The 117,840-nt window shown below is 37.8% G+C and overlaps 2 protein-coding genes and 20 gene segments (V, D, J or C); all 22 read right to left on the reverse strand.

Moving 5' to 3' along the window:
* Positions 1 to 3,403: 3,403 nt before the first annotated feature.
* LOC113646056 lies at positions 3,404 to 4,035 on the reverse strand. The segment is given in 2 exon segments: positions 3,404 to 3,795; positions 3,879 to 4,035. Coding segments are annotated over 2 exon segments (420 nt in total).
* Positions 4,036 to 5,663: 1,628 nt separating this feature from the next.
* Positions 5,664 to 6,100, reverse strand: LOC125138697 (the record flags this gene model as incomplete). The annotated part of the segment is given in 2 exon segments: positions 5,664 to 5,965; positions 6,055 to 6,100. Coding segments are annotated over 2 exon segments (348 nt in total), but the record flags the coding sequence as incomplete, so codon positions are not given.
* Positions 6,101 to 9,511: 3,411 nt separating this feature from the next.
* Positions 9,512 to 10,120, reverse strand: LOC125138673. The segment is given in 2 exon segments: positions 9,512 to 9,906; positions 9,990 to 10,120. Coding segments are annotated over 2 exon segments (423 nt in total).
* Positions 10,121 to 10,987: 867 nt separating this feature from the next.
* LOC125138666 lies at positions 10,988 to 63,185 on the reverse strand. The segment is given in 2 exon segments: positions 10,988 to 11,512; positions 63,118 to 63,185. Coding segments are annotated over 2 exon segments (465 nt in total).
* LOC125138692 lies at positions 16,974 to 53,966 on the reverse strand. The segment is given in 2 exon segments: positions 16,974 to 17,657; positions 53,830 to 53,966. Coding segments are annotated over 2 exon segments (351 nt in total).
* Positions 18,674 to 19,251, reverse strand: LOC125138675. The segment is given in 2 exon segments: positions 18,674 to 19,091; positions 19,198 to 19,251. Coding segments are annotated over 2 exon segments (420 nt in total).
* Positions 19,421 to 21,532, reverse strand: LOC125138669. The segment is given in 2 exon segments: positions 19,421 to 20,275; positions 20,360 to 21,532. Coding segments are annotated over 2 exon segments (429 nt in total).
* On the reverse strand, positions 22,756 to 23,302 carry LOC113648035. The segment is given in 2 exon segments: positions 22,756 to 23,167; positions 23,257 to 23,302. Coding segments are annotated over 2 exon segments (408 nt in total).
* Positions 24,363 to 25,715, reverse strand: LOC125138664. The segment is given in 2 exon segments: positions 24,363 to 25,252; positions 25,374 to 25,715. Coding segments are annotated over 2 exon segments (621 nt in total).
* LOC125138686 lies at positions 27,985 to 28,567 on the reverse strand. The segment is given in 2 exon segments: positions 27,985 to 28,312; positions 28,411 to 28,567. Coding segments are annotated over 2 exon segments (360 nt in total).
* On the reverse strand, positions 41,334 to 42,382 carry LOC113646020. The segment is given in 2 exon segments: positions 41,334 to 42,049; positions 42,156 to 42,382. Coding segments are annotated over 2 exon segments (414 nt in total).
* On the reverse strand, positions 54,460 to 55,471 carry LOC125138671. The segment is given in 2 exon segments: positions 54,460 to 55,190; positions 55,268 to 55,471. Coding segments are annotated over 2 exon segments (423 nt in total).
* A 2,304-nt stretch (positions 63,186 to 65,489) lies between the features above and the next one.
* LOC113637523 lies at positions 65,490 to 66,098 on the reverse strand. The segment is given in 2 exon segments: positions 65,490 to 65,954; positions 66,042 to 66,098. Coding segments are annotated over 2 exon segments (459 nt in total).
* A 345-nt stretch (positions 66,099 to 66,443) lies between these two features.
* LOC125138858 lies at positions 66,444 to 68,503 on the reverse strand. The segment is given in 3 exon segments: positions 66,444 to 66,481; positions 68,007 to 68,318; positions 68,425 to 68,503. Coding segments are annotated over 3 exon segments (390 nt in total).
* Positions 68,504 to 76,787: 8,284 nt separating this feature from the next.
* On the reverse strand, positions 76,788 to 77,406 carry LOC125138679. The segment is given in 2 exon segments: positions 76,788 to 77,231; positions 77,338 to 77,406. Coding segments are annotated over 2 exon segments (414 nt in total).
* Positions 77,407 to 82,723: 5,317 nt separating this feature from the next.
* On the reverse strand, positions 82,724 to 83,208 carry LOC113640842 (the record flags this gene model as incomplete). The annotated part of the segment is given in 2 exon segments: positions 82,724 to 83,040; positions 83,124 to 83,208. Coding segments are annotated over 2 exon segments (360 nt in total), but the record flags the coding sequence as incomplete, so codon positions are not given.
* Positions 83,209 to 89,928: 6,720 nt separating this feature from the next.
* LOC113640836 (immunoglobulin alpha-2 heavy chain-like) lies at positions 89,929 to 94,538 on the reverse strand (the record flags this gene model as incomplete). Its single annotated transcript, XM_047801131.1, has 4 exons — positions 94,460 to 94,538; positions 94,010 to 94,353; positions 90,315 to 90,357; positions 89,929 to 90,221 (listed from the first exon to the last, which is right to left on the reverse strand). Coding segments are annotated over exons 1-4 (720 nt in total), but the record flags the coding sequence as incomplete, so codon positions are not given.
* Positions 94,539 to 101,541: 7,003 nt separating this feature from the next.
* On the reverse strand, positions 101,542 to 102,150 carry LOC125138674. The segment is given in 2 exon segments: positions 101,542 to 101,936; positions 102,020 to 102,150. Coding segments are annotated over 2 exon segments (423 nt in total).
* Positions 102,151 to 106,766: 4,616 nt separating this feature from the next.
* Positions 106,767 to 109,213, reverse strand: LOC125138859 (putative GPI-anchored protein pfl2). The gene is made up of 3 exons (XM_047801132.1): positions 108,976 to 109,213; positions 107,574 to 108,229; positions 106,767 to 107,100 (listed from the first exon to the last, which is right to left on the reverse strand). The coding sequence occupies exons 1-3, from the start codon at positions 109,211 to 109,213 to the stop codon at positions 106,963 to 106,965; spliced, it is 1,032 nt and encodes a 343-aa protein (XP_047657088.1). The 3' UTR covers positions 106,767 to 106,962.
* Positions 109,214 to 109,861: 648 nt separating this feature from the next.
* On the reverse strand, positions 109,862 to 110,381 carry LOC125138685. The segment is given in 2 exon segments: positions 109,862 to 110,246; positions 110,336 to 110,381. Coding segments are annotated over 2 exon segments (363 nt in total).
* A 1,389-nt stretch (positions 110,382 to 111,770) lies between these two features.
* On the reverse strand, positions 111,771 to 112,429 carry LOC125138691. The segment is given in 2 exon segments: positions 111,771 to 112,210; positions 112,295 to 112,429. Coding segments are annotated over 2 exon segments (351 nt in total).
* A 426-nt stretch (positions 112,430 to 112,855) lies between these two features.
* LOC125138676 lies at positions 112,856 to 113,847 on the reverse strand. The segment is given in 2 exon segments: positions 112,856 to 113,613; positions 113,720 to 113,847. Coding segments are annotated over 2 exon segments (414 nt in total).
* Between the last annotated feature and the right edge of the window lie 3,993 nt (positions 113,848 to 117,840).

The raw sequence follows: 117,840 nt of genomic DNA on the forward strand, positions 1-117,840 counted from the left end.
GTAAAAATGGAAAATTACTTGCACTACTGTTCTGATGTTTAGAATTTTTCCATCCGTTTTTGTCTGTAATTATTTATTGTTTTATTTCAGAATATGTGAAATGTGACAGGAAAATAAAAATGGTTGTGTTGTGGTCTGGGAAATCTCATCAGGGGCAGGTGGAGGAGAATTTGGGGAAGAAAAAAACACCTCAGTGTTAAGAAACCATGCTTGGAAATGATTATATAATTTCTGTGTAATCTGGGTTAGGATACGTTCATGTAAAACTCTTGTGTAATGAGCGAGATCAACAGTCAGTCTGCCTGAAAATTTGTAAAGCCTTACTGTAGGTGTGATTTCCTCACAGAGTGAATGTCAGATATTGATAGCTGTGTATCAGAGTGAAATGTACATGAACCTAATCAATTCCCTTTGTAATCAGATATCGACTGTCAAATTGTCCATGATGCTCTGATGCTCCAGTCAGAATTGTTATCATTATTTATTTTTTATTTATTTTTTAATGAAGGAGGATGTTTGGAGCTAGCACGGTTTCACTGTACTTGGAGTTTTTGTACAGGGATGTTGTTTATTCCTCTCACTGTGTGGATCACGAGCGCAGTAATACACAGCTGTGTCTTCAGTCTGCATGTTCTGTCCTGTTAATGTCACTGTGCTGCTGGACGTGTCTCTGGAAACCTGAAACCGGCTTTTCAGTTTCTCACTGTAGTAAGTGTTACCATCACCACATATCTCTCCGATCCACTCCAGAGTTTTTCCTGCAGGTTGTCGTATCCAGTCTGTACAGTAGCTGCTATCAGTTAATGAATATCCAGACACTTTACAGGTCAGAGTCAGTGACTGACCAGGAGTTAATACTGTGGATCCGGTCTGGATCAGCTCAACACTGTGAACACCTGTTAAAGAAAAGTTACTTTAATGATGTAAAAGCAAAAAGCTTTAAGGAACCAAAACTGTATTACATGTCAAATGTAAAAACACTTACAGTGTACGGCTGCCAGCAGCAGCAGCAGTAGGGATGTAGAGATCATGGTGTGTGTTGGAGCAGAAGAAGTAAAAGCTCTTGGTCTTTGTTGCTTAAATCTATAACAGAGGAGGACATTTGCATAGAGACACTCCTTATCTTAGGGTCAACATGGGATGGATTCTTATATGTACATAAATACAGTCTGCTTACAGACTGGAGGTTGAGCGGCTGGCTGGCTGGTGCAGCCTTAACAACCTGGAGCTGAACATGCTCAAGACAATGGAGTTGATAGTGGACTTCAGGAGAAACCCCCCTGCTCTTCCCCCACTAACCATCATGGACAGCATTGTCACAGCAGTGGAGTCATTCAGATTCCTGGGAACCACAATCTCCCAGGACCTGAAGTGGGACATTCACATTGACTCCATTGTGAAAAAGGCTCAGCAGAGGTTGTACTTCCTTCGTCAGCTGAAGAAGTTTAACTTGCCACAGGATTTGCTGAAACAGTTTTACACTGCCATCATCGAATCCATCCTCTGCACCTCAGTAACTGTTTGGTTCAGCTCAGCCACCAAATTCGACCTAAGAAGACTACAGAGGATAGTCCGGACTGCTGAGCAAATCATTGGCACATCTCTCCCCACTCTTCAAGACCTGTACTCCTCCAGAGTGTGCAAAAGAGCAAAGAAAATCACCCTGGACCCCTCACATCCAGCACACTCCCTCTTTGAACTGTTGCCATCTGGTTGGCGCTACAGAGCCCTGAGCTCCAGAATGACCAGACATAGGAACAGTTTCTTCCCTCAAGAAATCCACCTGATGAACAATTAACACCATGGAACACACAACACATAATATTTGCACTATGTATACCTCAATTTGCACATTTCATACTTGCACTCTGTACATACATGCATACATATTGTCTGAATGTTTATGTTTACTTCAACTGCACATTTCACAATTGCACATGTGTACATACAAATTGTATATATTGTATAATATTTGCATATGTATATTTCATATGCTTATTTAAACTGCACATTTCACACCTGTAAATGTGTACATACAATCTCTTCTATACTGCATATGACATCCTGTTACACTGTGGAGATCATGTCACTAAAACAAATTCCTCACATGTGTAAACATGCCTGGCAATAAAGCTGATTCTGATTCTGAAAAACTGTCATTTTCCCAAACCAGAAATCTTAAAGTCTCAATTAAGTAAATAAGGAACACAAATTAATTTTAACATAATAATTATTACGTATGCTTGAAGATGCTTTTGAACATTGATACGTACAAGATCTAAATCAATCACATGTTTAATCAGGCTTTTGTTTGTATAAAATTACACAATCATTCGTTTCACTCGATCGACTCCAATTGAATTTTCCATGAAATCAGGTTTTCCATAATAAAGAGCCTTATTTACTGATCAACACTAAACAGGTCACCAGAGACATTTTATGTAACTGAGTTTAATCCGAGTGTCATGATGCTGGATGCAGTCAGAGCAGAATGTGAAAAGAGAGATTGTCTAAATGTGCAGGAAACAGATAGAGATGGAGGACTTTGTACAGACTGCCCTCTAGTGGCAAAAAGACCTGGTGTCAGATGATACAAACCTAAAATGAGAAAATGTTTCAAACGTCCTGGCTGTCAATTTAAAAAAAATTCACATGGACCAGCAATGAAAATAAAGTAAATAGGAATTCAGTAATGGATCATTTTTATCAGCAAGGTTTAAAAGAGAGAAAACACTCAGATACAATATCAGCAGTAACATAGTAAATCATTTGGTTTAACTAATCAGTTAATTGGGAAATCAATATTAGTCTCAATGATTATGGCACTGAGCTCTTTTCTACTTTTGTGAACATCTACTTCAATATTTCTCAATCTGTCAGTTCAACTCAATTTATTTCTGTAATGCATTTAACAATGGACTTTGTCTCAAAGCAGCTTTACACAAGTACAGAAACATAAAATAAAAATTTTAAAGTTTACATTTTAGCTAATTCTGGTTTTCCAATGATCAATTAATAAAACTCATTTGGTGAGATGATAAAAAACTTTTTGTGTTTGTTTTCTTCCTATTCATTGGTACATTACCAAAAAATACGTAATCAAATTATACAATGTTTACATTTCACATTTAATTGCATTGGATTCTTATTAATTATTAGATATAGATTCAGAAGTTTTTGGATGTTTTTTGTTCATTCAGGATGAAGAGTTAAAGCCTGAGTGCTGAGTGTGAATGGATGTTGTTCTTTATAATACATGTCTTTTGCAGACACATTTCATTTCATCTGGTTAAAAAAGAGACTATTATTCCTAAGTAAACTTTTATTTCATTACTTTATTAATGCCAGTGTTGGTGTCTATGCTGAAATATTTGTAATATGGGGATTAGTTACTCAGTAAAATGTAGTTGTTATTTAATTAAAGAAGTGAATTGTGATGAGGTTTTTGTGCAGCACTGCAGCTTGTTGTGTCACTGTGTGGATCACGAGCGCAGTAATACACAGCTGTGTCTTCAGTCTGCATGTTCTGTCCCCGTAAGGTCACAGAGTTACTGGAAGTGTCTCGAGAGACCACAAACTTGTCTTTAAGTGAATCTTTCTCATAAATATCTCCATCGTATTCAATTAAATTGATCCATTCTAAAGATTTTCCTGCAGGTTGCCGAATCCAAGCTGTTCCATAGTGGCTGCTATCAGTGATAGAAGCTCCAGACACTTTACAGGTGATGGTTAAAGTCTCTCCTGGCTTTATAAGCAGTGAGTCTGGCTGGATGAGCTCAGTAGCACAGAACACATCTGTAAAAAGAGAAAAAGAAAAGGTGGACATGTCGAACTGAAAGGATCAGATGAAATAATAAAGCTTCAATGCAAACACTCACAGGGGGCGAGAGCCAGCAGCAGCAGTGGAGCTGAAGCAAACATGTTTGTGTTGAAGGAAGACTAATGAGAAGTGTTTCCTCTCTAGATCAGAACGCTGCTAATATTACAAGAGGAGATGCAGATTTGCATAAACATTACAGAGAGGCTGTGTTGAGTGTCAATGAGTGAAAATGATAATTAGATAAACGATCCTTTGTCGTTATCAGTCATGTGTAGGCTGCACTCTAGAGAATTACATTAACACAGAAATTATTCTCATGTCTGGAAATTTCCTGCTTTCTGTTATGAGAAGGTGAATATGAACATGGCTGAAGCTGTTAAAGCCAAACTTACAGTACAGAGGTACAGTTAGACTACGGAGTTCACATATCCAACCCATTCCAGAGCTTTCCCTGGTTTCTGTCTGATCCAGTGCATGTTGTACTCAGTCATAACAAAGCCGTGTATCTTACAGGAGATCTTCACAGTTAAAGTTGAGATATTTAATGCATGAAGTTACTGCTACAAACCTGAAGATACTTATTTTCTAATAATCAATGGCACTGATTACTGTGATCACTTTTCCTCTTATACAGCAGCAGTCTGTGAACGGTGACAATTTATTTATTAATTAAAGAAGAATATGGTGAACTCTATTTACGTTTAATGTTACAGTTAATGTTATGGAACTTTTGTGAAATGTATGTATTCAATAATCACTAATTAAAGTCAGACATTTTTCTGTAAATGTTATTTATTTCCCTTTTGGTTCCTCTGTAAGAATATGACTATAAGAGACAGTCTCAGTGTTCATTGTGTCACAGAATTACATAGAAATTGTGGAGTATCTAGATCTGACTGAGGATATGAGAATATGTTGTACTTTAATGAAACCTACAATGTTACAGTATATTTGTTAAGCTGTAGCGCCACCTGCAGATCTTGTGAAAATGTGCTGTATATTGAATATCCTTTTCTCTTTGACCACATCTGGGATTTTGGACAATTGATTAACATGTTTGTACCACTGAGGTTTCTAGCACAGTAATAAACAGCAGAATCCTGGACACTCAAACCAGTCAGCTGCAGATACACCATGGTTTTAGGAGTTGTGTCTGGTTATTTCCAAATGTCCCTCAATGTGTTTGTGTATATTGTTTTACTGGCATCATACCAGATAACCCCAATCCATTCTAGAGCTTTTCAGGCTTCTTGTGTCTGATCCACAATTTCTCACATGTTTACACAAATTCAAATTTGTTGATGTGATTATTATTAGACACAGACTCTACAGTATATAAAGTTCAGGTAAGTGATCTGATCATAATAGTCTTTAGAGATATAATAATCGTCAAGTCAAGTAATATGGATTTAAATCAACAATATTAACATAAACAAATAACTAGCTTGAAATGTTTTGGGATAATTTGTGGGATATATATATTTTTGTTACACTCACACTAAAATACATCTTTCACACTTTCTCACATATGTTCAAACAAATTCTCATTTGTGTTGTGATTTTTATTAGTCAAAGCCACAAAGGTCTATAAAGTTAAGGATAGTGATATGATTATAATTGTCTTTATGAGGTGCAGCAATGTTAGAGATAATATTATGGGTTTAAGTAAACACTAATAATTTAATCAAATAACTAGCTTGAAACTTTTTGTGATCATTTGTTGGATTATTGTTTTTTATTTAGACTCGGATAGTGTGTTGTGTCTTGTGTCCTGTTATTGTGTCACATTGAATGAGGAGTTTTTGTACAGGGATGTTGTTTATTCGTCTCACTGTGGTTCACGAGCGCAGTAATACACAGCTGTGTCTTCAGTCTGCATGTTCTGTCCTGTTAATGTCACTGTGCTGCTGGACGTGTCTCTGGATACCTGAAACCTGCTTTTCAGTTTCGCACTGTAGTAAGTGTTACCATCACCACATATACATCCGATCCATTCCAGAGTTTTTCCTGCAGGTTGTCGTATCCAGTGTGTACAGTAGCTGTTATCAGTTAATGAATATCCAGACACTTTACAGGTCAGAGTCAGTGACTGACCAGGAGTTAATACTGTGGATCCGGTCTGGATCAGCTCAACACTGTGAACACCTGTTAAAGAAAAGTTATTTTAATGATGTAAAAGCAAAAAGTTTTAAGGAACCAAAACTGTATTACATGTCAAATGTAAAAACACTTACAGTGTACTGCTGCCAGCAGCAGCAGCAGTAGGGATGTAGAGATCATGGTGTGTGTTGGAGCAGAAGAAGTAAAAGCTCTTGGTCTTTGTTGCTTAAATATATAACAGAGAAGGACATTTGCATAGAGACACTCCTTATCTTAGGGTCAAAATGGGATGGATTCTTATATACATAAATATAAATGAGAAAACTTCCTCATCTTTTAAACATGTCTGTATTTTTTAGAGATATCTATCACTGCAGCTTGAGTTCATGTTTGAACCAATAAGAAGCTTAAGGCAGGTGTTATTGAGTAAATTTATACACTTTCAGGTGTTTTCAGGTGAATTTATAATAAGAAAACACAGCAAACTTTATTTCTATTCATTTATCATTCTGTTTAATTTAGAACCTTACATTATAACAGCATTATAAAATACATCGTGTCATGTTACTGAGAAACCTCACAACCACAGGAGGATGTAGTTACATAAATTATAGTGTTTTTATTTGTCCAACCTGTGTTTAACAACCCAAATAACTAATCACACATTATGGAAAGAGTGAAAAAGAAGAGAAAATGTAGATATTTGTCTGATAATGACTGATACTGAATGAGTCTCATACAGAATGCAGTTTGTGGATTCACTTTTTTTCACTTTATTTGTTGAGCTCTGCTGCCTCCTTCAGTTGTTTCAGTTATTGAAACTCAGACTATGAGAACAGACTGTGTGTTAAACACAACACACTGCTGGAAACATGCTGTATTATTCCTGAATCCACTCATTAAACACTGATTCCAACTGCTGGTTAAAATCCTGTAAAAATGAAGGGATTAATAATGGTTCAGAATGAAGACTCTTTCAATAATGTTATAATAATTCTTTTTTATTTAAAAATGACTTTGTGTGACTGTATTTTAAAATGCTGCAAACGATTCTGACTTCATTCCAGTGGAAGAAAGTGAAAGTGTTACTGAGATGATTTATTAGTTACACTGAGAGGATGTCTGTAACATGTCTCATAAGGTTTTTGTAAGAGGAATCCACTATTCTGTCTCACTGTGTGTAACGAGCGCAGTAATACACAGCTGTGTCTTCAGTCTGCATGTTCTGTCCTCCAATTGTTATTGTGTTAGTAGAAGTGTCTCTGGAGATGCTGAACTTATTTTTCAGTTTCTCACTGTAAGCTGTACTCCCACCAGTATAGATGTATCCAATCCACTCCAGAGCTTTTCCTGCAGGTTGTCGAATCCAAGCTGTACCATAGCCCGTAACTGAATATGAAACCTTGCACTGGATGGAGAGACTCTGGCCTGGCTGGACTGTCATGGAAGCAGGCTGAGTCAGTTCCTCACCATGCACATCTGTGGAGGAAAACACATGGTGATATCTCACACAATATATGCTGCACCTTTATTCTTCATCTAGTAAATGAATGAATTTGATAAAGCACTCACAAGAAGCAGCTGCCAGCAGGAGCAGTAGAGATGTAGAGAACATGGTGTGTGTTGTTTGGACTGGAGTCTTCTCTGTTCTCCAAAGTTTAACAGACACCATCACATCATATAAATAGAGTGAGATCCAGCTCTGACACTTGGATTTGTTTATCTGCTGATGATGGGAGGAGAATGTATCTGAAATGTATTTAAAGGAGGATGTGTGGGTTTATGAACTCAACTTGTTCCCTTTGGAGTTGTGAACATGTTTTCTCACAATATTCATGCTATATTTGATCTAATATTGTGATTTACAGCATTTACTGCCACCATGAACATAAAGAATGACTGGAGTTTTTCTTACAAATGATAAGTACTGTAGTTCCTGCTAATAAGCGTGTTATACAAGAATCTTTATTCTTGTGGAAGCAGTGAGGGTTTACTTATTTTTTCACACATGGCTCCATATTAGTTTCATTTATGTTAAATAAATAAGGACATGATGTTATATATCATGTGTTCTTGTTCATCTGAGGTTTTATTACCTCATTTGTAGACCTGCTGAAGACCTGTTAATTTTTATTATGTCTTGATAGTTAAACCCAAAATTCAAGAGGGTGCACTTTTGTATTCACATGACTGCAAATATGTTGAGAAGTGAATTAATAATCTTTCAACAGTGTAAATGTCCAGACAATGTTCAGAAAAGTCCAATAAACGTTATCAAGTGGTAACATGTAAGTCAAAGACACTGTAAACATTTTATTTCTTTCACCTCAATGAATCTGTAAATGTGGGGTTTGTCATGTGTCTATAGTAAGTCTGTGTTTATGTACTGATGTCTAAGGGGAAGTATCACTGTGTGTCACGGGCGCAGTAATAAACTGCAGTGTCTTCTGTCCTCATGCTGTTCATCGATGGTGAAGCGGCCCTGAACAGTACTGGAGTAATATATGTTACTACTGTAGATGCTTGCAACAAATTCCAGTCCTTTCCCAGGTGCCTGTCTATTCCAAGCCATCCGGTAGCTACTAATGTCTAATCCAGAGGCTGTGCAGGTCAGTTTATGAGACTGATCAGGTTTGATGGTCACTGGATCAGACTCGATCAGTGTCTGACTGCAGGAATCTGAAATCGAAGAATAGTCAAAGGTAGGAATTAACATTAAAAATGAATGAATGAAAAAATATTTTAATTATGTAATAAATAATACTAACATTGAATGAAGATTGCTAGAGTAAAGTAACACAAAACTCTGCCTAGTCCCATCTCAAAGAATTAAAATGATTCCTGCTGCTGTAAATGAACACAAACTGCTGCTATGTTGTTGGGCTGAATGTTTCAGCATAAATGGTTCAAACACAGGATTTGGTTTGCATGACACACCCACTAGAGATATAAAAAACATCCACAGAGGAACAGACGAGAGGAGAAAAAGCTTCCTGTAAAACTCCGGGTGTGTTTCATGCTGTCAGCTTCATCACTGCTCTTTACTCATTAGATCTCATGTCTTTTTAGTCCATCACTGTGGATCACTGGAACATCCAGAAGAACATAAAGTTTTCTGATCACTGATTATCACTGAACAACACAAACGTGTCCAGTCTTTCATGAGGTTGTCATTTTTTAGCTAATCCTGGTTTTCTGATGATCCATTAATAAAAATCATTTGATGAGATGATAAAACACTTTGTGTTTCTTTTTCATTTAATATGTACATTACCAGAAATTCATGATCAAATTATACACTGTTCATATTTCACATTTAATTGCATGGGATTCTTATTAATTATCAGATATAGATTGAGGAGTTTTTGGATGGTTTTTGTTCATTCGGGATGAAGAGTTAAAGCCTGAGTGCTGAGTGTGAATGGATGTTGTTCTTTATAATAAATGTCTTTTGCAGACACATTTCATTTCAACTGGTTAAAAAAGAGACTATTATTCCTAAGTAAATTTTTATTTATTTATTTTATTAATGCCAGTGTTGGTGTCTATGCTGAAATATTTGTAATATGGGGATTAGTTACTCAGTAAAATGTAGTTGTTATTTAATTAAAGAAGTGAATTGTGATGAGGTTTTTGTGCAGCACTGCAGCTTGTCGTGTCACTGTGTGGATGACGAGCGCAGTAATACACAGCTGTGTCTTCAGTCTGCATGTTCTGTCCCCGTAAGGTCACAGAGTTACTGGAAGTGTCTCGAGAGACCACAAACTTGTCTTTAAGTGAATCTTTCTTATAAATATCTCCATCATAAAAAATGGTGTTGATCCATTCTAAAGCTTTTCCTGCAGGTTGTCGAATCCAAGCTGTTCCATAGTGGCTGCTCCTATCAGTGATAGAAGCTCCAGACACTTTACAGGTGATGGTTAAAGTCTCTCCTGGCTTTATAAGCAGTGAGTCTGGCTGGATGAGCTCAGTAGCACAGAACACATCTGTAAAAAGAGAAAAAGAAAAGGTGGACATGTCGAACTGAAAGGATCAGATGAAATAATAAAGCTTCAATCGAAACACTCACAGGGGGCGAGAGCCAGCAGCAGCAGTGGAGCTGAAGCAAACATGTTTGTGTTGAAGGAAGACTAATGAGAAGTGTTTCCTCTCTAGATCAGAACGCTGCTATTATTACAAGAGGAGATGCAGATTTGCATAAACATTACAGAGAGGCTGTGTTGAGTGCAGCTCTGCAGCTGTTAATCACACTCACACCCCGTTTCATCTCCATATCAATTTAATGTGGAAAATAATTCAGCTGTTTGTTATTATTAATAATGATATGAACGTGTTGTGATGTAATTAACGCTTCCTGTGATGGTCAGATTTAAAACTGATCTATTTCCAGTTCCCTCAAATTAATCTGTATCTCTACCATAATCCATGAAAATGATAATAATTAGATAAACGATCCTTTATGTTGTTATCAGTCATGTGTAGGCTGCACTCTAGAGAATTACATTAACACAGAAATGATTCTCATGTCTGCAAATTTCCTGCTTTCTGTTATGAGAAGGTGAATATGAACATGGCTGAAGCTGTTAAAGCCAAACTTACAGTACAGAGGTACAGTTAGACTACGGAGTTCACATATCCAACCCATTCCAGAGCTTTCCCTGGTTTCTGTCTGATCCAGTGCATGTTGTACTCAGTCATATCAGAGCCGTGTATCTTACAGGAGATCTTCACAGTTAAAGTTGAGATATTTAATTCATAAAGTTACTGCTACAAACCTGAAGATAATTATTTTCTAATAATCAATGGCACTGATTACTGTGATAACTTTTCCTCTTATACAGCAGCAGTCTGTGAACGGTGACAATTTATTTATTAATTAAAGAAGAATATGGTGAACTTGTTTTATGTTTATAGTTACAGTTAATTTTATGGAACTTTTGTGAAATGTATGTATTCAATAATCACTAATTAAAGTCAGACATTTTCTGTAAATGTTATTTATTTCCTTTTTGGTTCCTCTGTAAATATATGACTATAAGAGACAGTCTCAGTGTTCATTGTGTCACAGAAATACAAAGAAATTGTGGAGTGTCTAGACCTGACTGAGGATATGACAATATGTTGTACTTTAAAGAAACCTACAATGTTACAGTATATTTGTTGAACTGTAGCGTCACCTGCAGATCTTGTGAAAGTGCCCTTTATATTGAAAGCACTTTTCTCTTTGTCCACATCTGGAGGAGGATTTTGTACAGCTGATTAACATGTTTGTACCACTGTGGTTTCTAGCACAGTAATAAACAGCAGAATCCTGGGCACTCAAACCAGTCAGCTGCAGATACACCATGTTTTTGGAGTTGTCTCTGGTAATTTCCAAACGTCCCTCAATGTCTTTGGCGTATATTGTTTTACTGGCATCGTACCAGATAACCCCAATCCATTCTAGAGCTTTTCCAGCTTTTTGTCTGATCCAGTGCATGCCATAGCCACCAAAGTTAAACCCAGATCCTTTACAGGAAAGACTCAGAGTTTCTCCAGGTTTTTTCACCACTGAACCAGTGGGAATAGACTCAAGACTCTGACACTGAATACCTGATACAGAAAAAAGAAAACATTAAAGTAAGTAAAATAAAAAAAAATAATGTCTAATATATTTGGGATTCTGCATGAGAACTCACCTATGAAGCTGATTACAAGCAGGAATAAGGAGAGTGGGATCTTCATGGTGAGTGTTGATGAGACTCGATCTCTCCACTCAGCTCAGCTGCACATAAATACTGCATGGACACACAGCAGTCTGGATTTGCATCATGACGTCATGATAGAAAACATGTGGGGGTTATGATGATGTAACAGAGAGGAATAGCGACTAATCCTTCAACCTACATTATCATAAGTTCGTGTTAGTGATATGATTATTACAGTGTTTATCATGTGCAGTAACATTAATAATTTTGTATTATGGTTTAAAGTCTATATTACAATTATTTTAAAAAAATAACTAACTTTAATCTCTTTGTTCTCATTTGTGGATTATTCATTTATTAGTTTACTTATTTATTTTGCATTTTATAAGATTTGAATAGATCAGTGTTGTGTCTTGTGTCCTGTTATTGTGAACTCTGTCACATTTGCTAGTGATCAATCAATCACTTGCATTACATTAGCAACACCTGGGTGCTACTTACCCTCTTAATTCCTGTGGAAGCAGTGAGGGTGTACTTAGTTTTTCACATGTTTTACACATACTTCTTCATATTAGATGCATTTATGTTAAATAAATAATGACATGTTTTTATACTGTATGTCATGTGTTCTTGTTCATCTGAGGTTTTATTAACTAATTTGAAGACCTGCTAAAGACTGGTTGAATAACAGCGCTGGAGTAATATATGGTACTACTGTAGATGCTTGCAACAAATTCCAGTCCTTTTCCAGGTGCCTGTCGAAAGGTAAATCCAGATGCTGTGCAGGTCAGTTTATGAGACTGATCAGGTTTGATGGTCACTGCATCAGACTCGATCAGTGTCTGACTGCAGGAATCTGAAATAGAATATTCAAAGGTAGAAATTAACATTAAAAATAGAACAAAACTAAATATTTTTAAATGATGTAATAAATCATACTAACATTGAATGTAGATTGTTAGAGTAAAGTAACACAAAACTCTGCCTAGTCCCATCTCAAAGAATTAAAATGATTCCTGCTGCTGTAAATGAACACAAACTGCTGCTATGTTGTTGGGCTGAATGTTTCAGCATAAATGGTTCAAACACAGGATTTGGTTTGCATGACACACCCACTAGAGATATAAAAACATCCACAGAGGAACAGATGAGAAATCTATTTCTGTAAGTGTCACATTGTCAGGTCACTAACTGTTCTGTTTGTAGTATAAGTTAACGCTCCCTAACACTACTGCTTGGGTTTGAATTAGAATTTTTCTTGCACTGAGATTTACATAAATACATGAACTTTTCTGATCAGCATTTGTATTTAAATCAAATATAAAACCACAAAAAGTGAGTATAACTTTAGAATTTCTAAAATACACAGAATATTGTAGTTAAATATGAATCACTTTTACAGAATCCCAAAAATCATTAATCTGTCCGGTGAGTTAAATGAAGCTGGAGAACGATTAGTGTTTAAAAAAGAGACGCTGAATGTGTTCAAATAGACTGAGAAGATTTTCTTTACAAAGACAGAATTCTAATTATATTAATTGCTTAAATTCTATGTTGGAATAAAGGTTTTGTTCAAAAAAGATAAAATCTGACTTTATGCGGACATTATGTCATTTTAACAAAAAAAAAAAAACAATAGACTTAGCTAACACTAAATATAAAACCTCTATGGAATGAATTAATAACTAGTTATAACATTTAACAGTAAACTATGATATACAATAATCAGTGGCATTTGGACCCCTTAATGAACGCAAAGAAAAAACTCTCAGGAATTGAAATGTTATATTTTATTGTTATCTCAGATTTCCAATGACTTCCAGTCCCAACAAACTCCTGATTCTAATACCTATAATTTAGACATGATGTACACTAAAATGTTTAAGGTAAAAAAAGTAGTCTATCTGTTACAGTAACTACTTTAGGACATGTCAGTAGCTGTATCCTGCAGCCCCTTCACCATTACACCAAATGAGGAATAGTACTATTTTGCATGAGGTTAAATTATGTAAACTCTGTCCCTGACTATACATCAATAAAGCTGGGTGACTAGAGAGCAGCTCCCACCAGTACAGCCTCAACTGTAACCATGCTGCTTGTATATCTCCTGGTGTTGGACATATCTACGTCCTGTAAGTTTGTTTAACTTGAAGGGCTCCAGTACTCAGTTTGGTGGTCCTGGAGATGCTGCTCCCGATCCCTACTGACTGAGTTCTCCCAGTCAGAAAGTTCAGGATCCAGTTGCAGAAAGAGGTGTTCAGTTCCAGCAGGCTCAGCTTCTCGGCTATGAGACTCAGCTTGCCGTTATGTTGTTTTGCACCTCAAATGGAGCAAAAAAGTCAATCAGCGCATCTGGTAGGGAGGCATCACTATCACAGGCAGGTGAAACTGTCTTGTAGTTCGTGATTGCCTGTATGCCCTGCCACATGCGCCGGGTGTCTCCGCTGTCCTGGAAGTGGCTGTGGATTGTCTGGGCATGTGCATGCTTTGCTTCCCTGATAGCTCAGGACAGTTTGGCCCAAAGAACAGTAATTGCCCCTGTTCTGAAAGATAGGTCTCTAGTCTTCAGCAGCGAACATACTTTAGCAGTCATCCACGGCTTCTGTTTTAAGCGTGTGGTGATGCTCTCGGAGACAGTCACGTCATCAATACACTTGCCGATGTAGCTGGTCACTGATGCCGTGTACTCCTTCAAGTTGATGGAGTCACCGTTGGTTGCAGCCTCCCTGAAGATGTTCCAGTCAGTGCACTCAAAGCAGTCCTGAAGAGCAGAGGTGGCTCCTGCTGGCCAGGTTTTCACCTGCTTTAGAGCAGATTGCTAACAGCCCCATAGCGTTTACATAGTGCCTCTTTAAGATTAGCACTGGGGGGAATGTACACTCTGACAACAAAAACCGCTGTGAAGTCCCGTGGTAAATAAAATGGCCTGCATCTAACAGTCACAAACTCCACTAGCGATGAGCAGTAACTAGAATCTAACACATACTTCTTGCACCATTCCATCTTGATGTAAACATACACACCTCCACTGCGAGACTTATCGTAAAGAGCTGCATTTCTGTCAGCTCGAAATGAGGTGAGCCCGTCTAGCTGAATGGCAGTGTCCATGACTCTGTCGCTGAGCTACGTCTCTGTGAAAACAAAGACACAGCAGTTTCTAAACACTTGCTGTGTAGTGCGTTCGAGTCAGATGTAGTCTAGTTTATTGTCCAGGGAGCAAACATTGGAAAATAGAATGGACGGGAAAGACGGCCGGCTGAGGTTTGTTTTTAGCCTAGCACCGACACCCGCTCACTTACCATGCTTCCGCTTCCTCGAGCACCACTTTAGCTTTCCCCTCACCTGATCTCCAAAATCAGGTGACGCCGAGGACCGGAGGCCTGGTCTCCGCAGCAAGCCGAGGTCGCAAAGCCTATCCAGCACATCAGTGTGCAGGTTAGTTATTGCATGATTTCTGTATTTTATTCACTTCTGGCAGTTGTATACAAGAACACCGCTGTCTCTGATGTCCATGTACTAGTAATAGTCGGGCTTAAAAGACGTAAATAAAAACCTAAAAAACAGCATGAAAGGAAAACTTTTATACTGAGTGGAGCTTATTTCAAAGACAAGGAATACTTGCATTTATTCAGAAATGAATTCAACATCAGTGACAATGTCCAGAACAGTCCAGTAAAAGTGAGCAAGTGGTAACATGTAAAAGTCACTGTAAAATTTCTAGTCCTTTCACCTCCATAAATCTGAAAATGTGTGTTTGTCATGTGACTGCAGTAAGTTTCAGTGTTTTTGTACTGATGTCTAAGAGGAAGTATCACTGCGTGACGGGCGCAATAATAAACTGCAGTGTCTTCTGTCCTCATGCTGTTCATCTGCAGATACACCTGCTTCTTATGGTTGTCTCTGGAGATTGTGAAGCGGCCCTTAACAGTGCTGGAGTAATATATCTCATTACTTTCCCAGGAGATATATGCAACCCATTCCAGTCCTTTTCCAGGCGCCTGTCTGATCCAAACCATACCATAGTAAAGAATGTCTAATCCAGACGATGTGCAGGTCAGTTTATGAGACTGATCAGGTTTGATGATCACTGATTCAGACTCGATCAGTGTCTGACTGCAGGAATCTGAAATAGAGGAATATTTAAAGGTAGGAATTAACATTAAAAATTACTTTAAAATATTTTTTAAATTATGTAATAAATAATACTAACATTGAATGAAGATTGCTAGAGTAAAGTAACACAAAACTCTGCCTTGTCCCATCTCAAAGAATTAAAATGGTTCCTGCTGCTGTAAATGAACACAAACTGCTGCTATGTTGTTGGGCTGAATGTTTCAGCATAAATGGTTCAAACACAGGATTTGGTTTGCATGACACACCCACTAGAGATATAAAAACATCATGTGTTTCAGACAAAACATTGCTGTGTTGAGTGCAGCTCTGCAGCTGTTAATCACACTCACACCCCGTTTCATCTCCATATCAATTTAATGTGGAAAATAATTCAGCTGTTTGTTATTATTAATAATGATATGAATGTGTTGTGATGTAATTAATGCTTTCCTGAACTACATTCTGGTATAGGCTGAAACCCTCTAGAGGCTTTATCTGACGAATCCAGAGAGAAAGAGCTGAGAAGATTCTAGATCAGGTGTTTTTAAATCCTAAAGAAGATTTATGATCTCTAGTGAGCAGAAGCTTTTTTAATCAAAAGTCTAAAATAATCTGCTTCAAGAAATGGAATCAGGAGTGAAGCAGGTGACTCGTCTTCTCTAAATTGCCCCTCGGTGTGAATGAGTGTGTGAACGTGTAACATGACCAGAATGTACGCTCAGTGTTCCTGGGATGGACTCTGGAGCCTGCACTCTGACCCAATAAAACACTTCCTAATGATGACCAAGTGACTGAATACATTACCCTGATTATTGTCTCGTGATACTGAATGATTATATGATTAGTTACAGTATATATATCCTTACACCTCTAATTCCAGTAGTTTTGTTCTCTATTAATAAGAGCACAGACATGTGTTCTCTTCTGGACTCCTGAACACATAAAACCTGCAGACGCAGACGGGGAAAATTAGCTGCAGTTTATTTACAGAGTCATTTAAAGAACCGGAATATGAACATGTCTGAATCTGAACTTCGGGTGAGCAAGAGGATGTTTTTGTATTATAACAGGGTGAATTTGCATAAACACACTTCAGCTGTTAGATTTCATAGTTTCATGAATCCTTCTTGAAAACAAGCAGCTGCTGCCCCCTACAGGTGATTTTTAATTCCAGGAGTTTGTAGTAGTGATGCTGCAGTAAACATCTACATTTCAGTTTGATCTCTCGTCAGATTCTGTGCTGCTGAACAGACTCTGTGTTTCTAAATTCAGGAAATGAACCATCGACCTGTAGTGTTCCTGCAGCTGGCATCACAATCAGGAGGAATAAAAGCATGAATAGTACAGTATATAGTCCCAACTAGTCATCACAATCATTGATTTACCTCCATTCAAATACAGAAATACACCATAATGTACATGTGATGCATAATGTGGATTATTATTATAAATATTAACAACTGCTAGAAGAGATTGTTATAAAGAGGAAGACCTGAGTGCTGAGTGTGAATAGATGATGTTGTTTATAATAAAGGTCTCTGGGGTGCAGCTTCCTGCTGAGGGAATATTTACAGCTCATGAGGACGTGCTTGTGTAAGTTTTTGTACAGCTCTGGAGCCTGTTGTGTCAGTGTGACTCTCGTGCACAGTAATAAACTGCCGTGTCTTCAGCTTTCAGACTCTTCACTTCTAGGTACAGCAAGTTTTTATTGGTGTCTTTACTGATGGAGAACTGGCCCTGTAGAGACTGAGCGAATGCAGTGCCAGTGCCACCATCAATGCGCCCGATCCACTCCAGTCCTTGTCCTGGTTTCTGACGGATCCAGTGCATCCAGTAGCTGCCCATTGAGAATCCGGAGACAGTACAGGACAGAGTGACCGACTCTCCAGGTCTCTTCACCACAGAATCAGAGGAGGTCAGGGACTGTCCATAAGAATCTGGAAGAGAAGAATAGAACTCAGTAATGTTCTCTTATACTGATTATACTGCTAATAATCTTCACATAAAAAACATAAACTTACATGAAATGAGTAGCAATAAAATACACTGTCCTAAAATAATCCTTCTCTGATTTTTGCTTCACCCAGGTTTAAAGTGTATGGGAGTGTTATCTCTCACAGAGCTCACTGGAAACTAGAGCAGCCAAGAACATGCTGTTTATACACCACTCTATTTGAATAGGGAGCGTCCATGACCACTATGGAGGTGTTCAACCCACAACCACACGCTGCTCACTGGATAGATGAGTGGATGATAAGGTACTATGTAAATCTCTACAACAGAATGTTTCTCTATCAGAAAGGGAACCAAATGGAATCATTTTTAGAAGACACCTCACTCATCTAAGGAACACATTAGGAAACCTAAATGTAGGAATGGTTACGTGGTGATGGTTTATTTCACACAGACGGCTTTCTCCTGCTCCTGTATTGAGAAGGAGTAAAGCTCAGTGACAGAAAGTAAGGAATAAAACACTTGGGGAGGTTTTGTTACAGAAAAATAATCAACAATGAATCAAAGCAGAGTTTCTGTTATCATCACAACATGAAGTCTTTTATTCATCACCAATTACAATTTTTCCATTAATTTATTATTTATTTATTAATCTTGTGTTAGGGCCAGAAAAACATGTTATTTCCTGTTATCTTGTTCATTATTACAGCTAGAAACAGTCCTTCCCTCAACACGTCCTGAAACTGCATAAAAAGTACAAACTTTTCTGTCCTGAAGACTTTCTCGTGCTGTAAATAAAGTCACAGCTTTAACCCTGATCTCGCTCTGACACTGGAGACTCCTTCCAACAACACAAAATAAACATTCTCTTTACAGAAATCTTCATCATATCAAACACTGCAGATAGTTTATCTTCTAATTAAATGTTCTCAAATAATTTATAATTCAACATTTTCCTAAATGTTTGAGAAGTTTTTAAATGATGTATAAAGTGTTTGGAATGTAGGGATTAGTAACTCAGTAAAATTTAGTTATTATTTAATTAAAGAAGTGAATTGTGATGCAGTGTTTTTGTGCAGCACTGCAGCTTGTTGTGTCACTGTGTGTTATACGAGCGCAGTAATACACAGCTGTGTCTTCAGTCTGCATGTTCTGTCCTCTCAGTGTCACCGTGCTGCTGGAGGCATCTTTAGAAATACTGAACTTGCTTTTTAGAGACTCTTTATTATCTATAACTCCACCCCCCCAAATGTGGTTTATCCATTCCAGAGTTTTCCCTGCAGGTTGTCGAATCCAAGCTGTGCCGTAGCTGTTATCAGTAACTGAGTAACCGGATACTTTACAGCTGAGGATTAAAGAATCTCCAGGCTTTAACATCACTGAGGTGTCCTGAGTGAGCTCTACTGCACATTCCACATCTGAAAAAAAGACATGTCACAATTCCAGTCAAAAATCTATGTACAGTAGGTTATAACTGCAGGAATTTACTAGCAGCTCTGAGATCATTAGTGAAGTGAAACTCACAGGATGAAGCTGCCAGCAGCAGCAGAACTGGAAGGAACATCGTATAACTAAAAGCAGTGCTAAACTCTCCAGAGCCCACAGTGACCGTGGCTGATATTTCTCTATATGTAGCTGTAAGGGGAACATTTTACATATTCATTTGCATATTGTTATGCTGATCTTCTACAGGTGTCAATAATCACAGTGAAAAATGTTTCCTGGTGTTTAAATTAGTTTGTATTTATTTTACACTGAATCTGTAAGTTACATTTAGTATGTAAATGACTTTCATCCTCTGATTTTAAACTGTTTCCATAGTTCTCACTCTGTCTCTGTTTGTAGTATTTGTTAACGCTCCCTACCACTTCTGCTGCTTTGGCTTGATTTTTTCTTACACTGTGATACACATAAAAGCATAAATATAAAAGTGAGTCAAACTATTACAGTGTGTATTGGGACTGTGATGTCTACTAGTTTATTGGTTTGAGGAACAGTCAGAACCACATTCACACAGCATGCTGACAGAGCTGTTATTTCTACCTGTAGCTTTTTCAAGTGTTTCCAGGATCATAGAAACAGGGTTTATGTATATTTTCATTCCTGATAATTAGTTTAGGCCACATCTACTTTAGGGTTATCCAGGTACATTTATAGATAATTGGAGCAGTAAATAGATATAAACTGTGTTCAACTGTGTTACAATTATAAGTTAAGCAACTTCAGTTAGTTCAGTTACAATGTGTGTCTGGTTTTAGTACAGCTGCTTCCTCAGCTTCAGTCACTGTGGCTTGTCGGGTGCAGTAATAAACCGCAGTGTCCTCTGTCCTCATACTCTTGGCCTCTAAGTACTGTGTGCTTGCTGAGACGTCTTCTGTAAAGGTGAGCTGGTTCTTCACAGACTCTGCATATGTTGCATCATTATTGCCTGTATACATCCAGCCAAGCCATTCCAGAGCTTTCCCTGGTTTCTGTCTGATCCAGTGTATGCTGTAGCTTGTCATTGAATATCCATGTATCTTACAGGAGATCTTCACAGTTTCTCCAGGTCTCTTTACCACAGCAGGAGACTGGTCCAGTCTGATCTCATCACTGCTGACACCTAGCAGATAAAACATAACAAAGATCATCAACACAGTCAAGATATTCTGAGGGAAGAAATAAACAGTACAGAAGTCTCAGGTACCTTTGGTTAACATCATAACAAAGATGTAGTACTGAGTGACCTTCAGCCCCATCATCATGCTCTTTGATTCAGTCGTATGACACAAACTTCAAACTGCAAGAGGCTGTTTTTAATAACAGGGTGAATTTGCATAAACCCACTTCAGCTGTTAGGTTTCATCGTTTCATGAATCCTTCTCAAAAACAAGCAGCTGCTGCCCCCTACAGGTGCATATGCAAAATATAATGTTCTTGCTGAAAAAAAAAAAAGTTGGTAGGAATTCCTAAACTGAACATTTTTATCAGAAAGGTTTAAAAGAGAGAAAACACTCAGATACAGTATCAGCAGTAACATAGTAAATCATTTAAATTTGGATTTCTAATCAGTTAATTAGGAAATCAATATTAGTCTCAATGATTATGGCACTGAGCTCTTTTTCTGGCTTTGTTTATCTACTTCCATACTGTAGTTCTCAATCTGTCAATTCAATTTAATTCATTTGTATAACACATTTAACAATAGATCTTGTCTCAATGCAGCTTTTATAGAAAAATAAAATAGTTTAAAATTGAGATTACTATTTATCTCTAATGTTTATCCTTAATGAGCAAGTCTGAGGCAACAAGTCAAGAACATTTTTTAAGGTGATATGAGGAAAGAAACCTTGAGTCAGGAAACAAGGGTGTCTTCAAGGATAAAAAGACCCATATGCAGGGATAACATTAAGGGGTTTATTAAGGGAAAAAATGGCAAAGGGCTAGAAACACTAGGGACAGATACAGATTCCTGCTGCTGTAAATGAACACAAACTGCTGCTATGTTGTTGGGCTGAATGTTTCAGCATAAATGGTTCAAACACAGGATTTGGTTTGCATGACACACCCACTAGAGATATAAAAACATCCACAAAGGAACAGACGAGAGGAGAAAAAGCTTCCTGTAAAACTCCGGGTGTGAACATTCTCCTCTACTTATTGCAGACAAATATATTTTTGACACTACCAACTGCTTAAGGTGAACACTTTCTAAAAAACACACTTACGAATTTGCAGTCTGTGAATATTATACTTCATAAATAATAAGTACATCACTTTCCGGTGTACATCAGATCAGCTCTCACATAGCAGCCCTTTTCTTATGCTTGTAAAGTAATAGTGATGATACTGAGAGCTTACACATTACAGAGGACACACAAAGAATTCAACATTATGAATTCCAGTAAAAAGAGTGAAATGGTGAAAGGAATCACTATATACAGATTTATCATTTCCTACAATTATGTAAAAATCAATCCCACTGGACAAGGAACAATGATTCACTGGACTGCAGGAAAGTAATCTGGTCATTATCAATATAAATCATAATTCATTTATAATGTGATGTAGAGACGACATGGTTTATTAAGTAGATTTGAAAAGTACACATTTAACATGTAATTGTAGTTTAAAATTCATCACTACAGTCTCATCTAATCAACTGACAGACTGCTAGCTGGTGTTGTCGTCTCTCTTTTCTGAGAAACTTAGAAGGTGAAACATTGAAGAAAGTCACTGTTTCTGTCTCTAACTGTTTCTGTCTCTAACAGTCTTCTATACTGAATGTTTTTGTACAGCGTCTTCATTGATCTGTCTCACTGTGATTTAAGAGCACAGTGATAGACAGCTGTATCTTCTGTCTGAAAGTTTTGCCCATGTAAAATCACAGTGTTGCTGGATGTGTCTGGGGACGGATCTCTTTCTTTAGTAAATCGTTGCTGCCAGTATCACTGGAGCTACAGTACCAGCTGATCCATTTCAGCTCATGTCCTTTTTGTCATATCCAGTTAGTACTGTCTAGTGGGTGAGTTTCCAATAATCTTACAGGGGACTGAAAATTGTTCTCCAGACTTAACCAGCATGACTTCAGGGTGAACCAGTTCAACAACAATCAAGCCATTATTCAGGTGCATTCTATCAACAGCAAAACATTAGTTACCATTTACTTACTATGTGGTTGATCAAATGGTGTGGATTATTCAGTCTGGCTTTTTAAGAATGGTGTCATTAGTGTTTATGACTTTATGAAAATCCCAGGAGAACATGTTCTTATATTTATGACACTGTCAGTCATTAAATTTTCAACTTGTTGTTTAGATCTTGTGAATAAAGAAAGAGCGACCATCACAGGCCTTAAAGCTTAAAGAAAAACATAATGTGCAATCATTTCAAATGTGTTTGAAGTTTAAATATACAGGATACAGATAAGGACCAAAGGTCGAGTAAACCTTCACTGTTGGTCTGTTAGTAAAATTGTAAAATTATATGTATTACAAATACAAAAAAGATGTAAAAACATTTCTCCATCTGTCTTTGTCTGTAATCGTATATTATTTCCTTTCATGAATATATGAAGCGTGATGAAAAATAAAAATGGATCTGTGTAGTGGTTGGGGAAATCTCATCAGACGCAGGTGGAGGAGAATTTTATTTCAGTGTACTTGGAGTTTTTGTACAGGGATGTTGTTTATTTGTCTCACTGTGGGGTAACGAGCGCAGTAATACACAGCTGTGTCTTCAGTCTGCATGTTCTGTCCTGTTAATGTCACTGTGCTGCTGGACGTGTCTCTGGAAACCTGAAAGCTGCTTTTCAGTTTCTCACTGTAGGCAGTGCCCCCACTACAACATATCCTTCCGATCCATTCCAGAGTTTTTCCTGCAGGTTGTCGTATCCAGTTTGTACAGTAGCTGCAATCAGTTACTGAATATCCAGACACTTTACAGGTCAGAGTCAGTGACTGACCAGGAGTTAATACTGTGGATCCGGTCTGGATCAGCTCAACACTGTGAACACCTGTTAAAGAAAAGTTATTTTAATGATGTAAAAGCAAAAAGCTTTAAGGAACCAAAACTGTATTACATGTCAAATGTAAAAACACTTACAGTGTACGGCTGCCAGCAGCAGCAGCAGTAGGGATGTAGAGATCATGGTGTGTGTTGGAGCAGAAGAAGTAAAAGCTCTTGGTCTTTGTTGCTTAAATCTATAACAGAGAAGGACATTTGCATAGAGACACTCCTTATCTTAGGGTCAAAATGGGATGGATTCTTATATAAATATAAATGAGAGAACTTCCTCATTTTTTTTAAACATGTCTGTATTTTTTAGAGATATCTATCACTGTATCTTGAGTTTATGTTTGAACCAATAAGAAGCTTAAGGAAGGTGTCAATGAGTAAGTTTATTCACTATCAGGTATTTTCAGGTGAATTTATAATAAGAAAACTTACAGATTTTTTTTATTTATCTACAAAAGGAAACTTTTTTTTCTATTAATTTATAATTTAATTTAATGTAGAACCTTACATTATAACAGCATTATAAAATATATCTTGTCATGTTACTGAGAAACCTCACAACCACAGGAGGATGTAGTTACATAAATTATAGTGTTTTTATTTGTCCAACCTGTGTTTAACAACCCAAATAACTAATCACACATTATGGAAAGAGTGAAAAAGAAGAGAAAAGTAGATATTTGTCTGATAATGACTGATACTGAATGAGTCTCATACAGAATGCAGTTTGTGGATTCACTTTTTTTCACTTTATTTGTTGAGCTCTGCTGCCTCCTTCAGTTGTTTCAGTTATTGAACCTCAGACTATGAGAACAGACTGTGTGTTAAACACAACACACTGCTGGAAACATGCTGTATTATTCCTGAATCCACTCATTAAACACTGATTCCAACTGCTGGTTAAAAATCCTGTAAAATGAAGGGATTAATAATGGTTCAGAATGAAGACTCTTTCAATAATGTTTTCTTTTTTATTTAAAAATGACTTTGTGTGACTGTGTTTTAAAATGCTGCAAACGATTCTGACTTCATTCCAGTGGAAGTAAGTGAAAGTGTGACTGAGATGATTTATTAGTTACACTGAGAGGATGTCTGTAACATGTCTCATAAGGTTTTTGTAAGAGGAATCCACTATTCTGTCTCACTGTGTGTAACGAGCGCAGTAATACACAGCTGTGTCTTCAGTCTGCATGTTCTGTCCTCCAATTGTTATTGTGTTAGTAGAAGTGTCTCTGGAGATGCTGAACTTATTTTTCAGTTTCTCACTGTAAGCTGTACCCCCACCAAATTCAGGAAGTGAACCATCGACCTGTAGAGTTCCTGCAGCTGCCATCACTAATCAAAAATGACTTTGTGTGACTATGTTTTAAAATGCTTTATCTTTTAAAGTGTGACTGAGATGATTTACTAGTTACACTGAGAGGATGTCTGTAACATGTCTCATAAGGTTTTTGTAAGAGAAATCCACTATCCAAGTCTGTAGTTTTCAGATTTATTCATACTAGACAATTAGCGTTAGTATTAAGTTGCATGTTATGTATCACTTCATCATGACTGCTACTGCATGTGCTTGAATATACAGAATTTTCAAGATTTTATTTAATTTATTTTTTCTTGTTGAAATTAGCAACCACAAATGTCTGCAATACAATGTTCACTCTTCAGTCAGGTCTTTGTCAAATGTTCATCATTGACATGACCAAATGCAGACTACTGTAAATGGTGCTCATCACAGCGTGACCTTGGTTTTTGTACAGCTGTATATGTAATCTGAATGACTGTGGCCCTCGGGCACAGTAATACACAGCTGTGTCCTCAGTCTGAAAGTTTTGCCCCTTTAAAAACACTGTGCTGCTGGAAACGTCTGCAGAGAAACTGATTTTGCTCTTGAGTGAGTCCTTTACAGAAGAGCTGCTGCCACACACATATCCGATATTTTCCAAAGTCTTGGATGGCGTTTGTCGAATCCAGTGTGGACAGTTGCTGGATATTGAGAACCCAGAGAATTTACAGGAGATGGTAAACACCTCTCCAGGTCGCACCACTATATTATCTGACTGAGTAAATTCAACCGAATCCACACCTGTAAAGAGCAACACAGAATCAAATGCTTTGTTTTACGATACAGTCAATTCTCTTTCATATCCATAAGAGATGCACAATGAAATAAAAAAGTTATTTTAGCGAGTGAAAACTGTACTTACATGACACAGCTGTCAGAAACAGCAGGAGACAGATGGAGCTCATGGTGATTTGATTAGCACCAGGTACGGCTACTGATCCAGAATCTCCACAGTTCAGAGAGCTTTTTATTACGTCTCTGTTCCTGACTTGATGAGAAAAAGAGAGAGGAGGGAGGAGACACAGACTTACTGTACATGCAAATTTCTCATATTGTGTTGTAATTGCAAGCACCATCCTCTTTCATTCACATTCACAGAAGAGGACTTGCAGTCTCTGCTCACTTTATTCAACAATTTGAAATTTTGCCTACTCCATACACACCTAACTGAAATGATATAGTATAAATTTATACAGTCTCCAACTTCTTACTATCAATTGGTATGATTTTCTCCTTATCTCTATAATATTTATAATTTCCTACAATTATGTAGAAGTCAATCCCACTGGACAAGGAACAATTACTCAGTGGACTGCAGGACAGTAATCTGGTCATGAACAATCTTAATCATAACTTAAGTATAATGTGATGTAGAGATGTCAGTGTATATTTTCTTGGTTTAAAAAGTATACATTTAAAAAATCTAATTGTAGTTTAAAATTTAGCACTACAATCTCATCAAACCAACTGACAGAAAGCTAGCTGATGTCATCTTCTTACACTTCTGAGAAACTTAGCAGGTGCTAATAATTTATTGTGTAAAGTAAAAACAAAACACATGAAATTGTGTAATTCTGCATCCTTTGGTTCTACTGTGACATGAAGTTACTGCTACAAAACTGAAGATAATTATTTTCCAATAATCAGTGGCACTGATTACTATGATCACTTTTCCTTTTATACAGCAGAAATCTGTGAACGGTGACAATTTATTTCTTAATTAAAGAAGAATATGGTGGATTTGTTTATAATTACAGTTCTTGTTGTGATAATTTTGTAAAATGCATCCTTTCAATTCACGTAGGCGATAAATTTTAGTGAATATTCAGTAAATGTTATTTATTTTCCTTGTTGTTTCTTTCAGGAAATTATGACAACTGTATAAGAGACAGTTCCAGTGTTCAATGTCTCACAGAAATACATAGAAATTGTGGAGTATCTAGATGTGACTGAGGATATGAGAACATGTTGTACTTTAATGAAACCTGCAATGTTACAGTATACAGTATTTGTTAAGCTGTAGCGCCACCTGCAGTTCTTGTGAAAATAACCTCTATATTGAATAAGCTTTTCTCTTTGACCACATCTGAGATTTTGGATGATTGATTAATGTTTGTACCACTGTGGTTTCTAGCACAGTAATAAACAGCTGAATCCTGGGCACTCAAACCGTCCAGCTGCAGATACACCATGTTTTTGGAGTTGTCACTGGTAATTTCCAAACGTCCCTCAATGTCTTTGGCGTATATTGTTTTACTGGCATTAGTCCAGATAGCCCCAATCCATTCTAGAGCTTTTTCAGCTTGTTGTCTGATCCAGTTGTCTGATCCACACTTGCTCAGACATTTTTACACAAATTCTAATTTGTTCGTGTGATTATTATTAGACAAAGACACTACAGTTGTGATTATAATAGTCTCGATTCAGATTTTTGCCTATCCTCTGATACTAGTGTTTTTGCCTATCCTGATCTCTGCCCGTCTGTGTTTGCTCAATAAAATCGCTGCAAATGGATCCCCAGCCGTATGCCTCCTCATTACACTTACATTATAACAGCATTATAAAATACATCTAGTCATGTCACGAAAACCTCATGTCATGAGAAACCTCTTAACCACAGGAGGATGTAGTTACATAAATTATAGTGTTTTTATTTGTCCAACCTGTGTTTAACAACCCAAATAACTAATCACACATTATGGAAAGAGTGAAAAAGAAGAGAAAATGTAGATATTTGTCTGCTAATGACTGATACTGAATGAGTCTCATACAGAATGCAGTTTGTGGATTCACTTTTTTTCACTTTATTTGTTGAGCTCTGCTGCCTCCTTCAGTTGTTTCAGTTATTGAAGCTCAGACTATGAGAACAGACTGTGTGTTAAACACAACACACTGCTGGAAACATGCTGTATTATTCCTGAATCCACTCACTAATGCACTCACAAGAAGCAGCTGCCAGCAGGAGCAGTAGAGATGTAGAGAACATGGTGTGTGCTGTTTGGACTGGAGTCTTCTCTGTTCTCCAAAGTTTAACAGACACCATCACATCATATATATAGAGTGAGATCCAGAATTTTTGCAGAATCCCAATAATCAAATGTCTGTCCGGTGAGTTAAATGAAGCTGGAGGACGATTAGAATGTTTAAAGTGATAGTTTCTTCACAAATACTGACATCTAGAGGCACATAAAGAATTATAATTATAATAATAGCTTAAATTGTGTGTTACACCGACATCCACTTCAGCAAGCTGCACAAACACTTTGGAATAGATTGGTGTTGTATTAATGATGGCTTAACTGTGTATTCACTTGTGTTCGGGACAAGAATTTATTTTAATATTGAGACAAAGATGAAACCATATGTAGATATCTTTGAACTACAGAAGTGTCTTAGCTCTGCTAGCTCATATATACCAGACCCCTCTGGGAACATGTGTACTGCAGGGAGAGGAAGATGACAAGGGATGTTTTTGTACAGGGCTTCAGTGAGTTTGTAGTGTTGTGTCTCTGGCACAGTAATACACAGCCGTGTCCTCGACCTGAAAGTTTTGTCCTCTTAAATAAACTGTGCTGATGGATTTGTCCTGGCTGAGACTGATCTTGCTCTTCATCGTGTCTTTGAGATTAGTGCTACCACCATCACACAGATATCCGAGCCATTCCAGTGCTTTTCCAGCAGGTTGCCGTATCCAGTTAATACAATAACTCGACACTGAGATCTTACAAGAGATGGAGAACGACTCTCCAGGCTTCACCAGCACAGAGTCTGTCTGAGTGAGCTCCACACCTCCAACACCACCTGTGAATAAGAGCGACAGAACATCATCAACAGTCATCAAGTCATTTTCACGAAACGGGAATTAAATCTAAATTCATTCAGCCGACACGGAGACGTACAGAATGCAGCTGAAAGCAGCAGCAACACTGATAATGACAGCATTGTTGTTGATATAAAAGTGAAGTAAAGTAAAATGCTCAGCTGTTGTCCTCCTCCTCGCTACACACACACTCACACACACACACACACTCACACAGACCTCCTTAATGTAAGAGACACAAGTGGAGGATTTGCATGAAAAACATCATCATGATCTTGAAGTCTCAGGTTTACTCATTTATACATTAACGTTCTTCCTCTTAGAAGAATTGGTCTTAGAGTGAAATGAACAAAACACTAACATTAACTGAACTAAACATGTTCGATCAACAAGCATCTAAAATGAGCCTTACACGATACATTTCTAGAATATAGGCTGTGTATTTTGAGACCTGGATGTGTGTATTTCGATGTGTATTTGTATGTGTGTATTACAGTATGTATTGAGACAGGGATGTGTGTATTACAGTGTGTTTTGGGATTGTAGTGTGTTTATTACAGTGTGTATTTGTCAGGGACACGGTGTTAAAAACAGACCCAAATGCAGGATAGCTAAAATAAAAGGGTTTATTATCTAAAAAACACAAAACAGGGACAAGGACAAAGACGATATCAGACATGACACGACTAGACACGGGATGACAGATGACAGCAAGGATTCCGCACTGCCATAAGCAACACGGCACAGATAAATAGACATGATGAGAATTAAACCATGAGGAACAGGTGTGCAGAGACAGGGAGGAAGAGACAAGGGCGGGCAGACACGTGAACATAGAACATAAACAGTCTGGATGGATCCTGACAGTATTAGCACTGGGGTGTTTGTATGAAAGTGTGTATTGGGACTGTGGTGTGTGTATTAGACTGTGCATTGGGACTGGGATGTGTGTGTTACAGTGTGTATTAGGACAGTGTGTTTTATACTGTGGTGTGTGTGTTACAGTGTGAACTGGGATGGGGGGGTGTGTTATTGTGTGTATTGCTAGAATGATGTGTGTATTATAGTGTTTATTGGGATTCTGGTGTCTTTATTACAGTGTGAATCGGGATGTGTGTATTGCAGTGTGTATTGGGACTGGGATGTGTGTATTACAGTGTGTATTGGGACTGGGATGTGTGTATTACAGTGTGTATTGGGACTGGGATGTGTGTATTACAGTGTGTATTGGGACTGGGATGTGTGTATTACAGTGTGTATTGGGACTGGGATGTGTGTATTACAGTGTGTATTGGGACTGGGATGTGTGTATTACAGTGTGTATTGGGACTGGGATGTGTGTATTACAGTGTGTATTAGGACTGGAATGTGTGTATTACAGTGTGTATTGGGACTGGGATGTGTGTATTACAGTGTGTATTAGGACTGGAATGTGTGTATTACAGTGTGTATTGAGACTGGGATGTGTGTATTACAGTGTGTATTAGGACTGGGATGTGTGTATTACAGTGTGTATTGGGACTGGGATGTGTGTATTACAGTGTGTATTGGGACTGGGATGTGTGTATTACAGTGTGTATTGGGACTGGGATGTGTGTATTACAGTGTGTATTGGGACTGGGATGTCTATTACTTTTTTTGGTTTGAGGAACAGTCAGATCCACATTCACACATAATGCTGACAGAGCTGTTATTTCTACCTGGGAATTTTTCCAGTGTTTCCAGGAGCATATAATAGTTTATGTATATTTTAATTCCTCATAATTACTTTAGGCCACGCCCACTTCAAGGTTATTTCCAGGTATCTCCAGGTATATCCAGGAATCCTTCACAAGAACAAGCACAATTTAACAATGGATATTTTCTCAAAGCAGCTTTTAAAAAAGAAAAGAAATATACAATGAAATTTTTTAAATTAAAGTTTAAATTTTGTAACTTTTTTTTGTAACAGACTGTGAGCTTTTCATGTGTCTATAGTAAGTGTGTTTTTGTACTGATGTCTAAGGGGAAGTATCACTGTGGTTCACGGGCGCAGTAATAAACTGCAGTGTCTTCTGTCCTCATGCTGTTCATCTGCAGATACACCTGCATCTTACTGTTGTCTCTGGAGATGGTGAAGCGGCCCTTAACAGTGCTGGAGTAATATATGTAACTACTGCTATATGAGATAGTTGCAACCCATTCCAGCACTTTTCCAGGCGCCTGTCTTATCCAAGCCATCCAGTAGTCACCAAAGTTAAATCCAGATGCCGTGCAGATCAGTTTATGAGACTGATCAGGTTTGATTATTACTGGATCAGACTCGATCAGTGTCTGACTGCATGAATCTGAAATAGAAGAATATTCAAAGGTAGAAATTAATGTTAAAAAAAAGAATAAAAATATATGTATATATTTTAATCATTTAATAAATAATACTAACATTGAATGAAGATTGCTAGAGTAAAGTAACACAAAAATCTGTCTTGTCCCATCTCAAAGAATTAAAATGATTCCTGCTGCTGTAAATGAACACAAACTGCTGCTATGTTGTTGGGCTGAATGTTTCAGCATAAATGGTTCAAACACAGGATTTGGTTTGCATGACACACCCACTAGAGATATAAAAACATCATGTGTTTCAGACAAAACATTGCTGTGTTGAGTGCAGCTCTGCAGCTGTTAATCACACTCACACCCCGTTTCATCTCCATATCAATTTAATGTGGAAAATAATTCAGCTGTTTATTATTATTAATAATGATATGAATGTGTTGTGATGTAATTAACACTTTCCTGAACTACACTGAACATTATAAACAAACCGTGTAACCGAACATGACGTTCATTCTGGTATAGGCTGAAACCCTCTAGAGGCTTTATCTGACGAATCCAGAGAGAAAGAGGTGAGAAGATTCTAGATCAGGTGTTTTTAAATCCTAAAGAAGATTTGTAATCTCTAGTGAGCAGAAGAGAAAGCTGAAACCTAATATCACAACAGCTAGATGTTTAAACTATTCTTTATTCTTCTTCTTCTTTCTTAATCAAAAGTCTAAAATAATCTGCTTCAAGAAATGGAATCAGGAGTGAAGCAGGTGACTCGTCTTCTCTAAATTGCCCCTCGGTGTGAATGAGTGTGTGAATGTGTAACATGACCAGAATGTACGCTCAGTGTTCCTGGGATGGACTCTGGAGCCTGCACTCTGACCCAATAAAACACTTCCTAATGATGACCGAGTGACTGAATACATTACCCTGATTATTGTCTCGTGACACTGAATGATTATATGATTAGTTACAGTATATATATCCTTACACCTCTAATTCCAGTAGTTTTGTTCTCTATTAATAAGAGCACAGACATTTGTTCTCTTCTGGACTCCTGAACACATAAAACCTGCAGACGCAGACGGGGAAAATGAGCTGCAGTTTATTTCAGAGTCATTTAAAGAACCGGAATATGAACATGTCTGAATCTGAACTTTGGGTGAGCAAGAGGATGTTTTTGTATTATAACAAGGTGAATTTGCATAAACACACTTCAGCTGTTAGATTTCATAGTTTCATGAATCCTTCTTAAAAACAAGCAGCTGCTGCCCCCTACAGGTGATTTTTAATTCCAGGAGTTTGTAGTAGTGATGCTGCAGTAAACATCTACATTTCAGTTTGATCTCTCATCAGATTCTGTGCTGCTGAACAGACTCTGTGTTTCTAAATTCAGGAAATGAACCATCGACCTGTAGTGTTCCTGCAGCTGGCATCACAGGAGGAATAAAAGCATGAATAGTACAGTATATAGTCCCAACTAGTCATCATAATCATTGTCCTAGAGCTGATTTACCTCCAGTCAAATACGTGAAGACATCATAATGTAACTGTGATACTTAAGTTGGGGAATATTATAAATATCAATAACTGCTAGAAGAGATTGAAATAAAGAGGATCTGAGTGCTGAGTGTGAATGGATGATGATGTTTCTAATAAACGTCTCTTTCTAATAAAAGGTTCCTGCTGAGGGAGTATTTATAGATCATGAGGACATGCTTGTTGAAGTAATTTAGTGACACGTTTTTTTTGCATAGGAAACCCTTCCACAATCCCACTAAGGAATGTGTCCTAGTTTGCACGGGTTAGTGTTGAAAACACAAGATCAACTATCAGAGTTGGTCTTACCATGAATGCAGGTGTCCTTCGAAGTCCACTCGGTCTACTAACAAAGGATTCTCTTAAAGTTCTTCTACCTAATCTATTGTGTGAATGTTTAAATGAAGGAGTCAGACTTTGTCTTTTCAGGGTCCTCACAATGGGAGACCTTGTTTTTTATTAAAAGTAGTGTAATAAAGATAAATGTGTGTGATATATGCAAAGTAAAATAAAAGAAAATTACAAATAAAATCTCATTCAAATAATCAAACAGTATTAAAATAAGTAAAAGTAATTAAAATGCAAAGATTATACCAAACAAAGAAACACTCTCCAAGTGTAAGCTTGCATTCGTTCTATGATGCACACAGAGTATAACATGCACTGAGCCTGTCTACAATAGAATGCACACACAATGTAATTCAAAACAAACTTTTATACGTTTCCAAGCCTTTCACCAAAATTCATTAATTCAATATCAATTGGATTTGTTTATCTGCTGATGATGGGAGGAGAATGTATCTGAAATGTATTTAAATCATGAGGAGGAGATTCATCTGATGGAGGATGTGTGGGTTTATAAACTCAACTTTCAACAAGATTTTTTTTATTTGGAACGCTGTCTTTGAAGTTGTAAACATCTTACAATATTAATATTCTCACAATGTTAATGCTATAATTGATCTAAACGATAACTTCTAAGATTTCTAAAATACACAGATTATTGTAGTTAAATCTGAAGCAGTTTTGCAGAATCACAATAATCAAATATCTGTCTGGTGAGTTAAATGAAGCTGGAGAACGATTAGAATGTTTAAAGTGAGAGAGTTTCTTTACAAAGACTGACATCTAGAGGCACATAAACACACAGACAATTATAATTATAATGTAAACTTAAATTGTGAGTTACACCGACATCCACTTCAGCAAGCTGCACAAACACTTTGGAATAGATTGGTGTTGTATTAAAGAACCTGAATATGAACATGTCTGAATCTGAAACTTGGGTGATGAAGAGAATGTATTTCTATTATAACAAGGTGAATTTGCATAAACCAGCGCTGCCAACTTTTGAGTTCAGTTTAGAGTGAGATTCTGGGGGCGGGGCTTTGGCTATGGGCGAGGGGCTTATGGAGGGGCTTGGTTTGGTGTGGAAAAAAATACAAACACAAAATCCTTGCATTAGCAGAAGTGTATTACGGGTCGCTGTGCCGTGCACGGGAGTAGAAGTGACCACTAGGGGATGACCCAGAAACAAGCTTCAATTCAACTTTAAAGCATCAAATCCTCCAAAAACACGAAAAAACCTATTTACCTAGTAAAGTTTATACTCTCAATAATTTTTTAAGCCCACACACAAAGCACAATATGATTCACAGCCTTCATACAATTAGAAAAAATTTTTGGACAAAACTGACCTAGGTGGCGCTATACCGGTTTTTCCCTTACCTTTAGACGCGTCTCTTTCTTCACTGGGGTAATATATTCCAACACAAATAATCCACAAAAATCCACACAGGTCCAAGGAATTGAAATCTGTAAGCCTTTTAATCCAAAACGCTCTGGTCGCGTCGCAAATATTCCGTTAGTGTTCTGAAAACTGGAAACAGAAGTGCGCCATCATCTCGTTTTGCCGCTCTAACTCCTAATTGGGATATTCAAAAATTCAAAGTCTACGTCATATTTATAGCCCAGGTCCTAACGAATCAAATAAGCCCTCATTTGAGCCAATCGGTGCTTGTATGGCAGAGATAGACGGCTGAGAAGCCAATGGTGGCATGACCTCATTTTTGGGAACCCACCTTTGACTGACAATTACTCCTTCCAATAGCAATGAAATGGGCTGGACCTATACAGCTGTTTAGCCAATAAGCAGACGATTCCAACGGTATGCGACATGCCTTATGTTCTTTGACTGTGTCTGCGTGAACTGGATGCGCAGAAGAATTCTTGCGTAATCCCTGACCTTTTGTCCCTCTCACAGCTCAGGGTGTCAAGTTACAGGCCTGCTTTCACACCAGAGTGATAGAGAGAGAGTCTAGGCTTGTTTATGGCCTTTCAGACTGAGCCTGCAGTCTTTTATTTCAAAGTTATATAGTAAACAAGTACACAAAAACGCTGCACCAGACGACCAGGGCTGTAGAAAAATATTCATATAAAATCCATTTTTGGGTCTTTTGACTTGAATTTTTTTGGTGAAAGCCAAGACATGTGGCTCTGACTCTCAGTTGTTATTTGGTCCCTAACATGTTCCAGAAAAATAAGATTAATCAGTTTATCAGAAACACAACCCAGGCGGAAATGAAAACCTGCATTCAAACCCCTGTAACTTTGTGCCAGTAAGGCCTAGAATCAATCTCTTCTTTCCAATGAGACCAGGCTCACCCCTGTGTGTCAAAGTATGTGGGAGCTGTACCACTTTTTGTTGGGTAGGTCATGTAGGCGAAAAAGCTGCAAAAGGGGGGCAATGCTTAAAGGGGTTTTAAAGAAAGAGACAATTATTTCATGCACTTTATTGATCATTCTGACACAGAAACCTTGATTTAGGTCATTTTAAAGTTTGTAATTTAAAGATATAACTGTGCATGACAACCACACTGACACAACAGACTTTAGAAACGTATACCAGCACATCCTCCTGAGCTGTAAATATTCCCTCAGCAGGGACCTGCACCCCAGTGCCATTTATTAGAAATTATAGTTCTCAGTTTTACTTCTCCTTTTCTCAAACTGTGTCAAAGTATGTGGGAGCTGTACCACTTTTTGTTGGACAATGGATATAGGCGGAGGTCCATAAGAGGTATTTTCTCAAAGCAGCTCTAAAAGAAAGAAACATACAATAAAAATTTTAAATTAAAGTTTAAATTTTGTAACATTTTGTGACTTCTAGATGCGTAAAAACACACAGACAATTATAATTATAATAATAGCTTAAATTTTGTGTTACACCATCATCCACTTCAGCAATCTGCATAAAAGCTTTGGAATAGATTGGTGTCATATTAGTGATGGATTAACTGTGTATACACTTGTGTTCAGGAAAACAATTTAATTTAATGTTGAGACAAAGATGAAACTTTATGTAGATATCTTTGAACTACAGAAGTGTCTTAGCTCTGCTAGCTCATATATACCAGACCCCTCTGGGGACATGTGCACTGCAGAGAGAGGAAAATAACCAGGGATGTTTTTGTACAGGGCTTCAGTGAGTTTGTAGTGTTGTGTGTCTGGCACAGTAATACACAGCCGTGTCCTCGACCTGAAAGTTTTGTCCTCTTAAGTAAACTGTGCTGATGGATTTGTCCTGGCTGAGACTAATCTTGCTCTTCATCGTGTCTTTGAGATTAGTGCTATCACTGCTACACAGATATCCGAGCCATTCCAGTGCTTTTCCAGCAGGTTGCCGTATCCAGTGTATACAATAACTCGACACTGAGATCTTACAAGAGATGGAGAACGACTCTCCAGGCTTCACAAGCACAGAGTCTGTCTGAGTGAGCTCCACACCTCCAACACCACCTGTGAATAAGAGCGACAGAACATTATCAACAGTCATCAAGTCATTTTCACGAAACAGGAATTAAATCTAAAGCCGACACGAAGACGTACAGAATGCAGCTGAAAGCAGCAGCAACACTGATAATGACAGCATTGTTGTTGATATAAAAGTGAAGTGAAGTAAAATGCTCAGCTGCTCTCTTCCTCCTCACTACACACACACACACACACACTCACACAGACCTCCTTAATGTAAGAGACACAAGTGGAGGATTTGCATGAAATGCATCATCATGATCTTGAAGTCTCAGGTTTACTCATTTATACATTAACTTTCTTCATCTTAGAAGAATTGGGCTTAGAGTGAAATGAACAAAACACTAACGTGTCTCTGTGATTAACTGAACTGAACATGTTCAATCAACAATCATCTAAAATGAGCCTCACACGATAAAGTCACAGTTTCTGTGTTCAGATGGTGTTAGTTACATTTCTAGAACAGAGGCTGTGTATTTTGAGATTGGGATGTGTGTATTTCGGTGTGTATTGGGATTGTAGTGTGTTTATTACAGTGTGTATTAAGCACTGGGGTGTTTGTATGAAAGTGTGTATTGGGACTGTGATGAGTGTATTACAGTGTTTATTGGACTATGATGAGTGTATTACAGTGTGTATTGGGACTATGCTGTGTATATTACAGTGTGTATTGGGACTGTGCTGTGTGTATTACAGTATGTATTGGGACTGTGCTGTGTGTATTACAGTGTGTATTGGGACTGGGATGTGTGTATTTGGACTGGGATGTGTGTATTATAGTGTGTATTGGGACTGCGATGTCTACTAGTTTGTTGGTTTGAGGAACGGTCAGATCCACATTCACACATAATGCTGACAAAGCTGTCATTTCTACCTGTGGCTTTTTCCGGTGTTTCCAGGAGCATAGAATAGTTTATATATATTTTCATTCCTGATAATTACTTTAGGCCACACCCACTTCAAGGTTATTTCCAGGTATCTCCAGGCAAATCCAGGAATCCTTCACAAAAACAAGCAGCTGCTGCCCCCTACAGATGCAAACACAAAATATTATAATGTTCTGCCTGCCAAAACTTTCACATGGACCAACAGTGAAAATGAAGAAAGTAGGAATTCAGACTTGGAGCATTTTAATCAGAAAGGTTTAAAAGAGAGAACACATTCAGATAACATAGTAAATCATTTGGTTTAACCAAATCCATTAATAGGGAAATGAATATTATTTTTTTCTTAGATTTGTGAACATCTACTTCCATAGATCTTCATCTGTCAGTTCAATTCACTTTATTTATATAATACATTTAACAATAGATATTTTCTCAAAGCAGCTTTAAAAAAGAAAAGAAAAATTTTAAAATGTAAGTTTAAATTTTGTAACTTTTTTTTAACAGACTGTGAGCTTTTCATGTGTCTATAGTAAGTCTGTGTTTTTGTACTGATGTCTAAGGGGAAGTATCACTGTGTGTCACGGGCGCAGTAATAAACTGCAGTGTCTTCTGTCCTCATGTTGTTCATCTGCAGATACACCTGCATCTTACTGTTGTCTCTGGAGATGGTGAAGCGGCCCTTAACCGCGCTGGAGTAATATATGCTACCACTGCTATCTGAAATAGTTGCAACCCATTCCAGCCCTTTTCCAGGTGCCTGTCTTATCCAAGCCATCCAAGAGCCACCAAAGTTAAATCCAGAGGCTGTGCAGGTCAGTTTATGAGACTGATCAGGTTTGATGGTCACTGGATCAGACTCGATCAGTGTCTGACTGCAGGAATCTGAAATAGAGGAATATTCAAAGGTAGGAATTAACATTAAAAAAATTTAAAGAAAAAAAAATAATATTTATATATATATATATATATATATATATATATATATATATATATATATATATATTTGTATTATATATATAATGTAATAAATAATACTAACATTGAATGAAGATTGCTAGAGTAAAGTAACACAAAACTCTGCCTAGTCCCATCTCAAAGAATTAAAATGGTTCCTGCTGCTGTAAATGAACACAAACTGCTGCTATGTTGTTGGGCTGAATGTTTCAGCATAAATGGTTCAAACACAGGATTTGGTTTGCATGACACACCCACTAGAGATATAAAAACATCATGTGTTTCAGACAAAACATTGCTGTGTTGAGTGCAGCTCTGCAGCTGTTAATCACACTCACACCCCGTTTCATCTCCATATCAATTTAATGTGGAAAATAATTCAGCTGTTTGTTATTATTAATAATGATATGAAAGTGTTGTGATGTAATTAACACTTTCCTGAACTACACTGAACATTATAATCAAACCGTGTAACCGAACATGACGTTCATTCTGGTATAGGCTGAAACCCTCTAGAGGCTTTATCTGACGAATCCAGAGAGAAAGAGCTGAGAAGATTCTAGATCAGGTGTTTTTAAATCCTAAAGAAGATTTGTAATCTCTAGTGAGCAGAAGCTTTTATAATCAAAAGTCTAATATAATCTGCTTCAAGAAATTGAATCAGGAGTGAAGCAGTTGACTTGTCTTCTCTAAATTGCCCCTCGGTGTGAATGAGTGTGTGAATGTGTAACATGACCAGAATGTACGCTCAGTGTTCCTGGGATGGACTCTGGAGCCTGCACTCTGACCCAATAAAACACTTCCTAATGATGACCGAGTGACTGAATACATTACCCTGATTATTGTCTCGTGATACTGAATGATTATATGATTAGTTACAGTATATATATCCTTACACCTCTAATTCCAGTAGTTTTGTTCTCTATTAATAAGAGCACAGACATTTGTTCTCTTCTGGACTCCTGAACACATAAAACCTGCAGACGCAGACGGGGAAAATGAGCTGCAGTTTATTTACAGAATCATTTAAAGAACCGGAATATGAACATGTCTGAATCTGAACTTTGGGTGAGCAAGAGGATGTTTTTGTATTATAACAGGGTGAATTTGCATAAACACACTTCAGCTGTTAGATTTCATAGTTTCGTGAATGAATCCTTCTTGAAAACAAGCAGCTGCTGCCCCCTAAAGGGCATTTTTAATTCCAGGAGTTTGTAGTAGTGATGCTGCAGTAAACATCTACATTTCAGTTTGATCTCTCATCAGATTCTGTGCTGCTGAACAGACTCTGTGTTTCTAAATTCAGGAAAAGAACCATTGACCTGTAGTGTTCCTGCAGCTGGCATCACAATCAGGAGGAATAAAAGCATGAATAGTACAGTATATAGTCCCAACTAGTCATCACAATCATTGTCCTAGAGCTTATTTACCTCCAGTCAAATACAAAAAGATGTAATGTAATGTAAATGTAATACATAAGTTGGGGAAAATTATATACTATTATATAATATATTAGTAATAAATATTAATAACTGCTAGAAGAGATTGGAATAAAGAGGAAGGTCTTAGTGCTGAGTGTGAATGGATGATGTTGTTTATAAGAAAGGTCTCTCTGGTGCAGATTCCTGCTGAGGGAATATTTACAGCTCACGAGGACATGCTTGTTGAAGAAATTTACTGACACATGTTTTCAGATTGCGTAGGAAACCCTTCCACAATCCCACTAAGGAATGTGTCCTAGTTTGCACGGGTTAGTGTTGAAAACACAAGATCAACTATCAGAGTTGTTCTTACCATGAACGCAGGTGTCCTTCGAAGTCCACTCGGCCTTCTAACAAAGGATTCTCTTCAAGTTCTTCTACCTAATCTATTGTTTGAATCTTTAAAGGAAGGAGTCAGACTTTTCTTTTCAGGGTCCTCACAATGGGAGACCTTGTTTTTTATTAAAAGTAGTGTAATAAAGATAAATGTGTGTAATATATGCAAAGTAAAATAAAAGAAAATGACAAATAAAATCTCCTTCAAATAATCAAACAGTATTAGAATAAGTAAAAGTAATTAAAATGCAAAGATTATACCAAACAAAGAAACACTCTCCAAGTGTAAGCTTGCATTTGTTCTATAATACACACAGAGTATAACATGCACTGAGCCTGTCTACAATAGAATGCACACACAATGTAATTCAAGACAAGCTTTTATACGTTTTCAAGCCTTTCACCAATATTCAATATTTCAATATCAATTCTTATTGACTTTAAAACCAACATTCCTTCCCATTCCTCTTTCCCCAAACCGGTAACTCTGTGGTCAGTGACCAGGTGTATTGTTTAAGGTATACATTCCTTTCAAACAGCACAAGCTTGCAATATCATCTTACTATCTAAGTCCCTCCCTCACGAGTGTTAGGGTTTCCCTTTACAGATTACTGTCAGCGGTCTCCTTCTGAGCACTGAGGGTTGAGGTTTTTTTTTCCAAGAGAGCCTCCATATAACATACTCAGCACATCGTATCTTTTAACACACAAGCAATATTATTGCATACATATTTTGAAAGCAAAGAAATAAAAAAATATATAAAGAAATAAAGAAAACTTAATCACTGTAATATTCTTGATATTGATCCATTCTTCATTTCTGTCTTGGTACAGAGTCTGATCCTTTTTCATCCATTGATTTCTTCATTCCTCAAGCTTCATATTCTTTATGTTATTTCTTCTGCTGCTTTTTCTATTCTCTTCTTTTTTCTTCCTTTTGTCTTTGTCTCTTAGCGCTACACTTTCTGGTATTTGTAGCCTTAATCTCACTTTTGTTTTGTATGGGAATATGAGAGCAGGTTTGTGAAGTTGGATAGCATTGATAAGGTTCATCTTATGAGCATGAAGTTAAACATTCTTTTCCTTCATAATCCATTCTGCCTACCATTCTCACAACATTGTGTAAGTTTTTGTACAGCTGTGTTATCTATCACAGAGCTCACTGGAAACTAGAGCAGCCAAAAACATGCTGTTTATAAACCACTCTATTTGAATATGGAGCGTCCATGACCACTATGGAGGTGTTCAACCCACAACCACACGCTGCTCACTGGATAGATGAGTGGATGATAAGGTACTATGTAAATCTCTACAACAGAATGTTTCTCTATCAGAAAGCGAACCAAACCGAATCATTTTTAGAAGACACCTCACTCATCTAAGGAACACATTAGGAAACCTAAATGTAGAAATGTTTACGTGGTGATGGTTTATTTCACACAGACGGCTTTCTCCTGCTCCTGTATTGAGAAACAGTAAAGCTCAGTGACAGAAAGTAAGGAATAAAACACTTGGGAAGGTTTTGTTACAGAAAAATAATAAAAAAATGAATCAAAGCAGAATTTCTGTTATCATCACAACATGAAGTCATTTATTCAGCACCATTTACAAATCTTTTCTTTTTTTATTTATTCATTGTTATGTTTAATCTTGTATTAGGGCCAGAAAAACAAGTTATTTCCTGTTATCATGTTCATTATTACAGCTAGAAACAGTCCTTCCCTCAACATTTGTCCTGATACTGAGGAAAAAGTACAAACTTTTCTGTCCTGAAGACTTTCTCATGCTGTAAATAAAGTCACAGCTTTAACCCTGATCTCGCTCTGACACTGGAGACTCCTTCCAACAACACAAAATAAACATTCTCTTTACAGAAATCTTCATCATATCAAACACTCCAGATAGTTTATCTTCTAATTAAATGTTCACATTCAATTTGTAATTCATTATATTCCAAAATGTTTGAGAGCCTTTTTAATTGATGTAGGAAGTGTTTGGAATGTGACTCAGTAAAATGTAGTTATTATTTAATTAAAGAAGTGAATTGTGATGAGGTTTTTGTGCAGCACTGCAGCTTGTTGTGTCACTGTGTGGATAACGAGCGCAGTAATACACAGCTGTGTCTTCAGTCTGCATGTTCTGTCCTCTCAGTGTCACCGTGCTGCTGGAGGCATCTTTAGAAATACTGAACTTGCTTTTTAGAGACTCTTTTTTACCTATACTTCCATCCCCCCAAATGTGGTTTATCCATTCCAGAGTTTTCCCTGCAGGATGTCGAATCCAAGCTGTGGCGTAGCTGCCATCAGTAACCGAGTAACCGGATACTTTACAGCTGAGGATTAAAGAATCTCCAGGCTTTAACATCACTGAGGTGTCCTGAGTGAGCTCTACTGCACATTCCACATCTGAAAAAAAGACATGTCACAATTCCAGTCAAAAATCTATGTACAGTAGGTTATAACTGCAGGAATTTACTAGCAGCTCTGAGATCATTAGTGAAGTGAAACTCACAGGATGAAGCTGCCAGCAGCAGCAGAACTGGAAGGAACATCGTATAACTAAAAGCAGTGCTAAACTCTCCAGAGCCCACAGTGACCGTGGCTGATATTTCTCTATATGTAGCTGTAAGGGGAACATTTTACATATTCATTTGCATATTGTTATGCTGGTCTTCTTTTTAGTCCATCACTGTGGATCAACTGTAACATCCAGAACAACATTCTGTTTTTTTCTTTTTTTTAGAAACTAATTTTTCATGTGAAACATGGATTTCTCTAGATGTAAAAACCTCCTCATCTCAGAAACATCTCTAATCTATATTTGAACAATAAGAGATATTCTCAAGTAAATGTATGTGAAGTGAACATAGTCTTTATATCAGCATATTCAGTAAGGAGTAAAACACATGTGTGTTGTTATAGGACAATAATAAAGGACGAGGTGGTGTGATGTCAGGAACTGTAGAGGTGGTGGATAAAGGTGCTGATAATTTATTGTATAAAGTAAAAACAAAACCCATGAAATTGTGTAATTCTGCATCATTTGGTTCTACTGTGACATGACGTTACTGCTACAAAACTGAAGATACAGATGAAACCAGATATTTACATACACTTCAGAAAAAAACACAAACTTTTATTTTTTTTACTGTCATACATTAAATCAGAGTAAACTTTTCATGTTTTAAATAAAAAACATAAACATACTTTTTGCATTTGTTAAATGTCAGAATCGAGCGAGGGAGAATTTTTATGTATTTTTATTATCACTTTCATCAAAGTCAGAAGTATACATACACTTCCTTAGTGTTTGGTAGAATTGCCTGAAACTGTTTCACTTGGGCCAAAAGTTTTGGGTTTCCTTCCACAAGCTTTCTACAATAGTTTGCTGGAATTTTGGCCCACTCTTCTTGACAGAACTGGTGTAACCTGATCAGGTTTGTAGGCCTTCTTGCTCGCTCTCGGCTTTTCAGTGCCGCCCACAACTTTTCTATGGGATTGAGATCAGGGCTTTGTGATGAACACTCCAATACCTTGACTTTGTTGTCCTTAAGCCACTTTGTAACTAATTTGGAAGTATGCTTGGGGTCATTGTCCACTTTTTCTAAGACGCATTTGCGCCCAAGCTTTAACTTCCTGGCTGATTTCTTCAGATGTTTCTTTAATATATCCACATAATTTTCTTTTCTCATGATGCCATCTATTTTGTAAAGTGCACCAGTCCCTTATGCAGCAAAGCAGCCCCACAACATTATACTACCACCCGCATACTTCACAGTTGGGATGGTGTTCTGAGGCTTCAAAACTTCGCCCTTTTCCCTCCAAATATACCGTTTATCATTATGGCCGAACAGTTACATTTTTGTTTCATCAGAACACAGGGCATGTCTCCAGAAATTAAGATTTTTTTCCCCCATGTGCAGCTGCGAACTGTGGTCTGGCTTTTTTATGGTGGTTTTGAAGTAATGGCTTTCTCCTCCCAGAGTAACCTTTCAGCTCATGGCGATACAGTATTTGTTTTACTGTGGATAATGACACGGTCTTACCAGTTTCAGCCAGCAGCTTCACAAGATCTTTTGCTGTTGTCCTGGGGTTGATTCGCACATTTTGCACCAAAAAACGTCCTTCTCTGGGACTCAGAATCTCTCTCCTTCCTGAGCTGTATGATAGTTGTACATTCCCATGTTCCCGTGTATTATTGTCTGAACGGATGAACGTGGGACCTTCAGGCATCTGGAAATTGCACCTAAGGATGAGCCACACTTTTGGAGGGCAAGAATACTTTTTCTGATGTCTTGGTGGATTTCTCTTGATTTTCCCATGATGTCAAAGAAAGAGGCTCTGTGTTTGAGGTGTGCCTTTATATGCATCCACAGGTGTGCCACCAATTAACTCAAATGGAATCAATTTACCTATCAGAAGCTTCTTAAGCTCAGCATGGAATCATCTGGATTTTTTTTCTTTTTTGTTTAAAGGCATGATAAACTTAGTGTATGTATACTTCTGACTTTGATGAAAGTGATAAAAATACATGAAAATTCTCCCTCGCTCGATTCTGACATTTAAAAAATGCAAAAAATATGTTAATGTTTATTGATTTAAAACGGAAAAAGTTTACTCTGATTTAATGTATGACAGTAAAGAAATAAATGTTTTTTGTGTGTTTTTTCTGAAGTGTACAGTATGTAAATATCTGGTTTCATTTTCCAATAATCAGTGGCACTGATTATTCTGATCACTTTTCTTTTCATACAGCAGAAATCTGTGAACAGTGACAATGTGTTTCTTAAATAAAGAAAAATATGGTGAATTTGTTTAGTTACAGTTGTTGTTGTGATAATTTTGTAAAATGGATGCTTTCAATACACGTTGGTCACATTAGTAATATTAGTGAATATTCAGTTAATGTTATTTATTTCCCTTGTTGTTTCTTTCAGGAAATTATGACTAAGAGACAGTCTCAGTGTTCAATGTCTCACAGAAAGACTTAGAAATTGTGGAGTGTCTAGTTGTGACTGAGGATATGAGAATATGTTGTACTTTAATGAAACCTACAATGTTACAGGATATTTGTAAAGCTGTAGCGCCACCTGCAGATCTTGTGAAAATGACTTGACAATAAATGAAAAAGAGGTTGTCGAATCCAAGCTGTTGCTCGGTGGCTGCTGCTATCAGTGATAGAAGCTCCAGACACTTTACAGGTGATGGTTAAAGTCTCTCCTGGCTTTATAAGCAGTGAGTCTGGCTGGATGAGCTCAGTAGCACAGAACACATCTGTAAAAAGAGAAAAAGAAAAGGTGGACATGTCGAACTGAAAGGATCAGATGAAATAATAAAGCTTCAATCCAAACACTCACAGGGGGCGAGAGCCAGCAGCAGCAGTGGAGCTGAAGCAAACATGTTTGTGTTGAAGGAAGACTAATGAGAAGTGTTTCCTCTCTAGATCAGAACGCTGCTAATATTACAAGAGGAGATGCAGATTTGCATAAACATTACAGAGAGGCTGTGTTGAGTGCAGCTCTGCAGCTGTTAATCACACTCACACCCCGTTTCATCTCCATATCAATTTAATGTGGAAAATAATTCAGCTGTTTGTTATTATTAATAATGATATGAACGTGTTGTGATGTAATTAACGCTTCCTGTAACGGTCAAACTGATCTATTTCCAGATTCCCTCAAATTAATCTGAATCTCCACCATAATCCATGAATCCAGGATCTTCATGGTGAGTGTTGATGAGACTCGATCTCTCCACTCAGCTCAGCTGCACATAAATACTGCATGGACACACAGCAGTCTGGATTTGCATCATGACGTCATAACAGAAAACATGTGGGAGTCATGATGATGTAACAGAGAGGAACTGCAACTAATCCTTCAACCTACATTATCATAAGGTCTTGTTAGTGATATTATTATTACAGTTTTTAATCATGTGCATTAACATTAATAATTTTGTATTATGGTTTAAAATTACAATGAAAAAATGAACTAACTATAATCTCTTTGTTCTCATTTGTGGATTATTTATTTATTTATTTATTTAACACTTTCTGAGATTTGGACAGATCAGTGTTGTGTCTTGTGTCTTGTTACTGTGAACACTGAATGAGGAGTTTTTGTACAGGGATGTTGTTTATTCCTCTCACTGTGGTCGCCGAGCGCAGTAATACACAGCTGTGTCTTCAGTCTGCATGTTCTGTCCTGTTAATGTCACTGTGCTGCTGGACGTGTCTCTGGAAGCCTGAAACCTGCTTTTCAGTTTCTCACTGTAGTAAGTGTTACCATCCCCACATATACCTCCGATCCATTCCAGAGTTTTTCCTGCAGGTTGTCGTATCCAGTCTGTACAATAGCTGCCATCAGTTAATGAATATCCAGACACTTTACAGGTCAGAGTCAGTGACTGACCAGGAGTTAATACTGTGGATCCGGTCTGGATCAGCTCAACACTGTGAACACCTGTTAAAGAAAAGTTATTTTAATGATGTAAAAGCAAAAAGCTTTAAGGAACCAAAACTGTATTACATGTCAAATGTAAAAACCCTTACAGTGTACGGCTGCCAGCAGCAGCAGCAGTAGGGATGTAGAGATCATGGTGTGTGTTGGAGCAGAAGAAGTAAAAGCTCTTGGTCTTTGTTGCTTAAATCTATAACAGAGGAGGACATTTGCATAGAGACACTCCTTATCTTAGGGTCAAAATGGGATGGATTCTTATATACATAAATATAAATGAGAAAACTTCCTCATCTTTTAAACATGTCTGTATTTTTAGAGATATCTATCACTGCAGCTTGTTTGAACCAATAAGAAGCTTAAGGCAGGTGTTATTGAGTAAATTTATACACTTTCAGGTGTTTTCAGGTGAATTTATAATAAGAAAACACAGCAAACTTTATTTCTATTCATTTATCATTCTGTTTAATTTAGAACCTTACATTATAACAGCATTATAAAATACATCTTGTCATGTTACTGAGAAACCTCACAACCACAGGAGGATGTAGTTACATAAATTATAGTGTTTTTATTTGTCCAACCTGTGTTTAACAACCCAAATAACTAATCACACAATATGGAAAGAGTGAAAAAGAAGAGAAAATGTAGATATTTGTCTGATAATGACTGATACTGAATGAGTCTCATACAGAATACAGTTTGTGGATTCACTTTTTTTCACTTTATTTGTTGAGCTCTGCTGCCTCCTTCAGTTGTTTCAGTTATTGAAGCTCAGACTATGAGAACAGACTGTGTGTTAAACACAACACACTGCTGGAAACATGCTGTATTATTCCTGAATCCACTCATTAAACACTGATTCCAACTGCTGGTTAAAATCCTGTAAAATGAAGGGATTAATAATGGTTCAGAATGAAGACTCTTTCAATAATGTTATAATAATTCTTTTTTATTTAAAAATGACTTTGTGTGACTGTATTTTAAAATGCTGCAAACGATTCTGACTTCATTCCAGTGGAAGAAAGTGAAAGTGTGACTGAGATGATTTATTAGTTACACTGAGAGGATGTCTGTAACATGTCTCATAAGGTTTTTGTAAGAGGAATCCACTATTCTGTCTCACTGTGTGAGACGAGCGCAGTAATACACAGCTGTGTCTTCAGTCTGCATGTTCTGTCCTCCAATTGTTATTGTGTTAGTAGAAGTGTCTCTGGAGATGCTGAACTTATTTTTCAGTTTCTCACTGTAGTCTGTGCTCCCACCAGTGTTGATGTGTCCAATGTACTCCAGAGTTTTTCCTGCAGGTTGTCGAATCCAATGTGTTTCATAGCTCGTAACTGAATATGAAACCTTGCACTGGATGGAGAGACTCTGGCCTGGCTGGACTGTCATGGAAGCAGGCTGAGTCAGTTCCTCACCATGCACATCTGTGGAGGAAAACACATGGTGATATCTCACACAATATATGCTGCACCTTTATTCTTCATCTAGTAAATGAATGAATTTGATAAAGCACTCACAAGAAGCAGCTGCCAGCAGGAGCAGTAGAGATGTAGAGAACATGGTGTGTGTTGTTTGGACTGGAGTCTTCTCTGTTCTCCAAAGTTTAACAGACACCATCACATCATATAAATAGAGTGAGATCCAGCTCTGACACTTGGATTTGTTTATCTGCTGATGATGGGAGGAGAATGTATCTGAAACGTATTTAAATCATGAGCAGGAGATTCATCTGATGGAGTATCTGTTGGTTTATAAAGTCAACTATTTTATAAACATCTTGAACATAAGGAATGATTGGAGTTTTTCTTTTTGAATTGTTTGTATTTACGAATGATAAGTAGTTCATGCTAATAAGCATATTACACAAGACATAAAACACTTGTTTGTGTGATGTAATGTTCATGTTAAATAGAAAGTACACAGTATTGAATTCTATAGTAATTCAAATTCTTTAAAAATGACCTTATAACACTTTCCAGATTGATGGACAGATTCTCTAAGATAACTGCTGACGTCCTTCATTCTTGCTGTTATTTTAACACACACCTGAATGCTCCAGAAAAGGAAACTGACAAAACTTCAGTTTTTACAGTATAGAGATATTATAAGTCACATTTGCTAGTGATCAATTATTCAATGGCATTTTATTAGCAACACCTGGCTTCTCCATATTAGCTTCATTTTTGTTAAATAAATAATGAAATGGTGTAAAATGCCATGTGTTCTTGTTCATCTGAGATTTTATTATCTAATTTGAAGACCTGCTAAAGACTAGTTTTATTATTTTATACTACTTTTTATTATATCTTAAATATATATGTGTGTAGTGTCTGGTACCGGTCATTTTAGATTTCATGTCCCAGGCACCCTAAATTTCAACATCTACTCCTCAATTAACCGATGACCACTCAGTTTTACGATTTTATTGAGGGCTATACCCTCAGGAAATTAAGGAGCAAATAATTTTGAGTCAGGCAAGCCTTCCTTAAAAGAAGACACATTACAAAAAGGGTTATAAGAATGAGAACCTTAGAGTACCTTATCTTCAGGTTTTATTAGTAAAAGGAATGTCTCATTGTGTTTTGTGTGTGTGTGTGTGTGTGTGTGTGTGTGTGTGTGTGTGTGTGTGTGTGTGTGTGTGTGTGTGTGAGTTCAATCGGGGAAGCTGCATGGGGTTATCTGGTCTTTGTGTAGGCTCCAGACACTCTGACATTCATTGCAAGTAACCGTTTCCTCTACCAATCAATTTAGATGTGTAATTTTAAGTAGGAATCTTTCATTGAATCTTAAGGTGAATTTAAGTTTCTGTGACGATTTCCCAGTTAGGGTGTGATTAATTTTGAAGTTTAGGCTTGCCATTCCTTTCCTTCCTTTCTCTAATTTCTTCTTTCCAGTCTCTTCCTCCCTTTCCCCAATTTTAATTTCTTTTGTTTTATTTTATTTTAATCTTCGTTTTCCCTATTTCTTTTGTTTGTTTGTGTAGTTTATGTTGTGTTTGTCTCATTCATTAAATGGCATATTTTTGTGCCAAATAAGTGATTGTCTCTGAGTATCGCTCACAAATTAAGGTACCTGCAATATCTGGTCTGAACTACATGCTCTATTGAGTTAATTTAATTTAAATTACGGTATACATTAAAAGGAAAGCGAATCTTTCTTGGCTGGGAAGATACCGCCTTCATAGAATTAATAAAGGTACGCGGCCTGTTCGCCGGACGAACAGACCAAATAAGCGTAACCTTAATTCCAGTACCGTTAATTTCAACTTAGGTTAAAATATTTAGAAGTCACTATAACACGTTTTAGTTGCTTATAAATATTTACCTTGCTTCATATGAGTTAAACCCAAAATTCAAGAGGGTGCACTTTCTTTTTCACATGACTGCAAATATGTTGAGAAGTAAATTAATAATCTTTTATCAGTATAAATGTCCAGACAATGTTCACAACAGTCCAGTAAAAATTTATTTCACCTCCAAGAATCTGGAAATGTGGGTTTGTGATGTGACTGTAGTAAGTCTGTGTTTTTGTACTGATGTCTAAGGGGAAGTATCACTGTGTGCTACGGGCGCAGTAATAAACTGCAGTGTCTTCTGTCCTCATGCTGTTCATCTGCAGATACACCTGCTTCTTACTGTCGTCTCTGGAGATGGTGAAGCGGCCCTTAACAGCACTGGAGTAATATATGTAACTACTGCCACTGTAGATGCTTGCAAGCCATTCCAGCCCTTTTCCAGGCGCCTGTCTGATCCAAGCCAAGTAATGGCTACTAATGTCTAATCCAGAGGCTGTGCAGGTCAGTTTATGAGACTGATCAGGTTTGATGATCACTGGATCAGACTCGATCAGTGTCTGACTGCAGGAATCTGCAAGAACACACAAAGATAGCTGTTAAAGTAAAAAAAGAAGAAAAATAGAAAAATGTTAAATCGTGTCTCTATATGAAATAAATAATAATACTAACATTGAATGAAGATTGCTAGAGTAAAGTAACACAAAACTCTGCCTAGTCCCATCTCAAAGAATTAAAATGATTCCTGCTGCTGTAAATGAACACAAACTGCTGCTATGTTGTTGGGCTGAATGTTTCAGCATAAATGGTTCAAACACAGGATTTGGTTTGCATGACACACCCACTAGAGATATAAAAACATCCACAGAGGAACAGATAAGAAATCTATTTCTGTAAGTGTCACATTGTCAGGTCACTAACTGTTCTGTTTGTAGTATTAGTTAACGCTCCCTAACACTCCTGCTGCTTGGGTTTGAATTAGAATTTTTCTTGCACTGAGATTTACATAAATACATGAACTTTTCTGATCAGCATTTGTATTTAAATCAAATATAAAACCACAAAAAGTGAGTATAACTTTAGAATTTCTAAAATACACAGAATATTGTAGTTAAATATGTACACTCCGACAACAAAAACCGCTGTGAAGTCCCGTGGTAAATAAAATGGCCTGCATCTAACAGTCACAAACTCCACTAGCGATGAGCAGTAACTAGAATCTAACACGTACTTTTTGCCCCATTCCATCTTGATGTAAACACACACACCTCCACTGCGAGACTTATCGTACAGAGCTGCATTTCTGTCAGCTCGAAATGAGGTGAGCCCGTCTAGCTGAATGGCAGTGTCCATGACTCTGTCGCTGAGCTACGTCTCTGTGAAAACAAAGACACAGCAGTTTCTAAACATTTGCTGTGTAGTGCGTTCGAGTCAGATGTAGTCCAGTTTATTGTCCAGGGAGCAAACATTGGAAAATAGAATGGACGGGAAAGACGGCCGGCTGAGGTCTCCAAAATCAGGTGACGCCGAGGACCGGAGGCCTGGTCTCCGCAGCAAGCCGAGGTCGCAAAGCTTATCCAGCACATCAGTGTGCAGGTTAATTATTGCATGATTTCTGTATTTTATTCACTTCTGGCAGTTGTATACATGAACACCGCTGTCTCTGATGTCCATGTACTAGTAATAGTCGGGCTTAAAAGACGTAAATAAAAACCTAAAAAACAGCATGAAAGGAAAACTTTTATACTGAGTGGAGCTTATTTCAAAGTCAAGGAATACTTGCATTTATTCAGAAATGAATTCAACATCAGTGACAATGTCCAGAACAGTCCAGTAAAAGTGAGCAAGTGGGAACATGTAAAAGTCACTGTAAAATTTCTAGTCCTTTCACCTCCATAAATCTGAAAATGTGTGTTTGTCATGTGACTGCAGTAAGTTTCAGTGTTTTTGTACTGATGTCTAAGAGGAAGTATCACTGTGCGTGACGGGCGCAATAATAAACTGCAGTGTCTTCTGTCCTCATGCTGTTCATCTGCAGATACACCTGCTTCTTATGGTTGTCTCTGGAGATTGTGAAGTGGCCCTTAACAGTGCTGGAGTAATATATATCATTACTTTCCCAGGAGATATATGCAACCCATTCCAGTCCTTTTCCAGGTGCCTGTCTGATCCAAACCATACCATAGTAAAGAATGTCTAATCCAGACGATGTGCAGGTCAGTTTATGAGACTGATCAGGTTTGATGATCACTGATTCAGACTCGATCAGTGTCTGACTGCAGGAATCTGAAATAGAGGAATATTTAAAGGTAGGAATTAACATTAAAAATTACTTTAAAATATTTTTTAAATTATGTAATAAATAATACTAACATTGAATGAAGATTGCTAGAGTAAAGTAACACAAAACTCTGCCTAGTCCCATCTCAAAGAATTAAAATGATTCCTGCTGCTGTAAATGAACACAAACTGCTGCTATGTTGTTGGGCTGAATGTTTCAGCATAAATGGTTCAAACACAGGATTTGGTTTGCATGACACACCCACTAGAGATATAAAAACATCATGTGTTTCAGACAAAACATTGCTGTGTTAATTTTGTAGCATTGCTTAATCACACTCACACCCCATTTCATCTCCATATCAATTTAATGTGGAAAATAATTCAGCTGTTTGTTGTTATTATTAATAATGATATGAATGTGTTGTGAAGTAATTAACGCTTTCCTGAACTACACTGAACATTGTAAACAAACAGTGTAACCGAACATGACGTTCATTCTGGTATAGGCTGAAACCCTCTAGAGGCTTTATCTGACGAATCCAGAGAGAAAGAGCTGAGAAGATTCTAGATCAGGTGTTTTTAAATCCTAAAGAAGATTTGTAATCTCTAGTGAGCAGAAGAGAAAGCTGAAATCTAATATCACAACAGCTAGATGCTGAAACTATTCTTTATTCTTCTTCTTCTTTCTTAATCAAAAGTATAAAATAATCTGCTTCAAGAAATCGAATCAGAGTGAAGCAGGTGACTCGTCTTCTCTAAATTGCCCCTCGGTGTGAATGAGTGTGTGAATGTGTAACATGACCAGAATGTACGCTCAGTGTTCCTGGGATGGACTCTGGAGCCTGCACTCTGACCCAATAAAACACTTCCTAATGATGACCGAGTGACTGAATACATTACCCTGATTATTGTCTCGTGATACTGAATGATTATATGATTAGTTACAGTATATATGTCCTTACACCTCTAATTCCAGTAGTTTTGTTCTCTATTAATAAGAGCATAGACATTTGTTCTCTTCTGGACTCCTGAACACATAAAACCTGCAGACGCAGACGGGGAAAATGAGCTGCAGTTTATTTACAGAGTCATTTAAAGAACCGGAATATGAACATGTCTGATTCTGAACTTTGGGTGAGCAAGAGGATGTATTTGTATTATAACAGGGTGAATTTGCATAAACACACTTCAGCTGTTAGATTTCACAGTTTTATGAATCCTTCATGATAACAAGCAGCTGCTGCCCCCTACAGGTGATTTTTAATTCCAGGAGTTTGTAGTAGTGATGCTGCAGTAAACATCTACATTTCAGTTTGATCTCTCATCAGATTCTGTGCTGCTGAACAAACTCTGTGTTTCTAAATTCAGGAAATGAACCATCGACCTGTAGTGTTCCTGCAGCTGGCATCACAATCAGGAGGAATAAAAGCATGAATAGTACAGTATATAGTCCCAACTAGTCATCACAATCATTGATTTACCTCCATTCAAATACAGAAATACACCATAATGTACATGTGATACATAATGCGGATTATTATTATAAATATTAACTGCTAGAAGTGATTGTTATAAAGAGGAAGATCTGAGTGATGAGTGTGAATAGATGATGTTGTTTATAATAAAGGTCTCTGGGGTGCAGCTTCCTGCTGAGGGAATATTTACAGCTCACTAGGACGTGCTTGTGTAAGTTTTTGTACAGCTCTGGGACGTGCTTGTGTAAGTTTTTGTACAGCTCTGGAGTCTGTTGTGTCAGTGTGACTCTCGTGCACAGTAATAAACTGCCGTGTCTTCAGCTTTCAGACTCTTCACTTGTAGATACAGCAAGTTTTTATTGGTGTCTTTATTGATGGAGAACTGGCCCTGTAGAGACTGAGCGAATATTGTGCCAGTGCCAGTGTCAATGCGCCCGATCCACTCCAGTCCTTGTCCCGGTTTCTGACGGATCCAGTGCATATAGTAGCTGCCCATTGAGAATCCATAGACAGTACAGGACAGAGTGACCGAATCTCCAGGTCTCTTCACCACAGAATCAGAGGAAGTCAGGGACTGTCCATAAAAATCTGGAAGAGAAGAATAGAACTCAGTAATGTTATCTTATACTGATTATAATGCTTATAATCTTCACATAAGAAACATAAACATACATGAAATGAGTAGCAATAAAATACACTGTCCTAAAATCATCCTTCTCTGAGTTCTGCTTCACCCAGATTTAAAGTGTATGGGAGTGTTATCTCTCACAGAGCTCACTGGAAACTAGAGCAGCCAAGAACATGCTGTTTATACACCACTCTATTTGAATAGGAAGCGTCCATGACCACTATGGAGATGTTCAACCCACAACCACACGCTGCTCACTGGATAGATGAGTGGATGATAAGGTACTATGTAAATCTCTACAACAGAATGTTTCTCTATCAGAAAGGGAACCAAATCGAATCATTTTTAGAAGACACCTCACTCATCTAAGGAACACATTAGGAAACCTAAATGTAGGAATGGTTAAGTGGTGATGGTTTATTTCACACAGACGGCTTTCTCCTGCTCCTGTATTGAGAAGGAGTAAAGCTCAGTGACAGAAAGTAAGGAATAAAACACTTGGGGAGGTTTTGTTACAGAAAAATAATCAACAATGAATCAAAGCAGAGTTTCTGTTATCATCACAACATGAAGTCTTTTATTCATCACCATTCACAATTTTTCTTTTCTTTTATTATTTATTCATATGTTTAATCTTGTGTTAGGGCCAGAAAAACATGTTATTTCCTGTTATCATGTTCATTATTACAGCTAGAAACAGTCCTTCCCTCAACACTTGTCCTGATACTGAGGAAAAAGTACAAACTTTTCTGTCCTGAAGACTTTATCATGCTGTAAATAAAGTCACAGCTTTAACCCTGATCTCGCTCTGACACTGGAGACTCCTTCCAACAACACAAAATAAACATTCTGTTAACAGAAATCTTCATCATATCAAACACTGCAGATATTTTATCTTTTAATTAAATTTTCACAAACAATTTTTAATTCATTGTATTCCTAATTGTTTGAGAAGTTTTTAAATAACGTCTGAAGTGTTTGGAATGTAGGGATTAGTTACTCAATAAAATGTAGTTATTATTTCCTTAAAGAAGTGAATTGTGATGAGGTTGTTGTGCAGCACTGCAGCTTGTTGTGTCACTGTGTGGATCACGAGCGCAGTAATACACAGCTGTGTCTTCAGTCTGCATGTTCTGTCCCCGTAAGGTCACAGAGTTACTGGAAGTGTCTTGAGAGACCACAAACTTGTCTTTAAGTGAATCTTTTTGACGAATATCTCCATCATAATAAATTAAATTGATCCATTCTAAAGCTTTTCCTGCAGGTTGTCGAATCCAAGCTGTTGCTCGGTGGCTGCTGCTATCAGTGATAGAAGCTCCAGACACTTTACAGGTGATGGTTAAAGTCTCTCCTGGCTTTATAAGCAGTGAGTCTGGCTGGATGAGCTCAGTAGCACAGAACACATCTGTAAAAAGAGAAAAAGAAAAGGTGGACATGTTGAACTGAAAGATGAAATAATAAAGCTTCAATCCAAACACTCACAGGGGGCGAGAGCCAGCAGCAGCAGTGGAGCTGAAGCAAACATGTTTGTGTTGAAGGAAGACTAATGAGAAGTGTTTCCTCTCTAGATCAGAACGCTGCTAATATTACAAGAGGAGATGCAGATTTGCATAAACATTACAGAGAGGCTGTGTTGAGTGCAGCTCTGCAGCTGTTAATCACACTCACACCCCGTTTCATCTCCATATCAATTTAATGTGGGAAATAATTCATCTGGTTGTTATTATTAATAATGATATGAACGTGTTGTGATGTAATTAACGCTTCCTGTGAAGGTCAGATTGAAAAGTGATCTATTTCCAGTTCCCTCAAATTAATCTGAATCTCCACCATAATCCATGAAAATGATAATAATTAGATAAACGATCCTTTATGTCGTTATCAGTCATGTGTAGGCTGCACTCTAGAGAATTACATTAACAGATGATTCTCATGTCTGCAAATTTCCTGCTTTCTGTTATGAGAAGGTGAATATGAACATGGCTGAAGCTGTTAAAGCCAAACTTACAGTACAGAGGTACAGTTAGACTACGGAGTTCACATATCCAACCCATTCCAGAGCTTTCCCTGGTTTCTGTCTGATCCAGTGCATGTTGTACTCAGTCATATCAGAGCCGTGTATCTTACAGGAGATCTTCACAGTTAAAGTTGAGATATTTAATTCATGAAGTTACTGCTACAAACCTGAAGATAATTATTTTCTAATAATTAATGGCACTGATTACTATGATCACGTTTCCTCTTATACAGTAGCAGTCTGTGAACGGTGATAATTTATTTATTAATTAAAGAAGAATATGGTGAACTCTATTTACGTTTAATGTTACAGTTAATGTTGTTGGAGTTGTCTCTGGTTATTTCCAAACATCCCTCAATGTCTTTGGCGTATATTGTTTTACTGGAATCAGGCCAGATGACCCCAATCCATTCTAGAGCTTTTCCAGCTTGTTGTCTGATCCACAATTTCTCACACATTTACACAAATTCTAATTTGTTGATGTGATTATTATTAGACAAAGACACTACAGTATATAAAGTTCAGGTAAGTGATGTGATCATAATGGTCTTTAGAGATATAATATGGATTTAAATCAACAATATTAACATAAACAAATAACTAGCTTGAAATGTTTTGTGATCATTTCTGGGATATATATATATTTTTTATTTTTTATTTATTTATTTTTTTGTTAGACTCAGATAGATCAGTGTTGTGTCTTGTGAACATTGAAACACGTCTCACTGTAGTTCAAGAGCGCAGTAATACTCAGCTGTGTCTTCAGTCTGCATGTTCTGTCCTGTTAATGTCACTGTGCTGCTGGACGTGTCTCTGGAAATCTGAAACCTGCTTTTCAGTTTCTCACTGTAGTAAGTGTTACCATCACCACATATCTCTCCGATCCATTGCAGAGTTTTTCCTGCAGGTTGTCGTATCCAGTGTGTACAGTAGCTGTTATCAGTTAATGAATATCCAGACACTTTACAGGTCAGAGTCAGTGACTGACCAATAGTTAATACTGTGGATCCGGTCTGGATCAGCTCAACACTGTGAACACCTGTTAAAGAAAAGTTATTTTAATGATGTAAAAGCAAAAAGCTTTAAGGAACCAAAACTGTATTACATGTCAAATGTAAAAACACTTACAGTGTACGGCTGCCAGCAGCAGCAGCAGTAGGGATGTAGAGATCATGGTGTGTGTTGGAGCAGAAGCTAAAGCTCTTGGTCTTTGTTGCTTAAATCTGGCACTAAAACAAATTCCTCACATGTGAAAACATGCCTGGCAATAAAGCTGATTCTGATTCTGATTCTGATTCTGATAAATGAGAAAACTTCCTCATCTTTTAAACATGTCTGTATTTTTTAGAGATATCTATCACTGCAGATTGAGTTTATGTTTGAACCAATAAGAAGCTTAAGGCAGGTGTTAATGAGTAAGTTTATACACTATCAGGTGTTTTCAGGTGAATTTATAATAAGAAAACTTACAGAAATTATTGGTTATTTAGAACAGGAAACTTTATTTACATACATTTATTGCTATATGTAATTTGGAACCTTATTTTATAACAGCATTATTTAGTTTGTTATTATTAATAATGATATGAACGTATCGTGATGTAATTAACGCTTCCTGTGAAGGTTGCAAATCTGATCTATTTCCAGTTCCCTCAGATTAATCTGAATCTTTCTCTGGTTTCTGTTGGATCCAGTGCATGAGGTTCATGGAGAAGTACAGTAGGAGACAGAGACATACATGCAAATTTCTCATATTATATTTTAATCTTGAGCACCATCCTCTTTCATTCACATTCACAGAAGAGGACTTGCAGTCTCTGCTCACTTTATTCAACAATTTGGAATTTTCCCTACTCCATACACACCTGATTGAACTGTTATTGTATACATTTATATAGTCTCCAGCTTCTTACTGTCAATCAGTATGATTTTCTCCTTCTATCTATAATATTTAGAAAGCAGCACATCCTATTATTGTCATATATTGTACATATATTGTACTTATTACACTTATTACAGACCTATATATGAAATGACCACAACTGCATGATTCAAAGACTATTTATAAAATATGTAGAATTTTGCAGTCTGGTTAACTGCGTAACAAATATTACAAAACTGATACACCATGAATAGTAAGTACATCACTTTCCTGTGTTCATCACATCACATGTTAGATAGCAGCACTTTTCTTGTGCATGTAAAGTAATAGTGAACATAAGCATTGCCCCCCTTTTGCAGCTTTTTCGCCTACATGACCTACCCAACAAAAAGTGGTACAGCTCCCACATACTTTGACACACAGAGGATTTCTCATTTGAAAGAAGAGATTCTCTAGTTTCAGAGTAGTTGCAGTAACTAGTTGCAGATTGATTCTAGGCCTTACAGGTACAAAGTTACAGGGGTTTGAATGCAGGTTTTCATTTCCGCCTGGGTTGTTTACCTGATAAACTGATTAATCTTATTTTTCTGGAACATGTTAGGGACCAAATAACAGCTCATAGAGTCATTTTCACCAAAAAAAATTCAAGTCAAAAGACCCAAAAATGGATTTTATATGAATATTTTTCTACAGACATGGTCGTCTGGTGCAGTGTTTTTGTGTACTTGTTTACTATATAACTTTGAAATAAAAGGCTGCAGGCTCAGTCTGAAAGGCCATAAACAAGCCTAGACTCTCTCTCTATCACTCTGGTGTGAAAACAGGCCTGTAACTTGACACCCTGAGCTGTGAGAGGGACAAAAGGTCAGGGATTACGCAAGAATTCTTCTGCGCATCCAGTTCACGCAGACACAGTCAAAGAATGTAAGGCATGCCGCATACCGTTGGAATCGTCTGCTTATTGGCTAAACGGCTGTATAGGTCCCAGCCCATTTCATTGCTATTGGAAGGAGTAATTGTCAGTCAAAGGCGGGTTCCCAAAAATGATGTCATGCCACCATTGGCTTCTCAGCCGTCTATCTCTGCCATACAAGCACCGATTGGCTCAAATGAGGGCTTATTTGATTCGTTAGGACCTGGGCTATAAATATGACGTAGACTTTGAATTTTTGAATATCCCAATTAGGAGTTAGAGCGGCAAAACGAGATGATGGCGCACTTCTGTTTCCAGTTTTCAGAACACTAACGGAATATTTGCGGCGCGACCAGAGCGTTTTGGATTAAAAGGCTTACAGATTTCAATTCCTTGGACCTGTGTGGATTTTTGTGGATTATTTGTGTTGGAATATATTACCCCAGTGAAGAAAGAGACGCGTCTAAAGGTAAGGGAAAAACCGGTCTAGCGCCACCTAGGTCAGTTTTGTCCAAATTTTTTTTCTAATTGTATGAAGGCTGTGAATCATATTGTGCTTTGTGTGTGGGCTTAAAAAATTATTGAGAGTATAAACTTTACTAGGTAAATAGGTTTTTTCGTGTTTTTGGAGGATTTGATGCTTTAAAGTTGAATTGAAGCTTGTTTCTTGGTCATCCCCTAGTGGTCACTTTGACTTTCCTTCTCTTTTTTTTCATTTGAGAAGAAACTGCCCGGTTGTGTGGAATCGGAGACAGTAATTCATTTTGTTATAAAACCTATTGACTACTGTTATTCATATCTATATATTCTTATACATATTTAAATTTACTTACTTAAATATATAAGTATATACATTCTATATTATTATTATTATTATTATTATTATTATTATTATTAATAATGATATGAACGTGTTGTTACTGTATGTAATTAATGCTTCCTGTGATGGTCAGATTGAAATCAGATGTATTTACAGTTCTCTCAGATTAATCTAAATCTGTTCCTAGTTTCTGTTGGATCCAGTGCATGAGGTACATGGAGAAGTACAGTAGGAGACAGAGACTTACAGACATGTACATCACTTTCCTGTGTTCATCACATCACATGTTAGATAGCAGCACTTTTCTTGTGCATGTAAAGTAATAGTGAACATAGTGAGAGCTTAAACATTCAAAGCCAGAAAAAAGACATTCAGAAAACCTCAGGTTTCAAAGAAATCAATGAAAATATCTAAATAATATCAATGTTATTAGTTTTCTTTGTACAACATATTTAAGAATAAATCCTGTATTGCAATTTCAATATAAATCGAAACAAAAAACTAATTTTACTATATATCAATTTATCATTTCCTACAATTATGTACAAGTCAATCCCACTAGGACAAGGAACAATAACTTGAGTGAGCAGGACTGTAAATTTGGTCATTATCAATCTAAATCATAACTCAATTATAATATGATGTATAGATGTCAGTATTAATTTACATGATTTAAAAAGTATACATTTAAAATATAATTATAGTTTAAAATTTAGCACTACAATCTCATTAAATCAACTGACAAAGCTGGCTGATGTCTTCATGGATTCCTCTAGATGTAAAAACCTCCTCATCGCATAAACTTCTCAAATCTGTGATTTTAAATCTATAAAAGTTGGAACATTTAAAAGATATTCTCAGGTAAGTGAACACACTCTTCATATTGGCAAATTCAGTAAGGAGTAAAGCACAAGGGGTGTGTTGTTATAGGACAATAATCAAGGACCAGGTATATCACAAGGACCAGGTTACATCACAGTCAGGAATTGTAGAGGTGGTGGACGAAGGTGCCGATAATCTTTGTGTAAAATACAAACAAAACCAATGAAATTGTGAATTTCTGCACCCTTTGGTTTTACTGTGACACAAAGTTACTGCTACAAATGTGTAGATAATAAATTTCTAATAATCAATGCCACTTTCAATAATTATGCCACTTAATCAAAGTTACAATTTATTTATTAATTAAAGAAGAATATGGTGAACTATTTTTACGTTTATAATTACAATTATTGTTGTGAATTTTTTGTGAAATGTATGTATTCAATAATCACTGATTGAAGTCGGACATTTTTCCTCTTTGTTCCTTTGTGGGAATTTTACAATAAGAGACAGTCTCACAGAAATACATAGAAATTGTGGAGTATCTAGATGTGACTGAGGATATGAGAATATGTTGTACTTTATGTTGTGCCAAAAGACACTTACAATGTTACAGTATATTTGTTGAGCTCATAAGGTCTTGTTAGTGATATGATTATTACAGTGTTTATTATGTGCAGTAACATTAAAGATTTTGTATTATGGTTTAAAATCTATATTACAATCATTTAAACAAATAACTATTTTTTATCTCTTTATTCTCATTTGTGGATTATTTATTTGCTTGTTTTACATTTTGTTAGACTCCTATAGATCAGTGTTGTGTCTAGTGTTATTGTGGACACTGAATGAGGAGTTTTTGTACAGGGATGTTGTTTATTCATCTCACTGTGGGGTAACGAGCGCAGTAATACACAGCTGTGTCTTCAGTCTGCATGTTCCAACCACAGGAGGATGTAGTTACATAAATTAGTGTTTTTATTTGTCCAACCTGTGTTTAACAACCCAAATAACTAATCACACAATATGGAAAGAGTGAAAAAGAAGAGAAAATGTAGATATTTGTCTGATAATGACGGATACTGAATGAGTCTCATACAGAATGCAGTTTGTGGATTCACTTTTTTTCACTTTATTTGTTGAGCTCTGCTGCCTCCTTCAGTTGTTTCAGTTATTGAAGCTCAGACTATGAGAACAGACTGTGTGTTAAACACAACACACTGCTGGAAACATGCTGTATTATTCCTGAATCCACTCATTAAACACTGATTCCAACTGCTGGTTAAAAATCCTGTAAAATGAAGGGATTAATAATGGTTAAGAATGAAGACTCTTTTAATAATGTTTTTTTTTTTTATTTAAAAATGACTTTGTGTGACTGTATTTTAAAATGCTGCAAACGATTCTGACTTCATTCCAATGGAAGAAAGTGAAAGTGTGACTGAGATGATTTATTAGTTACACTGAGAGGATGTCTGTAACATGTCTCATAAGGTTTTTGTAAGAGGAATCCACTATTCTGTCTCACTGTGTGTAACGAGCGCAAGGAAAGAGTGACAAAAAATGCAAAAACAAGTGAAGAGAAAAGCGATGAAAATTAAGCAAAATTAATGTAAAGAAAACTGAAATTGTAGCAGTTCAGTTAAGAGAATTTCAGTTAAGTTCGTTAATTTTGGTGAAGTTTAGTTAAGTTCCATTTAAGTGTAAAGTAGCATTAAGAGTGTACAGTAGCGAGTAAGTGAACGAAAGTGAAACGTACGAGACAAAATTCCTCCTAACTCCTCCACCTGTTTACTCCTCCCTCAACCTCCGTGCACATCTTCCGTTAGCTCAAGTCGTCTGATCTCCAAGGTAAATAATCCACTTTATAGTAAAACCAGTTTTTTTTTTTTTTTTTTTTAACATTCTCTTTTATTACTCTGTTTTATACAATATTTGTCATTTATAAATACAGGTACTGTACATTTTTCATATGCAAAACACAAAGAAAACAACTAGAGTGAAATTTTGCGAGCTGGAACGGATTAATGGGATTTCAATTAATTTAAATGGGGAAAATTGTTTTGAGATACGAGCAAATTGAGATATGAGCAAGCTCACAGAACAAATTAAACTCTTATCTTGAGGTATTACTGTATATTGAACTCTTTATGTTAATTTTATGGAACTTTTGTGAGATAATCACTAATTAAAGTCAGACATTTTTCTGTAAATGTTATTTATTTCCCTTTTGGTTCCTCTGTAAGAATATGACTATAAGAGACAGTCTCAGTGTTCATTGTGTCACAGAAATACATAGAAATTGTGGAGTATCTAGATCTGACTGGGGATATGAGAACATGTCGTACTTTAATGAAACCTACAATGTTACGGTATTTGTTAAGCTGTAGCGCCACCTGCAGATCTTGTGAAAATGGACTCTACATTGAATATCCTTTTCTCTTTGACCATATCTGGATTTTAGATGATTGATTTAACATGTTTGTACCACTGTGGTTTATAGCACAGTAATAAACAGCAGAATCCTGGGCACTCAAACCGGACAGCTGCAGATACACCATGGAGTTGTCTCTGGTTATTTCCAAACGTCCCTCAATGTCTTTGGTGTACACTGTTTTACTGGCATCGTACCAGATAGCCCCAATCCATTCTAGAGCTTTTCCCGCTTGTTGTCTGATCCAGTTCATGCCATAGTCACCAAAGTTAAACCCAGATCCTTTACAGGAAAGACTCAGAGTTTCTCCAGTTTTTTCACCACTGAAACAGTGGGAATAGACTCAAGACTCTGACACTGAATACCTGATTCAGAAAAAATAAAACATTAGTGTATTTTAAAATAAACAATAAAATATATTTGGGATTCAGCATGAGAACTCACCTATGAGGCTGATTAGTAGCAGGAATAAGGAGAGTGGGATCTTCATGGTGAGTGTTGATGAGACTCGATCGCTCTACTTAACTCAGCTGCACATAAATACTGCATGGACACACAGCAGTCTGGATTTGTGTTAAATCTACATTGAAACTATTTAAAAAAAATGAACTAACTTTAATCTCTGTTTGTTTATTTATTTATTCATTTATTTATTTTACAATTTAAAAAATTTGGATAGATCATTGTTGTGTTGTCTTGTTATTGTGAACACTGAAAGAGGAGTTTTTGTACAGTGATGTTGTTTATTCCTCTCACTGTGGTCTTCGAGCACAGTAATACACAGCTGTGTCTTCAGTCTGCATGTTCTGTCCTCCAATTGTTATTGTGTTAGTAGAAGTGTCTCTGGAGATGCTGAACTTATTTTTCAGTTTCTCACTGTAACCTGTACTCCCACCACTGCCGATGTATCCAATCCACTCCAGAGCTTTTCCTGCAGGTTGTCGAATCCAATGTGTTTCATAGCTCGAAACTGAATATGAAACCTTGCACTGGATGGAGAGACTCTGGCCTGGCTGGACTGTCATGGAAGCAGGCTGAGTCAGTTCCTCACCATGCACATCTGTGGAGGAAAACACATGGTGATATCTCACACAATATATGCTGCACCTTTATTCTTCATCTAGTAAATGAATGAATTTGATAAAGCACTCACAAGAAGCAGCTGCCAGCAGGAGCAGTAGAGATGTAGAGAACATGGTGTGTGTTGTTTGGACTGGAGTCTTCTCTGTTCTCCAAAGTTTAACAGACACCATCACATCATATAAATAGAGTGAGATCCAGCTCTGACACTTGGATTTGTTTATCTGCTGATGATGGGAGGAGAATGTATCTGAAGTGTATTTAAATCATGAGGAGGAGATTCATTTGATGGAGGATGTGTGGGTTTGTAAAGTCAACGCTTTCTCTTTGGAGTTGTAAACATGTTTTCTTACAGTGTTCATGCTATAATTGATTGATAATTGATTTTCATCATTCAACTGCCAGCATGAACATAAAGAATGACTGGAGTTTTTCTTTCTTAACTGTGTGTATTTACAAATGATAAGTAGTTCATGCTAAAAAGCATGTTATACAAGATATAAAACACTTGTGGGTGTGATGTAATACTGTCATGTTAAATAGAAAGTACACACAACTGAACTCTACGGTAATTCAAATTATTTAAAAATTACCTTATGACACTTTCCAGATTGATGGACAGATTCTCTAAGTGTAATAAGTCTGTCCGTGTTTTTGCCCTGTTTCTGTCTGCTGTCTTGTCCCTCTGTTAATTGTTGGCCCCGCCCACCTATTTGTTACCATGGACACTACTTGCACTCTTGCAATCTCTTCCCCATTTGTTTTGTCTTTGTCTCTGATTGTCTCTGCTTTTTGAACCGACCGGGTCGACGGAACCGATCGGGTCGACTAAACCGGCTGAACCGACCTGGCTCTTCCACAACACAAACTCGACCCGCCCTCCCACCCTTGTTGCGCCTTCGGGACTGGTTTCTGCGGCCTTGGGAGCGTCTGGAAGCCGCTCTGGGAAGGGGGGGGGGGGGGTGTCTGTAATAAGTCTGTCTGTGTTTTTGCCCTGTTTCTGTCTGCTGTCCTGTCCTGCTGTTAATTGTTGGCCCTGCCCACTTATTTGTTACCATGGACACTACTTGCACTCAATCTTTTCCCCAGGTGTTTTGTCTTTGTCTCTGATTGTCTCTGCTTTGTGATTGGTCCCTGTTTACTACATTTACTCTGTTTGTTCACTTCCCTGGTGTTGGTCGTTGTTGGTATGTGGTGTGTTCCTGTCCATGTTCTTGTTTCCTGTTTTGTTCTGTGTTCTGCCTTGTATTGCCTGCCTGTTCATTTGTGTTTTGGATTAAAACTTGAAACTGCATTTGGATCCACACTCACCTTTGTCTCACCACGTCTCATCGTGAAACTAAGATAAATGCTGATGTCTTTTATACTTGCTGTTATTTAAACACACAACGAAAGGCTCCAGAAATGCAAACTGGCAAAACTTCTGTTTTTATAGCGATATTATAAATCACATTTGCTAGTGATCAATTATTCAATGGCATTGTAGTGGCAACACCTGGCTGCTACTTACCCTCTTAATTCCTGTGGAAGTGAGGGTGTACTTATTTTTTCACACCTGGCTTCTCCATATTAGCTTCATTTTTGTTAAATATATATAACGAAATGGTATAAAATGTTGTGTTCTTGTTCATCTGAGGTTTTATTATCTAATTTCAAGACCTGCTAAAGTCCAGATAAATTTTTATTATGTCTTAATAGTAAACCCAGAATTCAAGAGGGTGCACTTTGAGGGTACCACTCTGACTTACAAGTGGTAACATGTAAGTCAGAGACACTGTAAACATTTTGTTTCTTTCACCTCCAAGAATCTGAAAATGTGGGTTTGTCATATGTCTGTAGTAAGTCAAAAAAAAAGTGTTTTTGTACTGATGTGTAAGGGGAAGTATCACTGTGTGGTTCACGGGCGCAGTAATAAACTGCAGTGTCTTCTGTCCTCATGTTGTTCATCTGCAGATACACCTGCATCTTACTGTTGTCTCTGGAGATGGTGAAGCGGCCCTTAACAGTGCTGGAGTAACGTATGTCACTACTGCCACTTGAGATCCATGCAATCCATTCCAGTCCTTTTCCAGGCGCCTGTCTGATCCAACCCATATGTGAGCCACCAAAGTTAAATCCAGATGCTGTGCAGATCAGTTTATGAGACTGATCAGGTTTGATGGTCACTGGATCAGACTCGATCAGTGTCTGACTGCAGGAATCTGAAATAGAAGAATATGCAAAAGTAGAAATTAACATTAAAAATTAATTAAAATGTTTTTTTAAATGATGTAATAAATAATACTAACATTGAATGAAGATTACTAGAGTAAAGTAACACAAAACTCTGCCTAGTCCCATCTCAAAGAATTAAAATGATTCCTGCTGCTGTAAATGAACACAAACTGCTGCTATGTTGTTGGGCTGAATGTTTCAGCATAAATGGTTCAAACACAGGATTTGGTTTGCATGACACACCCACTAGAGATATAAAAACATCATGTGTTTCAGACAAAACATTGCTGTGTTGAGTGCAGCTCTGCAGCTGTTAATCACACTCACACCCCGTTTCATCTCCATATCAATTTAATGTGGAAAATAATTCAGCTGTTTGTTATTATTAATAATGATATGAAGGTGTTGTGATGTAATTAACACTTTCCTGAACTACACTGAACATTATAATCAAACCGTGTAGCCGAACATTACGTTCATTCTGGTATAGGCTGAAACCCTCTAGAGGCTTTATCTGATGAATCCAGAGAGAAAGAGCTGAGAAGATTCTAGATCAGGTGTTTTTAAATCCTACAGAAGATTTGTAATCTCTAGTGAGCAGAAGAGAAAGCTGAAATCTAATATCACAACAGCTAGATGTTGAAACTATTCTTTATTCTTCTTCTTCTTTCTTAATCAAAAGTTTAAAATAATCTGCTTCACGAAATGGAATCAGGAGTGAAGCAGGTGACTCGTCTTCTCTAAATTGCCCCTCAGTGTGAATGAGTGTGTGAATGTGTAACATGACCAGAATGTACGCTCAGTGTTCCTGGGATGGACTCTGGAGCCTGCACTCTGACCCAATAAAACACTTCCTAATGATGACCGAGTGACTGAATACATTACCCTGATTATTGTCTCGTGATACTGAATGATTATATGATTAGTTACAGTATATATATCCTTACACCTCTAATTCCAGTAGTTTTGTTCTCTATTAATAAGAGCACAGACATTTGTTCTCTTCTGGACTCCTGAACACATAAAACCTGCAGACGCAGACGGGGAAAATGAGCTGCAGTTTATTTACAGAGTCATTTAAAGAACCGGAATATGAACATGTCTGAATCTGAACTTCGGGTGAGCAAGAGGATGTTTTTGTATTATAACAAGGTGAATTTGCATAAACACACTTCAGCTGTTAGATTTCATAGTTTCATGAATCCTTCTAGAAAACAAGCAGCTGCTGCCCCCTACAGGTGATGTTTAATTCCAGGAGTTTGTAGTAGTGATGCATTAAACATCTACATTTCAGTTTGATCTCGCGTCAGATTTTGTGCTGCTGAACAGACTCTGTGTTTCTAAATTCAGGAAATGAACCATCGACCTGTAGTGTTCCTGCAGCTGGCATCACAATCAGGAGGAATAAATGCATAAATAGAGCTGATTTACCTCCAGTCAAATACGTAAATATTCCATGACCACTATGGAGGTGTTCAACCCACAACCACATGCTGCTTACTGGATAGATGAGTGGATGATAAGGTACTATGTAAATCTCTACAACAGAATGTTTCTCTATCAGAAAAGGAACCAAATCAAATCATTTTAAGAAGACACCTCACTACAAAGTTATTTCCTGTTATCATGTTCATTATTACAGCTAGAAACAGTCCTTCCCTCAACATTTGTCCTTAAACTGTGGAAAATGTAGAAACTTTTCTGTACTGAAGACTTTCTCATGCTGAAAATAAAGTCACAGCTTTAACCCTGATCTCGCTCTGACACTGGAGACTCATTCCAACAACACAAAATAAACATTCTCTTTACAGAAATCTTCATCATATCAAACACTGCAGATAGTTTATCTTCTAATTAAATGTTCACAAACAATTTGTAATTCAATATCTTCCTAATTGTTTGAGAAGCTTTTAAATGATGTATGAGGTGTTTGGAATGTAGGGATTAGTTACTCAGTAAAATGTAGTTATTATTTAATTAAAGAAGTGAATTGTGATGAGGTTTTTGTGCAGCACTGCAGCTTATTGTGTCACTGTGTGTTACACGAGCGCAGTAATACACAGCTGTGTCTTCAGTCTGCATGTTCTGTCCTCTCAGTGTCACCGTGCTGCTGGAGGCATCTTTAGAAATACTGATCTTGCTTTTTAGAGACTCTTTATAACCTATACTTCCACCCCCCCAAATGTTGTTTATCCATTCCAGAGTTTTCCCTGCAGGATGTCGAATCCAAGCTGTGGCGTAGCTGTTATCAGTAAGTGAGTAACCGGATACTTTACAGCTGAGGATTAAAGAATCTCCAGGCTTTAACATCACTGAGGTGTCCTGAGTGAGCTCTACTGCACATTCCACATCTGAAAAAAAGACATGTCACAATTCCAGTCAAAAATCTATGTACAGTAGGTTATAACTGCAGGAATTTACTAGCAGCTCTGAGATCATTAGTGAAGTGAAACTCACAGGATGAAGCTGCCAGCAGCAGCAGAACTGGAAGGAACATCGTATAACTAAAAGCAGTGCTAAACTCTCCAGAGCCCACAGTGACCGTGGCTGATATTTCTCTATATGTAGCTGTAAGGGGAACATTTTACATATTCATTTACATATTGTTATGCTGGTCTTCTACAGGTGTCAATAATCACAGTGAAAAATGTTCCTTGGTGGCTTTCACGCCCTATTGCAGGTTTTTCGCCTACATGACCTACCCAACAAAAAGTGGTACAGCTCCCACATACTTTAACACACAGGAGTGAGCCTGGTCTCATTGGAAAGATTCTCTAGTTTCAGATACAAGTGTCAGATTGATTCTAGGCCTTACTGCCACAAAGGTACAGAGGCTAGAATGGAAGGTTTTCATTTCTGCCTGAGTTGTTTACCTGATAAACTGATTAATCTTATTTCTCTGGAACATGTTAGGGACCAAATAACAACTGAGGGTCAGAGCCACATGTCTTGGCTTTCACCAAAAAAAAGTCAAAAGACTCAAAAATGGCTTCAATAAAAATATTTTTCTACGGACATGTCCGTCCGGTCATGTGTTCTTGTTTACTTGTTTACTGTATAACTTTGAATTAAAAGACTGCATGCTCAGTTTAAAAGGCCTAAAACAAACAGAGACTCTCTGTCTAGAAGTCTGCTGTGAAAAAAGGCCTGTAATCTGACACCCTGAGCTGTGAGAGCGTGAAAAAGTCGAGAATTGCGCAATAAATCCAGTGCGCATCCATTTCTGCGCAGCTGAGGCCTCGGAGACGTGGCATGTTGCATGCCGTTGGAATCGTCTCCTTATTGGCTAAAGAGCTGTAAAGGTCCCGGCCCATTTCATTGCTATTGGAAGGAGCAATTGTCAGTCAAAGGGAGGGTTCCCACATAGGATGGAGAGATATCATTGGCTTCTCAGCCGTCCATCTCTGCAATACAAGCGCCGATTGGCTGAAGTGAGGGCTTGTTTGATTCGTTAGGCCCTGGACTACAAATCTGACGCAACAGTGTAATTTTTGAAACCTCCAATGAGAAGTTAGAGCCGAAACAACGGATGGCGGCGCACTTCTGTTTCCAGTTTTCGGTCACAAACGGAATATTTGCGAGGCGACCAAAGCGTTTTGGATTAAAAGGCTTACAGATTCCAGTTCCTTGGACCTTTGGGGATTTTTGTGAACCATTTGTTTTGGAAAATATTACCCCAGTGAAGAAAGGGAAGCGTCTAAAGGTAAGGGAACAACTGGTCTAGCGCCGCCTAGTTCAGTTCACCACCAATTTTGTTTCAAATAGTATGACGGCTATAAATCATATTATGCTTTGTGTGTGGGCTTAAAAAATCTTGAGAGTCTAAGCTTTACTAGAAAAATAAGTTTAACCGTGTATTTAGAAGATTTAATGCTTAAACGCTACAACGAAGCTGGCTACAACGAACTGTTTCTGGCTCAGCCCCTAGTGGTCATTTTGTCTTCCGTGCTGTGGACGGCACGGCGACCCGAAACAGGCTTAACCAGTATGACTGCAGGCTGAACCAGTTCAATACATTTAATACATGTGAACAACAATCATGCCATTATTCAGGTGCATTCTATCAAACAGGAAAATGTACACAATGATCTGCATCTTTCCAAAATTCTCCACACACTTACCAGATGTAGCTGTTAACAGCAAGAGTAGAAGTGTAGAGAACATGGTTTGATCTGAACCTGAACCCAGATCCTCACTTCTCCTCCTTGTAGTTAGACTACGGAGTTCACATATCCAACCCATTCCAGAGCTTTCCCTGGTTTCTGTCTGATCCAGTGCATGTTGTACTCAGTCATAACAAAGCCGTGTATCTTACAGGAGATCTTCACAGTTAAAGTTGAGATATTTAATTCATGAAGTTACTGCTACAAACCTGAAGATAATTATTTTCTAATAATCAATGGCACTGATTACTGTGATCACTTTTCCCCTTATACAGCAGCAGTCTGTGAACGGTGACTATTTATTTATTTATTAAAGAAGAATATGGTGAACTCTATTTACGTTTAATGTTACAGTTAATGTTATGGAACTTTTTTGAAATGTATGTGTTCAATAATCACTAATTAAAGTCAGACATTTTTCTGTAAATGTTATTTATTTCCTTTTGGTTCCTCTGTAAGAATATGACTATAAGAGACAGTCTCAGTGTTCATTGTGTCACAGAAATACATAGAAATTGTGGAGTATCTAGATCTGACTGAGGATATGAGAATATGTTGTACTTTAATGAAACCTACAATGTTACAGTATATTTGTTAAGCTGTAGCGCCACCTGCAGATCTTGTGAAAATGGACTCTACATTGAATATCCTTTTCTCTTTGACCACATCTGGGATTTTGGACAATTGATTAACATGTTTGTACCACTATGGTTTCTAGCACAGTAATAAACAGCAGAATCCTGGACACTAAAACCAGTCAGCTGCAGATACACCATGGTTTTAGGAGTTGTGTCTGGTTATTTCCAAATGTCCCTTAATGTGTTTGTGTATATTGTTTTACTGGCATCATACCAGATAACCCCAATCCATTCTAGAGCTTTTCAGGCTTCTTGTCTGGTACACAATTTCTCACACGTTTACACAAATTCAAATTTGTTGATGTGATTATTATTAGACAAAGACACTACAGTATATAAAGTTCAGGTAGGTGATGTGATCATAATAGTCTTTAGAGATATAATAATCGTCAGGTCAAGTCAAGTAATATGGATTTAAATCAACAATATTAACATAAACAAATAACTAGCTTGAAATGTTTTGGGATAATTTGTGGGATATATATATTTTTGTTACACTCACACTAAAATACATCTTTCACACTTTCTCATATATGTTCAAACAAATTCTCATTTGTGTTGTGATTTTTATTAGTCAAAGCCACAAAGGTCTATAAAGTTAAGGATAGTGATATGATTATAATTGTCTTTATGATCACAAAAAGTTTCAAGCTAGTTATTTGATTAAATTATTAGTGTTTACTTAAACCCATAATAAGACATAAAGTGAATATTCATAATATTCATTTATCATTCTGTTTAATTTATAACCTTACATTATAACAGCATTATAAAATACATCTTGTCATGTTACTGAGAAACCTCACAACCACAGGAGGATGTAGTTATATAAATTATATATTTGTCCACCCTGTGTTTAACAACCCAAATAACTAATCACACATTATGGAAAGAGTGAAAAAGAAGAGAAAATGCAAATATTTGTCTGATAATGACTGATACTGAATGAGTCTCATACAGAATGCAGTTTGTGGATTCACTTTTTTTCACTTTATTTGTTGAGCTCTGCTGCCTCCTTCAGTTGTTTCAGTTATTGAACCTCAGACTATGAGAACAGACTGTGTGTTAAACACAACACACTGCTGGAAACATGCTGTATTATTCCTGAATCCACTCATTAAACACTGATTCCAACTGCTGGTTAAAAATCCTGTAAAATGAAGGGATTAATAATGGTTCAGGATGAAGACTCTTTCACTAATGTTTTCTTTTTTATTTAAAAATGACTTTGTGTGACTGTGTTTTAAAATGCTGCAAACGATTCTGACTTCATTCCAGTGGAAGAAAGTGAAAGTGTGACTGAGATGATTTATTAGTTCCACTGAGAGGATGTCTGTAACATGTCTCATAAGGTTTTTGTAAGAGGAATCCACTATTCTGTCTCACTGTGTGTAACGAGCGCAGTAATACACAGCTGTGTCTTCAGTCTGCATGTTCTGTCCTCCAATTGTTATTGTGTTAGTAGAAGTGTCTCTGGAGATGCTGAATTTATTTTTCAGTTTCTCACTGTAAGCTGTACTCCCATCACTGCTGATGCGTCCAATCCACTCCAGAGCTTTTCCTGCAGGTTGTCGAATCCAAGCTGTATAATAGCTCGTAACTGAATATGAAACCTTGCACTGGATGGAGAGACTCTGGCCTGGCTGGACTGTCATGGAAGCAGGCTGAGTCAGTTCCTCACCATGCACATCTGTGGAGGAAAACACATGGTGATATCTCACACAATATATGCTGCACCTTTATTCTTCATCTAGTAAATGAATGAATTTGATAAAGCACTCACAAGAAGCAGCTGCCAGCAGGAGCAGTAGAGATGTAGAGAACATGGTGTGTGTTGTTTGGACTGGAGTCTTCTCTGTTCTCCAAAGTTTAACAGACACCATCACATCATATAAATAGAGTGAGATCCAGCTCTGACACTTGGATTTGTTTATCTGCTGATGATGGGAGGAGAATGTATCTGAAATGTATTTAAATCATGAGGAGGAGATTCATCTGATGGAGAATGTGTGGGTTTATAAAGTCAACTTTCAACAAGATTTTTTTATTTGGAACGTTGTCTTTGAAGTTGTAAACATCTTACAATATTAATATTCTCACAATGTTAATGCTATAATTGATCTAAACGATAACTTCTAAGATTTCTAAAATACACAGATTATTGTAGTTAAATCTGAATCAGTTTCGCAGAATCACAATAATCAAATATCTGTCTGGTGAGTTAAATGAAGCTGGAGAACGATTAGAATGTTTAAATTGAGAGTTTCTTTACAAAGACTTACATCTAGAGGCACATAAAAACACAGACAATTATAATTATAATTAAACTTAAATTGTGTGTTACACCGACATCCACTTCAGCAAGCTGCACAAACACTTTGGAATAGATTGGTGTTGTATTAAAGAACCTGAATATGAACATGTCTGAATATGAAACTTGGGTGATGAAGAGAATGTTTTTCTATTATAACAAGGTGAATTTGCATAAACCAGCGCTGCACACTTTTGAGTTCAGCTTAGAGTGAGATTCTGGGGGCGGAGCTTTGGCTATGGGCGAGGGGCTTATGGAGGGGCTTGGTTTGGTGTGGAAAAAAATACAAACACAAAATCCTTGCATTAACAAGTGTATTAAGTATATACTGATTGTCAAAGTATTTGGTATCTGTACAGAATTCCTTGGGAGATTTACATTACATTTACATTTCACACGATCACACGATTTTTTCACAAACATTTTACAGAAATAGGATTAACATGTGATTGACATGTTCACAGATTAACGTGCTCTATTGTAAGTGCTGGTGGCTGATTTTGCAGCCTTAATCATTGATTTGGATGTCATTGACTTGACATTCTGTTCTTAGAAAACAATATTTAACATTAACTACTAGGCAGGTCCAGATATTTGTCATCTGGAAATGCTTTTGTACTGTTTTTAATAATAAATTTCTGTAAAATAACTGCTCAGTGATGCAAAACTAACAACTCTGCTAATGCTAACTTAATTCTATATAAACTATATAATAGCATTGGCCTATTAGTTACTAGCCTAAACTGGACTTAAGTTGGCCGCATATTCACAGATTGGAGATTCCCGAGTCAATAACTCCTGAGCTAAAAGCTCTTTTTACACAAATACCTCTTTTCTATCGTAGTAATGTAGAGAGGCAGCTACAACCCAATTTTCCTCAAAATCAGCTTTCCTCTTTGGTGGACAAAATACATAAGTCTCTATGTGCAGATGACTGAAAGACAGATTCCAAGGGACAATCTGCAAAGTTCAAAACCCGATAAGCTAATACTAAAAAACAGTCACTAACTTCACTGTAATACACTGTAATGTCACCAAACTCCGATCACACATCACTGATGTCCTGATAGTTATACTACAACACTTACATGGGGGAAATGACTTTATATACTATTTACTATTTAAATATTTTTTTATGATTTTTCATTAAAAGAAATTAATAGCACTGTAATACACTGTAACTATCAGGACATCAGTGATGTGTGAGCTGAATTTGGTGACAGTACAGTGTATTACAGTGAAGTTATTTTTTTCATTATGAAAAATCATAAAAATTAAACAAAAAGACTTTTCCCTCAAGTAAGTGTTATAGTATAGTTATCAGGACATCAGTGATGTGTGAGCTGGTGACTACAGTGTATTACAGTGAAGTTATTGATTTTTTTTGTATTCACTTTTCGGGTTTTGCACTTTGCTGACGGTCCCTTGAAATCTGTCTCTTAGGTGTTCACACATAGAGATTTATGTATTTTGTCCAACATGTAGAAAGGAAAATTGGGTTGTAGCTGCCTCTGTACATTACTATGGTGAAAAAGAGGTGTAATTTGTGTAATAAAAGCGTTTAGCTCAGGAGTTATTGACTCGGGAAACTCCAATCTATGAATATGCGGCCAACTTTAGTCTAAACTGGACGGAGACACGGAGCACCCTGTAACTCACTGACCTGCCTGCGTTCACAATAAACACGGTGCAGATGGCAGGGAGAACGGCTGACTGCACAGTTTATGGGAATAAATTGTGTATTTCCCTCACAATTGTAACAAAAAAATCACTACACTGTCTGTCTGGTCTCTCTGCGCGTTGCTTTGCGAGATTATGCGCTGCGATTTTTTTTCCTTACTACTGCTGGGGTGTGGCGTGAGTGCGTGAGATTTGGGTCAATTGCGTGATTCTCATGCTGAATGCGTGAGAGTTGGCAGCCCTGTATAAACACACTTCAGCTGTTAGATTTCATAGTTTCATGAATCCTTCTTGAAAACAAGCAGCTGCTGCCCCCTACAGGTGATTTTTAATTCCAGGAGTTTGTAGTAGTGATGCTGCAGTAAACATCTACATTTCAGTTTGATCTCTCGTCAGATTCTGTGCTGCTGAACAGACTCTGTGTTTCTAAATTCAGGAAATGAACCATCGACCTGTAGTGTTCCTGCAGCTGGCATCACCAATCAAAAATGCCTTTGTGTGACTGTGTTTTAAAATGCTTTATGTTCTAAAGTGTGACTGAGAAGATTTACTAGTTACACTGAGAGGATGTCTGTAACGTGTCTCATAAGGTTTTGTAAGAGAAATCCACTATTCTGTGGACTAAATCCACAGACTCTGTCTTTCTAAATTCAGGAAATGAACCATCGACCTGTAGTGTTCCTGCAGCTGGCATCACAATCAGGAGGAATAAAAGCATGAATAGTACAGTATATACTCCCAACTAGTCATGACAATCATTGTCCTAGAGCTGATTTACCTCCAGTCAAATACGTAAAGACGTCATAATGTTAATGTGATACATAACATGTGGATTATTATTATAAATATTACTAAATGCTAGAAAAGATTGGAATAAAGAGGAAGATCTGAGTGCTGGATGTGAATAGATGATGTTGTTTATAATAAAGGTCTCTGGGGTGCAGCTTCCTGCTGAGGGAATATTTACAGCTCACAAGGAAGTGCTTGAGTACGTTTTTGTACAGCTCTGGAGTCTGTTGTGTCAGTGTGACTTTCTTGCACAGTAATAAACTGCCGTGTCTTCAGCTTTCAGACTCTTCACTTTTAGGTACAGCAAGTTTTTATTGGTGTCTTTATTGATGGAGAACTGGCCCTGTAGAGACTGAGCGAATGCAGTGCCAGTGCCAATGCTCAATGCTCAACGTCAATGCTCCCGAACCACTCAAGTCCTTGTCCTGGTTTCTGACGGATTCAATGCATGTAGTAGCTGCCCATTGAGAATCCGGAGACAGTACAGGACAGAGTGACCGACTCTCCAGGTCTCTTCACCACAGAATCAGAGGAGGTCAGGGACTGTCCATAAGAATCTGGAAGAGAAGAATAGAACTCAGTAATGTTATCTTATACTAATTATTATGCTAATAATCTTCACATGAAAACATAAACATACATGAAATGAGTAGCAATAAAATACACTGTCCTAAAATAATCCTTCCCTGAGTTCTGCTTCACCCAGGTTTAAAGTGTATGGGAGTGTTATCTCTCACAGAGCTCACTGGAAACTAGAGCAGACAAGAACATGCTGTTTATACACCACTCTATTTGAATAGGGAGCGTCCATGACCACTATGGAGGTGTTCAACCCACAACCACACGCTGCTCACTGGATAGATGAGTGGATGATAAGGTACTATGTAAATCTCTACAACAGAATGTTTCTCTATCAGAAAGGGAACCAAACCGAATCATTTTTAGAAGACACCTCACTCATCTAAGGAACACATTAGGAAACCTAAATGTAGGAATGGTTACGTGGTGATGGTTTATTTCACACAGACGGCTTTCTCCTGCTCCTGTATTGAGAAGGAGTAAAGCTCAGTGACAGAAAGTAAGGAATAAAACACTTGGGGAGGTTTTGTTACAGAAAAATAATCTTAATCTTAAACCTAATCTTAACAGAAATCTTCATCATATCAACCACTGCAGATTGTTTATCTTCTAATTAAATGTTCACATATTCCTTCAACATATTCCTAATTGTTTGAGAAGTTTATAAGTGATGTAGGAAGTGTTTGGAATGTAGGGATTAGTAACTCAGTAAAATGTAGTTATTATTTAATTAAAGAAGTGAATTGTGATGAGGTTTTTGTGCAGCACTGCAGCTTGTTGTGTCACTGTGTGTTACACGAGCGCAGTAATACACAGCTGTGTCTTCAGTCTGCATGTTCTGTCCTCTCAGTGTCACCGTGCTGCTGGAGGCATCTTTAGAAATATTGAACTTGCTTTTTAGAGACTCTTTATGATAAATGTCTCCACCTCCCCAAATGCGGTTTATTGATTCCAGAGTTTTCCCTGCAGGTTGTCGAATCCAAGCTGTGCCATAGCTGTTATCAGTAAGTGAGTAACCGGATACTTTACAGCTGAGGATTAAAGAATCTCCAGGCTTTAACATCACTGAGGTGTCCTGAGTGAGCTCTACTGCACATTCCACATCTGAAAAAAAGACATGTCACAATTCCAGTCAAAAATCTATGTACAGTAGGTTATAACTGCAGGAATTTACTAGCAGCTCTGAGATCATTAGTGAAGTGAAACTCACAGGATGAAGCTGCCAGCAGCAGCAGAACTGGAAGGAACATCGTATAACTAAAAGCAGTGCTAAACTCTCCAAAGCCCACTGTGACCGTGGCTGATATTTCTCTATATGTAGCTGTAAGGGGAACATTTTACATATTCATTTACATATTGTTATGCTGGTCTTCTACAGGTGTCAATAATCACAGTGAAAAATGTTTCCTGGTGTTTAAATTAGTTTGTATTTATTTAACACTGAATCTGTAAGTTACATTTAGTATGTAAATGACTTTCATCCTCTGATTTTAAACTGTTTCCATAGTTCTCACTCTGTCACACTGTGAAAATGTGGGTTTGTCATGTGACTGTAGTAAGTCTGTGTTTTTGTACTGATGTCTAGCTTCCTGTGAGACTAAATGTGTGTTTAATGCTGTCAGCTTCATCACTGCTCTTTACTCATTACATCTGGTGTTTTTTAGTCCATCACTGTGGATCACTGTAACATCCAGAAGAACATTCTGCTCTACTTATTGCAGACAAATATATTTTTGACACTACCAACTGCTTAAGGTGAACACTTTCTAAAAAACACACTTACAAATTTGCAGTCTGTGAATATTACTCTCTCTCACTCATTTTCTACCGCTTATCCGAACTTCTCGTGTCACGGAGAGCCTGTGCCTATCTCAGGCGTCATCGTGCATCAAGGCAGGATACACCCTGGACGGAGTGCCAACCCATCACAGGGCACACACACACTCTCATTCACTCACACACTCACACACTACGGACAATTTCCCAGAGATGCCTACCATGCATGTCTTTGGACAGGGGAGGAAACCGGAGTACCCGGAGGAAACCCCCGAGGCACGGGGAGAACATGCAAACTCCACACACACAAGGCAGAGGCCGGAATCAAACCGACCCTGGAGGTGTGAGGAGAACGTGCTACCCACTAAGCCACCATGCCCCCCTGTGAATATTATACTTCATAAATAATAAGTACATCACTTTCAATTGTACATCAGATCAGCTCTCAGATAGCAGCCCTTTTCTTATGCCTGTAAAGTAATAGTGATGATACTGAGAGCTTACACATTACAGAGGACACACAAAGAATTTAACATTATGAAGTCCAGTAAAAAGAGTGAAATGGTGAAAGGAATCACTATATACAGATTTATCATTTCCTACAATTATGTATAAGTCAATCCCACTGGACAAGGAACAATGATTCACCGGACTGCAGGACAGTAATCTGGTCATTATCAATATAAATCATAATTCAATTATAATGTGATGTAGAGATGACAGGGTTTATTAAGTAGATTTGAAAAGTACACATTTAACATGTAATTGTAGTTTAAAATTTATCACTACAATCTCATTTAATCAACTGACAGACTGCTAACTGGTGTTGTCGTCTCTCTTTTCTGAGAAACTAAGAAGGTGAAACATTGAAGAAAGTCACTGTTTCTGTCTCTAACTGTTTCTGTTTCTAACTGTCTTCTATACTGAATGTTTTTGTACAGTGTCTTCATTGATCTGTCTCACTGTGATTTAAGAGCACAGTAAAACACAGCTGTATCTTCTGTCTGAAAGTTTTGCCCATATAAAATCACAGTGTTGCTGGATGTGTCTTGGGACGGATCTCTTTCTTTAGTGAATCGTTGCTGCCAGTATCACTGGAGCTACAGTACCAGCTGATCCATTTCAGCTCACGTCCTTTTTGTCATATCCAGTTAGTACTGTCTAGTGGGTGAGTTTCCAATAATCTTACAGGGGACTGAAAATTGTTCTCCAGACTTAACCAGCATGACTTCAGGGTGAACCAGTTCAACAACAATCAAGCCATTATTCAGGTGCATTCTATCAACAGCAAAACATTAGTTACCATTTACTTACTATGTGGTTGATCAAATGGTGTGGATTATTCAGTCTGGAGCTGTAATGTCTTGGCTTTTTAAGAATGGTGTCGTTAGTGTTTATGACTTTAATGAAAATCCCAGGAGAACATGTTCTTATATTTATGACACTGTCAGTCATTAGATTTTCAACTTGTTGTTTAGATCTTGTGAATAAAGAAAGAGCGACCATCACAGGCCTTAAAGCTTAAAGAAAAACATAATGTGCAATCATTTCTAATGTGTTTGCAGTTTAAATATACAGGATACAGATAAGGACCAAAGGTCGAGTAAACCTTTACTGTTGGTCTGTTAGTAAAATTGTAAAATGATATGTATTACAAATACAAAAAAGATGTAAAAACATTTCTCCATCTGTCTTTGTCTGTAATCATTTATTATTTCCTTTCAGAATATATGTCTCACTGTGGTTCATGAGTGCTGTAATACACAGCTGTGTCTTCAGTCTGCATGTTCTGTAATGTTAATGTCACTGTGCTGCTGGACGTGTCTCTGGAAGCCTGAAACCTGCTTTTCAGTTTCTCACTGTAGTAAGTGCTCCCACTACCACATATCCTTCCGATCCATTCCAGAGTTTTTCCTGCAGGTTGTCGTATCCAGTCTGTACAGTAGCTTCAATCAGTTAATGAATATCCAGACACTTTACAGGTCAGAGTCAGTGACTGTCCAGGAGTTAATACTGTGGATCCGGTCTGGATCAGCTCAACACTGTGAACACCTGTTAAAGAAAAGTTATTTTAATGATGTAAAAGCAAAAATCTTTAAGGAACCAAAACTGTATTACATGTCAAATGTAAAAACACTTACAGTGTACGGCTGCCAGCAGCAGCAGCAGTAGGGATGTAGAGATCATGATGTGTGTTGGAGCAGAAGAAGTAAAAGCTCTTGGTCTTTGTTGCTTAAATCTATAACAGAGAAGGACATTTGCATAGAGACACTCCTTATCTTAGGGTCAAAATGGGATGGATTCTTATATGAGAAAACCTTCTCATCTTTTAAACATGTCTGTATTTTTTAGAGATATCTATCACTGCAGCTTGAGTTTATGTTTGAACCAATAAGAAGCTTAAGGCAGGTGTTATTGAGTAGATTTATACACCAGGGGTCAGCAACCTGCGGCTCTGGAACCACAAGTGGCTCTTTCATCCCTCTGCTGCGGCTCCCTGTAGATTTGGAAAATAAATATTTAATTTAAATTAATTTTATTTTAGTTAGTTAGTTTTTTTTTAAATGTCATTCTAAATTCTAAGATTATGATGCTCTGTAACATTAAAATAAACCGTGTTTAATTTGTTTGTCTCTCAAAATATGCGTCATAACTGCCGACTTGCTACAGCACTGTAAATCCGACACACAGAAGCAGACGCATTTTTGGTTTGCTGCAGCTGGCAAGTAAAATTTTGATGTCATGAATATGAAGAGGACTCAGTTAGACATTGAAAGTTACCTTCAACCCAGCGTCATTTTTGTTAAGGTTAGTTCAAGCTGTTCCAAATATTTTTGTTTGCTTGCAGAAATAAAATTTCGTTTACTCGGTAGCAGTTCATTGATTTCATAAATGCAACACACTACAGTTTTTTCTATACTTTCCATAAAGGTAAAAAATGATACATGCAGTGTTCTCTTCATTTTAGATGTCAAAAGGGTTTTGTGGCTCCCTGTGTTTTTTTTCTGTGGGAAACGGGTCCAAATGGCTCTTTGAGTGTTTAAGGTTGCCGACCCCTGTTATACACTATCAGGTGTTTTCAGGTGAATCTATAATAAGAAAACTTACAGAAATTTTTATTCATCTAGAACAGGACCCTTTATTTCTATTCATTTATAATTCTGTTTAATTTAGAACCTTACATTATAACAGCATTATAAAATACATCTTGTCATGTTACTGAGAAACCTCACAACCACAGGAGGATGTAGTTACATAAATTATAGTGTTTTTATTTGTCCAACCTGTGTTTAACAACCCAAATAACTAATCACACATTATGGAAAGAGTGAAAAAGAAGAGAAAATGTAGATATTTGTCTGATAATGACTGATACTGAATGAGTCTCATACAGAATGCAGTTTGTGGATTCACTTTTTTCACTTTATTTGTTGAGCTCTGCTGCCTCCTTCAGTTGTTTCAGTAATGTAAGCTCAGACTATAAGTCTGTGTTTTTGTACTGATGTCTAAGGGGAAGTATCACTGTGTGTCACGGGCGCAGTAATAAACTGCAGTGTCTTCTGTCCTCATGTTGTTCATCTGCAGATACACCTGCTTCTTACTGTCGTCTCTGGAGATGGTGAAGCGGCCCTTAACAGCACTGGAGTAATATATGTTACTACTGTAGATGCTTGCAACAAATTCCAGTCCTTTTCCAGGTGCCTGTCTATTCCAAGCCATCCGGTAGCTACCAAATTCAAATCCAGAGGCTGTGCAGGTCAGTTTATGAGACTGATCAGGTTTGATGATCACTGGATCAGACTCGATCAGTGTCTGACTGCAGGAATCTGAAATCGAAGAATATTCAATGGTAGGAATTAACATTAAAAAAAATTAATGAATGAAAAATATTTTAATAATGTAATAAAGAATACTAACATTGAATGAAGATTGTTAGAGTAAAGTAACACAAAACTCTGCCTAGTCCCATCTCAAAGAATTAAAATGATTCCTGCTGCTGTAAATGAACACAAACTGCTGCTATGTTGTTGGGCTGAATGTTTCAGCATAAATGGTTCAAACACAGGATTTGGTTTGCATGACACACCCACTAGAGATATAAAAACATCCACAGAGGAACAGACGAGGAGAAAAAGCTTCCTGTAAAACTCCGGGTGTGTTTCATGCTGTCAGCTTCATCACTGCTCTTTACTCATTAGATTTCATGTCTTTTTAGTCCATCACTGTGGATCACTGGAACATCCTGAAGAACGTAAAGCTTTCTGATCACTGATTATCACTGAACAACACAAACGTGTCCAGTCCTTCATGATGTTGTCATTTTTTAGCTAATCCTGTTTTTCTGATGATCCATTAATAAAAATCATTTGGTGAGATGATAAAACACTTTGTGTTTCTTTTTTCATTTTTATTTGTACATTACCAAAAAATACGCAATCAAATTATACAATGTTCATATTTCACATTTAATTACATTGGATTCTCATTAATTATTAGATATAGTTTGAGGAGATTTTGGATGGTTTTTGTTCATTCAGGATGAAGAGTTAAAGCCTGAGTGCTGAGTGTGAATGGATGTTGTTCTTTATAATAAATGTCTTTTGCAGACACATTTCATTTCATCTAGTTATAAAAAGAGACTATTATTACTAAGTAAACTTTTATTTATTTATTTTATTAATGCCAGTGTTGGTGTCTATGCTGAAATATTTGTAATATGGGGATTAGTTACTCAGTAAAATGTAGTTGTTATTTAATTAAAGAAGTGAATTGTGATGAGGTTTTTGTGCAGCACTGCAGTTTGTTGTGTCACTGTGTGTTACACGAGCACAGTAATACACAGCTGTGTCTTCAGTCTGCATGTTCTGTCCCCGTAAGGTCACAGAGTTACTGGAAGTGTCTTGAGAGACCACAAACTTTTCTTTAAGTGAATCTTTCTTATTAATACCCCCAGTATAATAAATGGTGTTGATCCATTCTAAAGCTTTTCCTGCAGGTTGTCGAATCCAAGCTGTTGCATAGTGGCTGCTGCCATCAGTGATAGAAGCTCCAGACACTTTACAGGTGATGGTTAAAGTCTCTCCTGGCTTTATAAGCAGTGAGTCTGGCTGGATGAGCTCAGTAGCACAGAACACATCTGTAAAAAGAGAAAAAGAAAAGGTGGACATGTCGAACTGAAAGGATCAGATGAAATAATAAAGCTTCAATCCAAACACTCACAGGGGGCGAGAGCCAGCAGCAGCAGTGGAGCTGAAGCAAACATGTTTGTGTTGAAGGAAGACTAATGAGAAGTGTTTCCTGTCTAGATCAGAACGCTGCTAATATTACAAGAGGAGATGCAGATTTGCATAAACATTACAGAGAGGCTGTGTTGAGTGCAGCTCTGCAGCTGTTAATCACACTCACACCCCGTTTCATCTTCATATCAATTTAATGTGCAAAATAATTCAGCTGTTTGTTATTATTAATAATGATATGAACGTGTTGTGATGTAATTAACGCTTCCTGTGAAGGTCAGATTGAAAACTGATCTATTTCCAGTTCCCTCAAATTAATCTGAATCTCCACCATAATCCATGAAAATGATAATAATTAGATAAACGATCCTTTATTTCATGTAATAGAAAAATGTTGTGAATTACAAAAATGAACATTGAACATTCTTTACCAATACACACACACACACCTGAAATTAGGAACAGCAAAGATAACAAAGGGTGACTGAACTGTTTTCCAAACTGCACACTAAGCTTAAAAGATAAGAACTTTTCAGATGTATGGGAAATGACAGCATTACCGTTGCCCTGAGCTAAGACAAGATTAGAGATTGACCAGTAGAAGATGCAACACAGACACAGACTTCAGGAATCTGAAATAGGAAAAATATTCAAAGGTATGATTTAATGTTTAAAAAAAAAAGGAATAAATTATGTAATAAATAATACTAACATTGAATGAAGATTACTAGAGTAAAGTAACACAAAACTCTGCCTAGTCCCATCTCAAAGAACTAAAATGATTCCTGCTGCTGTAAATGAACACAAACTGCTGCTATGTTGTTGGGCTGAATGTTTCAGCATAAATGGTTCAAACACAGGATTTGGTTTGCATGACACACCCACTAGAGATATAAAAACATCATGTGTTTATATATATATATATAAAAACACTATTCTTAACCCCTTTAAGCATTGCCCGCCTTTTGCAGCTTTTTCGCCTACATGACCTACCCAACATAAAGTGGTACAGCTCCCACATACTTTGACACACAGGAGTGAGCCTGGTCCCAGTTTCAGAAACTAGTTGCAGTTTGATTCTAGGCCTTACTGGCACAAAGTTACAGGGGTTTGAATGCAGGTTTTCATTTACCTGATAAACTGATTAATCTTATTTTTCTGGAACATGTTAGGGACCAAATAACAACTGAGGGTCAGAGCCACATGTCTTGGCTTTCACCAAAAAAAATTTCAAGTCAAAAGACCCAAAAATGGCTTCAATATGAATATTTTTCTACAGCCCTGGTCGTCTGGTGCAGTGTTTTTGTGTACTTGTTTACTATATAACTTTGAAATAAAAGGCTGCAGGCTCAGTCTGAAAGGCCATAAACAAGCCTAGACTCTCTCTCTATCACTCTGGTGTGAAAACAGGCCTGTAACTTGACACCCTGAGCTGTGAGAGGGACAAAAGGTCAGGGATTACGCAAGAATTCTTCTGCGCATCCAGTTCACGCAGACACAGTCAAAGAACATAAGGCATGTCGCATACCGTTGGAATCGTCTGCTTATTGGCTAAACGGCTGTATAGGTCCAGCCCATTTCATTGCTATTGGAAGGAGTAATTGTCAGTCAAAGGCGGGTTCCCAAAAATGAGGTCATGCCACCATTGGCTTCTCAGCCGTCTATCTCTGCCATACAAGCGCCGATTGGCTCAAATGAGGGCTTATTTGATTCGTTAGGACCTGGGCTATAAATATGACGTAGGCTTTGAATTTTTGAATATCCCAATTAGGAGTTAGAGCGGCAAAACGAGATGATGGCGCACTTCTGTTTCCAGTTTTCAGAACACTAACGGAATATTTGCGGCGCGACCAAAGCGTTTTGGATTAAAAGGCTTACAGATTTCAATTCCTTGGACCTGTGTGGATTTTTGTGGATTATTTGTGTTGGAATATATTACCCCAGTGAAGAAAGAGATGCGTCTAAAGGTAAGGGAAAAACCGGTCTAGCGCCACCTAGGTCAGTTTTGTCCGAAATTTTTTCTAATTGTATGAAGGCTGTGAATCATATTGTGCTTTGTGTGTGGGCTTAAAAAATTATTGAGAGTATAAACTTTACTAGGTAAATAGGTTTTTTCGTGTTTTTGGAGGATTTGATGCTTTAAAGTTGAATTGAAGCTTGTTTCTGGGTCATCCCCTAGTGGTCACTTTGACTTCCGTGCCGTGCACAGCACAGCGACCCGTGAGAATAACATACTATTTTTTAATAATTTTGCATTAGTACATAGCCATTTTCACATGTCCATGTTGACCAACATGACATTTGCATCTAAAATATCACCAAATAAATTATCTATTTTTGTATTTTTGAGAAAAGATATTATTTTCAGAATTATATTTGTGTCCCTTTTCACATAAGATATTTTTTATTCAAAATAAACCTTATTTTTTTGTAAATATTTTAGGATTTGTGTGTCCTTCAATTTGATTTACCACCCTGTCACACTGACATGTTTTATCAATAAATAAACATCTACAACTGTTAAGTTGTTTTATGTATCATCTGAAGCTGTTGAGCAGGCAATGAAAATATGCCAGGCAAGATTCCACCAGTGCCATCCATAATGAAAACCTACCAAGTAGTCACATCCACTCCAGGAGAAATCCTTTATTGGGAAATAAGTTGCATGTGCTCCATGCAAAAGCAGCTGAGATGTCAATGCTTCACAACACATCATTTTACTTTTAACATGACAGACCAAAAGGTGCCAACAGAAGCAATTTCTTGGGAAAGTGGAGATCTCATTGGGAAGTGGTGCATGCTTAAATATGACAATGACCTTTATCCTGGGATCATCATGGAGACAGATGAAACGCATGCCCTGGTAAAGTGTATGCACCACAGCCTTTGACATCCTGCCACATGGAAATCCAAAATCGATGTGTGGATGCGACTCTCCCAGTCACTGTAATGATGATCTTTTTTTTTAGTTTTTCAGAGCATGACCAAAGTTTTCTATTAAATTTCCAATGTTAATGTTTCCCCTCCCCAGTTTTATAAAGTTTAAAATAAGCATACCATAGAGATACACACTTTGTCCATACCACCCGCTCACAGTGAACCACTCCGTGACATCAGTTACCACCCCGTCACAGGGTCATTTTGTTAAAAATGTATGTAAAAGAATATAAATTTTACATAAATTAATGTTGAATGATGTTCTTATTGTGTGGACTAATCAAATAAATGGAAATTTATTGTTTTTTTTTAAGTGTATTTGTTTTTTAAGTAAAAACAATGAGGCCATTGAAATGTCAAATTCATATTTCAAGATTAAAAAAACTAAGAATAATTATTTAAATTAAAATTACAGACTTTCTATTGATGGGTTCCAAAAAAGGGACATTTTACTATTAGGAAAACATTAGATTTTTAAAATATATTTCTTGTTTTACTACTCTTATGGCATACATATTGTCCGTGACGGGGTGGTAAAAAAAAGACTCCCTTGCCAGAATAAAATTGATAATATTATTAAGAATTTTGTGCCTGAGGTGGGAAAATGTTTTTTTTTTTTGGAGGAATATTAAATAATATTTAAAGTTGTAAGTAAAAAAAAAAGTTTGTTCTTAATGAAAATGTGGACAATTGCAAAGTGGAAATGGCACCCGTTTCGTAGAATGACTCAGTCAGTGTTTATGACTTTATTGTAAATCCCAGGAGAACATGATCTTGTATTTAGGACACACTGACAGTCATTAGATCTTCACCTTGTTGGCTAGATGGTGTGAATAAAGAAAAAGTGAACATTACAGGCCTTAAAGCTTGTGTTTGCAGTTTAAATATACAGGATACAGATAAGGACCAAAGGTTGAGTAAACTTTTACTGATGCAGGTGGAGAAGAATTTTATTTCAGTGTACAGGGTACAGAGTTTTTGTACAGGGATGTTGTTTATTCGTCTCACTGTGGTTCACGAGCAGAAGAAGTAAAAGCTCTTGGTCTTTGTTGCTTAAATCTATAACAGATGAGGACATTTGCATAGAGACACTCCTTATCTTACAGTAGGGTCAAAAAGGGGTGGATTCTTATATATACAGTACATTTTAATAAAAATGAGAAAACCTCATCTTTTAAACATGTCTGTATTTTTTAGAGATATCTATCACTGCAGCTTGAGTTGATGTTTGAACCAATAAGAAGCTTGTGGCAGGTATTAATGAGTAAGTTTATACATTATCAGGTGTTTTCAGGGGAATTTATAAGAAAACTCACAGAAATCATTATTCATTTAGAACAGGAAACTTTATTTCTATTGATAATTAATCAATTATGTTAAATTTAGAACCTTACATTATAACAGCATTATAAAATACATCTTGTCATGTTACTGAGAAACCTCACAACCACAGGAGGATGTAGTTACATAAATTATTTCATTTGTCCAACCTGTGTTTAACAACCCAAATAACTAATCACACATTATGGAAAGAGTGAAAAAGAAGAGAAAATGTAGATATTTGTCTGATAATGACTGATACTGAATGAGTCTCATACAGAATGCAGTTTGTGGATTCACTTTTTTTTCCACTTTATTTGTTGAGCTCTGCTGCCTCCTTCAGTTGTTTCAGTTATTAAAGCTCAGACTATGAGAACAGACTGTGTGTTAAACACAACACACTGCTGGAAACATGCTGTATTATTCCTTCTTTCCTATTATAACTTCGGGTGAACAAGAGGATGTTTTTGTATTATAACAGGGTAAATTTGCATAACCACACTTCAGCTGTTAGATATCATGAATGAATCCTTCTTGAAAACAAGCAGCTGCTGCCCCCTACAGGTGATTTTTTAATTCCAGGAGTTTGTAGTAGTGATGCTGCAGTAAACATCTACATTTCAGTTTGATCTCTCATCAGATTCTGTGCTGCTGAACAGACTCTGTTTTTCTAACTTCAGGAAATGAACCATCGACCTGTAGTGTTCCTGCGGCTGGCATCACAATCAGGAGGAATAAAAGCATGAATAGTACAGTATATAGTCCCAACTAGTCATCACAATCATTGTCCTAGAGCTGATTTACCTCCAGTCAAATACATAAAGACATCATAATGTAAATGTGATACATAAGATTGGGAATATTATAAATATTAATAACTGCTAGATGAGATTGGAATAAAGAGGAAGATCTGAGTGCTGAGTGTGAATGGATGATGATGTTTATAATAAATTTCTCTGGGGTGCAGGTTCCTGCTGAGGGAATATTTACAGCTCACAAGGAAATGCTTGTTGAAGTAATTTAGTGACACATGTTTTCGGATTGTGTAGAAAACCCTTCCATAATCCCACTAAGGAATGTGTCGTAGTTTGCACGGGTTAGTGTGGAAAACACAAGATCACTATCAGTGTTGGTCTTACCATGAACACAGGTGTCCTTCAAAGTCACCTCGTTCTTCTAACAAAGGATCCTCTTCAAGTTCTTCTACCTAATCTATTGTGTAAATGTTTAAATCTAAATCTAAAATGAAGGAGTCAGACTTTGTCTTTTCAGGGTCCTCACAATGGGAGGCCTTGTTTTTTATTAAAAGTAGTATAATACAGATAAATGTGTGTAATATATGCAAAGTAAAATAAAAGAAAATTACAAATAAAATCTCCTTCAAATAATCAAACAGTATTAGAATAAATAAAAGTCATTAAAATGCAAAGATTATAACAAACAAAGAGACACTCTGCAAGTGTAAGCTTGCATTTATTCAATGATGCACACAGAGTATAACATGCACTGAGCCTGTCTACAATAGAATGCACACACAATGTAATTCAAGACAAGCTTTTATACGTTTCCAATCCTTTCGCCAATATTCAATATTTCAATATCAATTCTTATTGACTTTAAAACCAACATTCCTTCCCATTCCTATTCCCCAAACCGGTAACTCTGTGGTCAGTGACCAGTTGTATACTTTAAGGTATACATTCCTTTCAAACAGCACAAGCTTGCAATATCATCTTACTATCTAAGTCCCTCCCTCACGAGTGTTAGGGTTTCCCTTTACAGATTACTGTCAGCGGTATCCTTCTGAGCACTGAGGGTTGACTTTTTTTTTTCAAGAAAGCCTCCATATAAACATACTCAGCACATTGTATCTTTTAACACACAAGCAATATTATTGCATACATATTTTTAAAGCAAAGAAAATGTTCAACCCACAACCACACGCTGCTCACTGGATAGATGAGTGGATGATAAGGTACTATGTAAATCTTTACAACAGAATGTTTCTCTATCAGAAAGGGAACCAAATCGAATCATTTTTAGAAGACACCTCACTCATCTAAGGAACACATTAGGAAACCTAAATGTAGGAATGGTTACGTGGTGATGGTTTATTTCACACAGACGGCTTTCTCCTGCTCCTGTATTGAGAAGGAGTAAAGCTCAGTGACAGAAAGTAAGGAATAAAACACTTGGGGAGGTTTTGTTACAGAAAAATAATCAACAATGAATCAATGTGTGTTTTATTCATCACCATTTACAATTTTTCTTCTTAGTGATGTAATTATTACAGTGTTTATCATGTGCAGTAATCTTACATTTTTTTTCATTACGGTTTAAAATCTATTACAATTATTACAATTACAATTACATTATTTAAAATATGAACTGACTTCAATCTATTTATTTATTATTATTTATTTTACATTTTTTGAGACTCGTATAGATCAGTGCTGTGTCCTGTTATTGTGAACACTGAATGAGGAGTTTTTGTACAGTGATGTTGTTTATTCGTCTCACTGTGGTTCACGAGCGCAGTAATACACAGCTGTGTCTTCGGTCTGCATGTTCTGTCCTGTTAATGTCACTGTGCTGCTGGACGTGTCTCTGGTAACCTGAAACCTGCTTTTCAGTTTCTCACTGTAGTACGTTTTACCATCATAACCCATAAGTGTGACCCACTCCAGAGCTTTTCCTGCAGGTTGTCTAATGAAAGCTGTACCATAGCTCGTAAGTGAATATGAAACCTTGCACTGGATGGAGAGACTCTGGCCTGGCTGGACTGTCATGGAAGCAGGCTGAGTCAGTTCCTCACCATGCACATCTGTGGAGGAAAACACATGGTGATATCTCACACAATATATGCTGCACCTTTATTCTTCATCTAGTAAATGAATAAATTTGATAAAGCACTCACAAGAAGCAGCTGCCAGCAGGAGCAGTAGAGATGTAGAGAACATGGTGTGTGTTGTTTGGACTGGAGTCTTCTCTGTTCTCCAAAGTTTAACAGACACCATCACATCATATAAATAGAGTGAGATCCAGCTCTGACACTTGGATTTGTTTATCTGCTGATGATGGGAGGAGAATGTATCTGAAACGTATTTAAATCATGAGCAGGAGATTCATCTGATGGAGGATCTGTTGGTTTATAAAGTCAACTATTTTATAAACATCGTGAACATAAGGAATGATTGGAGTTTTTCTTTTTGAACTGTTTGTATTTACGAATGATAAGTAGTTCATGCTAATAAGCATATTACACAAGACATAAAACACTTGTTTGTGTGATGTAATGATGTCATGTTAAATAGAAAGTACACAGTATTGAATTCTATAGTAATTCAAATTCTTTAAAAATGACCGTATAACACTTTCCAGATTGATGGACAGATTCTCTAAGATAACTGGTGACGTCCTTCATTCTTGCTGTTATTTTAACACACACCTGAATGCTCCAGAAAAGGAAACTGACAAAACTTCAGTTTTTACAGTATTGAGATATTATAAGTCACATTTGCTAATGATCAATTATTCAATGGCATTTTATTAGCAGCACCTGGCTTCTCCATATTAGCTTCATTTTTGTTAAATAAATAATGAAATGGTGTAAAATGCCATGTGTTCTTGTTCATCTGAGATTTTATAATCTAATTTGAAGACCGGCTAAAGACTAGTTTTATTATTTTATACTACTTTTTATTATATCTTAGATATATATATGTGTAGCGTCTGGTACCGGTCATTTTAGATTTCATGTCCCAGGCACCCTAAATTTCAACATCTACTCCTCAATTAACCGATGACCACTCAGTTTTACGGTTTTATTGAGGGCTACACCCACAACTGGCTCCAGAATGTCTGGATCCTACACAAAGACCAGATAACCCCATGCGGCTTCCCCGATTGAACTCACACACACACACACACACACACACAAAACACAATGAGACATTCCTTTTACTAATAAAACCTGAAGATAAGGTACTCTAAGGTTCTCATTCTTATTACTTTTTGTAATGGTTTTCTTCTTTTAAGGAAGGCTTGCCTGACTCAAAATTATTTGCTACTTAAAACAACATTGTATTTTAAAATCAGTTATACTCTAATTACTGATCATGGCATGTTAATGTATACCTGTTCTAATGCCGTATCTAAAGCCGTGAGCTTTGAGCTTTAAAACTTCGTTTTATTAATGTTCATTACTGAAAAAACTTGCTAACAAAGGTAGGTAGTCCCAAACATGCACAACATTTTTGCATCCAGTGCTTTTAATTCAGGATAGCCTGGCAGGAGATACTGATAAAATGTGTCCAAGCCCACAGAGGCAAATTTATCCTTCAACTTTTCATCATACTGCAAATCAGTTACAGTATTTCAAGTTGCATATCAACGAGCACACCGGAAGCTCTGACTGTGAATGGTGAGCGAAAAACTGCGAATTCTATCTCGAGTTCGTTAAAGACCTGAAATCGGTTCTCAAACTCCCTCAGCAACCCTGAAAGCTTGTATTTGTACTGTCTCATGTCAGGATTAATGCTTGCTGCGCACACATCTCTTAGACAGGGAAAATGAGCAGGGTCACCACTTGGCATCTGTGTCTCCCATAACGTGAGCTTTAACTTGAATTCATATATGCTGTCATAATACGGTTACAACCTTTTGCGTCCTTGCAATAATTTGGTAAGTCTATTCAAGTGCTCTGTAATATCAACCATCATTTTTTAACAAACTCCCCCTAACAGTACGGTTTTCATGCTAATGCGATTTCGCTGGCAATTAGGTAGCTGGCTTTCACTGCAGCATCACTGGCCTCTCGACTCGGGGAGAAAACAGATTGCTGTTTCCTCAGACCCACCAGCATTTCATTTACCTTCTGTCTTTTTAGTTCTCTGTGCAAGCTGCTGTCTTCTCTAAATTGCCCCTCGGTGTGAATGAGTGTGTGAATGTGTAACATGACCAGAATGTACGCTCAGTGTTCCTGGGATGGACTCTGGAGCCTGCACTCTGACCCAATAAAACACTTCCTAATGATGACCAAGTGACTGAATACATTACCCTGATTATTGTCTCGTGATACTGAATGATTATATGATTAGTTACAGTATATATATCCTTACACCTCTAATTCCAGTAGTTTTGTTCTCTATTAATAAGAGCACAGACATTTGTTCTCTTCTGGACTCCTGAACACATAAAACCTGCAGATGCAGACGGGGAAAATGAGCTGCAGTTTATTTACAGAGTCATTTAAAGAACCGGAATATGAACATGTCTGAATCTGAACTTCGGGTGAGCAAGAGGATGTTTTTGTATTATAACAGGGTGAATTTGTATAAACACACTTCAGCTGTTAGATTTCATAGTTTTATGAATCCTTCTTGAAAACAAGCAGCTGCTGCCCCCTACAGGTGATGTTTAATTCCAAGAGTTTGTAGTAGTGATGCTGCAGTAAACATCTACATTTCAGTTTGTTCTCTCGTCAGATTCTCTGCTGCTGAACAGACTCTGTGTTTCTAAATTCAGGAAATGAACCATCGACCTGTAGTGTTCCTGCAGCTGGCATCACAATCAGGAGGAATAAAAGCATGAATAGTACAGTATATAGTCCCAACTAGTCATCACAATCATTGTCCTAGAGCTGATTTACCTCCAGTCAAATACGTAAAGAAATCATAATGTAAATATGGAGCGTCCATGACCACTATGGAGGGAGGGTATAGAGGGACAAAATAGAGGGACAAAAGGTCAGGGATTACGCAAGAATTCTTCTGCGCATCCAGTTCACGCAGACGCAGGCAAAGAACATACGGCATGTCGCATACCGTTGGAATCGTCTCCTTATTGGCTAAACGGCTGTATAGGTCCCAGCCCATTTCATTGCTATTGGAAGGAGTAATTGTCAGTCAAAGGCGGGTTCCCAAAAAATGAGGTCATGCCACCATTGGCTTCTCAGCCGTCTATCTCTGCCATACAAGCACCGATTGGCTCAAATGAGGGCTTATTTGATTCGTTAGGACCTGGGCTATAAATATGACGTAGACTTTGAATTTTTGAATATCCCAATTAGGAGTTAGAGCGGCAAAACGAGATGATGGCGCACTTCTGTTTCCAGTTTTCAGAACACTAACGGAATATCTGCGGCGCGACCAGAGCGTTTTGGATTAAAAGGCTTACAGATTTCAATTCCTTGGACCTGTGTGGATTTTTGTGGATTATTTGTGTTGGAATATATTACCCCAGTGAAGAAAGAGACGCGTCTAAAGGTAAGGGAAAAACCGGTCTAGCGCCACCTAGGTCAGTTTTGTCCAAAATTTTTTTCTAATTGTATGAAGGCTGTGAATCATATTGTGCTTTGTGTGTGGGCTTAAAAAAATATTGAGTATAAACTTTACTAGGTAAATAGGTTTTTTCGTGTTTTTGGAGGATTTGATGCTTTAAAGTTGAATTGAAGCTTGTTTCTGGGTCATCCCCTAGTGGTCACTTTGACTTCCGTGCCTAATTGTTTGATAAGTTTTTAAATGATCTATGAAGTCTTTGAAATGTAGGGATTAGTAACTCAGTAAAATGTATTATTTTTAATTAAAGAAGTGAATTGTGATGAGGTTTTTGTGCAGCACTGCAGCTTGTTGTGTCACTGTGTGTTACACGAGCGCAGTAATACACAGCTGTGTCTTCAGTCTGCATGTTCTGTCCTCTCAGTGTCACCGTGCTGCTGGAGGCATCTTTGGAAACACTGAACTTGCTTTTAAGAGACTCTTTATAACCTATACTTCCACCCCCCCAAATGTGGTTTATCCATTCCAGAGTTTTCCCTGCAGGTTGTCGAATCCAAGCTGTGGCATAGCTGTTATCAGTAAGTGAGTAACCGGATACTTTACAGCTGAGGATTAAAGAATCTCCAGGCTTTAACATCACTGAGGTGTCCTGAGTGAGCTCTACTGCACATTCCACATCTGAAAAAAAGACATGTCACAATTCCAGTCAAAAATCTATGTACAGTAGGTTATAACTGCAGGAATTTACTAGCAGCTCTGAGATCATTAGTGAAGTGAAACTCACAGGATGAAGCTGCCAGCAGCAGCAGAACTGGAAGGAACATCGTATAACTAAAAGCAGTGCTAAACTCTCCAGAGCCCACAGTGACCGTGGCTGATATTTCTCTATATGTAGCTGTAAGGGGAACATTTTACATATTCATTTGCATATTGTTATGCTGGTCTTCTACAGGTGTCAATAATCACAGTGAAAAATGTTCCCTGGTGTTTAAATTAGTTTGTATTTATTTAACACTGAATCTGTAAGTTACATTTAGTATGTAAATGACTTTCATCCTCTGATTTTAAACTGTTTCCATAGTTTTCACTCTGTCACACTGTGAAACTTTTCTACTGACTGGATCTCATTACACAGACTCCTGAAAGTGTGTAGGAAAGTCACACTGTTGTGTGTGTTGTGTTATATGTTTACTGGAAGAATTAAAAAATGTATTAATTAATCTTACATCAGTGTAAATGTCCAGACAATGTTCAGAACAGTCCAGTAAAAGTCAGCAAGTGGTAACATGTAAGTCAGAGACACTGTAAACATTTTGGTTCTTTCACCTCCATGAATCTGAAAATGTGGGTTTGTCATGTGTCTATAGTAAGTCTGTGTTTTTGTACTGATGTCTAAGGGGAAGTATCACTGTGTGTGACGGGCGCAGTAATAAACTGCAGTGTCTTCTGTCCTCATGTTGTTCATCTGCAGATACACCTGCATCTTACTGTTGTCTCTGGAGATGGTGAAGCGACCCTGAACAGCGCTGGAGTAAAACTTCCTATCACTATCACCCTCAATAGTTGCAACCCATTCCAGCCCTTTTCCAGGTGCCTGTCTGATCCAATCCATCCAAGAGCCACCAAAGTTAAATCCAGAGGCTGTGCAGATCAGTTTATGAGAATGATCAGGTTTGATGATCACTGGATCAGACTCTCAGTGTCTGACTGCAGGAATCTGAAATAAAAGAATATTCAATGGTAGGAATTAACATTTTCTAAATGTTAATAAATGAAAAAATATTTTAATCAATTTACAAATAATACTAACATTGAATGAGGATTGCTAGAGTAAAGTAACACAAAACTCTGCCTACTCCCATCTCAAAGAATTAAAATGTTTCCTGCTGCTGTAAATGAACACAAACTGCTGCTATGTTGTTGGGCTGAATGTTTCAGCATAAATGGTTCAAACACAGGATTTGGTTTGCATGACACACCCACTAGAGATATAAAAACATCATGTGTTTCAGACAAAACATTGCTGTGTTGAGTGCAGCTCTGCAGCTGTTAATCACACTCACACCCCGTTTCATCTCCATATCAATTTAATGTGGAAAATAATTCAGCTGTTTGTTATTATTAATAATGATATGAACGTGTTGTGATGTAATTAACGCTTCCTGTGAAGGTCAGATTGAAAACTGATCTATTTCCAGTTCCCTTAAATGAATCTGAATCTCCACCATAATCCATGAAAATGATGATAATTAGATAAACGATCCTTTATGTCGTTATTAGTCATGTGTAGGCTGCACTCTAGAGAATTACATTAACACAGAAATGATTCTCATGTCTGCAAATTTCCTGCTTTCTGTTATGAGAAGGTGAATATGAACATGCCTGAAGCTGTTCAGCTATTATTATTAGCTATTAATAGAGGTACAGCTATTATGGGGAACAGAAATGGTGTCACTTGGCCTTTAGTGAGTCTGAATGCTGCAGAAACATATTTAACACTTCAATAAAACATTACAGAGTTTAAAACAAAATGTTAATGAATTCTTTAATAAACATAGGATATACCAGATAAATGATAACAGGACATGTAACAAAGATCATCATCAACACAGTCAAGATATTCTGAGGGAAGAAATAAACAGTACAGAAGTCTCAGGTACCTTTGGTTAACATTATAACAAAGATGTAGTACTGAGTGACCCTCAGCCCCATCATCATGCTCTTTGATTCAGTCGTATGACACAAACTTCAAACTGCAAGAGGCTGTTTTTAATAACAGGGTGAATTTGCATAAACCCACTTCAGCTGTTAGGTTTCATCGTTTCATGAATCCTTCTCAAAAACAAGCAGCTGCTGCCCCCTACAGGTGCATATGCAAAATATTATAATGTTCTTGCTGAAAAAAAAAAGTAGGAATTCCTAAACTGAACATTTTTATCAGAAAGGTATAAAAGAGAGAAAACACTCAGATACAGTATCAGCAGTAACATAGTAAATCATTTAAATTTGGATTTCTAATCAGTTAATTAGGAAATCAATATTAGTCTCAATGATTATGACACTGAGCTCTTTTTCTAGCTTTGTTTATCTACTTCCATACTGTAGTTCTCAATCTGTCAATTCAATTTAATTCATTTGTATAACACATTTAACAATAGATCTTGTCTCAATGCAGCTTTTATAGAAAAATAAAATAGTTTAAAATTGAGATTACTATTTATCTCTAATGTTTATCCTTAATGAGCAAGTCTGAGGCAACAAGTCAAGAACATTTTTTAAGGTGATATGAGGAAAGAAACCTTGAGTCAGGAAACAAGGGTGTCTTCAAGGATAAAAAGACCCATATGCAGGGATAACATTAAGGGAAAAAATGGCAAAGGGCTAGAAACACTAGGGACAGATACAGATTCCTGCTGCTGTAAATGAACACAAACTGCTGCTATGTTGTTGGGCTGAATGTTTCAGCATAAATGGTTCAAACACAGGATTTGGTTTGCATGACACACCCACTAGAGATATAAAAACATCCACAAAGGAACAGACGAGAGGAGAAAAAGCTTCCTGTAAAACTCCGGGTGTGAACATTCTCCTCTACTTATTGCAGACAAATATATTTTTGACACTACCAACTGCACTTACGAATTTGCAGTCTGTGAATATTATACTTCATAAATAATAAGTACATCACTTTCCGGTGTACATCAGATCAGCTCTCAGATAGCAGCCCTTTCCTTATGCCTGTAAAGTAATAGTGATGATACTGAGAGCTTACACATTACAGAGGACACACAAAGAATTCAACATTATGAAGTCTAGTAAAAAGAGTGAAATGGTGAAAGGAATCACTATATACAGATTTATCATTTCCTACAATTATGTAAAAATCAATCCCACTGGACAAGGAACAATAATTCACGTCATTATCAATATAAATCATAATTCATTTATAATGTGATGAAGAGATGACAGGGTTTATTAAGTAGATTTGAAAAGTACACATTTAACATGTAATTATAGTTTAAAATTCATCACTACAATCTCATCTAATCAACTGACAGACTGCTAGCTGGTGTTGTCATCTCTCTTTTCTGAGAAACTTAAAGTGAAACATTGAAGAAAGTCACTGTTTCTGTCTCTAACTGTTTCTGTCTCTAACAGTCTTCTATATTGAATGTTTTTGTACAGCGTCTTCACTGATCTGTCTCACTGTGATTTAAGAGCACAGTAATAGACAGCTGTATCTTCTGTCTGAAAGTTTTGCCCATGTAAAATCATAGTGTTGCTGGATGTGTCTGGGGACGGATCTCTTTCTTTAGTAAATCGTTGCTGCCAGTATCACTGGAGCTACAGTACCAGCTGATCCATTTCAGCTCATGTCCTTTTTGTCATATCCAGTTAGTACTGTCTAGTGGGTGAGTTTCCAATAATCTTACAGGGACTGAAACCAGCATGACTTCAGGGTGAACCAGTTCAACCATCATGCCATTATTCAGGTGCATTCTATCAACAGCAAAACATTAGTTATTTACAGTACTATTTACTTACTATGTGGTTGATCAAATGGTGTGGATTATTCAGTCTGGAGCTGTAATGTCCTGGCTTTTTAAGAATGGTGTCGTTAGTGTTTATGACTTTAATGTTCTTAAATTTATGACACTGTCAGTCGTTAGATTTTCAACTTGTTGGTTAGATCTTGTGAATAAAGAAAGAGCGACCATCACTCGCCTTAAAGCTTGAAGAAAAACATAATGTGCAATCATTTCTAATGTGTTTGCAGTTTAAATATACAGGATACAGATAAGGACCAAAGGTCGAGTAAACCTTTACTGTTGGTCTGTTAGTAAAATTGTAAAATTATATGCATTACAAATACAAAAAGGATGTAAAAACATTTCTCCATCTGCCTTTGTCTGTAATCATTTATTATTTCCTTTCAGAATATATGAAGCGTGATGAAAAATAAAAATGGATCTGTGTGGTGGTCGGGGAAATCTCATCAGACGCAGGTGGAGGAGAATTTTATTTCAGTGTACTTGGAGTTTTTGTACAGTGATGTTGTTTATTTGTCTCACTGTGGGGTAACGAGCGCAGTAATACACAGCTGTGTCTTCAGTCTGCATGTTCTGTCCTGTTAATGTCACTGTGCTGCTGGACGTGTCTCTGGAAACCTGAATCCTGCTTTTCAGTTTCTCAATGTAGGCAGTGCCCCCACTACCACATATCCTTCCGATCCATTCCAGAGTTTTTCCTGCAGGTTGTCGTATCCAGTTCGTACAGTAGCTGCTATCAGTTACTGAATATCCAGACACTTTACAGGTCAGAGTCAGTGACTGACCAGGAGTTAATACTGTGGATCCGGTCTGGATCAGCTCAACACTGTGAACACCTGTTAAAGAAAAGTTATTTTAATGATGTAAAAGCAAAAAGCTTTAAGGAACCAAAACTGTATTACATGTCAAATGTAAAAACACTTACAGTGTACGGCTGCCAGCAGCAGCAGCAGTAGGGATGTAGAGATCATGGTGTGTGTTGGAGCAGAAGAAGTAAAAGCTCTTGGTCTTTGTTGCTTAAATCTATAACAGAGGAGGACATTTGCATAGAGACACTCCTTATCTTAGGGTCAACATGGGATGGATTCTTATATGTACATAAATACAGTCTGCTTACAGACTGGAGGTTGAGTGGCTGGCTTTCTGGTGCAGCCTAAACAACCTGGAGCTGAACATGCTCAAGACAATGGAGTTGATAATGGACTTCAGGAGAAACCCCCCTGCTCTTCCCCCACTAACCATCATGGACAGCATTGTCACAGCAGTGGAGTCATTCAGATTCCTGGGAACCACAATCTCCCAGGACCTGAACTGGGACATTCACATTGACTCCATTGTGAAAAACACTCAGCAGAGGTTGTACTTCCTTCGTCAGCTGAAGAAGTTCAACCTGCCACAGGATTTGCTGAAACAGTTTTACACTGCCATCATCGAATCCATCCTCTGCACCTCAGTAACTGTTTGGTTCAGCTCAGCCACCAAATTCGATCTCAGAAGACTACAGAGGGTAGTCCGGACTGCTGAGCGAATCATTGGCACATCTCTCCCCACTCTTCAAGACCTGTACTCCTCCAGAGTGTGCAAAAGAGCAAAGAAAATCACCCTGGACCCCTCACATCCAGCACACTCCCTCTTTGAACTGTTGCCATCTGGTCGGCGCTACAGAGCCCTGAGCTCCAGAACGACCAGACATAGGAACAGTTTCTTCCCTCAAGAAATCCACCTGATGAACAATTAACACCATGGAACACACAACTCCTAATATTTGCACTATGTATACCTCAATTGCACATTTCATACTTGCACTCTGTACATACATGCATACATATTGTCTGTACTGTTTACTTCAACTGCACATTTCACAATTGCACATGTGTACATACAAATTGTATATATTGTATAATATTTGCATATGTATATTTCATATGCTTATTTAAACTGCACATTTCACACCTGTAAATGTGTACATACAATCTCTTCTATACTGCATATGACATCCTGTTACACTGTGGAGATCATGTCACTAAAACAAATTCCTCGCATGTGTAAACATGCCTGGCAATAAAGCTGATTCTGATTCTGATTCTGAAATACTGTCATTTTCCCAAACCAGAAATCTTAAAGTCTCAATTAAGTAAACAAGGAACACAAATTAATTTTAACATAATAATTATTACGTATGCTTGAGGATGCTTTTGAACATTAATACGTACAAGATCTAAATCAATCACATGTTTAATCAGGCTTTTGTTTGTATAAAATTACACAATCATTCGTTTCACTCGATCGACTCCAATTGAATTTTCCATGAAATCAGGTTTTCCATAATAAAGAGCCTTATTTACTGATCAACACTAAACAGGTCACCAGAGACATTTTATGTAACTGAGTTTAATCCGAGTGTCATGATGCTGGATGCAGTCAGAGCAGAATGTGAAAAGAGAGATTGTCTAAATGTGCAGAAGGAAACAGATAGAGATGGAGGAGTTTGTACAGACTGCCCTCTAGTGGCAAAAAGACCTGGTGTCAGATGATACAAACCTAAAATGAGAAAGTTTCAAATGTCCTGGCTGTCAATTAAAAAAAAAAAAACATTGACCAGCAATGAAAATAAAGTAAGTAGGAATTCAGTAATGGATCATTTTTATCAGCATGGTTTAAAAGAGAGAAAACACTCAGATACAATATCAGCAGTAACATAGTAAATCATTTGGTTTAAATAATCAGTTAATTGGGAAATCAATATTAGTCTCAATGATTATGGCACTGAGCTCTTTTTCTCTCTTTGTGAACATCTACTTCAATATTTCTCAATCTGTCAGTTCAACTCAATTTATTTCTGTAATGCATTTAACAATAGACATTGTCTTAAAGCAGCTTTACACAAGTACAGAAACATAAAATAAAAATAATTCCCAATGATCAATTAATAAAACTCATTTGGTGAGATGATAAAAAACTTTTTGTGTTTGTTTTTTTCCTATTCATTGGTACATTACCAAAAATATGTAATCAAATTATACAATGTTCACATTTCACATTTAATTACATTGGATTCTTATTAATTATTAGATATAGATTGAGGAGTTTTTGGATGTTTTTTGTTCATTCAGGATGAAGAGTTAAAGCCTGAGTGCTGAGTGTGAATGGATGTTGTTCTTTATAATAAATGTCTTTTGCAGACACATTTAATTTCAACTGGTTAAAAAAGAGACTATTATTCCTAAGTAAATTTTTAGTTATTTATTTTATTAATGCCAGTGTTGGTGTCTATGCTGAAATATTTGTAATATGGGGATTAGTTACTCAGTAAAATGTAGTTATTATTTAATTAAAGAAGTGAATTGTGATGAGGTTTTTGTGCAGCACTGCAGCTTGTTGTGTCACTGTGTGGTCTTCGAGCGCAGTAATACACAGCTGTGTCTTCAGTCTGCATGTTCTGTCCCCGTAAGGTCACAGAGTTACTGGAAGTGTCTCGAGAGACCACAAACTTGTCTTTAAGTGAATCTTTCTTATAAATGCTCCCTTCATAATAAATTATGTTGATCCATTCTAAAGCTTTTCCTGCAGGTTGTCGAATCCAAGCTGTTCCATAGTGGCTGCTGATATCAGTGATAGAAGCTCCAGACACTTTACAGGTGATGGTTAAAGTCTCTCCTGGCTTTATAAGCAGTGAGTCTGGCTGGATGAGCTCAGTAGCACAGAACACATCTGTAAAAAGAGAAAAAGAAAAGGTGGACATGTCGAACTGAAAGGATCAGATGAAATAATAAAGCTTCAACCCAAACACTCACAGGGGGCGAGAGCCAGCAGCAGCAGTGGAGCTGAAGCAAACATGTTTGTGTTGAAGGAAGACTAATGAGAAGTGTTTCCTCTCTAGATCAGAACGCTGCTATTATTACAAGAGGAGATGCAGATTTGCATAAACATTACAGAGAGGCTGTGTTGAGTGCAGCTCTGCAGCTGTTAATCACACTCACACCCCGTTTCATCTCCATATCAATTTAATGTGGAGAATAATTCAGCTGTTTGTTATTATTAATAATGATATGAACATGTTGTGATGTAATTAACGCTTCCTGTGAAGGTCAGATTGAAATCTGATCTATTTCCAGTTCCCTCAAATTAATCTGAATCTCCATCATAATCCATGAAAATGATAATAATTAGATAAACGATCCTTTATGTCGTTATCAGTCATGTGTAGGCTGCACTCTAGAGAATTACATTAACACAGAAATGATTCTCATGTCTGCAAATTTCCTGCTTTCTGTTATGAGAAGGTGAATATGAACATGCCTGAAGCTGTTAAAGCCAAACTTACAGTACAGAGGTACAGTTAGACTACGGAGTTCACATATCCAACCCATTCCAGAGCTTTCCCTGGTTTCTGTCTGATCCAGTGCATGTTGTACTCAGTCATAACAAAGCCGTGTATCTTACAGGAGATCTTCAAAGTTAAAGTTGAGATATTTAATTCATGAAGTTACTGCTACAAACCTGAAGATAATTATTTTCTAATAATCAATGGCACTGATTACTATGTTTCCTCTTATACAGCAGCAGTCTGTGAACGGTGACAATTTATTTATTAATTAAAGAAGAATATGGTGAACTCTATTTACGTTTAATGTTACAGTTAATTTTATGGAACTTTTGTGAAATGTATGTGTTCAATAATCACTAAAGTCAGACATCCACATAATTACTGCATGGACACACAGCAGTCTGGATTTGCATCATGATGTCATGATAAAAAACATGGGAGTAATGATGATGTAACAGAGAGGAATAGCGACTAATCCTTCAACCTACATTATCATAAGTTCTTGTGAGTGATATGATTATTATGATTTTTACAGTGTTTATCATGTGCAGTAACGTTAAAAATAAAAATTAAAATAATTAAAAAATTTTAATTATTTAAAAAATAACTTTAACTAACTTTAATCTCTTTGTTCTCATTTATGGATTATTTATTTATTTATTTATTTTACATTTTATGAGATTTGTATACATCAGTGTTGTCTCTTGTGTCCTGTTATTGTGAACACTGAATAAGGAGTTTTTGTACAGGGACGTTGTTTATTCCTCTCACTGTGGTCTTCGAGCGCAGTAATACACAGCTGTGTCTTCAGTCTGCATGTTCTGTCCTCCAATTGTTATTGTGTTAGTAGAAGTGTCTCTGGAGATGCTGAACTTATTTTTCAGTTTCTCACTGTAAGTTGTACTCCCACCACTCCAGATGTATCCAATCCACTCCAGAGCTTTTCCTGCAGGTTGTCGAATCCAAGCTGTACTATAGCTTGTAACTGAATATGAAACCTTGCACTGGATGGAGAGACTCTGGCCTGGCTGGACTGTCATGGAAGCAGGCTGAGTCAGTTCCTCACCATGCACATCTGTGGAGGAAAACACATGGTGATATCTCACACAATATATGCTGCACCTTTATTCTTCATCTAGTAAATGAATGAATTTGATAAAGCACTCACAAGAAGCAGCTGCCAGCAGGAGCAGTAGAGATGTAGAGAACATGGTGTGTGTTGTTTGGACTGGAGTCTTCTCTGTTCTCCAAAGTTTAACAGACACCATCACATCATATAAATAGAGTGAGATCCAGCTCTGACACTTGGATTTGTTTATCTGCTGATGATGGGAGGAGAATGTATCTGAAATGTAGTTAAAGGAGGATGTGTGGGTTTATAAACTCAACACTTTCTCTTCGGAGTTGTTAAAAGGTTCCCTTACATTATTCTTCCTATAATTTATCCTATAGTGTGATTTACAAAATTCAACTTCTAGCATGATGGGGGCATGGTGGCTTAGTGGGTAGCACGTTCGCCTCACACCTCCAGGGTCGGGGTTTGATTCCGGCCTCCGCCTTGTGTGTGTGGAGTTTGCATGCTCTCCCCGTGACTCGGGGGGTTCCTCCAGGTACTCCGGTTTCCTCCCCTAGTCCAAAGACATGCATGGTAGGTTGATTGGCATCTCTGGAAAATTGTCCGTAGTGTGTGAGTGAATGAGAGTGTGTGTGTGCCCTGTGATGGGTTGGCACTCCGTCCAGGGTGTATCCTGCCTTCATGCCCGATGACGCCTGAGATAGGCACAGGGTCCCCGTGACTTGAGGTAGTTCGGATAAAGTGGTAGAAAATGAGTGAATGAGAACTTCTAGCATGAAGTAGTTAATGCTTATAACCCCGTTATATAAAAGACTTTTAATTCCTGTGGAAGCAGTGAGGGTGTACTTAAATTTTCACACATGGCTTCTCCATATTAGCTTTATTTTTGTTAAATAAATAATGGCATAGTGTAATATATCATGTGTTCTTGTTCATCTGAGGTTTTATTACATGATTTTAAGACCTGCTAAAAACTAGATTAATTTTTATGTCTTAATAGTTAAAACCCAGAATTCAAGAATTCACTTTCTTTTTCACATGACTGCAAATATGTTTAGAAATAATTTAATGATCTTTCATCAGTATAAATGTCCAGAGAATGTTCAGAATAGTCCAGTAAAAGTCAGCAGCAAAAATTTCTTTCACATTCAAGAATTTCCAAATGTGGGTTTGTCATGTGTTTGTCATGTAAGTCTGTGTTTTTGTACTGATGTCTAAGGGGAAGTATCACTGTGTGTCGGGCGCAATAATAAACTGCAGTGTCTTCTGTCCTCATGCTGTTCATCTGCAGATACACCTGCTTCTTACTGTTGTCTCTGGAGATGGTGAAGCGGCCCTTAACAGCACTGGAGTAATATATGTTACTACTGCCACTTGAGATTGATGCAACCCATTCCAGCCCTTTTCCAGGTGCCTGTCTGATCCAACCCATACCATAGTCACCAAAGTTAAATCCAGATCCTGTGCAGGTCAGTTTATGAGACTGATCAGGTTTGATGATCACTGGATCAGACTCGATCAGTGTCTGACTGCAGGAATCTGAATTAGAAAAATATTCAAAGGTAAAAATTAACATTAAAAATAGAACAAAACAAAACATTTTTAATTATGTAATAAATAATACAGTACTAACATTGAATGAAGATTGCTAGAGTAAAGTAACACAAAACTCTGCCTAGTCCCATCTCAAAGAATTAAAATGGTTCCTGCTGCTGTAAATGAACACAAACTGCTGCTATGTTGTTGGGCTGAATGTTTCAGCATAAATGGTTCAAACACAGGATTTGGTTTGCATGACACACCCACTAGAGATATAAAAACATCATGTGTTTCAGACAAAACATTGCTGTGTTGAGTGCAGCTCTGCAGCTGTTAATCACACTCACACCCCGTTTCATCTCCATAGCAATTTAATGTGGAAAATAATTCAGCTGTTTGTTATTATTAATAATGATATGAATGTGTTGTGATGTAATTAACACTTTCCTGAACTACACTGAACATTATAAACAAACCATGTAACCGAACATGACCTTCATTCTGGTATAGGCTGAAACCCTCTAGAGGCTTTATCTGACGAATCCAGAGAGAAAGAGCTGAGAAGATTCTAGATCAGGTGTTTTTAAATCCTAAAGAAGATTTGTAATCTCTAGTGAGCAGAAGAGAAAGCTGAGATCTAATATCACAACAGCTAGACGTTGAAACTATGCTTTATTCTTCTTCATTCTTAATCAAAAGTTTAAAATAATCTGTTTCAAGAAATGGAATCAGGAGTGAAGCAGGTGACTCGTCTTCTCTAAATTGCCCCTCGGTGTGAATGAGTGTGTGAATGTGTAACATGACCAGAATGTACGCTCAGTGTTCCTGGGATGGACTCTGGAGCCTGCACTCTGACCCAATAAAACACTTCCTAATGATGACCGAGTGACTGAATACATTACCCTGATTATTGTCTCGTGATACTGAATGATTATATAATTAGTTACAGTATATATATCCTTACACCTCTAATTCCAGTAGTTTTGTTCTCTATTAATAAGAGCACAGACATTTGTTCTCTTCTGGACTCCTGAACACATAAAACCTGCAGACGCAGACGGGGAAAATGAGCTGCAGGTTATTTACAGAGTCATTTAAAGAACCGGAATATGAACATGTCTGAATCTGAACTTTGGGTGAGCAAGAGGATGTTTTTGTATTATAACAGGGTGAATTTGCATAAACACACTTCAGCTGTTAGATTTCATAGTTTCATGAATCCTTCTTGAAAACAAGCAGCTGCTGCCCCCTACAGGTGATTTTTAATTCCAGGAGTTTGTAGTAGTGATGCTGCAGTAAACATCTACATTTCAGTTTGATCTCTCATCAGATTCTGTGCTGCTGAACAGACTCTGTGTTTCTAAATTCAGGAAATGAACCATTGACCTGTAGTGTTCCTGCAGCTGGCATCACAATCAGGAGGAATAAAAGCATGAATAGTACAGTATATAGTCCCAACTAGTCATCACAATCATTGTCCTAGAGCTGATTTACCTCCAGTCAAATACGTTAAGACATCATAATGTAAATGTGATACATAACATGGGGATTATTGTTTTTATTAATATCTGCTAGAAGAGATTGTTATAAAGAGGAAGATCTGAGTGCTGAGTGTGAATAGATGATGTTGTTTATAATAAAGGTCTCTGGGGTGCAGCTTCCTGCTGAGGGAATATTTACAGCTCACGATGACGTGCTTGTGTAAGTTTTTGTACAGCTCTGGAGCCTGTTGTGTCAGTGTGACTCTCGTACACAGTAATAAACTGCCGTGTCTTCAGCTTTCAGACTTTTCACTTCTAGGTACAGCAAGTTTTTATTGGTGTCTTTACTGATGGAGAATTGGCCCTGTAGAGACTGAGTGAATATTGTGCCAGTGCCAGCATCAATGCGCCCGATCCACTCCAGTCCTTGTCCTGGTTTCTGACGGATTTCACCTGTAATTGTTCAGGTGAAACATGCATTCCTCTAGATGTAAAGACCTAATCATCTCATAAACATCTCTAATCTGTTATTGTAAATCTATAAAATTTGGAACCTTAAGAGATGTTCTCATGTGAATTTATGTGAAGTAAACACACTCTTCATATCAACATATTCAGAAAGGAATAAAACACATGGGGTGTGTTGTTATAGGACAATAATCAAGGAGCAGGTGGTGTGATGACAGGAATTGTAGAGGTGGTGGATGCAGGTGCTGATAATTTATTGTCAGATGTAACAAAACACATGAAATTGTGTAATTCTGCACCCTTTGGTTCTACTGTGACATGAAATTACTGCTTCAAAAATGAATGGCACTGATTACTGTGATCACTTTTCCTCTTATATAGCAGCAGTCTGTGAACGGTTCCCATTTATTTATTAATTAAAGTAGAATATAGTGAACTCTTTTTAGATTTATACTTACAGTTAATGTTGTAGAACTTTTGTGAAATGTATGTATTCCATAATCATGAATTCGGGGTCCGTGGGCTACAGAGCCAAACCAGGCACCGGCAGAGCAGGAGGCCAGGGTGGCGCCAGCAGAGCGGGACGCCAGGGCAGAGCCAGCAGAGCGGGAGGCCAGGGCAGAGCCAGCAGAGCGGGAGGCCAGGGCAGAGCCAGCAGAGCGGGAGGCCAGGGCAGAGCCAGCAGAGCGGGAGGCCAGGGCGAAGCCGGAAGAGCGGGAGATCAGGGCGAAGCCGGAAGAGCGGGAGGTCAGGGCGGAGCCGGAAGAGCGGGAGGTCAGGGCTGAGCCGGAAGAGCGGGAGGTCAGGGCTGAGCCGGAAGAGCGGGAGGTCAGGGCGGAGCCGGAAGAGCGGGAGGTCAGGGCGGAGCCGGAAGAGCGGGAGGTCAGGGCGGAGCCGGAAGAGCGGGAGGTCAGGGCGGAGCCGGAAGAGCGGGAGGTCAGGGCGGAGCCGGAAGAGTAGGTGACCAGGGTGGTGCTGGAGGCGGCGCCAGAGACAAGAGTAGAACCGGAGACCAGGGTGGTGCTGCAGGTCGAGCCAGGGACCAAAGCGGAGTTGGCGGCCAGGGTGGTGCTGGAGGCAAAGCCCGAGACCAAAGCAGTGTCGGAGGGCAGGGCTGCCAGTGCGCTCAGTCAGCTGGCCGGGATTGCAACCCATGGTGGCGCTGGGGGTGCTCTGAGCCTGTAAACAGGGACAGGAGGTAGAATGGCTGGCAAATCCAGTGAAACAAAACACAGGACAGATAACACAGGAGAATTGGTTGGTTCAGGCCAGGCAGAGAGTTCAGGGAGCTTGGGTGTAACCATGTCGACTGCGTTCTCCGACTCGGTCATTTCGGTCGACCCAGCTGGTTCTGCTGGTTCCGTCGACCCGGTCGGTCTGGCTGGTTCCGTCGACCCAGGTGGTGCTTCCGACCCGGTCGGTCCGGCTGGATCCGCCGACCCAGGTAGTGCCGTCAATCCTGTTGGTCCGGCAGGTTCCTCCGACCCGGTCGGTCCGGCTGGTCCCGCCGACCCAGGTGGTGCCGCCGACCCTGTCGGTCTGGGTGGTTCCGCCGACCCGGTCGGTTCGGGTGGTTCCGCCGACCCAGCTGGTTTCGTCGACCCAGTCAACTCACCGACCTCATCGGAGTATCCGCCAGTTTGGAGACCAGCCGGTTCGCACGGGCCTCAGCCGAGCTTGCAGGTATGGTAGCCATGTGAACCTGCTCGGTCACAGGTGTGCACGGGACTGGGCTGGACTGAGGCACTGTGGGGCATTCGGGCATCTGTGGCTTGTTTGGCTCTGTAGCCCACGGACCCCGATGCTTGCTGCCCCCCCAAAAAAATATTTAAGGCCGGCTTCCGTCTCTCCACTGCCCACGGGTTACTGAGGACCCGCCCAGGAGCAACGCCAAGTTGACGAAATCCCACAACGATCCTATCTCTCGTCTAGTCGGCATTAAGTAGCGCAGGATGTTCTCTAGTCTATACCTGAAGATGTCCTTGAGAGTCTTCTCTCCAAAGCTGACCTGGTTACACAGGTCCACGAATACCTCAGCATATTCCTCGACTGGGGAATCCTCCTGAAATAGGCAAAACAAGATTTCTGCTGGATCCATTTGTGGTTAGTCTTTCTGTCATGAAGAGACAAAGGCGAGTGAGGATCCAAATTCAGTTTGAACTTTTACTAAACAAAAACAAGAAACAAGCAACAGATAAGCATTCAAAAACACTGAGCAGAACAGGCTACAGGAACAGAGACGTAAACAGACAACATACTACATGAAATAATGACTAACACCAGGGAAGTGGACAAACAGAGTAGATATAGTGAACAATAACCAATCACAAGGCAGAGACAATCAAAGACTAGGACAAAACACCTGGGGAGGAGATTGGGTGCAATTAATATCCATGGTAACAAATAAGTGGGTGGGGCCAACAATTAACAGCAGGGAATGACAGCAGACAGAAGCAAAGGAAAACACAGACAGACGCATTACATTGGGATTAAGATAATAGAACATAAGAATAGTTTTACCTTTCTATAGTCATGGCATAATGCTCTCACACTTTCTCACACATTTTCACACAAATTCTAATTTGTTGATGGGATTATTATTACTCAAAGATACAACAGTATATAAAGTTCAGGATTGTGATATTATTATAATAGTCTTTATGATGTGCAGCAATATTAGAGATAAAATATTATGAATTTAAATCAACGCCTGAAACTTTATGTGATCATTTGTGGGATTATTGTTTTTTATTAATGTCTTGTTATTTTGACACTGAATGAGGAGTTTTTGTACAGGGATGTTGTTTATTCCTCTCACTGTGGTCGCCGAGCGCAGTAATACACAGCTGTGTCTTCAGTCTGCATGTTCTGTCCTGTTAATTTCATTGTGCTGCTGGACGTGTCTCTGGAAACCTGAAACCGGCTTTTCAGTTTCTCACTATGGTAAGTGCCCCCACTACCACATATCTCTCCGATCCATTCCAGAGTTTTTCCTGCAGGTTGTCGTATCCAGTCTGTACAGTAGTTGCTATCAGTTACTGAATATCCAGACACTTTACAGGTCAGAGTCAGTGACTGACCAGGAGTTAATACTGTGGATCCGGTCTGGATCAGCTCAACACTGTGAACACCTGTTAAAGAAAAGTTATTTTAATGATGTAAAAGCAAAAAGCTTTAAGGAACCAAAACTGTATTACATGTCAAATGTAAAAACACTTACAGTGTACGGCTGCCAGCAGCAGCAGCAGTAGGGATGTAGAGATCATGGTGTGTGTTGGAGCAGAAGAAGTAAAAGCTCTTGGTCTTTGTTGCTTAAATCTATAACAGAGGAGGACATTTGCATAGAGACACTCCTTATCTTAGGGTCAAAATGGGATGGATTATATATATATAAATATAAATGAAAGAACTTTCCCATCTTTTAAACATTTCTGTATTTTTTAGAGATATCTATCACTGCAGCTTGAGTTTATGTTGAACCAATAAGAATTTTAAGCATTGTGTTAATTAGTTTATATACTATCAGGTGAATTAATAGTAAGAAAACTAAATTATAGTGTTTTTATTTGTCCAACCTGTGTTTAACAACACAAATAACTAATCACACATTATGGAAAGAGTGAAAAAGAAGAGAAAATGTAGATGTTTGTCTAATAATGACTGATACTGAATGAGTCTCATACAGAATGCAGTTTGTGGATTCACTTTTTTTTCACTTTATTTGTTGAGCTCTGCTGCCTCCTTCAGTTGTTTCAGTTATTGAATCTCAGACTATGAGAACAGACAGTGTGTTAAACACAACACACTGCTGGAAACATGCTGTATTATTCCTGAATCCACTCATTAAACACTGATTCCAACTGCTGGTTAAAATGTTTTCTTTTTTATTTACTTAAAAATGACTTTGTGTGACTGTATTGATTATATGATTAGTTACAGTATATATATCCTTACACCTCTAATTCCAGTAGTTTTGTTCTCTATTAATAAGAGCACAGACATTTGTTCTCTTCTGGACTCCTGAACACATAAAACCTGCAGACGCAGACGGGGAAAATGAGCTGCAGTTTATTTACAGAGTCATTTAAAGAACCGGACTATGAACATGTCTGAATCTGAACTTCGGGTGAGCAAGAGGATGTTTTTGTATTATAACAGGGTGAATTTGCATAAACACACTTCAGCTGTTAGATTTCATAGTTTCATGAATCCTTCTTGAAAACAAGCAGCTGCTGCCCCCTACAGGTGATTTTTAATTCCAGGAGTTTGTAGTAGTGATGCTGCAGTAAACATCTACATTTCAGTTTGATCTCTCTTCAGATTCTCTGCTGCTGAACAGACTCTGTGTTTCTAAATTCAGGAAATGAACCATCGACCTGTAGTGTTCCTGCAGCTGGCATCACAATCAGGAGGAATAAAAGCATGAATAGTACAGTATATAGTCCCAACTACTCATCACAATCATTGTCCTAGAGCTGATTTACCTCCAGTCAAATACGTAAAGACGTCATAATGTTAATGTGATACATAACATCTGGATTATTATTATTATTATTATTATTATTATTATTATTATTATTATTATTATTATTATTATTATTATTATTAATATTAATAACTGCTAGAAGAGATTGTTATAAAGAGGAAGACCTGAGTGCTGAGTGTGAATAGATGATGTTGTTTATAATAAAGGTCTCTGGGGTGCAGCTTCTTGCTGAGGGAATATTTACAGCTCATGAGGACGTGCTTGTGTAAGTTTTTGTACAGCTCTGGAGTCTGTTGTGTCAGTGTGACTCTCGTGCACAGTAATAAACTGCCGTGTCTTCAGCTTTCAGACTCTTCACTTCTAGGTACAGCAAGTTTTTATTGGTGTCTTTATTGATGGAGAACTGGCCTTGTAGAGACTGAGCGAATGCAGTGCCAGTGCCACCATCAATGCGCCCGATCCACTCCAGTCCTTGTCCTGGTTTCTGACGGATCCAGTGCATGTTGTAGCTGCCCATTGAGAAACCGGAGACAGTACAAGACAGAGTGACCGACTCTCCAGGTCTCTTCACCACAGAATCAGAGGAGGTCAGTGACTGTCCATAAGAATCTGGAAGAGAAGAATAGAACTCAGTAATGTTCTCTTATACTGATTATAATGCTAATAATCTTCACATAAAAAACATAAACATACATGAAATGAGTAGCAATAAAATACACTGTCCTAAAATCATCCTTCTCTGAGTTCTGCTTCACCCAGGTTTAAAGTGTATGGGAGTGTTATCTCTCACAGAGCTCACTGGACACTAGAGCAGCCAAGAACATGCTGTTTATACACCACTCTATTTGAATAGGGAGCGTCCATGACCACTATGGAGGTGTTCAACCCACAACCACATGCTGCTCACTGGATAAATGAGTGGATGATAAGGTACTATGTAAATCTCTACAACAGAATGTTTCTCTATCAGAAAGGGAACCAAATCGAATCATTTTTAGAAGACACCTCACTCATCTAAGGAACACATTAGGAAACCTAAATGTAGGAATGGTTACGTGGTGATGGTTTATTTCACACAGACGGCTTTCTCCTGCTCCTGTCTTGAGATGGAGTAAAGCTCAGTGACAGAAAGTAAGGAATAAAACACTTGGGGAGGTTTTGTTACAGAAAAACAATCAACAATGAATCAAAGCAGAGTTTCTGTTATCATCACAACATGAAGTCATTTATTCAGCACCATTTACAATTCTTTTCTTTCATTATTTATTCATAGTTATGCTTAAACTTGTATTAGGGCCAGAAAAACAAGTTATTTCCTGTTATCGTGTTCATTATTACAGCTAGAAACAGTCCTTCCCTCAACACTTATCTTGAAACTGAGGAAAAAGTACAAACTTTTCTGTCCTGAAGACTTTCTCATGCTGTAAATAAAGTCTCAGCTTTAACCCTGATCTAGCTCTGACACTGGAGACTCCTTCCAACAACACGAAATAAACATTCTGTTTACAGAAATCTTCATCATATCAAATACTGCAGATAGTTTATCTTCTAATTAAATGTTCAAACAAGTTATAAATAATGTATACAGTGTTTGGAATGTAGGGATTAGTTACTCAGTAAAATGTAGCTATTATTTAATTAAAGAAGTGAGTTGTGATGAGGTTTTTGTGCAGCACTGCAGCTTGTTGTGTCACTGTGTGGATGACGAGCGCAGTAATACACAGCTGTGTCTTCAGTCTGCATGTTCTGTCCTCTCAGTGTCACCGTGCTGCTGGAGGCATCTTTAGAAACACTGAACTTGCTTTTTAGAGACTCTTTATGATACATGCTTCCACCCCCCCAAATGTGGTTTATCCATTCCAGAGTTTTCCCTGCAGGTTGTCGAATCCAAGCTGTGGCGTAGCTGTCATCAGTAACTGAGTAACCGGATACTTTACAGCTGAGGATTAAAGAATCTCCAGGCTTTAACATCACTGAGGTGTCCTGAGTGAGCTCTACTGCACATTCCACATCTGAAAAAAAGACATGTCACAATTCCAGTCAAAAATCTATGTACAGTAGGTTATAACTGCAGGAATTTACTAGCAGCTCTGAGATCATTAGTGAAGTGAAACTCACAGGATGAAGCTGCCAGCAGCAGCAGAACTGGAAGGAACATCGTATAACTAAAAGCAGTGCTAAACTCTCCAGAGCCCACAGTGACCGTGGCTGATATTTCTCTATATGTAGCTGTAAGGGGAACATTTTGCATATTCATTTGCATATTGTTATGCTGGAATTCTGTTTAGTCCATCACTGTCGATCAACTGTAACATCCAGAAAACATTGGTTTTTTTTTTCAGAAACTGTCATTTTTCATGTGAAACATGGATTCCTCTAGATCAGGGGTCTCCAAACTTTTCAGCTCGAGGTCCGCTTTAACTATCAAACAGCAGTTCGGGGCCTGACTACACACTTGAGGTCCAAATAAAAAATAATCAACACATGGATGTTGTTTTTAACTATTTATTTAATATTATTTTATTCAGTTATTATTTAATAACACATTGATACACTACACATGAACACCTGTATTAGTGGGAATGGTGAATTTGTTTCCTGGGTGCCAGAATAGCAGACATTTCTGGCTTTAGATTTGATGTCCCTAACATTAGCAGTGACCTGAGATTATCATCGGACAAGTTTGTTCTCAAATTGTTCTTCATGTATTTCATTCTTGAAAATGTTTGTTCACACAGGTATGTTGTTCCAAAGATTGAAAGGTACCTTGATGCAAAAGTTGTGACACTAGGAAAGTCTTCCTTGGGCAAAAATTGGTAAAAACCCACCAGTCCTTCTTTGTTCCTAAGGAAGTCATTTGCTTGCAACTCAATGACATCCAGCTGCAGTTCATCTGGGAAACTGGCCACATCTGCTTCAAATGGGTTTTGAAACAGTCTCACTTCTTCTGCCTTTGAATCCAAGTCAGAAAACCGGGTGCGTCTCCGGCCGATCAAGGCGGTATGCGAGTGCGTGCTAAGTCAGAGCTAGGCATGGGTCGTGGGAAGAGGGAGAACTAGGTGCCCCTGCTGCACGATAGACAACAGGAGTTGATGTCCACTAGCTAGTGGAGATGTGGAGGATGCATCGCCCTGGGCTGGCTTTGCAGCGTAATCACAACAAGCTTGTTGCTAAAAAATGTAGGCCCCTGCCGCACAATATGAGAACGCATGTTGTATATCCACTAAGCCATAGTGGAGATTGCAGGGGAAGCATCACCCAGGGCAAGCGCGGTGTGCGGCGGCGAGCATGTTGTGGAGAGAGTTTGCCAAGGTGGATCGTGAGAGGGATGACGCATCCCTGCGCAGCGGGGATGACGACATGTGTATAACCGCCACTATAGTGGGGACAGCAGGGGCGGCATGCCCTATAGAGAACTTTGGAGCTGAGAGCTGATAGCATAGCGGAGGCGTGAAAAACGAGATCAAGGGCAATAGCAGGAGAGGGACGGGAGACACATTAAGATGACAGACGTGATCAGAGTAGGTCCATTGCTTTTTGAGCATTTAACATGTCCTTAGTTCCTGGACGGACGTAATGTTCGTATGCCGCAGAGGACCATCATCCCAGACTTTTTAAGGTGGGAATCGTGGTGACCGAGGCTGCAGTTGTCGTGGCTCCAATGCGGAAGGAGTGGGGCGTGTAGAGCTCCAGTGAGAGGCCACAGGATTGGCAGGCCATGCGTAGACGGCCTGGACGACCAGGATCTCGACATGGCTTTGCTCTCCTCGGTTATAAACAGCGGTTCATCGGGGCGAACACCCAGATACCGGGACATGGAAAAAAAGGGCATAAATCTGTATTAGTGCGAGCGATTGTGACGGGAATACCTTTAAGATCTTTGTCGGATTTTGAGTGCTTTAAAAAAATGTAAAAATAATGTTCATCAAGAGTAATATCAGACACCGTGAGGTCATAGGATGCATTGAATTTATTGTTGCGTGTCGTGAATTCACCCACCCTGGGGAAACCATAGAAAGCAGACAGAAACACCACTTCCAGGAGAAGATCCTAATAAGAACTGACCCCTCTCTCAGTTTAGCAACCAGTCTTTTGACGAGAGGGAGGGTGAGAGGAATTTGTTTGTCTGTCATTTTGGTGTCCCTTTCCTGATACCGCCAAGGAGCAGGCGGATAGATGGATGCCGCAGCAGACTGCAGATAGACGGCTCCAAGCATCTTAGGTGGCATTGGTAGACGGGTCCAAGCATCTTAGGTGGCATTGGATGCCTGCGACTTGGCTTTTAATGGAGGAGGGTTGCATTTTTTGAGCTTGAAGACAATGTATGATGTACATCTTGTCCAACCAAGCCTTTCTGTATGTCACTCATGTTCTTTCCTCAATCAACAGTCAGGCAACTGAGGTTAGTCCAGTCCAAGTTATAATCAGCAAATGTTTTTTTTCTACTCATTGAATATATTATTTTCAAATTGTTTTGACTTTTCTGGGCAAAGTTCCTCAGCCACCACCAACAAACATTCCTTCACTACTTCACCATCTGTAAACGGTTTGCCACTATTAGCCAGGACATAGGCAACTTTATAACTGGCCTTAGTTAAAACCTGTTATCGCACACGAACGATCGGACGAAATTGTATACAAAACAAAAAGTGATACAGCTCCCACATACTTTAAAACACAGGGGTGAGCCTGATCTCATTGGAAAGAAGTGATTCTCTAGTTTCAGATACAAGTGTCAGATTGATTCTAGGCCTTACTGACACAAAGTTACAGAGGCTAGAATGGAAAATTTTGATTTTCGCCTGAGGTTTTTAATTTATCTTATTTCTCTGGAACATGTTAGGTAACATTTAACACCTGAGGGTCATAGCCACATGTCTTGGCTTTCACCAAAAAAAAAATCAAGTCAAAAGACCCAAAAATGGCTTCAATAAAACAATTTTTCTACGGACATGTCCATCCGGTCACGTGTTTCTTGTTTACTTGTTTACTGTATAACTTTGAATTAAAAGACTGCATGCTCAGTTTAAATGGCCAAAAACCAGCACAGCCTCTCTCTCTACTATTCTGCTGTGTAAAGAGGCCTGTAACCTGACACCCTGAGCTGGGAGAGTGTGAAAAGTTCAAAGATTGCGCAATAAACCCATCGCGCACGATTTTCGCGCAGAAGCCAGCATTAGAGAGGCGGGTCGTGGCATACCGTTGGAATCGTCTCCTTATTGGCTAAAGCGCTGTAAAGGTCCCGGCCAATTTCATTGCTATTGGAAGGAGTAATTGTCAGTCATGGGAGGGTTCCCAAAAATGATGTCTGACCTCATTGGCTTCTCAGCCGTCTATCTCTGCAATACAAGCACCGATTGGCTTAAGTGAGGGCTTGTTTGATTCGTTACGCCCTGGGCTATAAATATGATGTAAATTTAGAATTTTTGAATACCCCAATGAGAAGTTAGAGCCGAAACAAAGATGGTGGCGCACCACTGTTTCCAATTTTTCGGAATATTTGCGGCGCGACAAAAGCGTTTTGGATTAAAAGGCTTACAGATTTCAGTTCCTTGGACCTGTGTGGATTTTTGTGGAATATTTGTTTTGGAATATATTACCCCAGTGAAGAAAGGGATGCGTCTAAAGGTAAGGAAAAACTGGTCTAGCGCCACCTAGGTCAGTTTTCTCCCAAAAATTTTTTCTAAGAGTATGACGGCTATGAATCATATTATGCTTTGTGCGTGGGCTTAAAAAATATTGAGAGTATAAACTTTACTAGAAACATAAGTTTTTTCGTGTTTTTAGAGGATTTAATGCTTAAAAGTTACAATGAAATTATGCAGCTTCAGCCCCTAGCGGTAGTGTTCCACAGGTGGAACGGTGTTCAATAATTTTCATTTGAGGATTTACTGAACAATTTCCTCTGATATGTGAGTTGATTTTGTAATTTAGAACTTTACCCTCCAACTGTGCATATATCTCCTGATGTTTGCTTTGTTGATGACTGCACAGGTTGTTTTCTTTCATCACAGCCACGTTTCGTTGCAAATCAAACACAATGCTTTCTCACCGGATTTGATGAAGTATTTCAGACTTCTTTGAATCTTTTCCTCTTCTCAGCCATCGCTGGGCAGTAAAATAAAGGGAATTTAACATGAATAAATAGTGAAACTAAAAGTATCTTGCACACAATATCACTCAAAAAACCTGATTACTGTATGCGAACTAATGTCGTCGCAATTATAGCTGCAAATGAC

This window comes from Tachysurus fulvidraco, chromosome 15 (assembly GCF_022655615.1).
Source record: "Tachysurus fulvidraco isolate hzauxx_2018 chromosome 15, HZAU_PFXX_2.0, whole genome shotgun sequence".
Taxonomy (NCBI): domain Eukaryota; kingdom Metazoa; phylum Chordata; class Actinopteri; order Siluriformes; family Bagridae; genus Tachysurus; species Tachysurus fulvidraco.

Excerpts from the sequence above, each read along its gene's own strand:
- LOC125138859 (XM_047801132.1), bottom strand. The coding sequence starts at position 109,213 with ATGGATCCAGCAGAAATCTTGTTTTGCCTATTTCAGGAGGATTCCCCA. Across the intron at positions 108,230-108,975 it reads GGGCGGGTCCTCAGTAACCC|CCCTGCCCTCCGACACTGCT; the intron begins GTGGGCAGTGGA and ends GCGCACTGGCAG. Across the intron at positions 107,101-107,573 it reads AAAGTTCTACAACATTAACT|GTGAAATCCGTCAGAAACCA; the intron begins GTAAGTATAAAT and ends GAACAATTACAG.